This window comes from Xenopus laevis, chromosome 7L (assembly GCF_017654675.1).
Source record: "Xenopus laevis strain J_2021 chromosome 7L, Xenopus_laevis_v10.1, whole genome shotgun sequence".
In the NCBI taxonomy this organism is placed as follows: Eukaryota; Metazoa; Chordata; class Amphibia; order Anura; family Pipidae; genus Xenopus; species Xenopus laevis.
Genome location: NC_054383.1, coordinates 54,634,465 through 54,756,360, shown reverse-complemented (window position 1 = coordinate 54,756,360; position 121,896 = coordinate 54,634,465). Strand labels below are relative to the sequence as shown.

General features: G+C 42.5%; 1 protein-coding gene across 7 annotated transcripts; it reads right to left on the bottom strand.

Moving 5' to 3' along the window:
* Window positions 1–370: 370 nt before the first annotated feature.
* On the bottom strand, window positions 371–79,689 carry LOC108711538. 7 transcript variants are annotated; one of them, XR_005962483.1, is made up of 6 exons: window positions 77,713–78,118; window positions 64,781–65,295; window positions 16,354–16,622; window positions 2,055–2,177; window positions 1,916–1,975; window positions 371–990 (listed from the first exon to the last, which is right to left on the bottom strand). XR_005962483.1 is itself a non-coding variant. In XM_041568980.1 (3 exons), exons 1-3 carry the CDS (start codon window positions 77,774–77,776, stop codon window positions 16,548–16,550), a joined length of 654 nt encoding a protein of 217 aa, XP_041424914.1. In that variant the 5' UTR covers window positions 77,777–78,118; the 3' UTR covers window positions 15,381–16,547. The 7 variants fall into 7 exon arrangements, 6 of the variants coding, with proteins under 6 accessions (XP_041424914.1, XP_041424917.1, XP_041424913.1 ...); XM_041568980.1 differs by lacking the exons at window positions 371–990; window positions 1,916–1,975; window positions 2,055–2,177 and having other exon boundaries at window positions 15,381–16,622; XM_041568983.1 differs by lacking the exons at window positions 371–990; window positions 1,916–1,975; window positions 2,055–2,177; window positions 16,354–16,622; window positions 77,713–78,118 and adding exons at window positions 59,545–60,111; window positions 79,551–79,689.
* Between the last annotated feature and the right edge of the window lie 42,207 nt (window positions 79,690–121,896).

The following is a 121,896-nucleotide window of genomic DNA, read 5'->3' as shown; positions in this document are numbered from 1 at the left end:
GTAGCCAAAGTAAGCCAGAGGTAGCATATGTTAACATATGTTATGTTTGAACTAATTAGTGAAAAATACACAAGCAAAAGAGTAGTATTTCAATTCTTTGAGCCTTACATGTAACATTTTGGTCCCAAGTGAATGTTTTGGGAAACACTGCAGCATTACTATAGAAATATGTTAGAGCAAATGCACTTTGATGTTTGTAAGTGCTTTTCCAGATGTTATTGGAAAGGGTGCCAATGGATGGTAGATATGGCACACCTTGGTGCTGATAACACCATAAATAGACAAATATGTTAGAGCAAATGCACTTTGATGTTTGTAAGTGCTTTTCCAGATGTTATTGGAAAGGGTGCCAATAGATCTTAAAATGGCACCCCTCAGTGAAGAGAATGCAGCATGGTCTAAACAATGGGATGTGTTGTTTGGATGTCAGTCCCATTGCTGGGTAACGGACAAAGTCACACCTGAAGCGTGAATTTGGCGAAGTTCTTTGCCAGGATAAAATGGGCAAAGAGGCCAGTGTCAGTTGGAGAAGTGACACAGACTGGAGCTAGGGACGTTTGCGCTTATCCCCTCGGACAGGACCTTGTCCCCTTCCACGCCCCCTTCCTCTGCACTGCTGAGGAGATGCAGGGGGTGGAGGGGGAGCAGCAGCAGGACCAGGGACTGGACCCTCAGCAAAACCCCGTGGTTGGTGAGCCAGTTCTCTAATACTTGCCACCAGGTCCTGGATGTTTCTTTCCATGGTTTGCTCCATGCTCTGCATGCTTTTGCGGAAGGAGCCATGCATGAGAGCAAACCATCTGCGCATCCAGAGTTCCTGGCGGCGTTGCTGACGAATTATTGTAGTCAGAAGCCCTATATAGTCCCCATGTCTCACACCCAGTCGCTGTGGTTGCTCCTGTGGTGGTCCCCCAATTGGTGCAGCGGCGGCAGGAGCAGCAGCACGCGCTTCGGCAGCAGGAGCAGCAGCACCCGCTTCAGCAGCATGACCTACAACAAAAATCAAATATAAACATCGCTAAATTTATTGGACATGTCCATAACCCATAACAAAAAAACAAAGGTGGGAAAGGAAGCTCACAAAGATAATCTTAGAAGATAAATTGGTGTTGGGTGTTTCCATGTTTGGGTGTGGGGGGGGGGCTAAATCATTCCAATACTGGTTTTGAAATAGAACATTAATCTGTATATTGTCAAAATATATGTGTTTTTGGTTTGCCTTGTTTGTCATCAGCTGCAAGTTAAGGAGATAGTATGAGACACACAATGAGAGTGGTGATTGAACCTGGGAGAGGGGAGTGAAACTTGACAGAGGGGTGGTATAGGAGGTGGGAGCAAGAACAGAGAGGGAACCTGCAAGTGGAAAGGGAGACCGCAGAGACAGCATGGAGGGAGAAAACTACTATGAGGCATGAGGAGCCAGAGTAAAACTTGAGACGGTGGGTGGCTTGGAGTGAGGGGGAGCAAGATGGACCATGTAAAAGGAAAAAGAAAAGTGTCGACTCAACAGGTGAGAATGTACGCTGAGCAGAGCCAACAGTCAAGGGCAGTCACAAAGACATCAGTAGGATTTTAAAGTGGGGCTGAGAGAGAGTGAAATAGTAGTAGCGCTGTATGGTGTATGGTGATTTCAGGCTGACAGTCAGAACGGGAGAGGCACAGGAAGAGGAAGGGAGAGATGCAGAGCCAGAGCAGCAGAAGAATCTGATATAATTGACACTTTGGTCGCATAAGGAAATGCCCAAAATGTATATTCTATCCAAAATCTGTCTTTAACAACCTACTGCTTTTCATTAACACTGAAGAGGCACATAAAGTAGGCTGCATAAGGGACTCAGTAAATGTGCTTTGCATGTTTGTGACACACACACAGACAAATAAAGGAAGGGCTTATTAGGGAAAACATTGCTCTTACGTCTGGGGGGCACCACAGGTATCACGGCTGGCGACTGGGCGCACCGGGGAGCTCGATGTTCTGTAATGTGAAATTGGACATTAGTAATGTTGTAAACTATTTGAGGAAGCAACTACATTGGCCACAAACATGTCTGTACCTTGAGCTTGTGGGCCTCTAGGGCTATCTGCGGCCTCACCCTCTTCCTGGGGCTGCAGAGGATCAAGGTCCTGGTCCTGGTCCTGGTCAATGTCCGTGGGTTGTGGCGCTGTCCCCGGTGGTGCTGCAATTGTTAAGAAATGTGCTAAATAAATTTGACAGTCATAAGCTACTACAATTGCACTTGTTTATTAGACTGATGGACAGACCTACAACATGTTTTGGAAATATTTAAGTTAGCCTTTAAAATAATAACTCAAATGTAATGGGCGAGGAAACGAGATGGTAAAGTCCATGTGGAGTCTATCAGGGCACTGCAAGGGAGATGCTAAGGTTGAAAAGTTAAATACATGACACAAAGGAACTGTTTGCAATGATGTGAGAAGCACAGAATGTAATAGGTGACAATACAGGTGCTGTAGGCTCTACATCTGTTGCTTCACACTTTTACACACTGAAGTTAAAGGGTTTGTTAACCTTAAAGTAATGTTTTCCTATGGTACACAATATTGTGGTTTTTTTTTTATCAGCTCTACAGTAGACTATTTTGAAAATGTGGTTGCTAGGATGTAAATTACCATAGCAACCATACATTCCTATAAATCGGAGACTGGAATAGAATGATATGACAGTCTAAAATGATAACATAACATGCTTCAAGTTAACTTCAAGGTCAACGACCCTTTTAATCCACTTTAGAAACATTTCTGTTCTAGTAGGGAAATGGTTAATAAACGTTTGCCTTTTTGGCAATGTTACAGCTGCACGTAATTAACTACTATAAAAACAAACAACAATCCTGGAAACATAAAATCCTCTAATGGCAAACAGGAGCAATACTTAAGCAAAGAAGCTAAATGATAAAGGGGAAATGAGTTATTTAGGCAAATGATAAGAATGTGGATAAAAGCAGTAAGAATGTTGTGTATTAAAATGTACTTACTTCTCCAGTCTGTGTCATGTAATGTCCCCTCCAAACCTTCACAGACCTCTCTGCCCATAATGTCCAGAAGCCGGCGTTCATAAGGCTGCAGCCTCAAAGATGGTAAAGGGCCACCGCCGGTCTTCTGGGCCTTTGCTCTCCTGGCAGCAAACTTCGCCCGTATCCAACGCTTCAGGTCACTGAAGCGCTTGTACACAGTGTTGCGATCTCTGTGTACAGTGCCTACAGCGTTGACTTTGTCCGTTACTAGCTGCCAGATTTTTTTACGTCTGGCAGCATTGATGCGATGGGATCGACATCCAAACAACACAATCCCATTGCACGATGACTTCATCAACCAGCGCTGCATTCTCTTCACTGGTAAATCTTCGGCCCATTCGCCCACTGGGGCCCTCATCTCCGTCGTCGTCCTCAATATCCTCCTCCTCCTCTGGCCTCCTCTGTGAGGCCGGTGTGGGTTCCTCCTCCTCTTGCCTCCTCCTGGCGGTCATCGATGTAGTTCCAGCCCTGGCTGGGGTGCGGGACCTGCCACGTGTCCCCGATGTTGGGGGGGACACGTGGTGTGCCCTGGGGGAGGCCCTACTTCCCCTGGCTGGAGTGCGGGACCTGCCACGTGTCCCCGATGTTGGGGGGGACACGTGGCGTGCCCTGGGGGAGGCCCTACTTCCCCTGGCTGGGGTGCGGGACCTGCCACGTGTCCCCGATGTTGGGGGGGGACACGTGGCGTGCCCTGGGGGAGGCCCTGCTTCCCCTGGCTGGGGTGCGGGACCTGCCACGTGTCCCCGATGTTGGGGGGGACACGTGGCGTGCCCTGGGGGAGGCCCTGCTTCCCCTGGCTGGGGTGCGGGACCTGCCACGTGTCCCCGATGTTGGGGGGGACACGTGGCGTGCCCTGGGGGAGGCCCTACTTCCCCTGGCTGGGGTGCGGGAACTGCCACTTGTCCCCGATGTTGAGGGGGACACGTGGCATGCCCTGGGGGAGGCCCTACTTCCCCTGGCTGGGGTGCGGGACCTTCCACGTGTCCCCGATGTTGGGGGGGACACGTGGCGTGCCCTGGGGGAGGCCCTGCTTCCCCTGGCTGGGGTGCGGGACCTTCCACGTGTCCCCGATGTTGGGGGGGACACGTGGCGGGCCCTGGGGGAGGCCCTGCTTCCCCTGGCTGGGGTGCGGGACCTTCCACGTGTCCCCGATGTTGGGGGGGACACGTGGCGTGCCCTGGGGGAGGCCCTACTTCCCCTGGCTGGGGTGCGGGACCTTCCACGTGTCCCCGATGTTGGGGGGGACACGTGGCGTGAGCTGGGGGAGCTCATAGTCCTGCCACTCCCAGACCTCTCCTCTCCCCCTCTATGGGACCCTCCACCTGACAGGCTCTCCTCCTCCACCTCAGCCCAGGAACCCCTCCCTCTGACACTCCAGCCCCTGTCCCCCTCTCTCCCCCTCCTGTGGTGACGTACATCCCACGTAGTGTGGGATGTAGCCACCCTGGGCACCTCATCAGGGCTGGAACCACATTCGCCTTCCTCCTCCTCACTCCTTCTTTCCATTTTGTTGGCAGCACTTTGGAAACCTCCTCCACCTGGCTTATCCAAATAGCAAGTGTGCATTAAGGGCGCAAATGCACCTAAAATGGCCTCCAGAGGACTTCCTGTTTGTAAAAAATGGCAGAAAGGAAGTGGGGCATGAAAAATTCGTATAGAATAGAAGTGGGGCAAAGGCTACCTTCGATCATCTTCGACTATTCGATACTTGCAAACCTTCGCATCGTAGCATGGAATCGATCGATCGAACAATGTTTTCCTTCGATCGAAAGCGGCCGTATTCGATCGAAGACAGCCTTCGATTATCGTAGCATACCAATTCGATGCTCGAATATCGAAGTATTTAAAATTCGATATTCGACCCTTGATAAATGTGCCCCTAAGTGTAGGACTGGCCAGATATGGGATGACTTTGACGTAGTTGGCCAGCTTAAATATATTGCAATATATGGACAAACAATCCCTGTTTTGTTTAAAGGGTAAGGCATTTTTCAGTAGCAGTATGCACAAAATGTCTCTGTCTTAAATATATTGATAATGGGTTGAGTGCAGAGGAATCTTGTATTTGTCTATATGTATTTTGTGGTCACACCCTTATTGCACCCCCGCCTAATGATTTTAAAAATTAGTGGTGAGCACAACTTTCCCTTTATTTGTTATAGTTAAATATATAACTATATATAACTCTATATATATATATATATATATAACTCTATATATATATATATATATATATATATATATATATATATATTTATATATAAACTCCATGATGCCAGCACTCTCGATAAAAGGTTCACGTGCCTGGGTGCAGTGGCCCACGTATTTATCCATTCCAAATTCAATAAGGACCTTATTGAATATGGAATACACACACACACACACCCATTATCCATATATAAAGGATATTGAGACTTTTTGTGCCATAAGAACGTATATCCCACAAGCTTGGAACCAACGAAGTAGTAAAACCGGAGTCAGATAGTAAAAGTCATAGGCTAAACATTGAACATTGCATACACACTATTTAAAAGAAAAAATAGCCAATGGGAAGCAAGTAGGAGGTGCTGGTTAATGTGACACTCAGAGAAAAACATTCAAATCCTAGGATTCATTGGACACACCCCCAAGCCTGATGCATTATATAGGTTAACTTAATTAGGAAATACATAGGACAAAGTATAAAGTACAAAGTAAATATATCAATAAACAGGGAAAAGAAGAAAAGGAAAAAAAGCACTGACTATTATAAATAGCAGGAGACATCAAAGTCAAAATTTAGACCTAGAGACTGCCTTGCATGCAATGTTTAATGTTTTACTACTTCGTGGGTTCCAGGCTTGTGCCATCCTCTTTTGAAATCTCCTGGTAATTGCTGAAGGTCTGGGGCATGTGCACCTGGGCCCACCTTGTACAGCGGTAAGCTCTTTCAACACATCTACACATAAGCATATACTGGTTATATATTTGTAAAGTTTCTATATTTTTCAAACACATCCCATGCCTGGTCTGTCCTATACTTACTTAATGCTTCATTATACATTTTACACATTTACCTGCAAATGGCATGAAATGGCTAAGCTATTGGGGGGGAGAAAAAGGGGTCCAAACAGGGTATGAACAAGGTGTTGGTGTGCAGTCCAAGCAAGCTCCACGTGACTTATTATTTACCAAAAGTAAACCTATGGTTGGGCAGAAACACCTGATTATAATCACTAATTATGGTTTGTTCTTATGATAGAATTTGGTCCATTGTTCCCATTTGTGATTATCACTAAATGAGTGGTTCATGGCACAAAGGTCTTCTCTCTCATACTGTATATTAGTCAATTTCTGCCAATAATTGGGGGTAGGTGGGAGCCTCTGGCTTCTTCCAGGCTCTTGCTATTAGTCTACCTGCAATAAAAATATGGGTAAGAATTTTCTCCATCATCTTATCCCCTAGGTTTGGGAATAGACTGACCAGGGCTACGCTCTGGGACCTTGGTAGGTTTTATTGCTACATATGGTATCCCGAACCGAGAACAAACCCCAAGATCCCAGCCTCAGCCACCTATTACAGCCGCCTTTCACTTAGGGAGGATATATATTTGCCTTATAGTACCGTTCAATATCCGGAACTGCAAGCCCTCTATTTCTGTTGGTCAGGATCATTAGGTGGTGTACGATCTTAGGTTTAATATGTTCCCAAATGAACCTTCTAACTTGTTTTTTAGGTTTCTTAAAGAAAGGACCTTGGGACTGAAATTTGTGAGAATGCATGCTTGCGTCCTGTCCGGCGCAGGCGCGGACGCGCTAATGCGCGTCGGCGTCTGACGCGGGACGCCGGCGACGGTCGCGGACGCGGAGGCGCCGGCGACGGTTGCGGGCGCAAGGACGTAGGCGACGGTCGCGGGCGCAAGGACGTAGGCGGAAACGCCTGTGACGGACGTGCTGGCGTCAGCTCCGCGACATCAGCGCAATGACGCCAGTTTGGCGCCAAAACTCCTGTATTTAAACCCAAACCAGATTAACATGCATTGCCTGGTTATTAGGTTATTTCGACTGAAACCCTAGCGACTCTGAACTTTGGATTCTGATTATTGACCCTTGCCTGAAACCGGACTTTGATTACTGCCGCCTGTCTCGACCTTCTTGCCTGTTTATCGACTACGAATATTTCTGCCTGCCTTTTGACCTCGGATCTCCTGACTACGACTTTGCCTCATCCCTTGTACTTCGCTGATCGTCTCACTGGCTACTCTCCACAACCCTGCTCCCTGTTCCACTCCAGGTGGGTAGCGGTTGTGTGAGGCGATTGTGGGTTCATTTACTTCTGCTCCAGCCTCTTCTACGTCTGGATTATACTGGTAAGTCCTGACAGTATAACCAGGCCAAAGATGGATCCAGCTGAAGGGGCGTCCCCGTTTGCAGTCCTGACGCAACAACTATCTTCTCTTACGCAAGCCGTCCGGGAGCTGCAAAGTGGCTATGCTCAGCTACAGGAGCACATTAGGACCCAACCACCGGTTGTTCTCCCTTCCACGGCAGCTGCAACTCCTCCGATTCCAGCGGAAGTCCAGGTGAGATTTCGGAACCTAAGGTGGCCTTTCCGGAGAAGTTTGCGGGTGATCGGAAGTTGTTCCGGAATTTTAGGAGCAATTGTAAGCTACTGTTTACTCTCAAACCTCACACCTATCCCTCTGAGCAGACCCGGGTCGGGGTGATCATCTCTTTTCTGACGGGAGAACCACAGACGTGGGCCTTTCGTCTTATGGATCGCCATAGTCCTGCATTGTCCACAGTTGACTCCTTCTTTGATGCCATGGCAGTTCTTTTTGATGATCCGCACAGAGCCACTACTGCTGAAGCCGCCCTGCGTGCCTTGAAGCAAGGTAACCGTCCAGCGGAAGACTACACCCTGGAATTCCGGCAATGGGCAGATGACACGGAGTGGAATCCGGCTGCGCTTAAGAACCAGTATCGCTTCGGCCTTTCTTCTGAACTAAAAAATGAATTGGCCCGTACTGGCATTCCCGACAGTCTGGAGGACTTCATCTGTCTGGCCATCCAACTCGATCGGAGGCTCAGGGAGCGCAAAGAGGAAGAAGAGGCAGAAAGAGCGGGTCTTCCACCTCAGTCTTGGATGCTACCAACCGCTCCACCTCCTATCCGAGTGCCTTCCACTTTTCCTCCAGCTGTTCCACCACCCGTCTTCAGTGCAGCCCCAGAGCCGATGCAGATTGGAGCCATTAGATCTGCGTTAACTCCAGAGGAACGGATCAGACGTCGCAGACTCAACCTCTGCCTTTATTGTGGACAGGCAGGTCACTTGCTTCGGGGTTGTCCGATTCGTCCAACGGGTAAGAGGATTTTCGAAAGAGACTTTTCCAGTTGCCATGTCCCTGTGCCTCTCCTGACTGTCTCTTTATCATTACAGTGGGGAGACAAGCGGGTAGAGCTTCAAGCAATCCTTGATTCTGGGGCCAGCGGGTGTTTCCTGGACAATAAAGTGGCGCTACAGTTCCAGATCCCACTCCAGTCCAAAAAGAACCCCATAGCCCTCCGTGTGGCAGATGGTTCCCTGATTACCTCGGGCCCTGTGGTGCAAGAGACCGTCTCACTTTTTGTTGTGTTAAATAAAGGGCATACTGAAGTCATGAACTTTGATGTGGTTTCTTCGCCTCTATTTCCCATCATTCTGGGTCTACCCTGGTTGCAGAAACACAACCCGTCCATCAACTGGACTACCGGTGAAGTGAACTTTCTTTCAAATTTTTGTTCCTCTCAATGCATTTTCTCTTTCAACAGAGTCTGTTCTTTATCTCCTGCTTCCGAAATTCATAATCTTCTTCCTCAAGCTTACTGGGAATTTACGGACGTTTTCAATAAGAAAGGGGCAGACAAGTTGCCTCCTCATCGTATTTATGATTGCCCTATTAATCTTCTTCCAGGGGCTCAGATTCCTTTTGGACGAGTTTATCCATTGTCCGAGTCTGAACTATCGGAACTTCGTTCTTATTTAGATGAGAATCTGGCCAAAGGTTTCATTCGACAATCTTCTTCTCCAGCAGGAGCCGGGATCTTCTTTGTTGAAAAAAAAGATCATTCTTTAAGGCCGTGTACTGATTACCGGGATCTGAACAAGATCATGGTTAAGAATCGTTATCCACTTCCTCTTATTCCTGAACTTTTTCAACGTTTAGCGGAGGCTAAGATCTTTTCTAAACTGGATCTCCGTGGCGCATACAATCTCGTCAGAATAAGAGAAGGTGATGAGTGGAAAACGGCTTTTCGTACTCGTTATGGGCATTTTGAATACCTGGTCATGCCCTTTGGTCTTTGCAACGCTCCTGCAACGTTTCAACATTTTGTCAATGATGTTTTCAGAGACTTCCTCGACATATTCGTTATCATATATTTGGATGATATCCTTGTTTTTTCTAATTCTTTGGAGGAACACAGATCACATTTAAAAAAGGTGCTGGCTCGTCTACGTATTCATCAGCTTTATGCTAAAATTGAGAAATGTGTCTTTGAACAAACATCTGTGGACTTTTTGGGTTTTCTCCTTTCTCCGCAGGGAATTCAGATGGACTCCAGGAAGATCTCCGCAATTCTTGACTGGCCAATTCCTTCTTCCAAGAAAGCTGTCCAACGTTTTATTGGTTTTGCAAATTTTTATAGGAAATTTATAAAAATTTTTTCCCAGGTTATTCTTCCAATTACTGAATTGACTCGTAACAATCAAAAGTTTTGTTGGTCACCACAAGCCCAGGCGGCCTTTGAGAAACTGAAGGTACTCTTCACTTCAGGCCCAATTCTTCATCATCCTGACGTTTCCCTTCCCTTCATCCTGGAAGTTGACGCTTCAGAGCTTGCGGTGGGTGCTGTGTTATCGCAAAGAGCTGGGTTTCAGGAGGATCTGCATCCTGTCGCTTTTTTTTCTCGTAAACTGGCCAAGAGCGAATGTAACTATGATGTTGCGGATCGTGAATTACTTGCCATTAAGTTAGCACTTGAAGAGTGGAGGTATCTCCTTGAAGGATCTAAACATCCAATCCTCATCTTTACGGATCATAGGAATCTGGAGTACTTACGTTCGGCCAAGAGGTTGAGACCCAGACAAGCAAGGTGGGCTTTATTCTTCATGAGATTCAATTTTCATCTTACATATCGACCTGGGTCTAAGAATGTTAAAGCAGATGCTTTGTCCCGTATGTTTTCTTCTGAAGACGAGCCGTCCTTGGTTCCTGAAACAATTTTAAACTCTAATAATTTTCTCCTGCTACAGTCTACCCTGGTTGAGGGAATTAAAGACGCTTCCTTAAATCTCTCTGAACCATCGTTAGTTTCCAAGGAGGGTCTTCTTCTTCATCAAGGTAAAATTTTTGTTCCTGAACCTATGCGCTTAGAGGTCCTCAAGAATGTTCATGATTCAAAATTGGCAGGTCATCCAGGTATCAAGAAAACTATTATCCTGGCTAAGAGACTATTTTGGTGGCCTGGGTTGGCTAAGGACTGTTTTCAATTTGTTTCGTCTTGTGAAGTCTGCTCTAGGTCCAAGGACTCTCATTCTCGGCCTATTGGTCTTCTACAACCTCTGCCGGTGCCTTCTCGTCCATGGGGTTCGGTTTCTTTGGATTTCATTTCTGATTTGCCGTTGTCTTGTGATTGTTCCACGATTGTCGTTTTTGTGGACCGTTTAACAAAAATGGCTCATTTCAAGTCGTTACCTAGACTTCCTTCTGCTTCCGAGACTGCTGATACCTTCATTAAGGAAGTGGTAAGGCTCCATGGTCTTCCGGATGAGGTGGTGTCGGATCGAGGACCACAATTCACTTCTCAGTTTTGGAGATCGTTGTGTGGAGCACTCAAGATTTCGGTGTCCCTTTCCTCTGCCTTTCATCCCCAGTCCAATGGTCAGACCGAACGAACTAATCAGACTCTCGAGCAATATCTGAGATGTTATTCTTCATACCTCCAAGATGACTGGGTGAATCTTCTTCCCTTAGCCGAGTTCGCCTATAATAATTCCCATCATTCTTCAATCAATCAGTCCCCCTTCTTCGCAAACTATGGTTTTCATCCAGTAACTTTTCCCTCTGCCATTGTTTCTGACATTTTAGTTCCTGCTGTCAAAGACCGAGTAACCTTCTTATCCAATAATTTTCAAAAGATCCAGGAAAACATGAAGCAGGCCCAACAAAATTTCAAGATGTATGCCGATCGGAGACGGAGAGGGGACCCAGAGTTCAAGGTGGGTGACCGTGTTTGGTTATCAACTGTTAACCTTAAGCTTTCTTGTCCCAGTAGGAAGTTGGGTCAGCGTTTCCTGGGTCCCTTCCCTATTATTCGCCAAGTCAATTCTGTGGCCTTTCAACTCAAACTTCCAGCTTCCTGGCACATCCATCCAGTGTTTCATGCTGCTCTTCTAAAACCAGCCTCAACATTCCGATTTCCTGGGCGTTCGGCTCCTCCTCCGCTACCTGTGGTGGTCAACGGTCAGGAAGCATTTGAGGTTGAGGAGATCCTGGATTCCAGACTAAGAGGCAAGCGGCTCCAGTACCTGGTGAGATGGAAGGGTTACGGTCCGGAAGAGAATTCTTGGGAACCAACGTCGAATATCCACGCTCCTGAGTTGCTGGAGAAATTCCATAGAACTCACCCTGGTAAGCCTTCTGGTGGTCGCGTCCTGAGGCCGCTCCTTGATGGGGGGCAATGTGAGAACGCATGCTTGCGTCCTGTCCGGCGCAGGCGCGGACGCGCTAATGCGCGTCGGCGTCTGACGCGGGACGCCGGCAACGGTCGCGGACGCGGAGGCGCCGGTCGCGGGCGCAAGGACGTAGGCGGAAACGCCTGTGACGGACGTGCTGGCGTCAGCTCCGCGACGTCAGCGCAATGACGCCAGTTTGGCGCCAAAACTCCTGTATTTAAACCCAAACCAGATTAACATGCATTGCCTGGTTATTAGGTTATTTCGACTGAAACCCTAGCGACTCTGAACTTTGGATTCTGATTATTGACCCTTGCCTGAACCCGGACTTTGATTACTGCCGCCTGTCTCGACCTTCTTGCCTGTTTATCGACTACGAATATTTCTGCCTGCCTTTTGACCTCGGATCTCCTGACTACGACTTTGCCTCATCCCTTGTACTTCGCTGATCGTCTCACTGGCTACTCTCCACAACCCTGCTCCCTGTTCCACTCCAGGTGGGTAGCGGTTGTGTGAGGCGCTTGTGGGTTCATTTACTTCTGCTCCAGCCTCTTCTACGTCTGGATTATACTGGTAAGTCCTGACAGAAATTGGTACTGTTCTAATTGTATACAGAATGATTGTCAGGACCATCATTTTTACTATGGCCATGTGGCCGAACTATGAGACCATGCAAATTTAGGGAGATTAGTTTGAAAGAATTCTGTTATAGCCCTCCGAATTTGGGTTTTGTTGTGTTGTTGTAGCATTAAAGCCTCAGTAAGGCATCACGTAGGGACTGTTTTGGGTTGCTGGAGGGGTGGTGGCGTATGGCCGACCATGTTGCCTACCTCTTTAACATTCTGTAAGGTATACTGATCTAATAAAAAGTAGTCTGTGCTGTAGTAGGTTAAATGTACATGGGAGAAATGGGTACAATATTTTTGTTTTGGGTAGCTCACTCTCCAAGGGTCAAAATAAGAATGCATTACCATGAGTTTTGCCAGGGGGCTGTTCCTGGTGTCCTGTGTTGGTTTAGTACTACTAGTCCCCTTCCTTTGTATGTCTAGCTCTGGGTTCTGTACCAGATTGTAATCTCCTGCAATGTTGGTTGTGCCCCTTCTTAGGGGTTCAAGTCTATCGAACACATCTGCAATAAACTTATATTGCCCATTAACAAATGTGAAAGCATCACCACTGATATTTCCACTGGTTTAGTAGCTCAAAGGCTATATGGCTACTGAATGGGCTACTCTCCTTTTCTTTTCTTGTGCTGTCGATGAGAATACCGTTGGGTAGTGATTGCTCCCAAAGGAGGGTTGGGAGTCACGGCTGAAATGTGTCTCCTGTACTCATATAATGTCTCCTTTGGCACAGTGAGCATCATACAGCAATTTCGATCTTTTGAAAGGGTTTCGATCCTTAACATTAATAGATATGTATTTAAGTGTCATCATTTGTCTTTTGTGGGTGCTTTGGACCAATGGTGGATAACCCAAGGTTTACAATATCCGGTTTGTTACTGAGATTACTAGTTTGAACAAGTACTTGGTCTGGATCTATAATTGCACTTGACCGCACAATGAGAAGGGGTGAAGGAAAACTTAACCAAAATATGGATGTGTGCCAACTATTAACAAGTATGCAAAGAATTTTTTTCCTCATGATTTCCAAATATATGGGGTTCTGTGAACAAGAAATGTCCTGTACGTTATTTATCATAAATGAGTGTTAGGCAGACTAACAATTTGTTCCTGGAGACCAGAATTGTTCCTCAGCTCTGGGCCAGGGCCATTATGGCATTTTGGGTTGCCATGTCACCTGAGGGTATGGGTGCCTTAATAAGACTTCAGTTAGTGGAGATCGAGGATCAAGTACAGCACCTTGAGGGATGCCTTTGCATTGCCCAATCCAGGTCCATTCTGATGTGTCTTTTCGAAAAGGTGCTAGGATCCGGGTGGTTGAGAGAATACAAAAAAGGGGGGTTGTGCAGTGTCGGACTCTTGCTTCTAACCATTTAGCCAATTTCATAGTCATTCCCTATTTCTTTATGGGGAGAATGCTTAATAATGGAAGAATATAGTAAGTAGATATAAAAATACTTGGAGAATAAAGAGTTTGAGTGAGGAAAGGAGGAATAATAGTTTGGAAAGTGGGCCCATGGTCTAAGGTTTTCTGGTAGGCCCCTGGCATCCCAGTTCGACACTGGGGTTGTGGGTGCACTCCTAAGGCTAAATTATAATGTGTTTAAGTACAATGGAAGTGCTACTGACCTGGCAAATTAATCAATGCACATTTCCTGGTCCCCTGTCTAAGTAATTCAATAAATATGCAAGTCCATGTATTTTAAAAAAACAGGGTTTTTTGTTACAAAGTTATGATCATAAAATTGATAAGCCACCATGCCACGTTAAGGTAAACCCCACATGGTGGTCCCTAACTTGTTTACCTCTATTCATAGTATAAAAGGTATTTTACTTCTTTGCTAAATAGCATTACTTGGAGTAAATGTCGCCTGGGCCTTGGTTTCAACTTGTGGGCTAGATCCTCCCCCGCCACCTGCTTTTTCGGCTTTTAAGAGAGAGAGACTGCCCAAACCAACGCCCATTTTTAAAAAAATGTGATAATGGAAACATAATAATGAAGGCAAAGTAAAATGATATGTATAGGTGCACACTTGTGTATGTATGTGTGTGAATGTAGATATGAGTATAGGTGTGGGTATAGATCTGAACAAGAAATAAAAGGGAAAGCTAAATGAAGAGTGTGATAGATGTAATATGTGTAAGAGTGCCAAAGTGTTAACTAGTGACAGGTGCAGCAAATATAATGTGTCTCATGAGCGTTGGTTTCAATCAGGGCTAGATCCTCCCCCGCCACTAGCTTTTGCGGCTTTTAAGAGAGAGATTGCCCAAACCAAGACCCATTTTTTTAAAAAACATAGGACCACCATTAGTTTAAAGGGGTGGGTATGAGGGTGCTACAAACCACATGAAGCTCAGCCACAGCTTCTGACTACATTTCAAATACAAAAAAGGGGGGTTGCAGATGCACTCCTAAGGCTAAATTATATGTTTAAGTACAATGGAAGTGCTACTGACCTGGCCAATTAACCAATGCACATTCCCTGGTCCTCTGTCTAAGTAATTCTATAAATATGCAAGTGCATGTATTTTAAAAAAAACAGGGTTTTTTGTTACAAAGTTATGATCATAAAACTGATAAGCCACCATACCACTTCAAAGTAAACCCCACACGGTGGTCCCTAACTTGTTTACCTCTAGTCATAGTATAAAATGTATTTTACCTCTCTGCTTAAGAATTTATTCTTACTTAGAATAAATATCTCCTGGACCTTGGTTTCAACCTGTGGGCTAGATATTCCCACGCCACCTGCTTTTGCGGCTTTTAAGAGAGAGAGACTGCCCAAACCAACGCCCATTTAAAAAAAAATTGATAATGTTTTGTGTAGCGTGGTGCTCCCTTAGCAGCCGGTCTTATGGTAGAAATGCACCTGTACAATGACATCCCTTGGTTCAGCTGCCAGGGTGTTCTTTGCCTTGGGGAGTCTGTGTGCTCTGTTCAGGCTCAGGTGTATTCGGGAGAATTGCCAACATAAATGATATGCAGATAGGTCTTTGGGCATGACCGATTCTGGAATGCCAGACAGATTTTCAGTGGAAAATATGTGCTTTATTTTCAGCAAATACAGTAAAACCATGTATTTGAAAAAGTGCAATACACACTTTCACCAGTAGGCACTGCTCTATGCTGCCACTATGTGGTCAGCAGCTACCATATAAATATTCATTCAAGGAGCCTGCCCAACTCTTTAGGAGGTGGCTTTTCTAGGAGCTCTAATTAAATGCCTTATGAACCTTAACTTTGTTAACAATTTAAACAGTTACAATTGTATTTATATAAAAGCAAAGCAAACATAGCTTTGCAAACATAGCTTTCAATAGTTTCAATACCATTTAAATATCCTCCTAACAAAGCTGAGGCACATGCTTCAAAGTAGCAACATTGTTAACGAAAACTAATACTGTTGTAAAGTTCACACTTTTAACACATACAGTTGGACTTGAAAGTGTGTGACGCCTTTAAAATCTTCTATATTTTTTTATGACCTACAACATTATCTGATTTTCAAACAAGTCCTAAAAGTAGATGAAGAAAACCTAGTTAAAGGAAAAGTAACACCAAAAAATGAAAGTGTTTTAAGTTAACGAAAATATCATATACTGTTGCCTTGAACTGGTAAAGCTGATCGGTTTGCTTCAGCTGCTGTGCGATTGCTCGTGACAGGGCGGTAGCAAGATTTTAAATTTCTGGCAACGTTGCCCTGCACACTGCTACCTTTTTTCTGCTCCTTCACTGTGTTTTTCTGCTAAAACAGGTACTTGAGTTCTTCTGAAGGTGTCTGCGCTCCTTTTAGGGGCTACGTTTTTATTCTTATTCCTTTTTTAGACAGCGTACCAGAGGAATGGATCCTGCTGCCTCAAATAAAACTGTCCCTGGAGCTAGGTAGGTCCCTCCATTTTGTCTTTTTTTCCTATTTATTTTTGTCTCTTTTTTAAATACTTTTCTGTTTTTGTAAATACAGCTTGCCTGAAAAGAAGCAGGATAAAAGGAAGGAATCACCTGAATGCAAGGGATGTTCAAATCCTAGCATTCCAAGCAAGACGTTTTGTGCGGGCTGTTTTTCTCTGAGAAATCTTCCACTATGTCTCCTTCTTCAGCCTTGGGTTCTACGGTGTCTACCAGTCTGCTGGCATACATGCATACATGCATGTTGATATACATATCAGAAGCAGTTGCTCAAGGCATTTCAAAAGCTACTTCATCTGTGCCTTGTGTAGATTTTGCCTTGGACCCAGTGTCTTCGGAGGATGACCTGCTTCAGGAGAGATCTATGGGAAAAGCAGAGTTTTTTTCAGAAATGGATGTTTCATTTTTTGACCTCACTCTAGTTGGACCATTGATTAAGGCAGTAAAGCTGGTTTTGGGAGTTGAATCGTAGGAACATTTCCTATTGTTTCCAAGAGGATCCAAGAGGATCTCAGTTTCTTCATTATCATCTAGATCAGGGCTATCCAACTGGCGGCCCACAGGCCCTCCACATCAAAGTCTATATGGTCCTCCACATCAAAGTCTGCCTGCTGTGTCTGTTTACCATATGTAAACTTTAAAAGGTATCACTACAGAGATTGACTGGCCCCTGCATTATTTAAACCTCAAATTCACACTGTAATCCCCTGTATTGTTCACACTTGTGACACCTCTATTGTTCACACCCTAAAGCCCTGTAATGTTCACACCTGAGACCCAGGCTGAAACTGTCCACATTGTTCACCTGTTCACACCTTATTCAAAATGCTAATGGTGCCCAGCACTGTGTCACTGTATGTAGTACATATTAGAGTGGTCCTGATTCCTGTCTCCTGCTCTGTTCTGCCTTCCATATGCTCCCTGTGTATGCCATACTCTCTCTGCCCTATGCTCCCTGTGTGTGTCATACTTTGGAATTTGTTCTGGGGGTTTGTTAGCAATTGGAAATTATTGTTAGTGACCCCTAAGGTGTTTAATCATATGCTGGGGTACTGCATTATACACAGGGGAGGAGGAGGCATATGGAATTATGGGTATGTCTGATATGACTTAGCTTTTTTCACATATGAGTGACATCCTTGCCAGGGCAGGCACAAGGTAGTTTGGCACCCTAAGCAAGAGCTTCACTCAGTGCTCCCTGTCCTGCATTACCATTTCCCTCCTTACCATGATGGTTTTTAAATAAACAGAGCAAGAAAGTGTACAACATTTGTTCATTTATATTACTGCTCCCTATACCTGTACCAGCAAGCCCAGCAGCCATCCATAATACAGGCCCCCTGTACCTGTGCAAGCAAGCTCAGCAGCCATTCATCATACAGCCCTCCAGCAGCCATCATATTGCCCCCAATCTTTACCTGTGCCAGCAGCAGCCAAAAATAAATCTGATCACATCATATTGCCCCTAACTATTTATGTACCTGTACCAGCGCCAAGCAGCAACAGCAAACATATGGCCCCCAAATCTGTACCTGGCTATACCAGCAGGAAGCTTCACACTTTACAGTAATAGAAAGAATGTCTTCAGTTCAGTGCAACTGTGCAAGGCTGAGAGCAGCGAGAGCAAGCCACACCAAGCAGGCCACCTGCATCTCTCTGTCACCCAACACATCAGTGACGTCATTGACGCGTGTATGAACGTCGCGCTGCACCGCACAGAAGGAGCTATTACTTGCTGGTAAGAAGGAGAAGGTGAAGGAGATGGATTCCACCCAACTGGGTGACCATGATTACTGAAACTAATTATTAAATAAACCTTTAAAAAAAAACTAAAAAATTAAAAAAAATCCCCTTAATAGTGTGCCCCTCAATGATGGTGTCCTAGACAGCCGCCTACTCTGCCTACCCCTAGTTCCGACCCTGATCCCTGCAGTGAGCACCAACCATTTGGTTTTTTGGTGTGCTATTAATGTGAACATGGTCTTGCAGTAACATGGGTGTGGTTTAAAGTGGGTGTGGTCTAAAAACAGGGAGTGGCAAACACTGGCTTCCGTTATCGGCCCTCCACCATGTAGATTAGAAAAATTCCGGCCCTTGGTACCATAGAAGTTGAACAGCACTGATCTAGATTCTCCAGATTATATACTTTCCTAGGAGAGGATATTAAATGCGGGTATATTCCACCAGCAGTGAATTCAGCAGTTATCCATCTGGCTAAGAGGACCACTCTACCTATTGATGATTCCTCAGTCCTCAAGGACACAGTGGATAGGAAGGTAGATTCCAAGTTGAAGAAAGTGTTTCAAGCGGCGGGGGCTGCATGCAGACCTGTAGTAGCCATGGTATAGTAACATATTAAGTTAGGTTGAAATAAGACACATGTCCATCAAGTTCAACCTTTTAACTTTTTTAACCTGCCTAACTGCCAGTTGATCCAGAGGAAGGCAAAAACACCCATCAGAAGCCTCTCCAATTTGCCTCAGAGGGGGAAAATCAGACTAGTCCCTGGATCAACTTGTACTATGAGCTATCTTCCATAACACTGTATTCCCTCACTTGCTAAAAAGCCATCCAATCCCTTCTTAAAGCTATATACGTATCAGCCAGTACAACTGATTCAGGGAGAGAATTCCACATCTTCACAGCTCTCACTGTAAAAAACCCCTTCTGAATATTTAGGCGGAACCTCTTTTATTCTAAACAGAATGGGTTAACTTGTGTCAGCTGGAAAGACCTACTGGTCTAGTTTATTATATGATCCCCTTATATATTTATACATAGTTATCATCTCACCCCTTAAATGCCTCTTCTCCAGTGTGAACATCCCCAATTTGGCCAGTCTTTCTTCATACCTAAGATTTTCCATACCTTTTACCAGCTTAGTTGCCCTTCTCTGTACCCTCTCTAATACAATAATGACTTGTTTTAATGGTGATGGAGACCAAAACTTTACGGCATATTCTAGGTGGGGCCTTACCAGTGCTCTATAAATTGGAAGAATAAACGCTTCCTGCCGTGAATCAATGCTCCTTTTAATACAACTCAAGATCAATGGATAAAGACTGTCTCGGACCTGTGGGTTCTATCGATCTATCGATGTCAAGTCAGGGTATCAGAGTTCTCATCTATCCCAAATCAAGGGGTTTTCGTTATTTCTCCATTTCTAAGGCCCACAGAGAAAAGAAGGGCCTTTGAGGAGTATCTAAGGCTTCTGCAGTTCAATGAAGCCATCATTCCGGCCCCAGAGAATCAAAGAGGCCAAGGTTTTTATCCAGGATTCAGTTCAGGATTCTGCCTTTTTTCCGAATCCTTCTGCCGGGCCGAACCGAATCCGAATCTTATGCAAATTAGCGGCGGGGGAGGTAAATTGCGTGACTTTTTGTCACAAAACAAGGAAGTAAAACATATTTTCCCCTTCCCACCCCTAATTTGCATATGCAAATTAGGATTCGGTTCGGTATTCTTCCGAATCTTTTGCCAAGGATTCGGAGGTTCGGCTGAATCCAAAAAAGTGGATTTGGTGCATCCCCAGTTTTTATTCCATTCTATTTCTGTGAAGAAATTTTCAGGGGGCTGGAGACCAATTTTAGATCTAAAGAGAGTAAACTACTTCATAACCCCAAAGAAGTTCCAGATGAAGTCTATCCATACCATCATCCCAGGGGTTCAGGAAGGAGATTGGCTGGTTTTCTTCAACCTGAAAGACGCATAGCTGCATGTTTCGGTGGCGGCTTATCATCAGCCGTATCTTCGTTTTGCAATGGGCATTATATATGGACATTTTCAGTTTCATTGACCTGCCATTTGGTCTGGCGTCCACTCCCAGGACCTTCACAAAACTCTTGGTCCCTCTGTTTGCAGAGCTCCCCAAGGAGGGTATAATGTTATGGCACTACTTGGCTGACCTCCTTCTATTGAACAAGGATTTAACCCTTCTTCGAGAGTAACGGGATTGGGTCCTTTCTTTTCTCTCCGCTCATGGCTGGCTAATAATCCTGGAAAAGAGTTCACTGGAACCATCTCAGTCACAGATTTATCTGTGGGCAGGGGGGATCCTGCCCCCTCTGCCACCTGAGGCAGTTGCTGCTGCCCCTCTCCCCTAGAAATTCGCTTTTAAAGTACCAGGAGCAGCCTTTTTGCTGCCCCCTGGTACCTAGTGCGGCGCTGCCACCTGAGGAGACAGCCTCAACTCACCTCATTGGCGAAGCACCCCTGTCTGTGGGCTCTCTTCAATAAGAGGGTGGGGGAGGTCTCCCTTCCCCTGGAGAAGGCACAGAAGCTGATGCAGAGAGTTTCTCTTCTTGTCAGGGAGGACTGGATTCCAGCCAAGGAATATATGTCCATATTGGGCCTGATGACTTCAACTATCCTGGTCACCAAATGGGCCCAATGGCATATGAGGTTGGCTCAGCAAGTGTTTCTTCAGCAATGGGACAGGTTTCGAAAAGATTGGCCTCAGAAGATTGTCTTACCACAGTCCCTAAAGGAGGATCTTCAATGGTGGTTGAGTATCTCAAACCTCTTGAAGGGTTTTCCAATATATCAGAGCATATGGGAGATAGTGATGATGGATGCGTCATCCCTTGGTTGGGGTGCTCTCCTCGGTTCTCATTTGGTGCAGGGAGTTTGGCAAACCCGCATGGGGGAGTGCCTTCCAACATTTTGGAGATCAGGTCAATTGTGCCCTATAATACTTTGCTCACCTATTGAAATCGAAATCCCGGGTCATGACGCTAATGCCTCTTCCCGGCTCCTACAGATCAAGGCAATTGCAATATCAGTGAGTACGCCATTGATTTCAGAAGTTTGTCCAGCAGACTCAAAGACGACTTAGTCTCCAGGGATCGTCCCAAACAATTGCAAAACAACAAATCTAGCCATCAAAGTAGACACCCGACTCAGGGAGCACCAGTCCGATAAGGAGCGAAGCAAAAGATTCCTGCCTGTTCTGGCACCATGCTTCCAGAGACCCCTCCATCCTACTCCTGTCACTCCCCCTGAGGAACCTATGCAGATTGATCAGATGCATCTCTCTGAGCAAGACAATCTCCGGAGACGTTTGGCTATCGATGTATTTTCTTTTCTTGATTCCGGGGCTGCAGTAAAATTCATGGATGCTGCTTTTGCCAAGTTCCTGAGAATTCCCCTATTCTCTCTGTCTAATCTCCTGAGCGTTTTGGTGATTGATTATTGACCACTAACTTCTGAGATAATCTCGGAGACAACTGGAGTTGCTGACGGTTGGATCCCTACTAGTGATGGGTGAATAAATTCGCCATGGTTAAATTCACAGTGAATTTTTCAGGAAACCACGGCAAAAAGATTATCTCGCGGCTCGTTTCACTGCACGTCGAACAGAACGTCAGCCACAGTAGCCAATTATATGTGAGCCATCCCACTGTCTATATAAGGAGGTTCAGAGGCGGCCATTACCCATACGCTCGCAGCAGGCAGAGGCGGTGGTGGACTGGCTGACCCAGGCTACCTCATCTGCAGCAGGCACTAGCGATCGCAAGGAGGTGGCATCACCTGCTAGCTCAGTGCTGGATGACACCCCATCCCTCTTATTTGATCCTGATGTGGACTTGGGCCCGGACACCCAGGATCTTTTTGATGAGCAGGCAGGAATGGGGGGGCATTCATGTCTGATGAAGAGGAGGTCATGTCGCAGCCCACATCAGTCGGGGATATTGGGCAGGGTCCCCTAATGGCAGGGCAGCAGGTTGCTGGTGTGGGGTCAGACACCGGCATGCTAGATGTGGGTATTGATGCCATGTGTGAGGTCTGGGGGAGGATGATGACAGATTTTTTTGCCACTGTTTCGCGACCCATACGCTCGCAGCAGGCAGAGGCGGTGGTAGACTGGCTGACCCAGTCTACCTTGTCTGCAGCGGGCACCAGTGAGCGGCAGGAGGTGGCATCACCTGCTAGCTCAGTGCTGGATAACACCCCATCCCTCTTATTTGATCCTGATGTGGACTTGGGCCCAGACACCCATTGGGTATTGATGCCATGTATGAGGTCTGGGGGAGGATAATGGCAGGGACAGACCCTGGGAGCCAGCTCAGGAGGATAACAGCAGCAGTTCAGGGGGGGGACTGTTTGTTGTTGATGAGGATGAAGAGCCAGCTCCACCAACCACTGTTAGGGTGGGCAGGCAACAGGGCAGCACTGCACCTCGGTCCAAAGACTATGGGCGGATGGGTGGGGACCATCCCCATCCCTTCACAGCAGGCAAGGCTGTGGCCCGCACTTCAGCAGTGTGCGCATTTTTCACGTGCCAGGCAGAGGACCAGACGGTAGCAGTGTGCCAGCTCTGCCGGCAGAAGGTTCGAAGGGGGCAGGCAGGGTCACATATGGGAATGTCAGCTTTAAGTTCCCATATGAAACATCATCACAGGATGAAGTGGGAGCAGCACCAACGTGGCAGGGCACCGGGGGGCAGTGGTGCTTCCTGTCCACCTCCTCCCATTCCGCAGGGAAGAGGTGCTAGCTCCCCAGACCCTGCAGCAAGGGAAGAGGATTCTGGGGCTCACAGTTGGAGGCAGCCACTGTGTAGCTCAGCCTCCTCCTCAATGCGGCCCCTGTCCCGCCAGGTTTCCCTTCCCCAGTTCCTCACCCACAAGATGTCTCTCTCCCCCAGCCACCCCCAAGTGCAGAGGCTTAATGGCTGCCTGGCAAAACTTCTGGCAGTGCAGCTGCTGCCCTATCAGCTAGTTTAAACAGCCCCCTTCCGACAGCTGATGGCTTAAGCTGCCCCTAACTGGCAGATCCCCATCCGCCATTATTTTGCCAGTAAGGCCGTCCATGCCCTCCATCAGCAGGTGGTGGCGAATGTGTCCCTGTCCCTGGATCATGCTGATGGCGGCAGGGTGCACTGCCCCACTGACTAGTGAACCAGCAGACATGGGCAGGGGAGATACATATCGTACACTGCGCACTGGGTCACCCTGATGAGTGCTGGGGAGGGTGCAAGCAGGGGCGCTCCCCTCAGGCTACAGGTGCCTCCCATGGGGCACAGGTCAAACCCGACATGCCCACTTCCTCCTCCTCCTCCTCCACTATGGATGAGCCACCCCTGAAGCATCCCCGCAGTTACGCTTCAGTGCAGCACAAGCGATGTCAGGCTGTGCTGCAACTCCTTTCCCTGGGCGAGAGGAGTCATAATGCACCTGAGCTCATGGCTGCCTTCCAGACTCAGGTGCAGCAGTGGTTCACTCCCCGCCAGCTCCAGCAACCTGCTGGCCGCCATCCACCTAGGCCACCTGACCCACATGCCTTGCTTTGCACATGTCCTTAACCTTGTGATGCATCACTTCCTCAAGAGCTACCAAGGGTTGGGTGACATGCTGGAGAAGGTACGTAGGGTATGCGCCCATTTTTGGAGGTCCCCCACCACCAGTGTGTCTTTGGCAAGGATGCAGCGGCAGCATAATCTGCCACCCCAACAGCTCATCTGTGAACTGCTGACACGCTGGAATTCTATGCTGTACATGGTGGAGTGCCTGTAGAACATCGCTGGATGGTCAACAATTACCTGCTGGAGCAAAGTGCCAGGGGTACTCAGGGGGCAGATTTAGGGTACTTCAGCGCAGAGCAGTGGCAGCAAATGAGGCAGCTCTGCTGATTACTTGCCCCCTTTGAGCAGGCCACACACTTTGTTAGCAGGGACAATGCGTGTCTTAGCGATGTGATACCCCTGGTGTTCCTCCTCAAGCGCCAGTTGGATGGGCTGCTAGAGGAGGGTGACGTGCCTGAGGAGGAGGAGAGTAGGCCTGTAGGAAGGCAGAGGGGGCTGGGAGGCAGGGTGAGGAGGAAATGGTGCCCGATGAGGAGGATGAGGGAGAGGAGGACTGGGTGCCTGCACTGCATGGGGAGCAGGGCACACGCCACCCAACCACCCCAGCTATTGTCCGCGGCTAGGAGGGTACAGAGCAGGGGCAGGTCGAGCCAGATGATCTGCTGCATCTGGAGGGCAGTCAAGAAGAGGTTGGACGGGGGCACCTCTTTTACATGGCTGCCCATATGCAGACTTGCATCCGAAGCGATCCCCGAGTCTGTTCCATCAAAGCCCGGGATGATTATTGGGTGGCCACTTTGCTTGACCCACGGTACAAAGGGAAAGGTGGGGGAGTTCCTTGTACCCAGCCAGAGAGAGAGGAGGGTGGGTCAATTGAGGAGGGCTCTGTGTTCAAAATTAGTGGAGGCCTTCCCCCAGTCTGACACTTCTCAGGCCTCCACTACTCCACACACCCAGCAAAGACGGGGCCTAGCAGCAGCAGCAAAGGCAGAGATCTCATGGGTGTGTGAAAGAGGTTTTTCGAGCCTCAATGGGCAGCAGCAGGCCCAGTCAGCACCCAAAGCCACCACAAGCAGCGGATGGAGCATATGGTGGCTGACTACATGGGGTCAGTCAGCGCGCAGGATGCCATTCGGCCTGATGATGTCCCCATGCTTTTTTGAGTATCGAGGCTCGACAAGTGGCCAGAACTGGCACAGTACGCTCTGGAGGTGATGGCTTGCCCCCCTGCCAGTGTCCTGCGAGAGCGGGGATATCCAAGTGCCCATTGCAGACAGCAGAGACTAGCCTCATCTCCTCCTCCTCTTCACAGATGTAGCCTCCTCTCTGCATTGCTGCCCACTCTCCTCCTCAGTAGTATTGCCCATTCACCATCTGTCTGCACCTGCTGCCCTTGCTGCTGCTGCAGCCTGCTACTAGCCCTAGTAGTACTGCTACTGTGCTGCATTGTCAGCAATTTTTTTTTCTGGTGGGGGCCTATCAAGGCTTCTACTGCTGTCGCTGACACTACTGCTGCATTGTTGGCTACTATTGCCTCATTATTTGGCAAATGTCTTCTGTTTGAGGCCTAAAATGGCTTCTAAAAATGTTTCTTCGAATACTGCCTTGTTGTTGGCTAATTTCTTCTGGTTGAGGCCTAATATGGCTTCTAAATATGTTGCTTCTAATTTTGCGCTTAGTCGGCTAATTTCTTCTGGTTGAGGTCTACCTCATTTAATTCTTCTGGTTCTAATACAGTTGATGCCAATACTACTGCTGCTGCTGTTGCTACTATTGCCTCATTATTTGGCAAATGTCTTCTGTTTGAGGCCTGCCTCATTTAATTCTTCTGGCTCTAATACAGTTGATTCCAACACTACTGCTGCTGCTGCTGTTGCTACTATTGCCTCATTATTTGGCAAATGTCTTCTGTTTGAGGCCTAACATGGCTTCTAAAAATGTTGCTTCTAATTTTGCCGTTTAGTTGGCTAATTTCTTCTGGTTGAGGTCTACCTCATCTAATACAGTTGATTCCAATACTACTGCTGCTGCTGCTCTTGCTACTATTGCGCGGAAAGATCACCGGCACACTGGAGTTTGTAAAGTGCAAGGGCTTGCCCTGCTGAACAAACTCCTGTGTGCCGGTGATCTTTCCACGTACCTTGGCTGGGTGGTTGCCGATTCCTCTACCGCCGAGCACCAGGAAGCTCTGTTCAGGTTTGTGAGGTGTGCGGTTTCTCCAAATTGGCTTGCTACTATTGCCTCATTATTTGGCAAATGTCTTCTGTTTGAGGCCTAACATGGCTTCTAAAAATGTTGCTTCTAATTTTGCCGCTTAGTCGGCTAATTTCTTCTGGTTGAGGTCTACCTCATTAAGTCTTCTGGCTCTAATACAGTTGATTCCAATGCTGCTGCTTGGTTGGCAAATGTAGTCACACTATTATTACCCCTGAAACGACTGTGGCCAAAAGTCCTGCTGTCATCATACAAATAACAAATTAACAATCTGTTCAAACTTTACAACTAATGCTAGTGTTGTGTTATATTATACTTGTATTGAAGGTTTGTAACTAAAAAAAATTTAATGGATTTTAGGGACACTCAATTCAATAGCAGATTCATCAAATTATTTGCCGCATGTTTGTCTAATGTCTTCTGGATTGGGTCTGCCAAGGCTCCTAAAAATTATGTGGCTTCTAATAATGCTGCATTTTCAGGTTAATTATTTATGGTTGGGGGTCTACCTCTTCTTCAAAGTCTAATTTTAATTCTAATAATGTTACTTCTAATAGTGCCTAGTTAGCAAATATAGTGCGACTTAATATTAAAAAAATTTTATAAAAAAAAAATCAATGTATTTGAGTGTTACACGCGTCAAAAATGGGCATCACCAATATAAAAGCCCTGCCCTTCCACTTGTATGGCCTTAGTAGGACCTGGAATGATGCGGCCGGAGGAGGTGAGGTACCTCATCATGTACCTGCTTCGGGAGGGATATGATAATATCCCTCCCAGGAGAATAGGCATCCAGGCACTCCGCCGGAGCATTATGGAGCGGCTGAGGTGCAAGCTGCGCCAGCACTATGGGGTCATCCTGCCTCTGCACAACCTCCAGAGAATCTGGAGTGATTTGGTGGATGAGCTGCTTGTGGAGGTGGAAGGTAGAGAAAACATAGAATTCTCTTGTTTATTACTATAAAGTCACGGCTTGTTTTATAATGATTTGCTATTTTACAGCAAAAATTTATTTAAGTGAATATTTTAATTAGGATTGGAACAGTTGACTTTGACTGACTGTCATATAATTGCAGATAAGTTAGATAACAAGTAAATGACCTGTCAAATGGAGATCAGGTCTGGACTGAGATTCAAAATAGGCCCTGGTATTTCAGCTACACAGAGGCTCAAACAGCACCTCACCAGCACACTAAATATTGCCTGTCTATGGCAACTTACAGCAGCCCCTCTGGCATTTGCCAGAACCCACAGATTGCCAGTCCGGGACTGATGGAGATTGTCTGCTGCAAAAAACTCTCTTAATGGTTTTGCCCGCCCCATATTTGCCATCTTTATTGATGATGGTTTTCTTGTAGTTACACAACACCTCAGCCTGTATAATTTATACTGTACAAATGCAAGTGCTGTATTACTCAAACTAAAATTCTTTGATTGCCAGGGGAGTGGATCCAGTTGAAGGAGGGGCCCAGGAAGAGGCCGATGCAGCAGGAGGCAGCAGAACCTGCTGCAAGTCCTCCACCACCATCACCACCATCTCCATCAGAGGCTGGAGAGGAAGGGGGCACAGGTGTAGCAGCAGCAGCGGATGCTGCTACACAGACAGTGGCCGACTACCACCACCCCGACCTCTTACCTGGCCTGGTGCAGCAGGTCACCGAGATATGGAGGGAGATCCGGAAAGTGAGGGACCTGTTGCACAGCTTGAGGGATAACCCTCTTCCTCCTCCTCCTCTAATATAATTTTATTTTTTTTAATGCAGCACTGTTGTGCTTTTCTTCTGTTTTGTTTATATAAAAATTTTGTTGAAAACTGTATATTTGGAGTTTATTTTCCATTTAACTACTACTCATATGGTACTTAAAGTTGTTTGGATAATATAACACAATTATGACTACTTACATTTACATATAAATATATGGTTCATTGACATAAATATATGGGTTATTGATCTTAATGTGGGATACAAAGCACCCAGATATTATGTGTTCTGATTAATTATTACTAGTAGAGCCTGTGTTAGTAAGCTATTAATAATAAACTATAGATAGTAGTATAGATAGTATAGTACTTTTTGGTTCAACAGCAATATAGACGGAAAGTAGTAGTAGATACCATTACCAGTCAACCAGAGCTAATGTAAAAAAGTACAGATGTTTTTAAGAAACTGTCAAAATGTGAACACTTTTTTTCTTTTGGAATGATAGGAGTGCTCTAACAATGTATACAGGGAGGGCATGTTGTCGAATTTATGCTCCTATAGTCCTCCAGGGATATAAGATTCTCAGCCACAATGAGTAAGTCCCTCTTGGATTTAAATAAATACTTACTCAAATCGAGCCTGGCCCCGAAGTTCCCCCTGGGCCTGACTTGAACCAAACAGATTCTCTCAGGAAATTAACCAGACAGCTTTATTTGAGGTATACATTAATACAGAGTATTACAATACAGAGTATTAAATAATAGCTCACACGCCCTGAAAGCTCGTGAGGACGTTGGGGGACAATAAGCAATACAACAGATGACTATTTAACCATTTCTTCTTCCATGGGGCTGATCCCTTGACATCCAATCATCGTCCTTGGTTTAACATAACTATGTCACTATTTCCATCTAGGGACAGACTCACAGTCTCAGTACAATAGCCAAATAAGGTGTAACTACTGTGTCAGCAGAGTGTCCGGAATGGTATCTATGCTGTAGTTTCTGAGACGATGTGTCTTTCTTGTCCTTGCACTATCAATACTTGTGACATGAGACAACAGATGTATTCCTTGTTCTGTGCAAACATTCTACATTCTAATAACAGAATGGCCTTTAACCTTGAGCTTCTTCTACAACACAGCAATTCTGTATTTAGTGTTGTGTTCTATAATCTTTGTTCTTTGATAATAACCACTTATGGCTTAAATGTTAAACTCTGATATCTACACATGTGTGTGTAGCAGTTACTGAGTGAAACATAAGTGTGAATTTGTCTTCCCGTATGCCATGTCATATATTCATTTATCACAGTGTATATTTTTTAATGGTAGGCCCAAAGCCATTTTTGGTCTGGGAGTCAAAATAGCCCCTGGTATTCAAAGTACACAGAGGCCCAAACAGACCCCATCAGCCCACTAAATAGTGACTTTCTATGGCACCTGATAGCAGCCCCTCGGGCACTTGCCAGAACCTACAGATTGCCAGTCCAGGCCTGGCCAAATCTGAAAAAAGGTGAAAAAAAGGGTTGCTATTGTAATTTTTAAAACCAGCCAAAGTCAGCTACAAAACCAGCCCAAAACTAGCCAAGAGGAACTTCAAAAGTTTGAAATAGCCCAATATGTGCAGTGAAAAGTAGTGTTAAAAATAAATGAATAGATATGAAAATACGCCTTTTTCAATTTTCACTGATATTTTAAATAATCACAGATGTTTTTAGGAAGGTTTTAAGGTTTTTTCTTTTGAAAAGGTAGGAGTCCTCTAACAATGCAGGGCATGTGTCCAGCAGTATACTAAGTGAAACACGCGTGTGAATTGGTCTTCTCATTGACTCCAATGCAGTTCAGCACATTCAGACACAAAGCAAAATATGCCATATTAATTTATCATCACAGTCTACACAAAGCTTGAAAGTAATGGAAAATGTTTTATTGGTAACCCCAAAGGTGAAAAAAGGTGATACAAACAAAACACCCAAAAAGATGCAGGTTGAGAGTGTTGCTCCATTAAATAATGGTACCAGTATGGTTGTAACAGATACAGAAAAGGCAAATGTGCTAAATCAGTTCTTTTCTTCAGTGTATACAATAGAGGAGTCTGGGTTCACAAGCTCACTTTATAACTGCACGAATGGTTCAGCTCTATCTAGTCAGTGGCTGACTCAGGATATGATTCAAAAAGCTTTAATACAAATTAATGTAAACAAGGCTCCAGGGCCTGATGGCATACACCCCCGGGTTCTAAGAGAGCTTAGTTCAGTCTTAGACCAGCCCTTATTTCTGATTTCCTCAGATTCACTGTCATCTAGTATTGTACCTATGGATTGGAGAAAAGCTGATGTTATTCCAATATTTAAAAAGGGATTACGATCTCAGCCTGGCAATTATAGGCCAGTAAGTTTGATATCTGTGGTGGGCAAATTATTTGAAGGCTTGTTAAGGGATCACATTCAAAATTTTGTCCTAATAAATGGCATTATGAGCAGCAATCAGCATGGCTTTATGAAGGATAGGTCATGTCAGACGAATTTGATTGCATTTTATGATGTGGTAAGTAAGATTCTGGACAGTGGGGGGGCAGTATTTTGCCAAAGCGTTTGATACTGTGCCCCACGAATGACTGCTTTCTAAACTAAGGTCTGTTGGGCTTAATGAAGTCGTTTGGATGTGGATAGGAAACTGGCTACAGGATTGGGTACAGAGGGTGGTTGTTAATGGGACATTCTCTACTTGGAGTAAGGTTCTTAGTGGGGTCCCCCAGGGCTCAGTATTGGGTCCACTTTTATTTAACTTGTTCATTAATGACTTAGGGGAGGGTGTTGTAAGTAATATATCAGTGTTTGCAGATGACACAAAATTATCCAGCCCAATAAATTCCATCCAGGATGTGGCATCCTTGCAACATGATCTTGACAAACTGGCAATCTGGGCAGCTAAGTGGCAAATGAGATTCAATGTTGATAAATGTAAAGTCATGCACCTGGGATGTAAAAATATCCAAGCCACTTACCCTTAATGGGACTGCACTAGGCAAATCCATTATGGAAAAGGACCTTGGAGTCCTTGTAGATGATAAACTTGGCTGTAGCAAGCAATGCCAGTCAGCAGCATCAAGGGCAAATAAGGTCTTGAGCTGTATTAAAAGGGGCATAGAGTCAAGGGAGGAGGGGGTCATTCTTCCACTGTATAGAGCACTTGTAAGGCCCCATCTAGAATATACCGTACAGTTTTGGTCTCCATCACTCAAACAGGACATTATTGTATTAGAGAGGGTACAGAGAAGGGCAACTAAGCTGGTAAAAGGTATTGAAAATCTTAGCTATGAGGAAAGACTGGCCAAATTGGGGATGTTCACGCTGGAGAAGAGGCGCTTAAGGGGTGATATGATGACTATGTATAAATATATAAGGGGATCATATAATAATCTCTCTAATGCTTTATTTACCAGTAGGTCTTTCCAGCTGACACAAGGTCACCCATTCCGATTAGAAGAAAAGAGGTTCCGCCTAAATATTGGGAAGGGGTTTTTTACAGTGAGAGCTGTGAAGATGTGGAATTCTCTCCCTGAATCAGTTGTACAGGCTGATACATTAGATAGCTTTAAGAAGGGGTTGGATAGCTTTTTCGCAAGTAAGGGAATACAGGGTTATGGGAAATAGCTCATGGTCCAAGTTGATCCAGGGACTAGTACGATTGCCATTTTGGAGTCAGGAAGGAATTTTTCCCCCTCTAAGGCAAATTGGAGAGGCTTCAGATGGGTTTTTTTGCCTTCCTCTGGATCAACTAGCAGATAGGTAGTTAAAAAAAAAAGGTTGAACTCAATGGACGTGTCTTTTTTCAACCTTACTTACTATGTTACTATGTTACTATGTTACTATGTTACTATGTGAGATGGGCTTCATCAAATAACGTTGCGCAGCAAAACTCAAATATGCGTCCGCAACAAATTATTTTGACGAGCGATAAGACCTCGACGCATTATTTTGATGCACGACAAAATCTCGGGTGTGACCCGTCTCGCAAATTTCACGCCAAATTCGCAAATTATTCGGCGAAGCAGATTCGCCCATCACTAATCCCTACATCAAGAGAAACTATCTTTTCTTTTAATAAACTCCATCGGCCCTTTTAGTGCTGGGTCTACCATGGCTCTGTCTGCATAATCCTTCTATTGACTGGTCAGCCAACCAGATATCACATTGGAGCCCTTTTTGTCAGAAGAACTGTTTGCCTGCTAAGTCCGTTCACAGGGTGTTCCTCGCTGCACCAAATCTTCAGCTTTGTCCGCAGTGTACAAGGACTTTTAAGATGTCTTCTGTAAGAAGTCTGCATAGATGCTCCCTCCTCATCGCTCCTACGATTGTCCCATCGAACTTCTCCCAGGTACCATGCCCCCCAGAGGTCGAACCTACCCCCTGTCTTCTGCTGAGACTTCTGCAATGAGGGAATATATTCAAGATAACCTCCAGCGAGGATTCATTAGACCTTCATCTTCTCCTGCAAGGGCTGGGTTCTTCTTTGTGTAGAAGAAGGATGGCGGATTGCATCCCTGTATAGATTACAGGGGCCTAAAAAAGATCACGGTTAAAAAATTATACCCTCTGCCTCTCATCTCTGAGCTCTTCAATCATCTCAGAGGGACTAAAATCTTCACTAAGTTGGATCTTTGACCTCATCCACATCCGAGAGGGCGATGAATGGAAGACGGCATTCAACACCAGAGATGGACATTATGAATACCTGGTAATAGCCTTCGGCCTTTGCAATGCCCCTACTGTCTTCCAATAATTTGTAAATTATATCTTCAGAGATCAGCTGGGGCAATCCATAATCTTGGATGACATTTTAATCTTCTCCAAAGACTTGAAAAGTCACAGAACCCAGGTGAAAGAAGTTCTCTCCTGTCTGAGAGAAAACTCAATTTTTTCCAAGCTGGAGAAGTGTGTCTCAGAGGTGCCTAAGATTCCCTTCTTGGGGTACATTATCTCTCTGGAGGGATTCCTTCTAAAGTCACGGCAATCCAAGACTGGCCTCTCCCCACAAGCACCAAGGCTATACAAAGATTTGTCAGTTTTGCTTACTACTAACGACAATTTATCAAGGGGTTCGCCTCCCATATCGGACCTGTCTTGGCTCTCATTCAAAAAGGAGGAAAACCTAATGCCTGGCCCTCTCACGATTTGGAGGCTTTTCAGTCCCTGAAAGACTTGTTTGCCTCTGCTCCTGTCCTTCGACATCCTGACCTTTTGCAACCCTTCTTCATTGAAGTAGATGTTTCCGACATCGTGCCTGGAGCTATTCTCTCTCAAAGTCAAGTTGCAGATGGGAAACTCCACCCTTGTGCTTACTAAAAAAAAATTCTCCTGCCGAACAAAATTATGACATTGGGATTCCTGAACTTCTAGCAGTTAAGCTTGCACTTAAGGAGTGGTGACACTTCTTAGAAGGAGCACCTTACCCCGTCAACATTTATACAGACCACAAAAAGTTAGAATTGCTCCAAACTCTCAAAAGACGTCAGGCTCAGTGGGCACTCTTCTTCACCCGATTCAATTTTGTCCTCACATATCATCCTGGTTCCAGAAATTGGAAGGCAGATGCTCTATCCAGAAGTATCATTCTTGAGGGGCACATCAGTGAAGAACAAAAACCTATTGTTCCTCCCACAAAGATCGTTAGTTCATTGTTCCTTCAACTGGCCAGCCAGATCCTATCTGTCCAGTCCTCCACTCCTGCTGATAACCCATAGGCATGGTATACGTGCCACCCAAGTTCCGCATTCCCATCCATCAACAAAGCCACTGTTCCAAGCAAGCCAGACATCCGGGTACCCAAAAGACCTTCGAGTTTGTCAGTCATCTCCTTTGGTGGCCAACTCTTCAGAAGGATGTGAAAGACTTTGTGGCAGCCTGTGCCATTTGTGCTTCTTCTAAGTACAGTCATTCTCGCCCTAGCAGTCTATTGCAAACTTTACACATTCCCTCCCATCCTTGGACTCAGTTAGCTATGGACTTCATTGTCAAATTACCACCTTCCAATTCGTACTTAACTCCAATTAGGAGATACAAAATGGGAAATCTGCCCTCTGATAGTTGCCTTAGATGTCATTCTCCAAAAGCAGATTTAATAAACAACCTATGGTCATGCCCCTCCTTACAAAACTTCTCGAAGTGCTCAGATAAACGGAAAACCTGTTCAGGTACAATTAGAGTGGGCAATGTTTAGCGATGACACAACTTTAACACAATTACCAAAAACAGACAAGAATCTGATTGGAAGATTGGCAGCAGCTGCCCGGAAAACAATACTACAACATTGGCTAAACAAAGATCCTCCCACCATGGTGATAGTAAAACAAAAATGGACTGGCTGGAAGCCACAACTAGAAAGGAACAGAATACCACAAAAAATTTTAAGACATGGACGACATGCATAGAATCTCTACCACAACAAATCAGACACCTCACAGTACACACATTTAGATGTACAACATGGTATGATACAGCACTACTGACGGAACAACCACTGGTCGTGGAATCGTCACAGTACCTCAGAGTCCACTCCATGACCAACGACAACCAAGCCATGCACCCCCCAGGAGCCACCTAACTGACAGGTTATTAGCCTCCTACCCACAGAACCCTATATAGGGACATATTGTTATTTGTCATTTGAGCTGAAAATTTTTATTATCTTGGCTTTGAAGAAGCCAACATATTGATCTACTAGTTCAGCTCGTTCTTATTCTTCTTATTATTATGTTGGCTTTGAAGAAGCCAACATATTGATCTACTAGTTCAGCTCGTTCTTATTCTTCTTATTATTATTATTAGCGCCCCCCCATTTTCTATACGCTACTCCTCCTACAGTTTTAGGGGTACAAGTGCCATACTTTCCACACCTATTCGCCTTATAGCAAAGTACGTTGCTTGTGCTTTAGTAAGCGATCCCACCCACTGAAGACGCCTTTTTTCGTATTGACTTTGACAGGGAAAATTGTCAAATCGCTGCCGCTCGTACAGTTTTGGAGCTACACTCCCCAAACTCGGACCGCATATTGTTGGTGCCACCCTGAATAAAAATATGTATTTTGGGGGGCACCCCAAAGTGGGCGGAGCTACCAAAAGCCAATGAAATTTTAGCAATTTTCTATACGCTACTCCTCCCAGAGTTTTAGGAGTACAATTATGAAACTTTGCACACTTGTTCGGCTCATACCCGAATAGGTTGCTTGTGCTCTGTTAAGCAATCCCACCCTCCATGGCCCTGTGGCAGCCCCCCAAAGACCCCATTTTTTCCCATAGACTTTCATTGGAAAATTTGAAACTTTTGCCACTCGTACAGCATTAAAGTTACACTCACCAAACTTGGGTCACTTAGTCATGGGGTCAACCTGAAAAGTTCTGTCACATTTTGTGGACTCCAAAAAGTGGGCGGAGCAACAAACAGCCAATCAGATTTTCCCTATTGACTTCAATGAGAAAATGTAAAACATTGTCATTCCCACAGTGTTAAAGCCAGAGACCCAAAACTTGGCACCATGGGTCACTGGGGTTAAAATTTTGAAAAGTGGGCGGAGTCTACCACAGCCAATCAAATATTAGCCATTTGTTTAAATGGGAAAAGTTAAAACTGTCGCCGCTCTTAGATTGTTAATGGGAGGGTCCTCAAACTTGGCACAGTTGGTCACTGGAGGACCGGGTTCCAAATCTGGAAAAGTGGTTGGAGCCAAAAACAACCAATCAGATTTCTTTGATGATTTAAATGGGAAAAATTAAAATTGCTGCCATTTGCACGTTATTGATGTCATGGACCTCGAATATCACAAATGTGGTCACTGGGTGTTTGCACTTCAAAGTTAGGAAAAGTGGGTGGAGCCACCAACAACAAATCAAATGTCATTCATTGATTTTCAATAGAAAAACATAAAATTGCTGCCATTTTTACATGTTAAATGTCATGATTCCGAAACCTTAAAGTGTTAGTCACTTGGTGACTCTGGTTCAGAATTAGGAAAAAAGGGGGCGGGGCAACAACAGCCAATCGGATTTCAGCCATTGACCTTAATGAAAAACGCCAAATTGCTGCTATTATTACGGCGTAAATGCCAAGTGTCCCAAACTCAGCACAATTACTCACTGGGTGACTGTGGTCAAAATTTGGGGAAAGTGGGTGGAGCCAATAACAGCCAATCAGATTTTAACTATTGACTTCAATGTAAAAGTTTCAAATACTGCCATTCTCACAGTTTTAAAGCCAGAGGCCCCAAACTTGGTACAGACCATGACTGGGTGACTGGGGTTAAAATTCAGAAAACTGGGTGGAGCTTAAAACAGCCAATCAAATGTTACCTATTGCTAATCAATGTCAATATATAAGTTGCTGCCATTCTTTCACAGTTAATGGCAGGGACATCAAACTTGGCACAGTCGGTCACAGGGGGACTGGGATTCAGATTTTAAAAGTGGGTGGAGCCAAAAACAGCCAATCAGGTTTTTTGATTGATTTTAATGGTACAATTTGATCTGCTTCAATTTTCACAGTTTTAAACCTGATTCAACCAACTTTGTGTACTCTCTATGCACCAGGGGCGACTGGCCCCAACACCTCTTGCGTTTCAAAGCTAACATCTTGTGGTTTCTTCAGAAATGACACCATCTAGTTAAGATATAAGAATGTAGATACATAATGTTATTGGAACGGTACAGAAATATACTATCTAGTCGTGACTGTATAACTATTATGCAAAGATCTTTAAATAAAAACAAGTTTAAAAAAAAATGACCACCTTCCAAGGGGAATACTGTAATATGGGTAGTTATTGACTGCTTCAGTAAGATGGCACACTTTATCCCACTTCTAAAACTTCCATCTACCATTGAACTCTCAGTTGTTCATTTAATATATCTTCCGACTACATGGCTTCCCGACGGAGATTGTATCAGACAGAGGGTTCCAATTTGTGTCTAAATTTTGGCACTCTTTGTGTAAAGACCTGTGTATCGCTCTCCAATTCTCTTCTGCCTATCACCCTCAATCCAACAGGCGAAACTGAAAGAGTCAACCAAGTGCTGGAACAGTTCCTGAAAAGTCATGTATCCCTCTGTCAGGATGATTGGGCTGACCTACTCTCCTGGGTGGAATTCTCTCATAACAACACTTGCCATGCCTCCTCTGGTAGATTGCCCTTCTTAACCATGTATGGGCAACATCCACAAGCAATCCCTCAAGACATCCTCTTGTCTAATGTTCTAGCAGCTGATGATCATGTAGTCTGCCATTTGGTCGGCTACCAAAGCCAATTTGGAGAAAAGTTCCTTGTCCCACAAGAATAATGCCGATCGAAGATGGAAATCCTCTCCTTTATATAAAGTTGGGGACAAAGTGTGGCTTTCTATGAGAAACATTCATCTCAAAGTCCCCTGAGATGCGAATCCCAAATGTGTTCCATGTATCTCGTTATTTGCTTCTCTTTGGAACAATCTCCTCTTGCTTCTGTCTCCATGAATGGTCAACAGGAATACAAAGTAAAATGGTTTTGGTCCCGAGGAGTGCTTGTGGATAAAACAGGCTGATGTCCATGCTCCTCAACTGGTATGGGAATTTTACAAACAGTTTCCACAGAAAACAGGTCATTGTGGTCCAGTGGCCCCCTGGGGGAGGGAGTAATGTCAGGCGGCCCGATTGTGCTCCACTCCCCTTCGGTGCTGCATCCAAGATGGCAGAACCCATAGCCACCACTTGGACAGTGGTGTCAGCGCAGTGATGGTGCGCAAACACATGATGTCATCATGTCTTGTCTGGTGCCAAAATTCTAAATAAAAGGACGCCAAGGTCACGGGTTCAATGTCCGATAATAGGAATTGCTGGCTTGTATTCCTGGGTGTTCCTAAATTGATTATTAGTATTCTCCTGGACATTTGACCCTGCCTGAACCTTCTAACTTTGATCTTTGCTGTCTGCCTACTGAACTACTATCTGAACTCTGACTATGATTACTCTTTATCCCTCTGATTACCACAAACTTGAACATTGTCCTGAAGCGTCCTTTATGAATTTTCATTTAGAGGCAGATATTTAATTCCAAAACACCAATTTGCCTGCACCATGTGTGTAATAGTCAATGCATATATATCTCTTCCAGTGGACATCCAGGTATTAAATGAGATCCTTCAAAAAGTGGCCAAATTTGTGGATATACCTACAATATGGGCGGGTGATTTTAACTAAGTAAAAAGTAATGGCGCTGGGAATGGATAGACTGCATCCATCGGTCCATGACACAAAAACCTTTGCTAACTGGGTTGAGGTAACAGGGTTAACCAATATTTGGAGGTGGAGACACCCTCAACTTAAACAATACTCATGTTATACAGTTACACTCTCTGCAATGTCGCAGACTGATTTGTGCCTAGGTACAGGCGATATACTTCGCTGGGTCGGTACTATAGAGTTATTAACTCGTGTGTGCCCTGACCCTGCCCCTCTACTAATGGTTAGAAATGGAACCCCTCGTGGCTCCAGGGAACAATGGAGATTACCTCCCAAGTGGATAGACAACCAGTGAGCAAATTCTCCGTCAATTCATACAATCCTGGGAAACAAACTAGAACCAAATCAGATAGTATAGGATGCTGGAAAGGCATATGCAGGGCCGCCATCAGAAATCACAGGGCCCCATAAAAAAAAAATTCCTGGGCCCCCTGGGCTGTGCCCACTACAAGCCCCACCTACAGGTTTGCCCTCCCTACCCCACAGGTCCACCCCCCACAACACACTAAAAAAATTAAAAAACATTGATGGCTATGGTTCCCACATGTTAATAAAAAAAATAAAAAAATATTGGTGGTCAGGGCCCCCCCATTGAAAAAAACATTTGTGGTCAGGGCCCCCCATTCAAAAATATTGGTGGCTAGGACCCCACATGGGGGAAAAAATTGGTGGCCAGCCCCCCCCCCCACATTATAAGAAAATTGGTGGCCAGGGCCCCCCTTAAACTTTCATGTAAAAAACTTCCCCCCCCCAAAAGTTTAAAAAAAATTTGTGCCCAAGGCCCCACCACACAACAGGGACCACAAAGGGTTACCTTTAGTGGTGCCCTGCCATGTTGCACTTACTTCATTAGTGTGGCCCACCTGCTGTCAGTGAGCTGCCAACTACAGAAGGGAGGAGGGGAGCACAGGTGGCTGCATCTTCTTCCAGTGACAGAATTTTATTCCCTTATTGGTCACAGATTTTCAAGTCCTGGTAAAGCTGCATGGTTATTGGATGAGCTGGAGGAGAAGTTCAAACCTCAGCTATCCAATCCCTGAGCAGCTCAATTGGGACTTAAACTTAGTGACCAATAAGGGGAAGTAATGGACAGAAGATAGCCCCCCCTGTGCTCCCTCCCTGCCTTCCCGAAGTCAGTAGCTCTCAGAAAGCAGTGGGGCCTGGCTAATCAAGAAAGTGCGGTGTGGCCGGGCCTCCCTTACCCTTAGGGCCCCCTACAACTCTCCCCCCTGTCCCCCCCTGATGGCGGCCCTGGGCATATGAAAGGGGCACGTATGTCTCTTTAATTGCACATGCACAGAGGGAAGGGGAAAATGCTCTTACTCTTGCACTGTACGCACTGGTGAAAGCAGAAGCTGCACTAGTGTTAGATCAGGTGCGAATAAGCATGCTATGCAAGTAGCTCAAAGGGATGTTGATCTACTCCTAACAGGGAAATATTCACAAAGATAACTGTATAGGGCAGCGGCCTGGTATGACAAGGGAGACAAGAACGGAAAGTTGTTGGCGCTACTAGCCAGGGGTGACGTGCCAAAAACTGTGATACAAAAAATGAGTAATGAAACTGAAGAAATTATAGATCAGGATTTGATAACTGAACACTTTAGGAAATATTTTCAGCTAACATATCAATTACCCTCAGATACCTCGATTGAAGGACTGAATGTGTACCTAGACAATATAGATTTCCGGAGGTTCCTCTGGGCCAGGCTTTACAGCTACTGTAGATACAAATATTATGGTAGATGAAATAAAAAAGGCAATTAGAACATTCCCTCCAGGAAGTCACCTGGTCCCGATGGGATGCCTATAGAATGGTACAAAAAAATACATCGATTTATTGGCCCAAGACTGGCAATTTCATTTAATGGAATTAACGAGAGTAACACTTTATCTGATTCCTGCTATGATGCCCGTGTCACTCTGTACTTAAAGCAAGTAAACCCCCAATGTGACTCATATCACCCAATATCCTTACATAACTCAGATGTGAAGATCTAGTCCTGACCAATAGCCTTGTTAGTTATTCCAGAGCTGATTCACCAAGATCAGACAGACTTTATGCCCCACAAAGCCACTGACATTAATGTACGACGTCTCTTTACTAATTTATCTATTCAGCATGATAATAGATACAGATCAGTGGCAGTATCTCTGGAAGGTGCTAGCCCAGTATAAATTTGGCACAGGCTCAAAGCTTGGATACAGGCACTATATTCTAATCCTCAGGCAAGACACTGGTAAATGGTAGGCTGTCCACAAGCATTCACTTAGAGAGGGGCACCGGCCAAGGTTGCCCACTCTCCCCCATACTTTTTGCTTTGGCCATTGAACCCCTCGCTATCCAGGTTAGAGGGAATCAAGGAATCGAGGGCCTAAGAGTAGGGAATGTAGCCAAAGAAATATCTCTATATGCCAATGACATGTTGTTACATTTAGCCAACCCACACCAGTCCTTAGAGAAGCTCATTAAAGTGGCGCTGAATTTGGTCAATATTTGGTACTTAAAATTAATCAGTATCTTTCCCATTGATCCCTTGCCCCAGGGTACCCCTGATATTCTTATGCAGCTCAAGGTAGTATCACTATTTATCTATAATATCTGGGCATAATTATCCACAGAGATCTTGATAGATACAAACAGCTAAATTTAAGCCCTGTGGCACAGGTGTTAAGTAATAAAGTTTCAACCTGGCAAGATCTCCCACTTACTCTCCCTGGTAAGATAAACATATTTAAAGGACAACTATACCCCTGAACAATGTAGGTCTCTATAAAAATATATTGCATAAAACATCTCAGGTGTAAAACCCTGCTTCATGTAAATAAACCATTTTCATAATAATATACTTTTTTATTAGTATGTGCCATTGGGTAATCATAAATAGAAAATTGCCATTTTAAAAAATAAGGGCCTCCCTCTGGGATTGTAGGATTCACAGTGCACACAAACAAATCAAACAAACTATACATGTTAGGTCACATGAGCCAATTAACAGACAGAGTTGTGTCTTTTGCTTCAAACTCCTTCCTGTTACAGTTAGAGTTGTGGTATTTCTGGTCAGGTGATCTCTGAGGCAGCACACAGACCATCACAAAATGGTGGTTCAAGGCAAGAGATGTAAAAGGGCAATATTTACTTAAATATATATTCCAGTTTGGTAAGATTCTTTAATATGCCACCTAACATGATATAAACTATCTGTTGCTTAAATATTAATTTTGGGAGTAAAGTTTTCCCTTAAGATGATTTTATATGCGTTGCACAACTCTTCCATCACCCCTCGGGCACAGTGGTTGGCTGGAATAAAAATAATAATTAGGGGCTTCTTGTGGGTAGGAGAGCATCCACGGTTAAACTTCAAAGTACTTCAGGCGCCAGCCTGATGAGAAAATGTGGAAATATGCCCTTAAATTGGTCCCAGAGTTATCTATTTCTATAAAAGATAGATATGTGCAAATCATATTTCTAAACAGGATATATTTAACCCCCCTTGTACAAATAAAGAAAGGATGATACTGATCACATCAGAGCTCACCCGACAGGCTGTGTCATCCCCGCTGCTGCCCTTGCGAGAAGCCGGCTACTCCATGCCGGTATAATCCATGCACAATTAGATCTCCCGCATCTTGGGCACTATTCCGGAGGACAACGTCAGGACACAGTCTTTGTAAAAAATAAGCAGCTTTATTGAAGCACATACAATGTGGATTCTAACATGCAGTGGGTATGCTGTGCTGTCTGACTTACTCGTTACTTGCCATTAACCCGGCACTTCCTCAGAGTCTACGGGTGTCATGTGATTCAAGATTTAAATAACGTGTAAAGTGCTCATAAGTGAATTCTTATACAGGTGTTACATATTATAGAGTCAAATTATATAAAATTTCTCAATAAGCATTCCTGTGTCATACAATCATACGTGAATTGTTTGAGCAAAACATTAATAATGAAACTTTCTTTGTAGAACATTGTTTCAATCTCTAATAGTGTTACGTTTAAAAAGGAGGTGTTGAATTTAAAATTTTGGAAACTAAATGCAAGGATACATGTATTGTCGGAACATGCTAGACTTATTAAATGTTAAAAACATTGATTCATTCCATGTTACTTTAAAAACAGTTTAATATATTCCTGTGAGGAGTCCTGTCATTGTATTATTATCTGCATGTTACACATTCTTTATATGTTATTTCTTATATCTTTTTTGAAACTTATTTAAAATGTCCTTTTTAAATATAAATATAAATCGACCAAAGGAACATACAACTCTCTATGGGTAACACCAATTTTAACTTGAATATTATTGTGTGTATTGTATTATTAAATTCCAGTTGTTTATTTATTTATTTGATCAAATGTTGGATTAATTTTAACTTTATTTCTCTCTTATCATTACTTGCTACACTCTATTGTATACATATTTTAAATACATTAATTTTATTCTTATGTTTGAACACTTATCAATTCTACTTTTACCCGTTCCATTGTGAATTTATTCTTCAACTCGTCTATTTTTTGTATACTGTTTTTTGCTATTCATTACTCTTTATTAGTTATAAGATATATTGGCTATTTTTAACTCATCCTATTAGTTACAAGGAGTGTTATTTATCCTATCCTCTTATATAGGGGCAGATTTACTAAGCTCGATTGAATAGTTAGAATCCAAAAATATTCAAATTTCGGAGTAATTTTTTGGGTACTTCGACCACCGAATAGGTCAAATTCGATCGAATCGAATGATTTGAAAGATTTGAAGTAAAAATCATTCGACCATTCGATAATCGAAGTACGACTTTTCAATCTTTTCAATCACCTGAAAGGTCATGTATTGCTCATTAGCATTGTTATTTATTATAACATGTTCTGCTATGGCAGACATGATGTCCCTCTGTTAATACACGCTAGGGGGCAGATTTATCAAGGGTCAAATTTTGAGGGTTAATAAACCCTTGAATTCGACCCTCGAAGTAAAATCCTTTGAATTCGAATTCGAAGGATTTTAGCGTAAATGCTTCGATCGAATCTCGATCAAATGGTTATGAATCTCATCCTATTCATGGAATTGTGGGACAGATTACTATCTAGAGACTATGAAACTGAGAATATTAAACAAGCCTATGAGAAGGCGATACTGTGGAATAGAACTGAGTTACTTGCCACTTCAAAAAAGACCAAAGACAAAAAGGGAATGAATAGGATGAGATTGGTCTGTATTACATTACATCCAGTTTTTTCCACTATGGATCTTAAAAAACCACAGACAGTGTATGGACGAAGTTACAATTGAGGGGATAAACTATCACTGAGTATGTTACCAGATATGAAGAAACAAACTAGCTACAACTGGATGACTGTCTTTGGTACATTTAAGTGTGGAGCGACCGTTTGCAAATGTTGTGGATTTATTAAGAAATCAAATCAGTTTCAAAGCACTAGCACACAAAAGATATATAAAAATAGAGAAAGACACAAAATGTTGTTTACCTTGCTACATGCAAGTGTGGACAACAATATGTAGGAAAAACTACTAGAAAACTAAAAGATCGAGTACTGGAACATGCAGAACATGTTATAATAAATGACAATGCTAATGAACAATACATGACCTTTCAGGTGATTGAAATAGTTAAATTGGGAAAGAGAAAGGGGGATATTGATAAATTATTAACTATAAGAGAATTTAACTGGATATTAGCCCTAGACACAGTTAAACCAAGAGGCCTTAAAAGAGAATGTGATATCAAACATTATATAAGAGGATAGGATAAATAACACTCCCTGTAACTAATTGGATTGGAGTTAAAAATAGCAGAGAATGTGATAACAAACATTATGGGGCAGATTTATCATGGGTTGAATTTGGAGGGTTAAAAAACCCTCGAATTTGACCCTCGAAGTAAAATCCTTTGAATTCGAATATGGAATTCAAAGGATTTTAGCGCAAAAGGTTCTAATAAAAATTCAAACTATTTTTAGCGAACGATCAAAGGATTTTTATTTGATCATAAAAAATACAATGTCCCCATAGGCTAACATTCAATTCGGTAGCTTTTATTTGGCAAAGTATTGAGTTGAAGTCGTACTTCGATTATCAAATGGTTGAATGATTTTTATTTCGAATCATTCGATTCGATCTAATTTGACCTATTCGATGGTCGAAGTACCCAAAAAATTACTTCGAAATTCGAATATTTTTGGATTCTAACTATTCACTCGAGCTTAGTAAATCTGCCCCTATATAAGAGGATAGGATAAATAACACTCCTTGTAACTAATTGTATGAGTTAAAAATAGCCAATATATCTAATAACTAATAAAGAGTAATGAATAGCAAAAAACAGTGTACAAAAAATAGACAAGTTGAAGAATAAATTCACAATGGAACGGGTAAAAGTAGAATGGATTTATTAAGTGTTGAAATATAAGAACACAATTCATGTATTTAAAATATGTATACAATAGTGTAGCAAGTAATGATAAGAGAGAGATAAAGTTAAAATTAATCCAAAACTTGATCAAATAAATAAATAAACAATTGGAATCTAATAATACAATACACACAATAATATTCAAGTTAAAATTGGTGTCACCCATAGAGAGTTGTATGTTCCTTTGGTCGATTTATATTTAAAAAGGACATTTTAAATAAGTTTCAAAAAAGATATAAGAAAGAACATATAAAGAATGTGTAACATACAGATAATAATAAAATGACAGGACTCCTCACAGGAAAAAAACATGTTTTCAAATTACAGGATCCCTTTAAACTGTTTTTAAAGTAACATGGAATAAATCAATGTTTTTAACATTTATTTCATTATTAACATTTTGCTCAAACAATTCACGTATGATTGTATGACACAGGAATGTTTATTGAGAAATTTTATATTATTTGACTCTATAATATGTAACACCTGTATAAGAATTCACTAATGAGCACTTTACACATTATTTAAATCTTGAATCACATGATACACGTAGACTCTGAGGAAGTGCAGGGTTAATGGCAAGAAACGCGTAAGTAAGACAACACAGCATACCCACCGCATGTTAGAATCCACATTGTATGTGTCCTGACATTGTCCTCCGGAATAGCACCCAAGATGCGGGAGATCTAGTTGTGCATTTATTTAACCCCCCTATCAGTTAGCAAAGATATTTGAACATGTGTCTGATCTATGTTCAAAATGCAGAATGGAAGTGGGCACTTTATTCCATGTATTTCGGATGTGTCTGATAATGCAGAGATTCAGGAGCAACGTCCTTGGGTATATAAATGAGAAACTTGCACTCCCAAATATCTGCTCCCCAGAGCTCTGTCTTTTGGGAGTAACAGAGTATCTACAACTCAGGTCCTATGCTAGAATATGCTACTTTCAATTGTTATATTATACACAAAAGGCAATTCTAATGTGTTGAAAATCCCTTGACCCTCTACAGCAATGGCGGAAATGAACGAATGATTCTCTCACATACTTGGCGAGAGGCTGCCTGAAGAACTTTGAAGCTTTATTGGGGACCTGTCTAAATTTGCAAAATATTTGAGGAAACCCAAAACACTAGCTAGGATCAAAATAATTGGAATCCCTTGCCTTGCTCTATCTTCTCCTCTCTTCTCTCCCTTCTTTTTTCTTCTTCTCTCCTTCTTCTTTTCTCATTATTGTAATTGTTTTATGTTCTTAAATAAGATAGATTGAAAAATAAAATCTTTAAAAAAAAGGAGACAGGGAGTAACCAAGAGTACTCAGCTTCTGCAGGGAGTTTCTCCTATTCTCTCCTGGGCGGAAGAGAATTTGGACTATCTAACAGTGGTTTATGTTCTAGGTTCTAAGAATCAGCAAGCAGACTTCTTGAGCAAAAGTACCTTGAGCAAGCACGCAAGCACGAATGGCAGCTCAATCTGGCAGTGTTTCACCAACTTGTGAGGAGAAGGGCAAGCCGAGTATCGATCTGATGGCCTCAACAAACAATTCCCAATTACCTCTGTTCGTATCGAGACAATTTCATCCTTGGGCAGTAGCAGTGGATGCCCTTCTCCAAAGATGGGACTTTCCCCTTGTATACCTTTTTGCACCAGTACCTCTCATGTTAGCAGAGCTTCTGAAGATTCAGACCGAGGAGTCTCAAGTGATTCATGAGTCCGCCATAAGGAGAACATTGAACAGCAATGGTGTGTATTGCAGGGGGAGCTCAAATGAGGAGCATTACATTTGTAGAAAGAAAAACACTGCATTCCAGGATAAGAAACTTATCCCATCTGAACATGGTGCTGGGAGTGTTCTGGTTTGGGCCTGCTTTGCTGCATCTGGGCCTGGACAGCTTGCCATCATTAATGGAACAATGAATTCTGAACTATACCAGAGAATTCTAAAGGAAAATTTCGAAACATCTGTCCATGAAATAAATCTTAAAAGACAGTGGGTGATGCTGCATGACAAAGGGGTAAATTTACTAAGCGGCGAAAAATTTCCTGCGGCGGCCAAAAATTAGCTCAGACAATGATAATTTAATAAAATGCAAAGTTGCATCCAGGGCGCCGAACGGTGGGGAATTTTCTCTAGCGTTACTTCGGCAATGCGAGCAAATCAAAGCGAAGATGCACTAGCATTCAATTCTGCCTATCGCAACTTCGTAAGAGGTCTTCACTCTAATTTGCATACGTGGAAAATTTAAAGTTGAATGGACATATATGTTGCAGCAAATACATTATATTACACAAGTCCAGGGAACCTTAATAAAGAAAATACAGTTGTTATAATGCCCTAAACATGAGCCCACAGTATAGTTAATGTTCCACAGCAGGGTTACCACCCGGCCGGTATTTTACTGGCCTAGCTGGTAAAACACCAAAGCCAGGGCCGGTATTACAAATTTACCGGCAATGTAGTAAATCCGCACCAAAGATCCAATGACAGCATTTCTCACTATCCTTATATTGTTTACACTGTCATCTAAAGGAATGTCTAAATTACTGTAAATTGGATGCTCCTCCTAAGACTTTAAATACACCCCCCCCAAGATCCAGTAGTCTTTTATTTTCTCTTCCTTAGGTGTGCCAGAGAGGTTTTTTTTTCCTCCTTACCTTGCAAATTGTATACCTGTGGCTGCCTTTTGCACGCAGCACGTTTTTTTCCCCCTGTTTGGAGTGGATCAGGGTCAGTCAAAGCACTCCTTTTAAAAAGAAACTACTATAGTCTGCAATAAGGAAGGGTTCCCTGTACCTCTTTGAAGATGAAGGTGCCATTTTTCCAGACTAGTTTCACTGTGTGCTGTGGTAATACCTCCTCAAAGGTGTTAATGGCACTATGTGATCCAGATGTTTGTTTGACAGATGAGGTCTTCTCGGGTGCCTGCCTTCTCCAAGATGGCGCATTTTGGCTCTGGGTTTTGGTGTACGACATCATCCCTATGCGTGGCTTGCTTTTTCGCACATGCGCATTTTCATTCATTAATTCACGCATGAGCAATAGTTACATAGTAACATAGTTAAATTGGGTTGAAAAAAGACAAAGTCCATCAAGTTCAACCCCTCCAAATGAAAACCCAGCATCCATGCACACACCCCTTCCTACTTTTAATCAAATTCTATATACTCATACCTATACTAACTATAGAGCTTAGTATCACAATAGCCTTTGATATTATGTCTGTCCAAAAAATCATCCAAGCCATTCTTAAAGGCATTAACTGAATCAGCCATCACAACATCACCCGGCAGTGCATTCCACAACTTCACTGTCCTGACTGTGAAGAACCCCCTATGTTGCTTCAAATTAAAGTTCTTTTCTTCTAGTCTAAAGGGGTGGCCTCTGGTACAATGTGTTTTGCCTGACGCCAAGACGCTGGAGAAGTTTTTTTAAAGTCGTTTTGGAAGTTCGGATTGTCTCCAGTTAGAGGTTTCCTACATTTTCCTTATCCCATCTACAAGTAAGTACCTTCCTTGGTCTGATTCTGTGGGGGACTTGAGAGATACTGTGTACGGGCACAGGCTATTTTATCTGTCTTGGTTTTTTTTCTCTACAGTCAGCACACTAGGTGGATGGATCCCACTGCTCTAAGTGAAACTGCTCCAGGAGCTATATAAAAAAGATTTTTTTGTTCTTCTTTGGGGATGTGCTCATGTGCTTCCTTTTTCTTTCTGCAGTTTGAGAAAGAAAAAATCAGTGAAAACTAAAGGGAAAATGGAGTGCAGAGGATGCTTCTATCCAATGCCTAATAAGAAGTTCTGTGCAGATTGCCTTTGCCTTCTGGCAGATGAAAATGCCCCTAGGTCAAGTTCAGTAGAAAGTGTCCCCCTTTCTTCTGGCTTGTATTTTGGAAGCCATTGCACAAGGGATTTCAAGAGCCTTAAGTTCTTCCAATGCCATTTCGGGAGAGGAAGGTTTTTCCTTGGAAGAGGATGTTTCTTACAGCAAGAGGAAGAAAGTAAGGCTTCTTCCAGCTTCGATTTGTGTTTGGTAAACCCTCTAATAAAGGCAGTTAAGCTTTTATAAGAAGTGGCGTCTCTTTCTGAATCAGTTAATAATTTGAAGGTGATACCTTCCTCTGCAAAATCAAAATAGGTTTTTCTATTGTTGGTGAAGTCAGAATGGCAAAAAGTCTCAAAGAGAGTCTCATTCGGCTCTTTGTTCTCTAGATTCTCTAAGTTATATCCATTTGCCGTGGAGGAGATTTTGGGATTCCCCACCAGTGGTTGATCCAGCGGTGATTCATCAAGCGAAAAGAACCAATCTTCCGATTGATGTCTCCCCTGGTCTCCCCTGTCCTGAAAGATACTATGGATAGAAAGGTGGAAGCAGAATTGAGAAAACATTATCAAGTAGCGGGGACAGCTTGTCGTCCGGCAATTTCTCTTATATCAGTGGCTAAGGCTTTTTCCTTGATAGATAGCCTGAATGGTGCTTTGAAAGAAGGGGCAGACAAGCAAGATATTTCCACTGGGCTAGCTGAATTGAAGCAAGGGATGGGTTTCATTTTGAAGCTTCAGTTGATCTGACCCACTTAACAGCTCGTAACATGGCCTTCTCAGTTATAACCAGCAGGGCTTTATGGCTCTATGTCTGGACAACTGATACTACTTCCAAGCTAAATCTCTGCATTTTACCTTTTGAAGGTGATAGACTCTTCGGGGCAAAATTGGATGATATCATCTCTAAGTCTTCTGGAGGGAAATGCTGTTTTCTGCCTCAGCAGAAGTAAAAGCCAAGGAATCAATCTTTTAGACCTTTTCTTTTGGACCAGCTTCAAAACCCAACACAAGAGAAAGCTCCAGGTTTAATTCCTGGTCCAATTCAGGATCATCTGTCTCCAGGGGTAGGTCCACTCCCACTCCTCCGAATAAGTCTGCCTGACTATCTATTTTCAGGAACCTCCAAGGTGGGACCCAGACTTGGAGTTTTCCTAGGCCAATGGGAGAAGTCAATAACCGATCAATGGGTTCTTTCAGATGTCAGATCAGGATACCGGATAGAGTTTCACTCAGTCCTTACTCAGACTCATTTGTGAAGTCTCTGATTCCACGGTCGCCAGAAAAAAGAGAGGCTTTTGACAGATATCTAAAACTACTATTGAACGAAACAGTGATTGTTCCAGTTTCAAGGGATGAGGAAGGACAGGGATTTTATTCAATTCTTTTCCTGGTGAAAAAGGCTACAGGGGTTTCCAATTCAAATGTCTTCCCTTCGGTCTTCTGCTACTGCTTCCAGAACCTTCATGAAAGTATCAGTCAGATACAAATCTGGCATTACCTGGACAATATCATGATTTCAGCCAAGGACCCAGATCTGCTATTGATACTCCTTTTTCTTGTCACTCATGGCTGGCTTATAAATGTAGAGAAGAGTGTTCTTTTGCCTATGCAGGTCATGAAGTATCTGGGGCTCTGTTCAATACCAAAAAAGGTTTGGTTTCTTTACCACCAGACAAGGCCCAGAAAATAAAGAAAGAGTTTCAGCCATTATGGAGAAGCAGATGATTTCTGCCAGGGAATTTATGTCAATCCTTGGTCTGATGGCTTCAACAATCCCGGTGACAAAGTGGGTTCAATGGCACATGAGACCATCCCAACAAGTTTTCCTGAAGCAATGGGACAGATTCCAGAAGAATAAGTCTCAGATGATTCATCTTCCCTTAACTCTGAAGAAAGATCTTCGGTGGTGGGTAGATTCAGACAATCTATTGAGGGGGTTTTCCCTGCAGCAAATGGATTGGGAAGTGGTTTTCACCGATGCGTCTTCCCAAGGTTGGGGAGCTCTCCACAATTCCCAGTTCACTCAGGGTACATGGGATTTTTAAACAGCCATCAAAGTCCCATCAAATATTCTGGAGATAAAGGCAGTTCATCAAGCCTTGATACATTCTGCCCCAGCTTTGAAGGGGAAAGCAGTGAGAGTGAACATAGACAATACAACAGCCGTTGCCTATATAAAGAGGCAGGGGGGCATGAGAAGCTCTCATTTGTTGTTAGAGGTAGCCCCAATTCTGAATTCTGGGCAGAGAAAAACCTCAAAGCCCTGTCAGCGGTTCACATTCCAGGGGTATTGAACCAGCAGGCAGATTACTTGAGCAGGAATTGGGTGAGCAAACGTGAGTGGCAGCTCAACCCCCTAGTCTTCAGATAGAAGAGAAGTAAGGGATGCCGGAGGTGGATCTTATGGCTACACAGAAGAATGCTCAGGTGTGTCTCTTTTATTCAAGGGTTTATCATCCTCAGACGACAGCAGTGGATGCTCTACTGCAAAGGTGTAATTTCCCATTGGGGTATCTTTTTCCTCCTTCGCCTCTGATTTTCTCAGCACTCCTGAAGATACGCAAAAGAGAAGATGGAGGCAATACTTATTGCACCACATTGGCCAAGATGTCCTGGGTATCCTCTTCTAATGAAGATGCAGAAGGAGAGATGGCCATTACCTCCCAGGCAGGATCTTCTTCATCAAGGTCTGTTATTGCATCCGGATCCAGCATCTCTTTCTCTGATGGCCTGGAGACTGAGCAGGCAGGTCTAGTTGATATGGGTCTTCCTGATTCGGTAATCCAGACTCTTCTTAAGGCCAGAAAGTCATCTACTTTAAAGATATACTAAACGGTTTGGGAAACTTTTTCGGCCTGGCGGTCTAAACAATTTTAAGAGGAGTCGACAGTTTCTATGTCTCAAGTTCTGGGATTCCTTCAAAGTGGTCTGGAGAAGGAATTACATTATAGGACTTTGAAGGTTCATGTGTTGGCTTTGTCTGCAATTTCTGGTACCCGGTGGGCTGAGGATCCAGTGGTTAAGAGATTCTTTTAGGCAGCCCTTAAGATTCAGCCTCCAAGAAGAGATCTTCTTCCAGCATGGGATCTGCCTTTGGTGCTTTCAGCTTTAACTTCATCTCCTTTGAGCCTTTGGAAGAGACTTTGACATGGATCTTGACCTTGAAGATGGTGTTTTTGGTGGCCATTTCTACGGCAGCTAGGGTGAGTCTTCTTCAAGCCTTATCTATCAATGAGAATAATATGACCTTTTTCCCGGATAGGATCATTTTAAAGCCGGATGCTTTCTTCTTGCCAAAAGTTGTTTCACCTTTTCATTTAAACCATGAAATGGTCCTTCCAGCTCTTTCTAGCTCTCAAGCTTCAGTGGAAGATGCTCTTTTGGAAAAGGTGGATCCGGTGAGAGCAGTCTCTCAATATTTGGAGGTCTCCAAGGTGTTTAGGAAGACTGAAAGGTTGTTTGTTATTCCAGCAGGGCCAAGGATGGGTCATCCTGCTGCGACTTCTACGATTGCAAGATGGTTGGTTATCCTCATTTCAAAAGCTTACCAGTCCCAAGGCAAACTAGCTCCAAAGGGGGTAAAGGCTCATTCTAATAGGGCAGTGGCCTCCTCCTGAGTACAGGACTTTCTGCAAATAAAGTGATGATATTTTAAATCAAATTCGATTTATGGAATGCGCACACCCAATTTCTATTCAATTGTGAGGTGCTCGTCCCATGAAGACCGCCCAAATAAAGTCTCCAAAGGGATCAGTATGAAGATAAATATAGGGACTGCACACTCAAATTTAAAAAGTCAAAAATTTATTATATTTACAAAAATACACTCACATATTTAGCTATGGCCAAGTATTGGCACTCAAGGGCCCGGTGCGAAAATTTACAACTGGGCCCCCCATCCCCCCCACGGCCATGGTCTGAACCACAAACATTACTGACCTGGACTGAATTTAAAAATAAATAGAATTATAGAATGGAAAAATAGAATACAGTTGGTGTGGGGTTTTTTTATAAAGGGCTTAGTGCAGTAAAAAGTAATAAATGATTTATGAACAGACTTCTTAATTATTTGTTGGTTTTAAACTATATTATGAATTCATTGCCTGATAAGATTAGGCTAAACTAGAAACCAGTTAAATGGCATCCATCCCAACCCCAGGAAATACATATCCCAAAATGGTTTGGAAAAAAATTGAAAGTGAAAGTTAGTTTATGCAGTTCAAAATAAAACTATATCTAGACATAACTGAAATTAAATTGAACTTAAATTGAAACTTAAATTGCCATATGTGCCAGTGAAATAAAACAAGCTATGACCACAACAACCATGTTTATACGTATTGCCCAGGTCTAAATCTGATTTAAATCTTTTAGATTTCACCTGGATACATAGAGCCGAATTACTGACAGTTCTTCAGATCCTAATTCCAATTTCTAATTGTATAGGAAGCAAGCAGAATACATTCACATACATATAATATGCACGTAGTGAAATAGTAAGTTAGGCTGAAAAAGACATGTCCATTAAGTTCAAGCTTTTATGTCTATTTAAAGCCTGCCTAACTGCCAGTTGATCCAGAGGAAGGCAAAAAAAAAACCCATCTGAAGCCTCTCCAATTTGCCTTAGAGGGGGAAAAAATTCCTTCCTGACTCCAAAATGGCAATCGGACTAGTCCCTGGATCAAGTTGTACTATGAGCTATCTTCCATAACCCTTTTCTAACTTGCTACCAATTGGTTGTCAGTGTCCATGATTTTAGGGACACAGTGCACACTGCCCCAAACATCAGTGGCTCTTGCATAAATTGCCCAATTATATGAAATGACATAAACATTATAACCATACTGTATAAATACTAGTTACTCATGGCTAGGTTTAGTTTAGCTGCCTAAATACTTTTTTGGCCTTTAAAGGTGCAGGAGCGGCTATTTGCCGCCCCTGAATTCCTCTCTGGAGCTTCTCAGCTCGCGTCATTGGCGGAGAACCCCTGCTGGTGCGGTCGCACCCTTTGCACCCCCAGTAGTTACACCACTGAGGAGGGGTGTATTTAAAGTCTTAGGAGGAGGAGTTCTCTGGTTTATGCCTGGGGGCAGAGATTAATCCAGTGTTTTTATGTTGACATTAATAGTGGCCAGGAAAAGAAAATTACTATAAGTATGACAACAATTTTCTTCTTTTGCTATGTAAGAGGTTAATAAAACCAAATATCAGAGCAACTAAAATGCATATGGAGAGATTATAACATATTGAATCAATAAGGTTGCTGTTACTGCAGTTGCATGCAGGACACGCTCAGCACCTGGAAATCTTTGTCTGAAGACAGAGATCTCACTTTACAGAATTGGCCACCGCTCTGTCTCTGGGACTGATCCTGAGAACAGATAATGAACCAGAGTATCAGAGAAGGTGGGGGGAGAGGGAAAATGAAGAGGTGGGAGGTTTGTGCAAAAGGGAAGGTATGAAGGAACTTCTGAAAAATACAGAGAAAAACTGAAAAAGGAGAATAAGATGGATTAAGAAAAGACATTAAGAACTGGATCAATTATAAACAAGAACATATTATATTTATCTGCCCAGGTCTCTATGTAGTACAAGCTTGTCAAGGAAACAGTTGGGACATTTTGGATCAGTTTATTAGCCATTAGTAAGATTGTGTGTTTAACGCTAAAACTGTAAAATATCTGTAAAATATCATATTAGTGTTCTCTTTTCATTTCACTAAACCTCATCATTGTTGTGTATACATTTATAACATGCCTAAGACATAGCCACCCTAGGGAATGAACTGTCCAATATTACATTTCTTAATATATCAATTAATACATTAACATAACACATAGGGTTTTATATGCTATCCTTTGCTTAACAGGCAGCCACGCTAAGGATTTTAGTTGGGTTGAGCAGGTTCCCTTTTAGGAGAGAGCAGAAGGATCCTGGTACCATAGTTTAAGATTGATTGGAGGGGAGAGAGATGGGAGTCAGGAAGACCAGTTAGGAGGAGATTGCAATCGTCTAAACGGGATAAGATAAGGACATGGATTAGTGTTTTGGCTGTTGTTTGCGAAAGAAATGGGCATATTTTGGCTATATTGCGGAGGAAGAAACTACAGGTTTTGGCAGTATTATTAATATGGTTAGAGAAGGAGAGTGACTGTTCAAAGATGACCCCTAAGTAGCGTGCTGAGTTAATAGATAAGATGAACAGGAGAAGAGGATTTGTTTGCAAAAGTAACAGAGAAGGAGCGGTCAGAAAGGAAGGAGGAGAACCAGGATACAGCTTTATCAGGGATACCAACTGAATGTAGAACTTGCATTAGAACAGAATGGTTAATAATATCAAAAGCAGAAGATAAGTCCAGGAGAATAGAGTAATGCCCTTTGGCCTTAGCAGTCTGGAGATCATTTGCAACTCTACATAAGGCAGTCTCAGTGGAGTGTGCAGCTCGAAAGCCAGACTGCATAGGGTCAAGCAGATTATTGGTGCATAGAAAGTTAGTAATACGGGAGAAGACGAGACGTTCCAGCAGTTTAGAGGCTAGCGTTAAGAGAGAGACAGGACGGTAGTTAGACAAACAGGATGGGTCCAGAATGGGCTTGACACAGGCCTGTTTGAATAATGAGGGGAATGTAGCAGAAGTTAGTGAGGAATTGAATATATGAGTAAGTACTGGAGTGAGGACAGGAGCACACTGTTTTAATAGAGGTGATTGGATAGGATCAAGTGAGCAAGTTGTTGATGGAGAGGATAGGAGAAGTTTAGAGACTTCCAGCTCATATATACGATCAAAAGAGTTGAAAATAGAAATAGTAGCTTTAAGGGGAATGAGAATATTAGTATCGGAGGGGTGGGAAAATTGTTTGTGGATAGAGCGAACTTTGCTTTCAAAGAAGTCAGCAAAGTCATGGGGGGTATGTTCAGGTGTTAGCAAATCATTTGTAGAGGGATGAAGTAGCGAGTTGAATATTGAAAACAGGTGTCGTCGGTTGGATTTGTTGTTATTTATGAGTGTATTGTAGTGCTGTTGTTTAGCCTGGGATAGGGCAGTACCAAGGCAGGCCATAAGAAATTTATAGTGGAGGAAGTCAGCTTTTGTGCGCTCTGCCACTCGCATACAGGAGCGCAGAAATCACTTCTGGTCGTTCATCCAGGGACAGGGATTGCGGGCTTGACTGCATTTTGGCTGTAGAGGGGCATGAGTATTGATAGCAGCAGACAGAACTGAGTGTAGGTATATACCAGTGAATCAGGATCAGAGGAAGTAGTGATGAAGGAGAAGCTAGAACTGAGAGAGTCAGATAGAGAAATTATATCAACAGCACGGGTGTTGTGAACCAGAATTTTAGGGTGAGGGTTAGCAGAGGGGGGGGGGTGCAAGATAGAAAAAGAGATAACATGGTGATCAGAGAGAGGAAAAGGATCAATGTTAAATGTAGAGAGTTTTAGGTTTTTGGTGAAGACCAGATCTAGACAGTGACCTTGTCCACTGCTGGAGAAAATGTGATTGCCAGGACAGGGAGGGGTTATCAATGTGACAATTGAAGTCACCTAGAATAATTGCCGGGATGTCAGAGCATAGGAAAAAAGAGAGCCATGATTCAAAGTCAGGGAGAGTCAGAATCTGAATAAGGTTGGAAAGGTTAGTATATATATATATATATATATATATATGTATATATATATATATATATATATATATATATATATATAAAATTCAGTAAGCAGGACCCGCACTCGTTCAAATTCAGTGAAATAAAAGTGTCTTTATTCACAGGTTCATTTTCCAACGTTTCGGTCCTCACTGGGACCTTTTTCAAGGAGTGAGGACCGAAACGTTGGAAAATGAACCTGTGAATAAAGACACTTTTATTTCACTGAATTTGAACGAGTGCGGGTCCTGCTTACTGAATTGTATTACACTTTGACCAACGCACCAACATCGATTGAAACAGATCCGGAAGGAGTGCGTCCACTGAACCGACAGTATATATATATATATATATATATATATATATATATATATATATATATATATATATATATATATATATATATATATTACAGAGATGTGCCATGGGTGCCAACATGGCACCAGCGTACGCCAATATTTTTATGGATTTTTTGAAAAAACTTTCATTATCTCCAATGTTGAATTTGCCACATATATCCACTCCTATATGCGTTACGTGGATGATATGTTTTTTATGTGGACAGGGCCATTCGAGAAATTACAGGAATTTGTAACGTACTTGAATAACACACATAGTACAATTAAATTTACTTTTGAGGCCAATCCCAGGGAAATCCACTTTTTGGATGTAAACATTCAATATACTGATAGCTCCTTTGTAATTATATACACTAAACCTACCGATAAAAATAATCTAGTAAGGTATACAAGCTTTCATCCTCCAGGGCTTCTTAAAGGATTATCCAGGAGTCAGTTATTATGTGTGAAAAGCATTACTTCCTCAGATAAGTTGTTTGAAACAGAAGCAACAAAGATGGTGAATACATTTTTGGAAAAAGGTTATGATACTGACACACAGTTGGCTGCTAAGGAAGAGGTGAAATTGATACCTAGAAACCAAACGTTAAAGACACTAAATATACTGATAGCTCCTTTGTAATTATATACACTAAACCTACCGATAAAAATAATCTAGTAAGGTATACAAGCTTTCATCCTCCAGGGCTTCTTAAAGGATTATCCAGGAGTCAGTTATTATGTGTGAAAAGCATTACTTCCTCAGATAAGTTGTTTGAAACAGAAGCAACAAAGATGGTGAATACATTTTTGGAAAAAGGTTATGATACTGACACACAGTTGGCTGCTAAGGAAGAGGTGAAATTGATACCTAGAAACCAAACGTTAAAGAGAAGGGCCAATAACAATAAGGAGTCAGCACGTATCCCTTTCATTACTTCCTTTGATTCTAATGCCAAATTATGCAGGAACGTCATCTTAAAATATTGGGGGATCTTGAATGCGGACCCCAAATTTGGGCATCTTTTCCAGTTACCGCCCTTCTTCTCCTATAGGAGAGGTAGGAATATAGGTGATCTTATTAAACCTAAGATAACTCCTAAACGAGATGTTTATCACTCACTTAAAGCTAATGGCACGTTTCCTTGTAGAAATTGTGGGCATTGCAGTGGCATCATACCTGGTGACGGGGTGATGCATACATCGTTGGGTACCAAACACAAGGTTAAAGGCTTTTTTACATGTGACACCTCGAAACTACGAGACCTATAAAAACACGCCTGCATGAACATAAATCAGTGATAAGAAATTACAAACCAACAATTGCCCCGTCCTTGCCTATTGACCAATCTAAAAAAGATAAAACCAAGGAAAAAAAAAGAAATGTTATTGTCTAGACATTTCTTTACCCATGGCCACTGGGTGGCACAATTATAATGGCAAGTATTGGAAAAAGTGTTCCCTAAACAAGGGCAAGTTATTAAAAGGCTTTTACATCAGAGGGAATGTTACTGGATATGGCGTTTGCAGTCCAGACAACCTAATGGACTGAATGAGGAATTTAACCTGTCGTGCTTCTTATAATGTTTTATAATTAAGCATATTGTCCCCTTTTTTTGCAGGTGAAACTTTGTTCTGTATATTTTAACAGGGAAAGATTTTGAAGGCCTCCCTTTCATCTTCAGGCAGGGTAAGATTTGTGAACTATATAATGTGTAGATTATTCTTACTTCTTGTGTCCTACAGTTTTTTGTACACAATTGATCCTTTAATTTTTCAGAAATAAGCTTGCTTCATAATTATTTTACCATGTACTATTTTCCTTTTTGATTCTAGGTAACTGGAACCATTTTTCAACCTTTTTTTCTGTTTGTATCACATGGCCCATGGACTAACGCTTTATTGGACATTAATTTCATTGGACATTAACTTCATTGAACTTTAATTGAACCTTATTTCCATTAACCAATCACCATCATTGCACCTCTTTAAATGTTGTATTGCACTTCACATCCTTATGCTTGATAAAGGGGCCTTGCCCCCGAAACGTAGTACTGCTATTCCGCAATAAAGGTGTATGGTGTTCCTTGCTTGCATCAGTTCTGTGTGCCTCTGGTGTAATATATTGTGCTATCACCTTAAGCTAGGAACAGCAGCTGGACACATGTTCTGTTCTTCCTGTTCCTGTGTTGAGAGTGTTAGAAAGACTAAGCCACCATTTTACAGTGTGCTGTTATGTTGCTGTGTTAACTCTTAGTAAAAGTTATTCTCTACAAGATCAGTTCCTGTGTGTGCCTGTGCTCTGGTTCACTGTCTTACCCACATGCTTCAGAGTTCCTGCAAAGCCAGTATAAGGTGCCTGAATAGAGTTAATAAGGTACAAGACATGGTGTCAGAAGTTGGAGTGTAACCAGAAATCTGCACGCAAATATCCACAGAACTGTGAGTAGTTAAAGAAGAATATACTGTCTACTAAAGGGGACATTAATACAGATAGAAGATTGTGTGCCTACCGAAAAATGGAGCAGTTTAAACCTCCAAATCCTTTAATATTTTCTGGCAACCTCAGTGAAAACTGGAGGAGGTGGGAACAGAAATTACAGCTGTATCTGACTGCAACTGGTGCTTCCTAATATCTAGAGGTACAGAAAATAGCCATTCTGTTACACACAATAGGGGAAGAAGGCTTGGAGCTGTATAATACTATGAATGTGGTATATGAGACTCCTGAAGCACCCACTATTTGAATGAGCTGCTGGCACGTTTCAGAAAGCACTGCAATCCTAGAAAAAACAGTGTGTTTGAGAGATATCAATTCTGCTCACACCCCATGCCAGATACTGGGGGTATAGACAAGTTTCTGACAGAGCTGAAACTGAAAGCAAAAGATTGTGAATTTAAAGACACAGAAGATCTCATGCTCAGAGATAAAATTGTGTTCAGCATTACCAATCCTGCACTGAAAGAGAAACTGTTAGCTGATTCTGATTTAACATTAGAGAAAGCTGTGTCAATCTGCAGAATTAAAGAGACAAACTATGGTTGCAAATGCAACTGAAAGGCACATGCAAGCACTGTCACAGAGTACAGTAAGCAAAGAATATGACAGGACAAAAAGTCAGGACACATAAAGCAAGGCATGCAGAAATCACCTGACACACAGACGTATAGCTGCAAACAGTATGGACAAAAGCACAAACCAAGACAGGGTTCAGCTTATGGGGCAACATGTCACAAATGCAGTGGAAAGAATCATTTTGGTGTCTTGCAGGCAGCAAATAAATATACACAGGCCCAGAAACTAGATGATGCCTGGTATACAGATATAACCATTGGAGAAAATACAGTTACATTTAAGCTAGATACTGGAGCAGAAGCTAATGTATTACCAATTGCAACGGTTAATACCCTGTCCACTTCTGTGAAAATTGAACCAACAACAACTGTTTTAGTTTCCTATGCAGGTACAAAACTGTAGGCTAAGGATCCCCCTACCCCCTTCCGTTGTGCTTACCACCAACCTGAATAAAAACCTGAATAACGACACGGAGACTTCTTAAGGTGGCAAAATCTGTGGAGGTCACGTATTTTATTAACAAAGTTATATATATATGTGCCAAGGACTAGGTACACCCTGACCACCAGCTGCGGCTCCTATAATCGCCAAGAACGTGGGCCTGGTGCCCACACCGTACCAAACAGTTATTTTAGAGAGCAGGGATCATGGGGCAGAGCGCCCGCTGTTGACCAACCAGTAGCCCATCCCCCTGCTCCCTATCATGTGCAATAATGGCGCTAACCCAGCCTCTCGCATGACACAGACAAGACCGTGCAGTCAAAGTCTGCTCCACACTCGCGACTTTCCGAGGGTAGGCCTGCACTTCACTGAAAAAACCATCCATCTTCCTGGAGCCGCACTGATGCCTTGTCACTGAAAACGCAGCTGTGTCAGGGTGGTACCTATTGACCTACACAGATAATGGTGCCCCAGAGGAAGGCAAAAAACTCAGGTGCTTTTTTGGCCAATTAGCAGCCTGATGAAAAATTCCTTCCTGACCCCATAAGGGCGATCGGTTGCTAGAAACCCTGGAGCACCGTCTTTTCGTATCTTCTTGCTCTTTACCTGGGATGGGAGGGTGGGAGAAAGAAAAAACAGGTTATGTTTTACTGGCCTCCTGCTCCTCCTTAAAAGCCCCTTCCTGGCTTACCTGCCCCCTGGCTCCGCCCTTCAGCCCGCCCCCTTTTTTCCCGCCGAAAAGGGGGCCCTATTGTTGTAACTCCCTGTGAGAGAGAGTGGGGGCTGACAGCCGATACTCACAATACACATCTAGCGGGGAGGGGGCCTAGCCTAAACTCATCTCGACCCTATGTGGGCCTCGTTCCTCCTAGGCTAAGGATCCCCCTACCCCCTTCCGTTGTGCTTACCACCAACCTGAATAAAAACCTGAATAACGACACAGAGACTTCTTAAGGTGGCAAAATCTGTGGAGGTCACGTATTTTATTAACAAAGTTATATATATATGTGCCAAGGACTAGGTACACCCTGACCACCAGCTGCGGCTCCTATAATCGCCAAGAACGTGGGCCTGGTGCCCACACCGTACCAAACAGTTATTTTAGAGAGCAGGGATCATGGGGCAGAGCGCCCGCTGTTGACCAACCAGTAGCCCATCCCCCTGCTCCCTATCATGTGCAATAATGGCGCTAACCCAGCCTCTCGCATGACACAGACAAGACCGTGCAGTCAAAGTCTGCTCCACACTCGCGACTTTCCGAGGGTAGGCCTGCACTTCACTGAAAAACCATCCATCTTCCTGGAGCCGCACTGATGCCACCCAATGGAAAAGAAGGGAAGGGTGCCACCTATCCTTTTCCATGGCCCACCTAGACCTCCTGCGACCTCCACCATTCTTCTATATAATTCCTGAAGTTTGCCCAGAACAAATCCAAACCTTCCTCTGTCAAATGTACTTTATCCTTTCTAAAAAGCTGTGTTTGTCGGTACCTTATATTGTCATGTCTAATTACCCCGTTACCTGAGGAACACATGATCTTGTGCATGGCCCGGTTTACTTTTTTTTTTCCTGGCTCTTTCAATGCCCTGGGGGGAAACTGCTCCTCGCCATTCTCCTCTCTGTATGATGTCTGACCAAGCCACTCCCCCTATCTTGTTGCTGGACATTAAATCCTCCAAGTCCTTTCTCATGCTTTCTATCAACGCTGGGGTTTTGATTGACGTAAGGTCATTTCCCCCAGCATGTACTATCACCAGGTTTATGAACTTGAACTTCTGTATTGAACTATACAACCGGCCTCTCATTTGTTCCCACTTCATGCCTCTCCACCCCTGCCATGTAATCTTCATGTGTTCCTCCGGTAACCCCAACTGCTTGCCTGCTGCATGCTGTCTTGCCCAAAAAATAAAGGAGTGGCCTATGATCAAAATGTTGCAGGTAGCTTTTCCCCCTGCAGCAACAAACCAAAGAAAAAAGGGGGGGGGGTAGGTTAAAAATTGTAGGATTACTACTGTGTTACATTTATGGGGCGTATGTATTTTTTGTATGCTTTTGATTTCCACCTCCCAATTCCTTTTATCCTATCCTCTGTTTCTCCCCTCATTGCTGCTTCTGTTGCTGCCCCTATCCTGAATGAATGTGATCCAAATTTTTTAGGATCCCATCCGTTCGCAATGACTGCCTTTTTGAGCACTTGCCTAAATTGAAATGCTGACATGGGGGATAAGTCCCTGTGAATTAACAAAAGGTGCCCCCCTGCTGGGCGCATCCCTATGTAATCCTGCAAGGCCTTGACCGGGCATGTTATTCTCGAAGTTTTTTCTATACTGAACCATCTGCCCTTACCCAACTGATCTGTTTTTGATCTACTGATGTAAACTAACAACTTCCTGTCCTGTAATAAAACCTGGCTATACATTAAACCTTTATCTGTTACCTTCTTGGATGGGGGGACCAATTCGCTTATCCTAAATGCTCCTCCGAAAGCCAGAGCGAAGGCTGCTCTAAACAAAATACATTCAAATTGGTCTGAACACACCTCCTCAAGAGAGTTCAGAATCATTTTTAGTCTGCATTCAATTATGGGTTCTCGCTTATCGACCCTGGGGCCTTCAACTCTTGCCCATCCCTTCATTATTTTCCTAACTAATGGATCATGTGTGATATCTGCTCTACCCTTTACTATGGAAAAATGAGAAATTGCGGCTAATGCGTTGCTGGCTCCTGCTCTTGACTTTCCTTCTCTGTACAGGACCATTAAAAATGACACCAAATCCTTAGTGCCTTGATTGCTCTTACCGCTTCTGCAGAATATCTGCCATCTCTTCCAGGCCCTTTTGTAGCTGGAAAGAGTCTTTTCGGATACTTCCCTTTCACACAATTCTTCTAAGAGGGGGTCACGAGCTGCCATAAATTTTTAGGGCATGCGTAAGCTGATTTTTCCGCATATGGAGCGCACTTAAAGAAAATATCCCACTTTTCTCTAGACAAGGCATCTGCTATAGTGTTTTCTACCCCTGGTACATGTTGGGCTCTGAACGATATATTAAACCTCATACAAATCAGAACCAGATGTCTTAGTAGTCCAATTACTGGGGTTGAGTCTGATGACAGGTTATTCACTGCGTGGACCACTCCCATGTTATCAGAAAAGAACTTAATTGCCCTATCCTTCAAATCTTCTGCCCAAAGCTCCAATGCTACCAAGATTGGGAATAACTCCAACAATGTCAAATTCTTTGTCAGACCTTTGTCATGCCATGCTTGCGGCCACCTGGCCGCACACCATTTCCCTGCCAAGTAAGCTCCAAAGCCAACGCTTCCGGCTGCATCTGTGAAAAAGCTCTACCTCTTGATTAATTTGTGTTTCTGCTAACCATAACCTGACACCATTGAATTTAGATAAGAAACAGTTCCATATTTTCAAATCTGCTTTCATTTCCTTTGTGACCCTTATTTTATGAAATGGTTTATTAACCCCTGATGTGGATTTTTCCAATCTCCTGTTAAAAATGCGACCCATTGGTATTATCCTGCATGCGAAATTCAATAGACCTAGGGCTTGTTGCATTTCCCTCAGTGATACTTTATTCGCTGCTTCCAATCTCCTAACTGCTTGCCTAGTTTTTACTACCTTTTCTCTTGGTAATCTACACATTTTGGCCCCTGTATCAATCTCAATACCCAAAAAGGTCAATTTTGTGGTTGGTTCTACTGTTTTGTCAACGGCCACTGGCACTCCTAATTCCTTCAACATATGCAGAAATATTGCTAATGTGTCCTGACAGATTGCAGAGTGTCTGGGGCCTATGATCAGGAAATCATCTAAATAGTGAGCTATAGCTTTGTTGCCTGATCTTTTATATAACTGCCAATGCAAATAGGTGCTGAAAGTCTCAAAAAATGAACAAGAGATTGCGCAGCCCATGGGTAGACATAGGTCGACATAAAATGCTCCCTGAAAATGACAACCTGTCAATCTAAAGCTTTCTGGATGTAAGGGTAACAACCTAAATGCAGATTCGATGTCTACCTTTGCCAACAATGCCCCTTTTCCTTGACTCCTAACTATTTCCAATGCTTCATCGAAAGACTGATATTGTACTTTACACTGTTCCTCGTCTAAAGCATCATTCACCGATTCTCCATCTGGATATGAAAGGTGCTGTATCATTCTAAATTTTCCTGACTCCTTTTTTGGGACTATACCTAAAGGTGACACTACTAGCCCCTCAATAGGCAAGTCCTCAAATGGTCCTGCCATTCTCCCTGCTTTTATTTCTTTTTCAATTTTGTGCTTCAAAACTTCGGTATGTCGACTAGCTGATTTCAAATTTTTAAAAACTTTGCTGGGTGGGGGAGGGTGTAAAACTGGGATCCTAAAACCTTCCAAAAAACCTTTTGTTAAAAATTTTGCGGCTTCCTTGTCTGGGTAACTTGCCAACTCTTTACTTAGCCTGGCTGTCTGTATTGGCGTTTCCGCTCTTCTGGTAAGCTGTTCGAAAAGGCTGCCTGTTTATCTGACCTTCTTTCTTTTTATTACATTCAGATACCGCATGAGAAGATCCGCAAGCCAAACAAGAATGCTTAAACCTGCACGCATAGCCCCTAGTACACCTTTTCTCGTTGTACGCAAAACAGATGTTTCTGGGCTTAAAAGCATATGACCCTTTATTGCCATTGCCAGCTGAACCATTATCTTTTGAAACCAATCTCGTCCACAAATCTATATCCTTTTGTCCAAAAGACAAGACCCTGCTACTCAATATCTTCTTCCTAAAAGCCCTGTCGTAATCAGACCATGAAGAGCCTTTATAAAACAAATATGTATCGACTATTGTGTCTATGTACTTTATAATATTCAAACATTGTTCTGGTTTTTTCTCTAAGTATAGGCTTGCAAAAACCAAGAATCCCTTCAACCAATCGAAAATTGTTTTTCCCTTTTTTCCTTTCTCTTCGGTTTTCACCCCGTCCTCCTTTGCCTGAACAGCTTCCCTAGTCAACTCATAGATATCCACAAATTTTCCAGCCTCAATATTTTTCCTAGTTTTCCTCGGCAAGTGATCTGCTGTTTCTGTCAACGCGCATGCGTAAGTATCTGCTGCTCCAACTAGCACCATTGATTGACTACTTTCTTTTGTTTTTCCTAAACCTTTTTCTTTCCCTTTTCCTCTAAAGAATTTTTTCATTAATGATAATATCTTTCCTCCCTCAGTCTCACTATCTGACCCCTCAAAATCAGATTCTGAATCAGAAGAAATATTCAACTCACCCATAGTAGTCTTCCGTGTAGGCACCTTGGTCCTGTCGCCGTTCTGTGAAGACTGCCCTTCTGTACTGGATGAAGCCCTCTCCCTTCCTTCCTGCCGTCTTGAAGGTCCTGCTTCCTCCTCTCCCTTCTGCTCTCTCTCCTTTCTCCATTGGATCCAACTCTCCTCCTCCTCTCGGTTTCTCCTTCCGGTGCGATGACGTCATCCGAGTCTCGCGATGCCTGCATCTTCATACCGCCGCCATCTTCTTCCGACCCGCTTCCTCCGAACTCTTCCTCCGGTCCGTGGCTGCTGGCGGCGTCGTCTCCAGTGATGGCCTCCATCATCCTGCGTCGCCTGTTGGAGCGTCCACCTAGAGGGGAGAAATTTACCTTCCTCTTCGCACCGGAACCGTGGACTTGGCCGACATCTTCTTCGTCACGGAACCTCTGAGGACGCAGCACCCTCCTTCTCGGCGCAGTGGATCTTCCTCTCTCCATTTTCAACGAAGCTGGCAGCGTACCGGTAAGTGTCCTCTCTGAAAGAAAAAACAGGTTATGTTTTACTGGCCTCCTGCTCCTCCTTAAAAGCCCCTTCCTGGCTTACCTGCCCCCTGGCTCCGCCCTTCAGCCCGCCCCCTTTTTTCCCGCCGAAAAGGGGGCCCTATTGTTGTAACTCCCTGTGAGAGAGAGTGGGGGCTGACAGCCGATACTCACAATACACATCTAGCGGGGGAGGGGGCCTAGCCTAAACTCATCTCGACCCTATGTGGGCCTCGTTCCTCCATTCCTAGAGGCTGTTCAACTTTCAAAGTGACGGCAAAAGGACAACAAAGAAAAATCCTATTCTCCATCACAAATGAAAATACAACACCTATTTTAGGAAGGAAAGCATGTGTAGATCTACAGCTCATTCAGAGAATAGAAACAGTGAATTTAAAACCACCTGCAACTAAAAAAGACTTAATAACAAAATACCCTGAAGTTTTCGAAAGACTTGGTTATTTTCCAGGAAAACATCACATATATGTAGACTCTACAGTGCCACCTCTCATACACGGTTGCAGGAAAATTCCATATGCGTATGAAAATACAACACCTATTTTAGGAAGGAAAGCATGTGTAGATCTACAGCTCATTCAGAGAATAGATACAGTGAATTTAAAACCACTTGCAACTAAAAAAGACTTAATAACAAAATACCCTGAAGTTTTCGAAAGACTTGGTTATTTTCCAGGAAAACATCACATATATGTAGACTCTACAGTGCCACCTGTCATACACGGTTGCAGGAAAATTCCATATGCGATCATAGACAGATTTAAGCAAACACTTTCAGAACTTAAAGAGACAGGAGTTGTGAGTCCTGTGACTGTACCTACACCCTGGGTGAACATTCTTGTAATTACAGAAAAGAAAAATGGAAGTCTCAGAGTCTGCTTGGATCCCAGAGATCTTAACAAAGCTATAAAAAGACAACATTTCTCAATTCCTACACCTGAGGATGTGTGATCCAAACTAAGTGGAAAAAATTCTTTACCATCCTGGATGAGAAGGATGGATACTGGCAAGTCACTCTAGATGAACAATCATCATTGTTGTGTACTTTTACACACCATGGGGATGCTAAAAATTGGCTACCATTTGGAATAAAGTCTGCTAGTGAGGTGTTTCAGAAGAAAAATGCAGAAGCGTTTGGAGACATTGAAGGTATCCACATAATATCAGATGATATGATTATAGCTGCCTCTACTAAGCAAGAACATGATGACATTCTGAACAAGGTTATAGAGAGAGCCCAAAAGCTTAATAACAAGTTCAACAAGGATAAAATCCAATACTTGGTTAAAGAAGTTAAATAAATGGGCCACATCATAACTTCAGATGGTGTCAAACCTGATGATAGCAAAATCTCAGCAATACTAAATATGCCTTTGCCGCATGATAAGAAAAGTCTAATGCGATTTCTATGGGGCCAATGTGAAAGTACAGTCAGATCACAAGCCTCTGCTAGCCATTCTCTCAAGGCCTATAGGACAAGCTCCTGCGCGACTACAGAGGATGTTACTGCAGTTGCAAAAATATGACATATCTGTATCACACACCCCAGGACAACTGATGGCTATTGCTGACACACTATCCAGAGCAGTTGATACCAAAAGTGCAGATAATAGAGAGGAACTTTTTCACAAGAAAGTTGTTTACTCAATGCAATCCACAGAAACATTAAGTCCTGAGCTGCTACAAATGCTAAAAGCGGAAACACAAAAGGATGATATCCTGAAAGCAGTTAAAGACATGCATATGCAAGGTTGGCCACTTTTACAAGAAACAAGTGCCATCTATCTTACATCAATATTGGCCAATTTGTCATACATTTTCTATAGTTGATGATCTTCTTTTGTCTCGTGATAGAGTTGTGATACCAAAAGGCTCTCAGGCATATATGCTAAAATGACTTCATAGTGCACACCAAGGCATACAACGCTCCAAAGCTAGAGCTAGAATGATCATGCATTGGCCCGGTATGTCCAAAGACATTGAACAGATGGTGGAAAACTGCACAGTCTGTCAAGAAAATAGACCATCCAACCACAAAGAGACTCTATTATCACATGATATACCAGAACTTCCATGGCTTAAACTTGCAACTGACATTTTTGAATTTAGAGGTCATGCATTTTTGTTGAAGCCTGGTGGATGTTCACTTTGGAGACTGAACAACCAGGAGGTCTCGATAAAGATTGGGAAATTAAATATTTTTTGGATTTTTGAGGTAGATCAGTGATAAATAGGAGAGCATGTCCCTTGAACAACACATCTTTTCATTTATGTATTTGAACATTTTTTAAGAATAATGTTTTGTTTTTATCTAATGTATATGAAAGAAGGGAATATAACTTTAAATGTAAATAAGTGTGAATATGTTATCTATAAAGTTTGCCCTTGTTGTTGAAACAAACTATGCTCTGAGGAAGTGACCCCTAGAGGTCACGAAAAGCGCCAGCAGTGTGTAAATTTTACTCTGCACCCGATGCCATTGTTTAATGGTCTTATAAACAAATAAAGATTTGACCTGTTGCACCTATACTGCGGTTGATCCATGGCTGTGAGTGAAAAATAAATCTTAAAGGTGAGTAGCCTATCCTTACTAGACCTGGCATGTCTAGGTTCCACAGGGCTCTACCTGCCTGTTCAGGTTAGAGCCAGCACAAAATGTACACTGAAAGCATGGCTTCAGAAGCTTTTATACTCTAGCACAGTGCCATCTGCTGGTCATTGTGAGAAACAGCAAGAGGCATAGCTTAGAGCAGGAATGGGAACCAGTACCCCTCCCAACTGTATTTTAGGATCCAGTTAGGTGTCTATAACACTGAGGGAATGCCTGCTAATAATACTGGGGATATATCTCTTCCTCCCTCCATAATAATCCTTGAAGGGGCAATGAGTCTATAATGTACAGTTAGTAAATAATAATCCTCTTTTTCTGACTTTAGCAGGGCCTCCTGATATCCCTTCCACTGAAAAGTTGGTTTAGCCATGGCAGTCTTACTGATGTTAGGCATAACAACTGGTAATCCTTTCCTCCTTTCTGGGGAAACTTTTCCCAAATTAAGGCCATACACGGGTGCCACCATCACATCCTGACTGGGAGTGATGGGCACTGAATGAGATAGTCCCACTAATAAAGCTGGTTTGCGAACCATAGTGATTTGGTTCTTACATTGCACCACTAGAGGGGACTCATCAACTGGAATCACTGCTGTGGACTCAGGCACAGTCTCTTTCTCACTTTTGGCTAGGAAAGAAACTAATGTAGAACCAGGAGTCACTTAGTTGGTTACCTCATCATTACCTGTATGAGTCACAAATATTTTATCCCGCTCATTCTCATCTCCTCACAATCAATCCTACAGGGAGTCACATTAAACACATTAAACACATCTTCCCCAGATACACTGGGGGAAAAGGGGGTAGTGCTACCCGGGTCTCTGGATACAACCGGGTCACTTACCATGGTGCTTGGGTACACAGGACCCTCCTCATGAGGGATTTCAGAATTGGGACTTGCAGCTGCAGAGGCCCCTGAAACCTTTTTTTCTTTCTCTGCACAGGAGAAAAGGGCAATTTTAGCTCATCAATGGCCTCGGTGGGAGGTGGATCTCTAAAATTTGGAGCAACAGTCATCATATTCTCTTCCTCCCTAAGTGACAATTTTCCCCATCGATGTCCTGGCTCAGCTTGGAGCCCTTCTTCGGACCACTAGGGATTAACTCACCTAAAGAGTCCATCTTGACTGGTGCATCTGGGATCTTACCCTGGATGACCTTCCCCTCAGTTGGGGAAAGTTCTGTCTTGAGAACGAGGGTCACTGGCATCTCTTCTGTATCTGGGCTTCTCCCCCGGGTAAACTGTGTAGCCGTAATCACAGGCACAGGAGCCACAGCTATGGACATACCTTCCTCTTGGCTGGCATCACTCTGAAAGAAGTTGGATTGATTCACTTGTAGAGGCCGCGGCCTCAAGCGCTTCTGAAATACTCTCAAGTTGACTTTCCTCTGTATCGTAGAGAGTCGGAGACGATTCCAATCTGGGGGCTAAAGTCACTGACACCCTGGGAACGTCCACAGGCCTAAACTCCACCCACAATTTTGGTGCAATATAGCAAACTCCACTGGCTCTTCCTGAGGGCTGACTGCTTCACTATCAGGGGAAAGTGGGGTGTGTAACAACTCTGAAGTTACAGTCACTGGCACAAATGCCTCCTTGTCCCCTTCACTTTCTAAGGGAAATGGATCATCCAGTGATAAAGGCACATTGATAGGGCCAAGTTCTGCTGCCAAATCCGGTGGTAACAATTCAATCACCGCAGTCGCAGTAAATGGGACATCACACTTGGGTGAATTAACAACAGGCAAAGGGGCCTCCTCTGATTCAGCAGGGGCATCACTGAGTGGGATAGCCGGGGTAAGCCCAGGTGCGGGGGCCACAGCCACTGACACCCCCGAGGCACTTCCTTGAGTGGGTCTGACACGCCTCCTTTTCCTTTTTTGTGTGCTCACCTACTTAACCCCTAAAGAGCAGGGCGGTAACAGTTGGGGGTGCGCAGGGCAAATGTCCACAACAACAACTTCTCCGTGGGCTCCCCCTGATGGAACACGTTCAGCAAAGGAAAGTTCATGCATTATGTAGTGCTATACTAAATTGTGTGTTCTGTCCACTCCGAATAAATGTGCTCCGGATGAGACCTATAATCTTAGGGAGTAAGCCTTCACAACGGTGTGGAGGCAGGGTGTAGTATAACTGTAAATTAATTGCAGGGTATAATAATGGGGTGCCAGTGGTTCTTATAACTTTACCATGAACATATTTATTGAACATACACAATCCTCAGTGGTGTATACAATAGAGCAAACAGGATTTTGCATCAACATTGGATAGGCAATACTCAGCACCCTTTCGTCAGTAGTAGTCCCCACAGGCAAGAGGACGTGCTCAGCAGCAATAAAGGTACACCCAGCTTTCAGCCTTTTCCCTAAGTGGTCACTTTGAGAAACAGCAAGGGGCATAGCTTAGAGCAGGAATAGGAAACAGTACCCCTCCCAACTGTATTTTAGGACACAGTTAGGTGTCTATAACACTGAGGGACTGCCTGCTAATAATACTGGGGATGGCTATTTTACACATCCCTACACACCGTTTTATTTTTCACACAACATTCACAGGACATATCTATACATGATCGTCTGAATTTATTGCTGAGCTGACCAGTGCTAATACCTGCTTTTCTAAGCTCTACCTTTACTGTACAAGGTTTCTACTGTTGGGACTAGGCTCAGTCTACATTATCACAATGTATCAATATACAGAGCTTTGCCTTTCGTGGGTCTGGTGGGATTAAGATGACTAATTGCCCCTCCCGCAAGTCATTGATAGGTGATGGGCTTGACTCACTACCAGCCCATATGCTATAACCTTTCCTGCTCCGTCCCATCCCACATCTGTGACTGGCAAAACTGTGTATTGTCTATTGCATCTTACAGTAGCCCCTCTGGCATTTGCCTGAACTCACAGATTGTCAGTCCAGGCCTGGCTCACATGCCATGTCAGTGCCCCTTATTTAACGTGAGTTCTACACTACCTACTGTGTACTAAATATTAAAGTGTATTTAAAAACATTAAAGCCCTAGCAACAATTTGCATTATATGTGACAGTGGTATAAGTGTGTTTAATTACCCTGTAGGGGCAATCTGCCCTACAGCCTTAAGGCCCCCACCTTTTTCTTATAGTGATCTGCCAGTAGAGGTTTGACAGCTTCCTGCCACACTGCACTATATTGTGTGTAAGGAGTGGCCTCTTCCTCTTTCGCCTCTGGATGCTGATCCAGCTGGGTGTGCTCAGAGGGGCTGAGTACAGAAGGCCCAGAAGAAGGCATGTGTCCAAGTCAGGGACCAGGAAACCCTGTGAATGAGGAATAGATATACTAGGGCAGACTTGTCATAGTCTCTCTAGGAGAGAAAGGCAGAGAGGTGAGAGAAAGAGCAGTTGAAGTTCCAACAAGGATTTGCAGTAAGGGAGTAGCTTCCTAGAGGCTCTGTGTGTTGCCCCCAGTCAGGGACCTCAGTGAAGAGGGACTGTAGGGTAGAAGCTGCTTTCCTGACAACTTCCAGGAGGGAATGTGTGTGAATTCTGCAAATGCTTAATGGAGGCTCTTCCTCATGAAATGCCTGTGCCCACTCTAGGTGAGCCTGCCTGCAGATCTGTGTGACCTCTCTATATGCTGTTGCCTCAACTCCTGCATGAGTAGAAACCTGATGTCACTTGCCTAGTGCATAGTTCAATAAACCTTGTTCCTGTTTTATTAAGAACCTCCTGGTGCCCAAGTCTTTTGTTATTGCACAGTAGCCTGTGGGAGTTGTAGTTACACTACACCAAACCTTTAATCTTCTATATAGAGCAGGCCCTAACCTGAAGTGTTAGAGTCACGTGTAACCCATACTCTATTGCACTAGCTGGTGAATTAACCCCGTATGGCCCAAATAGGTGTTACATTTGGCGCCCAACGTGAGGTGTGATCTCTTAAAGGCTGAGCTACTGTTGCTTTAAGTTTTTGTGACAGGCTGCCAGACCTGATAGGAAAAAGGCCGCCTGCCCGCATTTTTTACGAATTTTCGGAATCAAAGTATTTGGCCGTGGGTTCGGGCTTGGAGGTTCACCCCGAATTTCACAAAGGCCTGCGGATGTCTCAGCTGGGACCACTCCCTGTTCATTTGTGATCCTCTGATGTGAGTGAAAAACCTGGAGGATGGATACTTCTGATTTTCTACAGGTCTTCTATGGACTCCTGCAGAGTGAGATGCCTAGAGTGCTGCTTTATTTGTGGCTTGAAGGACTGCTGGACTGAGTGAGTTCTAATCAAAAACTATTGATCTCCACCACAACTCTTCTGCCTTCACATACTCTCTGAGTAGTGTTTCTGCACCCAAGGATTGGCCTGTGTGGACCCTTGGGAGGGGGGAAGTATTTTTGCTGATGAATAATAAAAGTTGACCAACTGCAACTGTTTATTATGAAAATGTTGATACAGTATTGTGTATGCTGTTTTTCCTTTGCAGTGACCATTGTTACCAGGTATGCCTCAGGGAGGATACCAGAAGTGGATGTGATGGTAGTGTAAGTTGATATGTGTTGGGGATGTTTAAACCATTGTCGGGACGAAATGGGTTTTTTCCCCCGGTGAATGTAGGGGCCCCTATGGGTTAATCTGCCCTGCAGCTTTAAGGCCCCCACCTTTTTCTTAAAGTGATCTGCCAGGAGAGGTGTGACAGCTTCCTGCCACACTGCACTATATTGTGTGTAAGGAGTGGCCTCTTCCTCTTTCGCCTCTGGATGCTGATCCAGCTGGATGTGCTCAGAGGGGCTGAGTACAGAAGGCCCAGAAGAAGGCATGTGTCCAAGTTGGGGACCAGGAAACCCCGTGAATGAGGAATAGATATACTAGGGCAGACTTGTCATAGTCTCTCTAGGAGATAAAGGCAGAGAGGTGAGAGAGAAAGAGCAGTTGAAGCTCCAACAAGGATTTGCAGTAAGGGAGTAGCTTCCCAGAGGCTCTGTGTGTTGCCCCCAGTCAGGGACCTTAATGAAGAGGGACTGTAGGGTAGAAGCTGCTTTCCTGATAACTTCCAGGAGGGAATGTGTGTGAATTCTGCAAATGCCTAATGGAGGCTCTTCCTCATGAAATGCCTGTGTCCGCTCTAGGTGAGCCTGCCTGCAGATCTGTGTGAACTCTCTATATGCTGTTGCCTCAACTCCTGCGTGAGTAGAAACCTGATATCACTTGCCTAGTGCATAGTTCAATAAACCTTGTTCCTGTTTTATTAAGAACCTCCTGGCACCCAAGTCTTTTGTTGTTGCACAGTAGCCTGTGGGAGTTGTAGTTACACTACACCACACCTTTGATCTTCTATATAGCGAAGGCCCTAACCTGAAGTGTTAGAGTCACATGTAACCCATGCTCTAGGGCACTAGCTGGTGAATTAACCCTGTATGGCCCAAATAGGCGTTACAACCCTTTGTACAAAGAAGCTATGAAGGCATTTTCAATCAGTGAGCCCCCAGGAAAAATATACAATGTTTGTGACAGTGGGGGAACTATGTTCACTTACCCTTTGCTCAGAAACTATAGTGAGACCAACAAGGAAGCTTTTAAAGCCCAACTATTTAATTATGATACACCTGTACTTGAAAACTTTCCCTAAAGGCTGAATGGCAGCTACACACAAGGTATTATTTGTATTACACACCACAAAGGCTCCTACCCACCAGCCTCACTCCTGAGGTATCTCTTGATGCATACTGCTGGAATTCCATGATCCATTTAGAAAAGATCTAACATTTTCGCATAATCACCTATGAGGAGATATGGGGGTTAGCACAGATACCTCTCCTCAAGATGTTATGGGGCTTTTATATCTATCCATTTATAATCACTAGTAAATAAAAGAGGGGGCATACAATGATTTTGCCTGGGTTTCCTCATTGTACACTGGTTTCCCTCACATTCCAAAAATATACATGCAGATTATTGGTTCTAGATAAAATTGGCCATTGTGCTTGCAAATATGACAGGGACCATAGCTCCTCTGGGGCAGGGAAAAATACTGTAAATGATGTATAATTTCTGTAAAGCATTGTGGAATATGTTGGCGCTGCATAAATGAATAATTCTAATAAAGTGCATTGTAATAGGTATGTAGGAGGGTAAAGGTTTTGGTAACCTTTAGGTCCTTTGGTCCCCTGGTCAGCTACATTGGGTCCTCAGTTATACAAGGTAAGCTATTTCCCTTTTCATGTGTGAAAGTATTCTGCTTCACAAATAGTCCCAGTTATACTGCACTTACTTTCTCAGCCCAAATGTATAGATGGGTGTACGTCATCAAGCCTGTTCACAAAAGCTTCACCATAGTAGACATATTTCTTTCATCGACAGCACTCCAATTTAAATAAAACCATCTTTAATTTTTACATCACAGGACAGCAGCAAATATTGCAACTTTTCGAGTGGCACTACACTCTTTCTCAAGCATGAGGTGGGGGAGTGCAAGGAAGGAAAGGCAGGTTTTAGCTATAGGGGATTCAATTATTAGAAAGATTGATAGGGTAATCTGCCTGAAGGATCCTTCATGCCGAATAGTCTGCTGCTTGCCTAGTGCTTGGGTTCAGCATGTGGTGGAATGAGTGAACAAATTATTGGGATGGGCTGGGGAAGACCCGGTGGTCTTGGTACACATAGGTACCATTGACAAAGTTAGAGGAGGTGCTGAAGTCCTCAAGAATGATTTTAAAAAACTAGGTGTAAAGTTAAGGGGGAGGACTTCCAAGGTAATTTTCTCAAAAATATTATCTGTGCCACAAGCAACATTAGGAAGACAGTGGGAGCTCAGGGAGATTAATGTGTGGCTGAGAGATTGGTGTAGGGAGAAGCGTCTTGGGGTTTTGGAGAACTGGGCTAATTTCTCAGTGAGCTACAGGCTCTTTGGGGGAGAAGATGGCTAGAAAGTTGGAGGAGATTTTAAACTAGGCATGGAGTGGGTAATTAGTAAAGGATTTTGTGGAAGACAGGTTAGAAGAGGTAGTGGGCAAAGGAAGGGAAAATGGTAGAGGAGATTTGGTTGGGGTTCTGTTAAGGATAGGGAGGACCACTGGTCATATGTTCAATGTGGTACAAGTATTAAATGTATGTTTGCAAATGCAAAGAGTCTGGTCAAATGATAGAGCTGGAAATGCTGGTGCTGGATGGAAAATATGATGTGATTGGTGTGGCTGAAACATGGCTGAATGAGCCGCATGACTGGGCAATTAATATCAGTGGCTATACTATCTTTTTAGAGGAACAGAAGCAAAAGAAAAGGAGGAGGGGTATGTCTGTTTGTTAGACAGGATTTAAAAACTAATATAAAGAAGGAGGTGATGTTGGAAAATGAGGGGTGGAAGTCTTATGGGTGGAGCTCTTCACCAATTGTAAAGAGTCCAGCAAATTAATTTTGCTATAGACCCCCTAATATAAGTGAGGAGGAGGAGGCTAAGCTCCTGATGCAAATAGAAAAGAATAGAAAAGGCTGCTAGTATGGGGAAAGTAATGATAATGGGGGATTTTAATTACCCAGATATTGACTGGAGCAACAGTACTGCCGGGTCAGTTAATGGTTCATGACAATTTTATGGCACAGGTTGTTGAGAAGCCAGCCAGAAAAAAATTACTATTCTGGATCTAGTGATTTCTAATGACCCAGAATGTATAGAGAATGTAATTAAATAGAGAAGTAATTAAATCCCTTGGTAGTAGTGACCATAATGTTATGTCATTTAATGTCTGGTGCAAAAAACAAATATACACTGGGGCAACAAAAACCATGAATTTCAGAAAGCTAATTTTAGTGCCTTGAGGGCTGCCCTTCAGATCCTAGAATGGTTGTCATTTAAAATTATATTAAATTGTTACTGTTCTCAATTTATTCCCTTAAGGAGTAAATGTAGAAGCACTAAGAATGACCCTATGTGGATTACTATAGAAGTAAAGAAGTTAATAGGAAAGAAGAGAAAGGCATTTAAAAACTATGTCTGTTGGGCATATAAACTCTATAATAAATGTTGTAAAACAGCAATCCAGAAAGCAAAGAAAGGAAGTGGGGATCACATTGTGGCTGAGGCTAAGACTAACCCTAAAACGTTTTTTAAGTATATTAATAGTAAAAAGATTTGGGTTGAGAATGTTGCTCCTTTAAATAATGGTACCAGTATATGGGGTGCCGTTTGTCCCAAATACATTTTGTATACAAAACTATCCCTAATACATAGAATTAATGTCTGTTATGGTATATAAGTATTTGTGACCATACACAGATAAAAAAATATACAAAATACTTATTTCTATTAAAGAATGAGAACAAAATCTGGTTAATGCACAAAAGGATGTCAAAATATCACAAACTCCATTCTGTACATTTTAACAAGCAATCTGTCTCACAAATGTATAACCTCCATGTAATGGACGCACTTATGTGCAAAGTTACTTACAGAATGTATTATGTAAAAAAAAACTTGGACATAATATATAATCGTGTAACTAACTAGTGCATGTCAAGCTAGTTTTGAATGACAAAATAGATATTTGTGACAGAAAGCGAGATTTTATAGTATAGGATTCATTCTTTCCACAAAAGTTTTGTTTCACAAAACAGATAAAATAACCATTCTGTGAAGCAATACTGTCAGTCACATTCATGAACCAATAAGAGCAAAGCTTATTGCCATTTAACAAACAAGATGAGAAGTTGCCAGCTCTGCTCCACATGGCTGCATCATCACTAAGGCATAGTATCTGGCCTGCTATAGAGAGCGCCCTCTAATGTCCCCTCTGCTGCATAGTAATAAACATGAACAAACATTTCCTAAAATGTCTGCTGCTAAACACTACAGGTTCCTAATTGGAAGTTCTTACAAATGGCTGAGAAATATAATGCTGCACTTAAAATGATTGTAGAGAAAGAAAAGTAAGCAAAACATAAACATGATCATTTTAGGTGATATGGCTATTCTTATTGTAGTAATCTGCTTGTGTGGTCGTTTTGGTTAAGGGCATTCCTGCTGCTTTGCCATTGTCTTATGATTCACTCCTGTTCCTGTTTCCCTCTTCCTGTCTAAACTGAGAGCAATAATGGGACAGGCCACACCTACCTGCAATGTTGTAATAAATGTATGAGAATCAGGGGTGTAACTACAGAGGAAGTAGATCCTGTGGGTGCAGGGTGGGCCAGGAGGTATAGGGGCCCCATAAGGTCCTAATTCATATACAATTTCAATAAATATTTGTAAAATAAGTCAACCACTAGACATTTTAGGGGCCTGAAAGACATCTCTGTCTGTGTCAGACATCTCATCTGCATTGTGGTAAAAAACATGGCAATTGTAGTCATAAATGACCCCTAAAGTCTATGTAGTACAATATGTAGCCTTGGTGATTACGGTTAGTGATGGGCCAATAAATTCGCCAGACACAAATTCGCTAAGAATTACCACATTTCATTGCAAGCAAATTAATTTGCCGGCAAAAAACTGCCGTCAAAAATTCCGCTGCATCAAAATCAAAACTTGGCGCTAGTAAAATTTACACACACAATAAAATTGACTTGACGACCATTGACTTTAATGCATTTGGACCAAATAGTTGCACGTAGTAGCTTGAGTCAAAATTGACACGGGTCAGAATTATTTTGACGCCCATTGCATTTTGCGAATTTATGCTGTTTTGAGAATTTCAAGGCACAGATTTGTCTATCACTAATTAGGGACATTGTATAATTAATACTGTCAAATATGAACTGCAGAGTTCCTTGCCCAGCAGCAATCCAGGTGCATGTCATACAATAATATAATTAGAAAAACAGTATTTTACTTAGAGTGAGTTCAGAAATTTTCGACAAGACTGTGCTGCTGAACTCCATCCGCCAGTCGGTCATTCAGTTGTTTTACCAGATTAATCCATTTGGGAAAACTTCACTCATGAGTAGTCTCTGCTCACTCACAAACTGTTACACTGCTTTTGACAAAGCTGCCATAGTGATGAAATGGAAACTGCCAAGAAACTGCTTATAATCCTACTAATACTATACAGACTGTGTGTGAGTCCCCATTGTCTGGAGTGGAGAGGTTGCCAAACAAGCAGATCTTGTCCCAGTATGGACACTGGGTGATGTTCGTCTGATCCGTTTGTGGGCCCTAGGGACCACTTGGTCTTTTGGCAGCTTTTATTGGCCAGTGTATGTCCACCTTTAGTCAGCCACTCCAGACACTGGGGATACAAACACAGCATACCTCCCAACATTTTGTAAATGAAAAGAGGGACAAAAATTTGCGCCGCAAATTTTTTGTGGCCACGCCCATTTTGTGGCTGCACCCCCTAATTACCATGTTCATCAATGCAATGCACTAATGACACTTACAAGCTGCTGGGGGGTATGCTATAGCAAGGCAGAATAATAAACAAAAGGCAGGAGATGCAGAGTAACTAGGGCAGGGAGAGTATTGTCATTTGCTTCCAAGGATGACTTTAGCCTTGCAGCAATTAACAGGGGGTATTATGGAAGGGTCCTACTCGGAGTCTAGTACACGATTCCTTGCACCAAGTCGCACCGTAGTGACAATAAAGTGATAGTCTAAAGCAGCGGGAAACCGCTGGGCCAGTTAATTAAAGGCACATTCAACTGTAACAATTAAGCCAAAGTCCACACATACAGACACACCAGGGGCGGAACTACCGGGGGAGCAGGGGGTGCGAGCGGGCCAGGGCCCGCACCCCCTCAGGGCCCCCCGGCAGTCCGCACGCCGCATGTTCCCCGGCCAGTTCTGGGTGTACGGAGGGGGGTGGGGGGCCCGGCTGCGCGTCCTGCGCCAGGGCCCGCCCCCCTCTAGTTCCGTTTCTGAGACACACACAGTGACACACATACAGACAGACACAGTGACACATATACAGACAGACACACACATACAGACAGACACACACATACAGACAGACACACACACATACAGACACACAGTGACACACATACAGACAGACACAGTGACACATATACAGACAGACACACACATACAGACAGACACACACACATACAGACACACAGTGACACACATACAGACAGACACAGTGACACATATACAGACAGACACACACATACAGACAGACACACACACATACAGACACACAGTGACACACATACAGACAGACACAGTGACACATATACAGACAGACACACACATACAGACAGACACACAGTGACACACATACAGACAGACACAGTGACACATATACAGACATACACACACATACAGACAGACACACACATACAGACAGACAGACACACACACACACAGACAGACACACACACATACAGACACACAGTGACACACATACAGACAGACACACATTGACACACATACACACACACACAGTGACACACATACAGACAGACACATACAGACACACAGTGACACACATACAGACAGACAGACAGACACACACATACAGACACACAGTGACACATATAGACACACACATGAAGACACACAGTGACACACATACAGACAGACAGACAGACACACACACACAGACACACACAGACACACACAGTGACACACACACACAACTCACACACTCGATCTGTAACTGACACAGTAGAGTTTGCCGGCTGCAGCCTCCCTAAATCCACCCCTCCTCCAAGCCAAGCAGTTACTCACAGTGCACGCACAGTTCCAGCACACACGCACAGCATTCAACAGGCATTTCCCTCCGTGATGAACAGCACAGTTTTGGCAGCACTGCAGTGTAGAAGGGGGATGGAGCCATACTTCCACACTTGTTTAACGGCACCTGACCTCTCTCCCCCCGCGCACGCACGCACTACACTAAACTCCAGTCACGGGGGAGCCGGGGAGGGCGGAGTTTAGGACTTAAACATGCCTCTCAGACTGTACAGTGAAGGTTCCGCCCCCAATGACACAGCATGGTTAGAAACTTTTTTTTTCTTTTCTGGCTGCTGAACTTTGCGGGACTTTTAGGGTACAATGGCGGGACAGCGGGTTGAGCTGTCAAAAGCGGGACTGTCCCGCTCAAAACGGGACAGTTGGGAGGTATGAGTCACAGTCTATATAGTATGATGTGTGGGCCTTATAAGCAGTTTCTTAGTCACATAGTTAGCTGTAGTTTAACTACTACATGACTTCAATTGCATCACTATGGCAGCTTTGTCAAAAGCAGTGTAAAGGTGGCCATACACGGGCCGATAAAAGCTGCCGACAGACCGAGTCGGCAGCTTATTGGTCCATGTATGGGGCCCCCCGACGGGCTTCCCCCTGATCGAGATCTGGCCGAAAGTAAAAATCCCTTCAGATCGCGGCCGCATCTGTTCTTTGATGCGGTCCCGCGATCCGACCGCCCATTACCATTTGTTAGGATCCAATCGTTGGGCATATCAGGGAGAGATCCGCTCGTTTGGCGATGTCGCCGTCTATGGCTACCTTTACAGTTTGTGAGTGAGCAGAGACTACCCATGTGTGAATGTTTCCTATTGGATCAATCTGTTATATGTGACTCATTAAAGCAGCTGAGTGACCCACTGGCGGATGGAGTTCAGCAGCACAGTCTTGTTGCAAAAATCTGAACTCACACTAAGGAAAATATTATATATGTATTATGAGTGGCTGCTTATAAGACCTACACAACATACTATACAGAATATGTGTGCACATGATCAGTCCCACATCTGTGTCTAAAACTATTATGCAGTAGTTGAACTACAGCTAACTAAGACATCTCATAAGACCCACTCATTATACTATACAGAATATGTGTGCATATTTCCAGTCTACGGTTGCCGCCTTTTTTTTAAGTAAAAATGGACATGGGGTGGGCTGATGATGTGGGGGGGGGGGAGAGCAGGTGACATCAAGGGGCAGGACTGATTATGTAGCAATCAGCGATTGTCATTATACTTCAGTGTCCTGTTTGGATTTCCTAATTTGGCAGCCCTTCCAAAAACCGGGATGTCCGGGTGAAATCTGGACAGGTAGCAACCATAGATCAGTCCCACATCTCTGGCTAAACCTATTATGTAGTAGTTGAACTATAGCTAAGCACATTATAAAGAGACTGCTAAAAGCTAACAGGTGCAAGATTACAGCTAGGAGGAGACACTGACTCTGAGGGGCAGATTTATCAAGGGTCGAGGTGAATTTTCGAATGAAAAAAAATCGAGTTTCTAGCTATTTTTGTGTACTTCAGCTAGGGAATAGTCCAAATTCGATTTGAATTTGAAAAAAAATTGAAAATTTGATTATCGCAATTTATCATGTACTGTCTCTTTAAAAATTTGACTTCGACCATTCGCCATCTAAAATCTGCCGAATTGCTGTTTTAGCCTATGTGGGACCTCCTAGAACCTATCTGGAGTCAATTGGTGGACTTTGAAAAATCGAAGGTTTTTTTAGGAAAAACTTTGAATCAAATTAGATTGAATGCCTTATTCATTTGATTCATACAACTCAAATTCGAAAACGGACCTATTCGGCCAAAAAAAAAGACTTAATTTCGGTTGGTCTTTTTGAATTTGAATTTTGAAGTTTTTCAAATTCAAAATTCGACCCTTGATAAATATGCCCCCGAGAGTTTGTCAGATGTTATTGAAGGGATATTAGGCCTGTGATGGGCTAGACTGCAATATATAATTGTGATAAACTGGCTGGTAGTGGATTAAATGATTCTGCTGTGTTAGTTCAGGCAAAACAGTCAGACAAGCACAGTAACTTCTGGTACATTTATTACAACATTGCAGGTAGGTGTGGCCTGCCCCATTATTGCTCTCAGCTTAGACAGGAAGAGGGAAACAGGAACAGGACTGAATCATAAAACAATGGCAAAACAACAGGAATGCCCTTAACCAAAATGGCCACACAAGCAGGTTACTACAATAAGAATAGCCATATCACCTAAAATTATCATATTTATGTTTTGCATACTTTTCTTTCTCTACAATCATTATAAGTGCAGCATTACTGTATATTTCTCAGCCATTTGTAAGAACTTCCAATTAGGAACCTGTAGTGTTTAACAGCAGCCCTTTTAGGAAATGTTTGTTCATGTTTATTACTATGCAGCAGAGGGGACATTAGAGGGCGCCCTCTATATCAGGCCAGATACTATGCCTTAGTGATGATGCAGCCATGTGGAGCAGAGCTGGCCACTTCTCATCTTGTTCGTTTTATGGCAATAAGCTTTGTTCTTATTCATTTGAATGTGACTGACAGTATTGCTTCACAGAATGGTTATTTTATCTGTTTTGTGAAACAAAACCTTCATTTTGTGGAAAGAATGAATCCTGTACTATAAAATCTCGCTTTCTGTCACAAATATCTATTTTGTCATTCAAATCTAGCTTGACATGCACTAGTTAGTTACACTATTATATATTATGTCCAAGTTTTTTTTTACATAATTCATTCTGTAAGTAACTTTGCACATAAGTGCGTCCATTACATGGAGGTTATACATTTGTGAGACAGATTGCTTGTTAAAATGTACAGAATGGAGTTTGTAATATATTGACATCCTTTTGTGCACTAACCAGATTTTGTTCTCATTCTTTAATAGAAATGTATTTTGTATATTTTTTTATCTGTGTATGGTCACAAATACTTATATACCATAACAGACATTAATTCTGTGTATTAGGGATAGTTTTGTATACAAAATATATAAACGGCACCCCATACCAGTATGGTTGTAACAGATAAAAAAACAGCACATGTGCTAAATCAGCTTTTCTTCAGTGTATACAATAGAGGAGTCAGAGTTCCCAGGCTCACTTCATAGCTGCACTGATGGCTCAGCTCAAGCTAGTCAATTGCTGACTCAGTATATGATTCATAAAGCTTTAATAAAAATTAACGTAAACAAGGTGCCAGGGCCAGATGGCATACACCCCCAGGTTCTAAAAGAGCTTAGCTCAGATATAGACTGGCCCCTTTTTCTGATTTTCTCATATATACTTTCATCTTGTATGGTACCTATGAACTGGAGAAAAGCTGATGTAATTTCAACATTTGAAAATAGGGATTACGATCTCAGCCTGACAATTATAGGCTAGTAAGTTTGACATCTGTGGTGGGCAAATTTTTTGAAGGCTTGTTAAGGGATCACATTCAAAATGTGGTCCTCGTGAATGGCATTATGAGCAGCAATCAGCATGGCTTTATGAAGGATAGATCAGACAAATTTGATTGCTTTTGATTGCTGAGATAAGTAAGATGCTGGACAGTGGGGAAGCAGTGGATGTCATCTATTTGGGTTTTGCCAAAGCGGTTGATAACGTGCCCCACAAATGACTGCTTTCTAAACTTAAGTCTGTTGGGCTTAATGAAGTCATTAACAGAAGGATAGGAAACTGGCTACAGGATCTGTACAGAGGGTGGCTGTTAACAGTACTCTACTTGGAGTAAGGTTCTCAGTGGGGTCCCTCAGGGCTCGGTATTGGGCCCACTTTTATTTAACTTGTTCATTAATAAAGGGTATTGTAAGTAATGTAAGTAATGTATCAGTGTTTGCACATGACACAAAACTATTCAGCCTAATTAATTCCATCCAGGATGTGGCATCCTTGCAACAGAATCTTAACAAACTGACAATCTGGGCATGTAAGTGGCAAATAAGATTCAATGTTGATAAATGTAAAGTCATACACCTGGGATGTAAAAATATCCAAGCTACTAATACCCTTAATGGGACTGCACTAGGCAAATCCATAATGGAAAATATGCCATACAAATATATCTAGAATATGCCATACAGTTTTGGTCTCCAGTGCTCAAATAGGACATTATTGAATTAAAGAGGGTACAGAGAAGGGCAACTAAGCTGATAAAAGGTATGGAAAATCTTAGCTATGAGAAAAGACTGGACAAATTGGGGATATGCTAACTATCTATAAATATATAAGGGGATCACATAATAATCACTCTAATTCTTTATTAACCAGTAGGTCTTTCTGACATGTTACTCATTCCGATTAGAAGAAAGGAGGTTCCACTTAAATATTCGGAAGGGTTTTTTCTTTTCAGTGAGAGCTGTGAAGATGTGGAATTCTCTGTTTATACTGCAAATTGTTCAATCTACAATATAAAATTTCATTCCTGTACCAGCAAGTGTATTTTTTTTAGTTGTAATATTGGTGTGTAGGCAGCCATCTCAGGTCATTTTGCCTGGTCAGAAAGAGCCAAGGCTTTAGGATGGAACTGCTCTCTGGCAGGCTGTTGTTTCTCCTACTCAATGTTACTAAATTGCAATTGCAATGGGACCTGGATTTTACCATTGAGTGCTGTTCTTAGATCTACCAGGCAGCTGTTATCTTGTGTAAGGGAGATATTATCTGGTTACCTTCCCATTGTTCTATTGTTAGGCTGCTGGAGGGGGAAAAGTGATATCACTCCAACGTGCAGTACAGCAGTAAAGAGTGACTGTTTATCAGAGCATAAGTCACATGACTGGGGGTTCCTGGGAAACTGACAATATGTCTAGCCCCATGTCAGATTTCAAAATTAAATGTAAAAAAATCTGTTTTCTTTTGAGAAACAGATTTCAGTGCAGAATTCTGCTGATGCGGCACTATTAACTGGTGGGTTTTGGGGGAAAAAAACAATTTTTCCCATGACAGTATCCCTTTAACCCTTTAAGTGCCACAGATCGTAGAATCTACGTTCTGTGGATAAAAGTACAAAAGTGCCAGAGATCGTAGATTCTACGTTCTGCTGCACTTCCGGGTTCTGGATCGGAAGAGCAGCTTTTCTAGCTGCTCGCTCCATTCCTCCTCGATCCCCCGCCCCTAGACTACGAGCAGAGCGGGGGATCGAGTTGCCCCTGGGGATCGATCGCCATGGTGCCGTGAGGCAGTAGCCGTGTACCCTATGTGTCCTGCTGCTGCAGACTACACTGCGCCGCCCAGCTCTGCCCCCACAACACAGGAACACGGGGATGATCGCAGATCTCTTCCTGGGGCCCCTCTAAATCATCTGCAACAATGTTCAGTGACTTTTCCAGGTTAGTGCAACAATTACACACACAAACACACCAACACATACTTATTAAAGTAATACACACTTACATTCACACATACACACACTTACCCATACATTTTTGGGGATCTGGGGGTCACTCACACTCACTGCACTCACACACATGTACACACGCACACATAACATGTAATTTACCAGCACACGCACATACATGGCTTTGTGGCTTTTTTTTTCTTATCGCATTGTCCCTTTTTTGGCTGAAAAAATGTTTTATTGCCATTGCGAACAGTGAACTTTTGTATGTGTAACACCCCTATCTAAAGCAAGAAACATGAACAAGTGCTGCATAGACAGTCTACAGGACTACATATCCCAGCATGCCTCAGAGCTGAGGACCTGGCTGGGGCTTTAATCCACCAATGATAAGAAAGGGCGCAAAATGTTTTGAGGACCACACTGCTGGACTATAAAAAAGAGAGAGAAGTGTGTGCCTGCAGGGGGAAAAACCGCTGACTGCTGCCTACCTGCTCTGTGTGGGAGAGCTGCCAGAGGGGAGAGACATCTGCAGGGATCCTGCCCCAGGGGAAGCTGCTACTGGGAGAAGCTGACCCTGCTATCCCAGTCCTAGACTAGCACCTGTAAAAGAGCCATCAGTGCTAGCCAGAAAGGGAGCAGGGGGAAACGGCCTGCGGTTGGTGGGAAAGTCCTAGGCTGACATGCTGCAAAGAGGCCCAGGTGATTTCAGCTGCTAGAGAACAGAGCTGCCTGCATCCCATCTGAGGTCTGTTACTAAAGGTGATACAGAGTTTGGAGCACAGACTGTGAGTAACCTGCAACACCACACACTATTGGGGAACTGTGTATTATCAAACCATAGGAGCTAATCCATCTGTTGCTGAACTATACACTCTGCCAAGTCATTTCTCACCTGGGAGGAAAGTGTTTCTTCACTAAGTTTATAGAGTTATACTGCTAACCGACAGAGGAAAGGATCAGTGCTATTGGCCAATAAGCTAAACTCAATAAGGGCCCCAACGTGCACAAATCATCTGGGACTGTGACAGGGAAATTAAGTTACCGTATATACTCGTGTATAAGCCGACCCGTGTATAAGCCGAGGTACCTAATTTACCTAAGAAAACTGGAAAAATGTATTGACTCGTGTATAAGCCTAGGGGCCCCATGTCAGATTTCAAAATGTGAATGTGTAAATGTGTAATCATGTTTTATGGCATAGAAATCTATCTAAAACGATTTAAAAGAGTCAGAACTATTAGCTGGACAATTGCCACTTGTTTTCCCTGTGACCTCCCACCTGTCATGGCTGCTCAGAAGATCAATGAGGTGCTGCACCTAGGAAAGCAGAAAAAGGTACCGTACGCTCCTTCCGCGGCCCAACACACCTCCCTCTCCCATAGCGCAGGACTGTCTGTGCCTCTCCCATAGCGCAGGACTGTCTGTGCCTCTCCCATAGCGCAGGACTGTCTGTGCAGGTCCCGGAGCAGATACGCTCCTTCCGCGGCCCCAACACACCTCCCTCTCCCATAGCGCAGGACTGTCTGTGTGATCGCCGCCCGGAGCAGGTCCAGGAGCTCCGGGCGGCGCGTCCTTCCCTGCCGGCGTTCGCTCTCAAAATGGCGGCGCCCATGGCCGCCATCACACAGACAGTCCTGCGCTATATGACCCGGTATGACCCGCGTATAAGACCCGCGTATGACCCGCGTATAAGACCCACGTATGACCCGCGTATAAGCCGAGGTCGAGTTTTTCAGCACATTTTGGGTGCTGAAAAACTCGGCTTATACGCGAGTATATACGGTACAACATTTACCACATATATTTTCTGCATACTTTGTATTAGCAATTTAAATGGTGTCATTGTTGGTTGGTGTATTGTTATACATATATATCTTGCTTTAATATTTTAAATCATAGTCGGATCCCTGCTGATTATTTGTTACGCTTAATAAAGAAAAGGGATATCACTGTTTATCATTATTGTGGTCCATTCAATGGGGTGTCACTGAGCGTGCTGGAGTTACCCATATATATATATATATATTAGTCTCACTCAAGGGTGTGCTACATATGTTATTTCAGTGTTTATATTGCAATTTTGGTAATTTTGGTGCATTTTTAGCCATTTTATTGAATCTTTAGCTATTTTATTGCATTTTCAGCTCTGCATTTGTAAGGGCAGATTTATCAAGGGTCGAATTTCGAGGGTTAAAAAACCCTCAAATTCGACCCTCGAAGTAAAATCCTTCAAATTCGAATATCAAATTCGAAGGATTTTAGCGCAAATACTTTGATCGAACGATCAAATAAAAATCATTCGATCGAATTATCAAATCCTTCGAATCAAACGTTTCGAACGATTTTAAGCGATCGATCGAAGGATTTTTATTCGATGAAAAAAGCTTCGAAAAGTGCTGGGGAAGGTCCCCATAGGCTAACATTGCAGCTCGGTAGGTTTAAAGTGCGAAGTATGAAGTCGAAGTATTTTTTAAAGAGACAGTACTTCGATTATTGAATGGTCGAATAGTCGAACGATTTTTACTTCAAATCGTTCGAATCATTCAATTTGATCGAATTTGACCAATTTGATGGTTGAAGTAACCAAAAAAATACTTCCAAATTAGAATTTTTTTTCATTCAAATTCTTCACTCGAGCTTAGTAAATCTGCCCCTATTTGGCCCAGCTAAAATATTCACTGTGATTCTGATGGCCAAATACACTAGTGTGGAAAAAAAAGCATTGATTTTTGTAGTTTTATTGGATTTATTTGCAATTCACACTTTTCTGTCTTATTTTGTTTTGCCTTGTAAATTTTATCTACTATATATCCATTTGGGTGTCTCTGACAGTGTCGGACTGGGGCACCTGGGGCCCACCAGAGAACCTGATCTGAAGGGCCCCTCCATTTACTCACGAAAGCCCACAAGGGGAAAAAAAGGAAATGCATACTTACGTAAGTGTACATTTTTATTTATATACTATTAAACAACATTAAGTTGCCATAAATATTAAATAACCTTATTACCGAAAAAGAACAACGTTGTTTTTTTTTTTTTTAAAAGTTTTTATTTTTCCATTTTTACAACAAAAAAGTACAATGATAGAGAAGGGAAGAAAGAAAGAGAGAAGGAGAGAAAGAAAGAAAGAGAGAGAGAGTGGTCTCAAGGGCCAACCAGTACTTTACAGGACACATGCAACATACGTTTAACACCTGAAACATCCCACGGGGCTGATCACTGATCCTGGGCCATCACCCATGTCCCCCATACCGCATCAAACTTTCGGGGACATCCTCTAGCAAGATAGGTAAGTTTTTGCTTAGGAAGAGAGTCGTTGACCAGTTGCTTCCAGAAGCCAAGAGTAGGAGCAGTCATCGACTTCCATTGCAGTAAAATCGCTTTCTTAGCATAGTACAGAAGCTGTAAGTAGCAAAGTTTCAAGTGGGAGCCTAATGTGTGATCTGTGACTATACCAAGGAGGCAAGTAAGTGGAGAACGGATATTGGGCAGATCAAGTTCTGCAGCCATATATTGCAATACCTCTATCCAAAACCGTTGCACTTCAGCGCAGTCCCAAAATACATGCATATAAGTACCAACAGAGGTTTCACATTTTGGGCAAACATCAGAGGCTGTAGGATACAATTTGGCTAATCTATATGGGGTGTAATATACCCTATTGAGAAATTTGAGTTGTATAAATCTATCTCGCATTGAGATCGTTATCCCAGGTACTTGTTGTAGTGCATCACTCCACATTTCATCATCTAGTTCAGGAATATCTCTACACCATTTCTGTTTAACTTTTTCCAACGGGTTGGGGCATGCCTGCAGCAAGATTGTGTAGCACCAGGAGAGTGGTTTTCGCAGGTCTGCTCTAAGAAGATACTTTTCTAGAGTAGATTCTTTTAGTTGTATTGGACAAGTAGGGAACTGCACCAAAAAAGCATGTTTAAGTTGTAGGTAGCGAAAGATCATGTTAGATGGGAGATTAAACTCTTGCCTAAGTCTTGGAAACTGTTTAAGATCCCCATTGTCCACTACGTCCTTCAGTACCTTAACACCATGCAGTGCCCAACAGCTGACCTCAGGGATAAGCTGAAAGTGGGGCAGATTATTATTACCCCATAACGGTGTCCATACCGACCACACAGAGGAGGGTCGCAGCCCCATGGAGAGGGCCTTCCGAAAAGCTCTAATTACTGTTACCATAGGAATTATTTTGGTTTGGGGTCGAGACGGACCTCTATACAAGGACCGGGCTAGCGCTTCAAAGGAACCGACCAATGCGGCCTCCAGTACCACCGCCTGATTATCTAGTTTAGGATTTATCCACCAATGAGCAAACACCAGCTGGCTAGCCAAGAAGTAGAGTCTGAGGTCAGGCAGAGCTAATCCCCCCCCGTTGCTGGAGCACATAGGGTTTTTAAGGCAATACACGGGTGTCCCCCTGCCCATAAGAGATTCCTTAATAGACTGTCTATCCGTTTGAACCAACTCAACTGCGGGGTTACCGGAGAGTTCTGAAATGCATACAGAAACTTTGGTAGATAGACCATTTTAAACAAATTCACCCTGCCAGGGAGTGAGAGCGGAAGGGCCTGCCACGTTTCCATTTTTACGCTAAATGACCTCACTATGGGATACAAGTTGAGAGTGATATATTTGGACAGGTCCTTATGGATAATGACTCCAAGATACCGAAATGAGTCAACCACTTGCAAATTACCTATGGTCGGTGGACAGTTTTCAGGGGAGGGATCAATTGGAAATATCACTGATTTACTCTCATTTACCTTCAGCCCAGAAAACTCACCAAAAGCATTTACTGTGTGAAGGAGTGCAGTCAATGCACAGTTAGAATTTGCTAGATATATCAACATGTCATCTGCATATAACGACATTTTTTCAGTGACAGCCCCAAGTTTAAGCCCCTCTATCTGCTGGTTTGCCCGAATTTGAATAGCCAGTGGCTCAATCGCCAAGGCGAACAGTAGTGGTGAGAGTGGGCAGCCCTGATGTGTTCCCCTTTCCAAGGTTATGGCGGTGGAGAGTGCTCCATTTACCAAAACCCTAGCTTGCGGATGTGCATATAAAGCTCTGATCCACACCCTAAATCTCGGGCCTATATTGTATCGGGCCAACACCTCCCATAAATATTCCCAGCTAACGGTGTCAAACGCCTTGGCGGTGTCAAGTGATACTGCCACTCTGTGTCCCACATTGTCATGCACAAGTGAAAGATTAGTATATAGGCGACGCAGATTGATATTAGTGGATTTATTCGGCATAAAGCCTGTTTGATCCGGGTGTATTAGCTCTTCTATAATTCCTTTAAGCCTATTAGAAAGGATTTTCGCCAAAATTTTTAAATCACAATTTAAAAGTGATATGGGCCTGTAAGAGTCACACCGGTCTGGCGGCTTACCAGGCTTGGGGATCAAAATAATGTACGCCTGGTAGCAAGATTCTGGAAGTAGCCTATCTTGAGATATGTCGTTAAACCAACCGCCTAGTTTAGAGGTGAGAACCATTCTATGGGCTTTGTACCACTCACTGGGAATACCGTCAGGGCCCGTGGTTTTACCCGATGGAAGATCCGAAATTGCTCTATCTATCTCCTCCTGACTAATATCAACCTCCAGCTGGGCTCTCTGATCAACAGTGAGATGGGGAAACACAATACCATTCAGATATTCTACGAGGTCAGAGAAGGGCTTAGCAGGTGGGCAGCATAGGTGGACTGAAAATATTGCCCGAAAGTATTTGCAAGTTCTTGTTGCTCTGTAATCAACTCTCCAGCACTATTCTTGACACCTCTAATCACTGTACTTGAGAGAGCCCCCTAGCCAGCACTGCTAATAGCTTCCCATTTTTATCACCCATATCAAACCAGGCAGCATTCCTACATAGGTCCCTCTGGGAGTATTTATCCACATAAAGCAGATCTAGTAACCTTTGAGAGTCCGCAATTTCAGCTTTTGCGGCTTCGGAGGGGGAGTCAACCAGAGTCCTTTCCGCCTCTTGTAATCTAGATTGCGCTGCAATTACTTTAGAATCGATCTGTCGCCTAATCGATTTAATAAGTGCAATATACGTTCCCCGCACATAGGCCTTGGCTGCATCCCACACCACTAAGTCTGACGCCGAGCCCTCATTAGTCTCCCAGTATTGAGTCAGAGCCACTGGAATTTTTTCCGCTACCTCTGGGTTTTGTATCCACTTTGGAGGAAGTCTCCAAAGTAGGTCTGGGGGTTTAGAGGTGCCACCAATGCATATCATTATGGGGGTATGGTCCGAGCAAACTCTAGGCAGAACCCGTACTTCTCTCAGGGTTGAGAGTATCTCAGTAGAGACTAGGTAAAGATCAATGCGAGACAGGGCTCCCGTAGCTGCCGTATAACATGTGAATTGTTTGGAGTGGGGGTTCTTCCAAGTCCACGCATCCACCAAGCCTAATGTTTCCACCCAATGGGCAAAGGAAGGGGAATCACGGGGATTGGGCTTAAGTCTGTCCAGAGTCGGATTTAGCACCATATTAAAGTCACCTGCCCATATTGTTGGTTTTTGGCCAAGCTCAGCCACTTTCAATACTATTTCATTTAATAGGAGTAGGTCTGCTGGAGGTGGAAGATAAACATTTACTATTATATAGGAAGTTCCCCAAATTTTAGCTTGCAGGATTATATACCTGCCAAATCGATCTGTGGTGAGGCTATCAAGTTGAAAGTGTAGGGATTTACGAACAAGGATCGCCACACCCCTGGAGTGAGTAGAGTATTCGGAAGCGTACACTGCAGCTACCCAGTGGCGCCTAAGAGCTCGCACCCGCTGCACCACTAAATGAGTTTCCTGGAGAAGAATGAGGTCAGCGCCAGACTTTTTTACAGTGTCAAGTATAACAGACCGTTTGATCCTATCATTCAACCCCCGCACATTCCACGTTAATACCTGAAACTTGTTACTTGCCATTATAAGATGATGTTACAAAGGACTGTGGAGGCAACTCCGGGCAGCCCCGAGGGTCAGGCTCATCCGCATGAATGGCCCAATACAGAAACACAGTTTGGCACGCTACATACCACAAACAGCCCTTGAGACATAGAGAAGAAAAGAAGAGATAGATTAAGAAGACAGAAGATACACAGCAAGTAATCCCAAAGACATGTTCCCCCCACCCGGTATCCTCCCCCAACCTGAAGATACATACATCCCCAACATATTAACCAACTAGGGTAGGGTCTGAGTTACGTCCAAGCAAAGCCCAGTCCAGAGAACCGAGCCATAGAGAAAGTAGACACCTTACTCTGAGCGTACAAGTAAAGGCAAGAACTAGTAAGCACGGAGAACCGGCCCTGCGAGTCCCAAAGAGATGACAAGGATGGCAGTCTCCCCTATCATTTTCAGCAATTGACAGTGTGGTGAAGTCCTGGGGCAGAACAACTGTAGGCACATAGGGAGGAAAAGAAGGAAAGTCTGGTTGTGTCATACTCCACTCTCCCCTAAGAGGCCTTCCATAGTGGGACGGATGACCCCCACTTGAGGGGTACTGGAGGCCCCCCTCTCGCAGTTGGCTAGGCCAATTCAGCCCACACTTTGTAAAGTTCCATAGAGTAAACAGCAGCAGACAGCAGAGTTTCAACAAAAGCATCTGTAGTAAGGAACTGTACCTCCAATAACTATTGTCCCATCATAAAAATACAAGCCGGATCGGGCTTAGCCATTGGTAGTCAACTTCAAATATTAGAAAATCAACAGGTGAACTAGGCACTGACGAATTATACTGTACCAGAACATCAGCAAGGGTCTTCTTCAGGCCACAGATGTGAGCGACCGCTGAGTCTGTTAACGCTAACGCTGTGGACTCCGTGGCGGGGACACTCTGCGGTCCAACCAGTCAGCAACCGCCTCGGGTTTATCAAAGAAGACAGAGCTGTTGCCATCAAGCACCTTGAGTTTGGCAGGAAACAACATTGAGTACTGAAGCCCTTTATCCCGCAGTCGTCTCTTGATCCCTTGAAAGGAGCTCCGCTTCTTCTGAACGGCAGTAGAGTAGTCTGGGTAGAGAGAGACACGGGCCCCCTCAAACTGTATGTCACCTTTATTCCTCGCTGCTCTAAGGGCTGCATCTCTGTCACGATAGTTTAGGAGCTTGATAAGGAATGCCCGAGGAGGAGCACCAGGAGGTAGGGGCCTTGTAGGAACTCTGTGTGCCCTCTCAACCACAAACTGCGTTGAAAAGTTCTCACTGCCCAGTATATTTTTGAGCCAGTTTTCTATAAAGAGCTCAGGATGAGTGCCTTCCACGCGCTCCGGTAGGCCCAGGATCCTTACATTAGACCGTCTCTGCCTATTTTCTAGGTCTTCAATACGGTCCATAGCTGTTATCAGGCGCTCTTGTACAAGCGACAAGTCCCGTGGAACTCTCACCATGCGGTCTTCCAGACCTCCCACCCGCTCCTCTAGCTGCCCAGTGCGCTCCCTTATGGCCTGCATATCTTGTTTAATAAGCGACAGGTCTACCTTAAGTTCTTCAATCTTGGAGGTAAACGTGGCAGCCAGCGTGGATTGGCACTGCGTAATTGCGGATAGCAGGTCAGCGGGCGAGGGAACCGCCGGAGCAGGGTCGGGTGCCGGGCCTTTGTCCTTGGTCGGCAATGTTGCGGGAGACCGCTCCGGAGTGCGTGGTGGTGAGGCGGCGCCATCTTGGTTCGGCACGCGGGCAAACTGCTCGAGTCTTGCGGCCGCATCTGGCTTAATTTTTGGCGCTGTTCTGCGCATCGTCGTGCACCTGGAAAGCAGCAGATAATGTAGCGTCAGGTAATACCAATTTCAGCTGTTGTAAGGCGAAAAAATGGGCTAACAGGATGGCAGCGGCTCGGAGCTCTCTGCTAGTGCGTGCAGCTAGGTCGCCATCAGGCCACGCCCCAACAACGTTGTTTTTTAAGAAATATAATTAAAGCACTGCACATGTAGTATAAATGAGTATAAATCTTAGTCACCTAAAAAACACGTAATCACACAGAACAGAGCAATCAATCTCAAATGAGTAATTTTTGCAAGAGAGAAGATGATTTTGCAAAGTTATCAATTATATCATCAGAAATTAAATTATTTGCAATGTCCCTCTTCAATGTTAAGCAGCAGAAATGATTCTAGTAACTCCTGTCCAATCATAGATCTTAAACGGGTTTTTACTATTTTCACATGACACCTGAGTGCAAGCCAAAGTTAGTAGTGTTTTATACACAGCAAAGAGGTTGGTGTATGCAGAAGAGTGTAAGTTGTGGTCGTAGAGAAGCCTGTAGCAACAGGTCAGACAGTTTTCACACACACTCTTTTTTAAGTTACTGGCTATTTCCTCCTCATCATCACTTTCCCCTATAGTGACAGTGGCTGTTTGAGGAAGGCTGGGTTTTTTTTAGCAGTGGGTAGTTGTCTTTAAAGTTCAAAAGCTCAGATTTTAACTGAACAGTATCCACACCAGCCAAATCAGCAACTGTATGTAAGGATTCTCCTGGAATGTCCTCTTCCCTGATGTTGCTAAACTGCCTAGGGTCTAGAAATGCAAGATCTTGTATGAGCTTTTCATTTTTAGAGAATTTTTGGTCAATGCTGTTTACAGCCTGATCTATGACTGCATAGTATGTCTGGACCTCAAATCCTTTGAGAGGATCCACAAGAGGCTCATATGCAGCCAACTCCCCAGGCATCCTTTTTTCCTTGCTATTCTTTTATGTGGGAGACTCTTCTCTAGCTCAGCACTGACAGACATCTCATCAAGGGAATGGTCTATCTTTTCAATAAAAGTATTTGCCAGACTCACAAGCTTCGGAAATGATGGTCTCAGTTTCTGAAATTGTCCAACCATGAATTAGATATTTTGCCTCACTGACCACTTTGCTGTCAAACTGGGTGGACAAAGAAATGTGCTCTAGACAGTAAATCAGTGTACTGTACAACTCTTTTGACTGATCAGTGCAGGACCCCAAAATAGTACTGAGTGCTCTCGGCTTACTCCACCATCGGGTGGCACCAATTTTTTTTAGTCTGGAAAGTTTTTCCTGCCCTTGACGCAGGGAAGAAACTTGTTCTGTCCACACAGACATCCTCTTGTACGACTCAGAGAAAAAACAAGCAGTCTTCTCTAAAAGGCCAAACAGTGATTTTACAGGGATTACACACTGGGTAATATCCACAATTACCAGATTCATTATATGAGCATAACACCATGTATAAACAGAACTGCAGCTCACATTTCTTATATGGGCCTGAACGCCATTGTAACACCCACTCATGTTTGCAGCACCATCAAAAGAGCAACCAATGATGTTACTGACACTCAAAGATACATTTTCCAGCTGATCTTTGAGAGATAGGTAAAGTGCTTCTCCTGTTGTGCTCTTAACATTTATGAGAGCAATAAGTCTTTCATGTACATCTCTCTCTCTCACATATCTCAGAATGATGCTGCATTGTTCCATCACACCAACATCCTGGGTGCTGTCCATTTCCACACTAAATTTCACTGCATCTTTAACTTCCTGGCTAATTATTTGCTTTACCATCATTCCCATTACAATTATCAAGTTATTTATTGTAGTTTTACTTAGGAAAGTAACTAGGCCTCCTCTCCCTTTGCTCTCAGGATGGCGCTTTTTTCTTTCCTCACTCATTGCCACTACCTCTTTAACATGATTTTGTAGAACACTGTCATATTTACTAAGAAGTAAAACCAACTCGAGGAAGTTACCATGGTTCAAGTCACTATTAAGTAAGGCATGTGCAGCTTCATCCTTTCCTCTGTAAACCAGGCCAAGTTTTGCAATATGCTGAATAATGTCAATTAACCTCATTATGACTAAACGATTATGCCTTATTTTTTCCTTTTGTTTGTTAACTAAATTTACATTGATTAGTGTTTCAATGTTGCTTTTCTGTTCTGCTGTCAAATAAGATGTTACAGATGCCTGATGTAGGACAGATTCCTCATGTTCCTTGACTCTTTCATTGTACTTCTCCTGTTAGTACAGAAAGCCATGCAGGTTGAGCAGTAAAGTTTTTGGTCATCAACACAAAAAGAAAGCCATTTTCTCTGAATTGCACTTCCACCAGGCACTGATCGGAAATATACTTTGTGTGCTTGGAAATGAAGTGTGTGAGTTGCATCTGAAAGTGGCTGAACTGGGTGTGCTTCCATAAAATGTAATTTAACAGAAAGATTGCAGGTTTGGTCTGGTGCCTTAAATGGATTACACTGAGCATATGTGGAAGTAACTGGGGAGAGCACATTAGGCTCAGCTGAACTTTCTGAATCTGAGTCTTTATCAGATTCTACAGGGATGGTAGAGGAGTCTTTCTGTTCACCTTCCTGTTCTCTTATAAGCCAAGAGGGCCCTTCACATTCCTCCTCAAACCTAGATGATGATGATGCAGCCATTGCTATTGGTAGAGGGGCATCTTCATGGGTTAAGACCTGAAGCTCTGCAGAGCTCTGACATGGCTGGCCTTTTGGTTGCCATAGCTTTTGTTGCCCTGGTGCAGTCCCTGCATCCACTAGCCCTTTTCTAGAAGCCTGTAACCTTTTTTCTGAACCTGTTTTATACTTCTTTTTAGGGATGGCTTCCTTGCTTTGATCTTTTGAATCAGTAGCTCTTTTAGAAGACATTGCAGATCTCCTATCAATAAAGAGTGCATTCTGTGTATTAGTATCCCTAACCCTAAATAAACCTAAACTTGTAAGTTTGTGCACCATGCCCACGCTGAAAAACTGTGATACAAGCAAGAGAACATTGAGCTTCAAACGGACACACCATGCACAAAAAACATGCCATCATGCTGCAGCATCATGCTTAAAAACATGCCAAAAACATTTCTTTCTTTCCCTGATAACGTCAGGGTACAATCTGTCTGCCTATCATTGAATAACTTTTTTCACACCAACCAGTCTTACTTACACCAAGCAACTCAATGATTTCAGAATTCTGCAACAAGAATATGTTATATTTAAAAACACAAAACTGTAATTGTATCATCAAGCAAAATCAGTAGCAAGCATGCAATTGCCCAAATAAATGTATATTTAATATACAGGTATGGGACCTGTTATCCAGAATGCTCAGGACCTGGGGTTTTCCGGATAATGGATCTTTCCGTAATTTGGGTCTTCATGCCTTAAGTCTGCTAAAAATTAATTTAAACATTAAATAAACCCAATAGGCTGGTTTTGATTCCAATAAGGATTCAGTATATCTTAGTTGGGATCAAGTACAAGCTACTGTTTTATTATTACAGAGAAAAAGGAAATCATTTTTAGAAATTTGGATTATTTGGATAAAATGGAGTCTATGGGAGACATCCATTCCATAATTCGGAGCTTTCTGGATATCGGGTCTCCGGATAAGGGATCCTATACCTGTATACAAGTTTCGGCATAAACAGATAAATACATAAACATACAACTAGGGATGCACCGAATCCACTATTTAAATTAGGGGTAAGAAAGGAAAAACAGCTTAGATGTCCTTGTTTTGTTACAAAAAGTCACCCTCCCCACCCCTAATTTTTCGGTTCTGCCGGGAAGAAGGATTCGGCCAAATCTGAATCCTGCTGAAAAAGGCCGAATCCTGGATTCGGTGCATTCCTACATACAACTATAGATTACAGTATCCTTGGATATTTTTATTGTCCAAGAAACTATCCAAGCCCCTCTTAAAGGCATTAACACAATCAGCACAAAATCACATCTTCTGACATTCCCCAACCTCACTGTCTACACTGCGAAGAACCATATGCACTGCTTCAGGTTAAAATTCTGATGGTCAGTTCAGTATTTAGTAATGACTAACTTGCTTGACTGATGGGAATGTGATAGGGCCTACTGATAGTAAGCTCCACTGGGGCAGTTACTTGTGGGAATTTGAGAGGGACCTTAGATTGTAAGCTCTAATCGGGCAGGGAGTGATTGGAATGTAATAGGGCCTTCTGATGGTAAGATCCACTGGGGCAGGGACTTGTGGGAATGTGATAGGGACCTTAGATAGTAAGCTCCATGGGGCAGGGAGTGATGGCAATGTGATAGGGCCTTCTGATAGTAAGCTCACTGAGGCAGGAACTGATGTGAATAAGATAAGGACTTTAGATTGTAAGCTCCATGGGCAGGAACTGATCAAAATGTGATAATACCTGCAAAACACAACTGAAGCTTGAAAGGCAGCCCATGTGCAAATAAAGTAGGAAAACTATAATGTACACACATTTTATAAACACCAGTACTCCATCAGCTTTATGAATTGCATTCCATTTAATCAAATGGTAATTCATTAATTGATTAAAAATTTATGTTATATTGCATTAATCAAGTAAAAAAATCATTAAGCATTTCATTTATTTTATCATTTGTATTTCATTTATTTTATCGTATTTATTTCATTTATTTTATCATTTTTATTTCATTTATTTTATCATTTTTATTTTAACCATTCTCATCCCAGTCAAATAATAATACATATCTCAGATTAAGCAACTACTGGTATAGACTGGAGATGGTCAGATTAAAAAAAAAAAAAGTCAATGTGGGTTATGAGTCTTATTAAGGCCAACATAGTTCATAGTCCAAAGTCCATACACCTCCCCCCAACCCCCCAGGGTGGTTAAGGGCAGGCCTGCATAGTCCATTCCCCCCCTTCCCCTTAAATTATTTGCTCACCGTCACCAGCACTGCCACTGTAGTATATATATTCTTCAATAAATGGCTAGCAGAACAGGGAGCAGAGGACTGCAATAATAGTCATCACCAGCCACTGGCAGCCAGCCCAACTTGCCCAGCGAAAGTGAATGATGCAGCCAGAGCCAGGAATCCAGGATCGACCAAAGCAGCAGCAGCAGCATAATATAAGGCAGCAGCCAGCAGTACTGTACCGCTCACTCCCTCCCTCAGTCACACTGGAGACACGGGCGCGTCTCTCTCCTCCACCACGTGAAGGACGTTCAGTGACGTCATCATCAGGCGCGGTCGCACAGCCACACAGATCAGACAGCAAACACATGGATCGATGTAGCAGCATGCACACACACACACGTACCGTACGGCACAAGCAGGCAGGATCCAAGTCAGTGCCTCAGTGAGCAGGTTTGACAGCTCAGTAGGGGTAGCATCAGGCAGCAGAGCTGCAGGGCCATTTATCCGGAAAAAAAACCCGGAGCGCTGACAAAATAATAATAATAAAAAAAAAATAGAGCGTGGTCGTGGGGGCCCACAAGGACTGGGGCCCACCGGGATATCTCCTGGTGTGCCAGTCCGACGCTGGTCTCTGAGCACCACATAGTTTGGTATATATATATATATATGCATATTGGGCATTAAAGTTTTCAATAGACCCCTGGCATTCATATTTAGGATGTTTTATCCTGATATGTTACAAAATGTGGGGCATGTAATCCGGTAAAATTCAAACTTTGTGACGATTTTCAGAAATTTGATATAAACTGTTATGTTCAGCATAGCTTTACAGTTTGGCAGTTTGCAGTAGAAACACATATTTACCCATATTGGATTCGTCAGAATGTGTACTTTCTGAAAATATATGGTTTTCTAGGGTCTCTGTACTGTTAGGGGGTCTTATGTTGCATAATACACATACCAGGTGCTTATATTGCAGCAGCCAGCACAACAGCCGTGTTAAAATGTATATTGTCATTTGGGGGTCTATGTGCGCCACATAGTTTGGTATAGCTATGCATATTGGACATCAAAGTGTTTAATAGACCCCTGTCGTTCATATTTAGGATGTTTTGTGCTGATACATTATAAAATGTGAGGCATATAATGAGGTAAAATTCAAGCTTTGTGATGATTTTCAGAAATTTGATAAAAACCGTTACGTTCAGCATTGCTTTACAGTTTGCAGTAGAAACACATATTTACCCATATTGGATTTGTCAGAATGTGTACTTTCTGAAAATATATGATTTTATAGGGTCTCTATACTGTTAGGGGGGGTCTTGTGTCGCATAATACACATTCCAGGTGCTTATATTGCAGCAGCCAGCACGTCAGCCGTGAAAATGTATATACACTATTGTCATTTCGGGGTCTCTGTGCACCACATAGTTTGGTATATCTGTGCATATTGAGCATCAAAGTGTTCAGTAGACCCCTGTCGTTCATATTGAGGATGTTTTATCCTGATATGTTACAAAATGTGGGGCATATAATCGGGTAAAATTCAAGCTTTGTGACAATTTTCAGAAATTTTAAATAAACCATTACGTTCAGCATAGTTTTACAGTTTGGCAGTATGAAGTAGAAACACATATTTACCCATATTGGATTCGTCAGAATGTGTACTTTCTGAAAATATATGGTTTTCTAGGGTCTCTGTACTGTTAGGGAGTTTTATGTCGCATAATACACATACCAGGTGCTTATATCGCAGCAGTCAGTGCGTCAGTCATTTGGGGGTATTTGTGCGCCACACAGTTTGGTATATCTATGCATATTGGACATCAAAGTTTTCAGTAGAATCCTGTAGTTCAGATTTAGGATGTTTTATGCTGATACGTTAAGAAATGTGGGGCATATAATCGGGTAAAATGCAAGCTTTGTGACTATTTTCAGAGATTTTAAAAAAAGTGTTATGTTTAGCATAGCTTTGCGGTTTGGTAGTTTGCAGTAGAAAAATGTAATAACCTGCTTTAGATTCATCAGAATGTGTACTTTCGGAAATTATATGGTTTTCTAGGGTCTTCTCACTGTTAGGGGGTCTCATGGCACATAATATACATACCAGGTGCTTATATTGTGGTAGCCAGAGTGTCATACGTAAAAATTCATATACACTATTTGAACTTGGGGGGGGGGGTCTCTGTATGCCACCTAGTTTGGTAAATCTATGCATATTGGGCATCAAACTGTTAAGTAGACCCCCGTGCTTATATTTAGGATGCTTTATGCTGATTTTTCAAGCGCTAAATTCATTTTGGGGCCTCTAAATGCCAGATACTTTGGTACACCTATGCACAATGGGCACCAAACTGTTTAGAGGACCCCATGCAATCATAGTTTGGGGGCTTTTTCATGGTACTGATTTCAAATTTCAGATATTTCACCAAAACCGATAATTTTGGGAAAGCCTTGCGACTCAGAAGTTTGGAGCAGAAAGGCATGTGTATCCATTTTAGATTCAGTAGAATGTGTACTTTCCAAAAATATATGGTTTTGGGGGGTAAACATATATTTCTGTGTTTTTACCCCACCAAAATGCGTTGATTTTTCATTAGCTGATATATTATTCAAATTGCAGGGTGATTGCTCACCAAAGTTAATCGCATTTTAAAGGAGATAATTAACCAATTAAATTACAACTGTCACTTCAATTAAAGTTCACTTAAATATGGAGTGTGAGGATTGTCTGAACAGAAACCAGGTCTGAGCAAAGTACCCCATCTATTGCCCACTGGTCAGCAAATTCTTTCAACCGACCAGTAAACACTGCTTGGGTGTACTCTGCTCGGATGCGAACGCACCAGCACCCGGAACAAGACCTCCGCTGGCAGAGGATTCCCACCTTCCAAACATTGCTTTCTAAATCTATAAATGGCTAATTTAGCTAAAGCTAGGAGCAAGTTGGAGAGAAGGTCTTTCTCTTGATTATCCCGGGATACTGGGCATACAAAAATATAAACATGAAGGGAAAAGTGTAACCAGAATTGCAGGTAAAGCTTCCTCAAAAGAGCCAATAGAGGTTGCAGTCTGGCACATGTGAAATAAGCATGAAACACAGAATGGACAAGCAGCTGATGTGTCTGTAAAACAAGCTAAATACTCTCCCATGCTCAATGCACCATGGAGCACTTTCCGACTCAAGTCTTCAGTGGTTCTAGGCACCAAACTGCAATAAAGAGCTCGCCACTGAGGTTTTTCACCCTTATTAAGCACACGTCACCAGATGGTATCATAGCGGGAGATGAGGGCAAGGAAGTGCACAGTGTGAAGCATTAGAGATTACAACAGCTTTCTTGTTAGATCTTGTTAGATGAAAGTGTGTCAATGTAAAATTCTCCAACTGGCTCAAGTTGGAGGAAGGAGGTGCTTGAGGGGATTGACGGGTTTTGGGTGCTATTATTATGTCTGGAGGTGAGGAGTTCCTAGGTGGACATGGCTCTCCAGCATGTAAAACCTCATCAATGAAGGTGTGAGAATCAGCAGAGATTGTGTCCTTGATTTCCTTGAGCAGATGGTGTGGAACCGTAGTGATGAGAAATCCCATGTGTTGCATAACTGCCTGAGAGTCCACCCAATCTGATTTCTCGAAATACAGGAGATCCGCAATTCTGGTTAACCGAGCCTGGCAAAGGTGACGGCAGATGCTGATGGATTCCTATATCCTAGCCTTAAAAGATGGATTGCAAAGTAGGGGCTCATTTAGAATGTCTTCCCCTTGAATGGCTCCTTGCCTTAACATGGAGACCATGCTCCAGGTCTTTAGAGTGTCTTAGTAGTAAGCCGGCAGGGTTGAAAGGTTTTGTAGGAAACCCTCAGGTTCAATGACAAACAATTACACTGCCCTCCAGCTTCTCCATGTATCCCGAACTGACTTTGCGAAACCCTCATCTTCTAATAAACTATTGTTAAAGGGCTAGTAAGCAGCTTTTGGTGCAACTGACATTCTCAGGGATACACAATTGTGGTCTGAGAATGGTGCAAATCTAATGGTGCTCGACTAGGCTCGTGACATGAGATGGCTCGATATATATCCTATCAATTTGGGATTGAGAAACATCACCATCTCTCACCCTGACATAGGTGAAGGCATCTGTCTCTGGGTTCTGTTCTCTCCAGACATCAACCAAGGAGAAATGAGCAATTAGTTTTCGCAAAACTGACTCCGACAAGTCACTTTTCTTGGGTACATTGCGATCTTGAGCATCAAGGGTGTAATTAAAATCACCCCCTATAATCAAGGCTTTATCAGAGTCAATTGTCTCCATTTAGGATGAAAAACTTTCAAAGAACTGTGCCCTCTCTGGTCTGGTAGTAGGGGCATACACGTTTATTAGATTATATGTTCTACTTGACTCCTGGACCAGAAGAAGCAATAGACGGCCAGGGATGGCACTCAGCACCACTGGCGGAAAGGATTCTGAGAAAAGGGTCACTACCCCACATTACGTCCAAGTGAGGTGATTAAAAAAGACCCTGCCCTTCCACTCCAGATGCCAGCTTGCTTCAAGCTCTGGAGTGGTATGGGTCTCTTGGAGGAAATTCACAGAATACCCTGTATGACGAAGAAAGGAGAGTACCTGAAACATTCGGAAAGGGTATTGTATTAAGTGTGCATATACTCAAGGCCATTACTGAGTGTTAGGAAGTGTCTTAACCCTCATCAAGGTTTGATGAGACAAACATTTTTTTGTGAAACTTCATTATACGGAGATATTCTGCTGTTCCATAGTTCTTGGCCACTTTTTTGACCTTAATGTATTGTCTCACAGAATTGATAACTAAAGGCAAATCAAGCCACTTCTCCAGAGCCATTTGCAGTTTCTTCTGTAATTTAACACCAAGGGTGCTCTCAAGAAACTATTTTGTGTTCCCTCAACTTTACTTGAAACACATTTAGAAGTGTTTGACACAGGAGCAACAGAACTAATCAGCTCCCCAGCAACAGGGGGAGCTTTGGATGCTCGATGGCTAGCCTCCCTTTCTACTGCCTCCTGTGCCTTCTGGATGGCAATAACATTGGGGTCAGTGGAGGACAAGGGACGAGAGATCTTAGCATGAACAGTAGAGTTTGTCTGGTTACCCTCCTCCATTTTCACAACTCCACCCTCACCATCCTCCCCAGCAGTTTCATCTGCAGGGTCCTGTATGGAGGTTAGCCCAATATTCTCCCCCCCTGGAGTGAAATACCCTGAGGCACTAAAAACTGAGGCCAGCTGTAGTTCCCAAATTTCAGCACCTCAGGAACACTGACTGCCCACTCTGCAAGAGTCTCATTAGGTGTCCCTTTACACTCCAGGGGAAGATCTTCCATATGATTTTGATGCAGATGCTGCACCCCTGACTCTGTGAGGAAACCCACACTGCCATGTTCAAGGCCATGCAGGCCATTAACCTCATTATTCCCCACCTGGTCTGGAGGCAAGAGTGCATGGTCTGACACCGTTGGGCCCAACAATGTCACCACATGAGGAGCAGATGTTTTGCTGCCCTTTTTACCCTTGGATGGGGGTGCTCCATCATTAACCACTGATGCCCATTCCTCAGGTACCAGCCAGTTGATTTCCCTCTTTTTCTTGGCATCTGAAGAGGAAAGGCCACTATCTGCCCCCACCCCAACAGGTGTTGCAATCATGGGTACCCTACACCCTCAGGGGTGCCCATAACAGGGGTACAATTTTTTCTGGTAGGAACAACTGTGGCCCTGGGGGATGCATTGACATTTCCCCCCTTCTCTTTTGCTGCAATTGTAAGACATGCTGCAGCCTTAGATAGCTTCAATGAAGGAGGAGGTTTGGATGTTGTAGAGTTGGGTTGTGTAACAGCCACCTTGAGGTTCTTTAGTGAAGGAGATATCCCCTTTGAGGACCCTGCTGAAATAGTCAAAGCAGGATAAGAGGTTTTATTTGAGGCACTTGGCACAGGAACAGGGGCTGTGGTCTTAATATGCCATTTGGGGCAACTCTGGCGAGTGTGCTCCAGGTTCTTGCAAAGGAAGCACCTCAATTCCTTGTGCTATAAAAAACCCTGATAGTGTCTTGACCCCAAGGTAAAAGTAGTTGCACCTGCCTTTTAAAGAAAAAGGATGTGCCTCAGTCTGCTCTCCTTACATCCCAGGGGAATTTTAGACATATTTGACTTTAACTCCCCAAGGGCTTGCCGGTGGGGGTACAATAAGTGGTCTTGCAGGAAGGGGGGCACATTAGATAAGACCACCCTTGTGCCCAATCCTTCAAGGGGTTCTACAGGGACATAACTCCCTCCCACTGTGATACCCCTCTGCACCAGAGTATGCACTGCAGTTAATGTATGGGCAAAGATTATAGCTTTCCCATACATTGTACTTGCTGCCACTATTGCAGAGGGGCCCACCACTTCAGCTGTAGCCTTTATATAAGCCTCTATGCCATGAGCACTTGACATTAGGCATCTGACCCCATGCTTTCTTGTAAGCTTCTCTACCCCAGCAGTGACTTGGCTTGGGTTGTTGCCAGTAGCTACCGCCTGCGCAAAATGTTTTAGCAGGGGTCACATTGGCTTTAACAGCAGAAGTAGAGGCAATCCTTGCAGAGCTATAGCTGGGTTTTCCAGGTCCTTTTGCTTTAGAACCCTGAGGTGTTTTTTTATAACTTTCATTTTTATTTTTATTTCCTCCCATTATTTTACAAAACACTACACAAAAAGAAAGCTTTATACTATTGATCAACAAAAAAGTAAATTTTAAGTTGAGAAGCTCTGGCAGGGAGAGGTTTAATGTTGCTGCTGCTGAAAAAGATTGTATACTTTTAAATCCTTCTCCCTTTAGCTTTCTCTCCTCACAAAAATGCAAAATCAAAATACACACTCAAACTGTACAAAAATTAAACAATTTGTGCTGAAACAACAGAAAAAATGCAAATTAAACTGACACCCAGGCGCGGGGGAGGGGTAGGGGATCTAACAGTGAGTTTGTAGCCCAGAGCAAGTCAAGGGAACTGGGCTAGCAATCACCTTCAGGGTCAAAAGAAAAATAGATTTTTAGCAAAGAAAATCAACTCAAAACTTCCCAAATCTCACCCACCAAGTGAACAGCACATTCACACAACAAGTGAAAACAAAAAATCCTGTCTTTTATACAGGGATTTGTATGCTTAATTCAGCACTAAACAGAGAGCTTTCTCCTGTGTGTTGATTTTTCATTAGCTGAAGTTACCCACAGGACTATTTGTAAGCGCTAACATCAGTTTGAGGCCTCTAAATACCAGATACTTTGGTAAACATATGCACAATGGGCACCAAACTGTTCAGTGGACCCCTGGCAATCATATTTAGAGTGCTTTTTCTTGGTTCGTAATGATACATGGGCGACATGATGCTGGAAACTTCAAGCTTTGAGGCAATTTTCAGATATTTCACCAAAACTGACAATTTTGAGAAAGCTTTGCGTCTCTGTAGTGTGTAACAGTAAGGCATGTGTACCCAATTTAGATTCGGTAGAATGTGTACTTTCCAAAAATATATGGTTTTGGAGGGTAAACCTATTTTTCTGTCTGTTTACCCCACAAAAACTGCAGTAAATGTATTGATTTTTCAGTAGCTGAAGTAAAATCAAGCGTATGCTGTTTTCTGCCTTAGTGCTTTCAAATTCAGTAATATACTGCAGGAAGTTTTTGCTGTACAGAAGTCCTAAATCTCCCTAAAAATATACATATCTGGTATTGGCACATTTGAGAGACATAAGGCTTTCCAAATCAGTTGGATTTTCATGCGTAAAATGAAATATTTTTCTGGTATAAATTGATATACTTGAAAAATAGGAATTTCTCTTTATTTTTTGCTATTTAGAGCTATAAATCTTTTTGCAGAAGTGGAAATACATGACAACTCAGGCAGATTTAGAAAGCTTAGTTTCTCCCAAAAAAAGCAATGTATAGTTTTCCTAGGTAAACTATAGGTTTCCCTTCAGAAAATGCCCCTAAAGTGAGAGAGCACAAAATGTTTCAAAAACGGCTGGCATTTCGCGTAACCAAAATGTGAAATTCTGCTGGCACTTAAAGGGTTAAGAAGGGGTTGGATGGCTTTTTAGCAAGTGAGGGAATAGAGGGTTAAGCTCATAGTACAAGTTGATTCAGGGACTAGCCCGATTGCCATTTTGGAGTCAAGAAGGATTTTTTTCCTGAGACAAATTGGAAAGGCTTCAAGCGGGGATATTTGCCTTCCTCTGGATCAACTAGCATTTAGGCAGGTTAAAATAGAGGTAAAAGGTTGAACTTGATGGACGTGCGTCTTTTTTCATCCTAACATGTTACTATGACTCCTGTAGTGCCACACGCAAGTAAATGCATGCTAGATCTCATGCAGTAGCTATATAGATATAGAGGGCTTTATGTATATGACACCTTCAGTGTTGCAGTTACATTTATAAAAAAAAAGTTCTTATCACACTTTCATATATCTTCATTAAATCATGCATAAAATGACATGACTTACATAATGACTTTATAACACGATTTCCTCTTGCACTCCCTGGCCCTCCTTATTGATTCCTGCTAGGTGCCCAGTCCTTGGTACTGGCACTCAATAGCAAAGGGGTGATCCCCTACGTGTTTATTAGGTAATACAAAAGCACAATGTTTCGGGGGCTTGCCCCTTCGTTAGGTGATACAATACAACTACGTAACATCCCTTAAATAGCCCTAGGTCCCTCCCACCTCTGAGTAAAAAAGGTGTATTACTTAACGATCAAGTTTTACATACGAGCAATGTAAAAAGTCCATATACATGTTAAAGTGAAGCTCCGATCCTGTGCAATTATAACTCGATCCATCTGAAACAAAATTAAGAAACACAGACATTTTGGAAGAACATGCTTTGCAATATCCTTTCCCTATTTAAAAAGAGACAATTGCCTTTCCCTTAAAGTAATTCAGGTATAATTCTTATCAGTAGATTATCTGTGGGGACTTCCTGTTCGGCGCCTGAGGTGATGGAAGCACAGAGGTAGAGCTCCTGCTTACCAGGTTTGAGAGTCGGCACATAGAAGCTGTTCTCTTCATTTGAAATTTAGCCACACTATAGAAGTGACTGCGCTCTGGGAGAGTGGTTTAATAGGCTTCTTCTATCTCAGTGTACACCCCCACCTCAGGTGTAGAGTAAATCAATTGAAATTGGAGTTACTGAGAGAAACAGCCAGGAATGCAGTGCTTGCTGCTAATTGTGCTTTATTGCCACGACATGTTTCGGGCTCAAGGCCCTTTATCAAGTGTTATACTTTACACATGAAGAAAAAACATTTATACAGAAATAGTGTAAAAGACCTCCCCTTAGGGAGTTGTGCAAAGTCCATCAGTGTCCTATCAGTCCATTGTTCCACTTAGTGTGATGCACCCCGTGCAGGTGTGTGGGAGTTCAAGTGGGTGTGTCATACAATTAAACAATTAGAAGTTCAAAATGAATCAGTTAATAGTGCTACTCCAGCAGAATTCTGCACTGAAATCCATTTCTCAAAAGAGCAAACAGATTTTTTTATATTCAATTTTGAAATCTGACATGGGGCTAGACAATTTGTCAATTTCCCAGCTGGCCCAAGTCATGTGACTTGTGCTCTGATAAACTTCAATCCCTCTTTACTGCTGTACTGCAAGTTGAAGTGATATCACCCCTCCCTTTCCCCCCCCAGCAGCCAAACAAAAGAACAATGGGAAGGTAACCAGATAGCCGCTCCCTAACACAAGATAACAGCTGCCTGGTAGATCTAAGAACAACATTCAATAGTAAAAACCCATGTCTCACTGAGACACATTCAGTTACATTGAGAAGAAAAAACAGCAGCCTGCCAGAAAGCATTTCTCTCCTAAAGTGCAGGCACAAGTCACATGACCAGGGGCAGCTGGGAAATTGACAAAATATCTAGCCCCATGTCAGATTTCAAAATTGAATATAAAAAAATCTGTTTGCTCTTTTGATCTGTTGGCTCTCTTTAATTCTTCCCTCCGTAATTTCAGAAACCCCAAATGGCTGTATTAAAAACAGATCTGGAGTTAAAAATATTAGGGCTTTGATCCATATTTTATTTTTTGCCAAAAAGCATAAAATTACCAGTTCTATTCTTAGTATTGATGCTGAGAAGGCATTTGATAATATAACATGGAAACATACATTTATGTGCCTTGAAAAATTTGGTATCACGGCCCCATTTTACCAATATATCGAATGCCTCTATAAAAGTCCCAAAACGCAAATAATCTTGGGGGGAGCTAAGTCATCACCCTTTGAAATATTTAAGGGTACGAGACAAGGGTGTCCTTTATCGCCCCTATTATTTAATATTGCACTAGAACCATTAATTCGTTTCATTGATTTGTCTAAATTGATTAAGGGAATTTCCATCAATAATAAACAACTCAAGGTTTTAGCCTTCACAGATGATTTGTTGCTGATTTTAAGAAACCCAGAGTCATTATTTAAGATTGTTTTTGACTTACTACAAGATTTTCAGTCTTTTTCTGGTTATAAGGTTAATGTGGATAAATCTGAAGTGATGAACATATATGGTTCTTTTTCAAACTCTTTACTTAAAAAATTTCACCTGAAATACCCCAAAAATCTGATTAAATATTTAGGATTAATAATAATAATTCCTTCAGATTTAAATAATTTATATTCATTAAATATTACCCAGCTTGTCAAAAGGTTTCCTCCATGTGTGAAAAATTAGCCAATGCTCTCCTTAATCTTAAGGTACGAGTGATATTTTTTAAATCATTGATATTCCCCAAGATGATATACCCATTAATCTCCCTTTGCTTATAAAACATTCTCAAGAAACTTAATTCTGCTCTTATCAAGTTTATATGTAATGGGAAAAAAAGCAAAGATTGCTCTCGATAAGTTGAGAGCTCCAGTTATACTTGGAGGTTTAAATATCCCTAATTTCAGAGCTTTCAATTTATCAGCCCTTACTAGATATCTCATTGAGTGGATCTCTCAAGGTAATAAGTTTACAAATCCTGAAATTGAAATTTTTCATGAACCTCACTTTGATATTATATCTGTTTTACATAGTAAATGGGGTAGTATTCCTAGCAATTTTAAGAAGAATCCCCTTTTTCGGGACTCTATTTTTGTGTGGAAACACTTATTCTCTCGACATAGCTACAGTTATATGGAAACTCCTTTTATGCTGGCTAAACTCTTACTTAAACCCTTAGATTTTCAAAAGTCTGAGTCCTTTTTATTTTCTTTGAAGAAAAAATTATTAATTTATTATTATTATTAATTTGTTCTGTAGAATGTCCTGCTGCATCTTGTCTATTTCGGTCTGTAATTCCTTGAGCTTCAATTCGCAAACTTCGCTGATTTCCTTCAGCCGAAATCATTGCCGATATCATTGAGCCTCCCCAAAACATCATTCTTTGCTCTCTGGATGTACATGACCTATACACTTCGATACCACACGAAGAGGGGATCGAATGTATAGGCACTTATCTATGTCGTACACAATTGCCTACACATAAAATCTATTTTTTATGTACTCTTCTTGAGGTAATTCTTACAAAAAATGTTTTTACTTTTGATAATAAATATTTTTTACAGACACAAGGTTGTGAAATGGGGGCAAACATGGTGCCCGCCTACGCTAACATATATATGGACAATTTTGAACAAACCTATATATTCAATAATACAGAATTTTCTAAACATATCAAACCTATATGAGGTTTGTCGATGACACCTTCTTTATTTGGACAGGCACACAGATCAAACTAAATGATTTTTTGGAATATCTGAATAAGGTGCATATGTCCATTAAGTTCACACTTGAGAGCCGCCCCACCAATATTTATTTCTTAGATGTCAACATACAGTACACAGATAAAGGGTTTATAACCTCTATGTACACAAAACCAACTGATCGTAACAACTTGTTAATACCCACCAGATTTCATCCACCTGGGTTATTTAAAGGATTACCCAGAAGCCAAATGCTGAGGGTAAGAAGAATTACCTCTACAGATGATTTATACTCAGGAGAATCTACGAAAATGACAAAAAATTTTTTAGCAAAAGGTTACAATAAGGGAGAATTGGAAAACATTAGAAATGAAGTAGGGAAATTACCCAGGGAACATCTTCTAAGAAAAACTGGGAGAAAAAAGATAAACTTGGTCGCGTACCATTTGTCTCTACATATGATACCAATTCAAAAGTAATTAAAAACATTATCCTGAAAAATTGGGAAATACTTAAAAATGATGTAAAAATTGGTAAACTGTTTTCCACTGATTTTTTCTTACAGGAGAGGGAAAAATATTGGGGATTTGATCAGGCACAAGAAAATAGACACTAGAGGGGATAAAGCAACTTCAGGGACCATAATTGTGGTAATTGCAACAACATCACCAAAGGTGATTATGTCACACATCCAAGTAAAGGTACCCGCCACTACACAAAAGGCTTCCACACCTGTAATTCTAGTAATGTGATTTATTGCATAAAATGTCCGTGTGGCATGGCCTATATTGGTCAAACAAGTAGACCGATTAAAACACACTTGAATGAGCACAAATCGACTATACACAATTTTAATCCTATAAATGACGAAAGTAACACAGTGAACAAACAAAAGAAATAAGAAACCACTTTAGCTAAACATTGCTTTGAAAAACAACACAGAATTTCACAATTGAGGTGGCAGATTCTAGAAAAAATAACAATTAGCAGTAGGCAGAATCTTAAACAAAAACTACTCCAACGTGAATGTTATTGGATTTGGCTGTTACAGACACAGGTCCCAAGAGGTTTAAATGAAGAGTTCAGCCTATCTAGTTACTTATAAAGATGGTTACTTTTTATCTACAAATGTAACTTTACACCAGTCACTTATTAAGATGGTTACTTTTTATCTACAAATGTACTGTAACTTTACACCAGTCACTTATTAAGATTGTTACTGTTTATCTATAAATGTAACTTTACAACAGTGTATTCAAATAGTTACCATGTATCTCCTTACTTTTCAGATAATCTACTGATAAGTATTATACCTGAATAACTTCAAGGGAAAGGTAATTGTCTCTTTTTAAATAGGGAAAGGATATTACAAAGAATGTTCTTCCAGAATGTCTGTATTTCTAAATTTTGTTTCAGATGGATCGAGTTATAATTGCACAGGATCGGAGCTTCACTATAACATGTATATGGACTTTTTACAATGGACTTGATCGCCTTTTTACTCACTGAGGTGGGAGGGGCCTAGGGCTATTTAAGGGATTTTACGTAGTTGTATTGTATCACCTGATGAAGGGGCAAGCCCCCAAAACGTTGTGCTTTTGTATGACCTAATAAACACGAAGGGGATCACCCCTTTGCTATTTCTATTGAGTGTCAGTACTTTGAACTTCGAGCATTACATAATGACTTCTCACATGTCTATCATGCAAGTTTTGTACTTATTTAATAGGACATGGGAACATATAGTTTATGGTTCAGATTTGGTTTAGGATTCTGTCCATCCCTAATCTGTGCTATTTCCCCATATATTTAGTTTGCATTAGAAATAAATGGATAGCACATTGCAGCACATAAAAAAGATCCATGCACCCTGAAGGATAGTTGGCTGTATTGTTTAACCCCCAACCCTCCTCCTATTGGTGGTGGATTCTTTCTCCATAAAATTATAACTTGTTATGAAGTAAGCACATATTTTCCCCCCCTTTGTTTTAATAGATACAATCCAATGGGTTGTAATGACACCCTCTCATAAAATTGACACTTTTATCCAAATGGACAGAGTATGCTCAATAAAAAGTCATAATGACTGCCAGTGTTTTGCCTTTGATAAAGTGTATAGAGTAAAACATATATGTCTTTATAATCTCTTTTCTTCTTTTTTTAATTTCCCTTTTCTCAATTGATTGGGTGGCAGTTTAATTTTTGTATATTAATGAGTAATTGTGGGTAAACAGTCTCCTATGGGGTGCTGTTTGTCCCAAATACATTCTGTATACAAAAATATCCCTAATACACATAATTCATTTCTATCATGGTATAAGTATTTGTGAGCATACGCAGATAAAAAAATATACAAAAGACTAATTTCTATTAAAGAATGAGAACAAAATATGGATAGTGCACAAAAGGATGGCATATTACAAACTCCATTCTGTACATTTTAACAAGCAATCTGTCTCACAAATGTATAACCTCCATGTAACTGATGCACTAATGTGCAAAGTTACTTACAGAATGAATTATGTAAAAAAAACTTGGACATAATATATAATAGTGTAAATAACTAGTGCATGCCAAGCTAGGTTTGAATGATAAAATAGATATTTGTGCCAGAAAACAAGATTTTATAGTACAGGATTCATTCTTTCCACAAAATGAAAGCTCAGTTTCACAAAACAGATAAAATTTCTATTCTGTGAAGCAATACTGTCACATTACTGAACAAATAAGAACAAAGCTTATTGCCATATAACAAACAAGATGAAAAGTTGCCAGCTCTGCTCCACATGGCTGCATCATCCCATAGGCATAGTATCTGGCCTGCTATAGAGGGCGCCCTCTAATGTCCCCTCTGCTGCATAGTAATAAACATGAACAAACATTTCTTAAAAGGGCTGCTGTTAGGGTTGCCACCTGGCCGGTATTTTACCAGCCTAGCAGGTAAAACACCTGCCAGGGCCGGTATTACAAATTTACTGGCTATGTAGCTGCCGGTAATTTGTAATACCATTTACAAAATCCCTTAGACCTTATCCCTTATCCCAAAACTTACATTTTCATTGGCTTCGGGTGGTGGCCCCGCCCCTTTTGTGACACTACCTCCCTTGGCTCTGCCCCTTTTGTGGCGCCCCTCATCGGCTCCGCCCCTTTTTTCGTCACATCCCGTCCCTTTATTTTCCGTCCCCACCACTGGCCAGTAATTTTTTTTTTAAAAGGCAACCCTAGCTGCTGTTAAACACTACAGGTTCATAATTGGAAGTACAAATGACTGAGAAATATAATGCTGCACTTATAATGATTGTAGAGAAAGAAAAGTATGTAAAACATAAACATGATAATTTTAGGTGATGGCTAGTCTTACTGTAGTAACCTGCTTGTGTGGACATTTTGGATAAGGTCATTCATGCTGTTTTGCCATTGTCTTATGATGCATTCCTGTTCCTGTTTCCCTCTTTCTGTCTAAGATGAGAGCAATAATGGGGCAGGCCACATCTACTTGCCATGTTGTAATAAATGTACCAGAAGCAGGGGTGTAACTACAAAGGAAGTAGACCCTGGGGCTGCAGGGGGCCCCATAATTCATATACAGTTTCAATAAATATTGGTAAAACAGGTCAACCTCTAAACATTTTAGGGGCCTGAAAAATAATTTGCTGCAGGGCCCAGTAATATCTAGTTACACCACTGAGTCCAGAAGTTACTGTGCTTGTCTGGTTGCTTTGCCTGAACTAACGCAGCAGAATCATTTAATCCACTACCAGCCGGTTTATCACACATCATCTTGCAGCCTAACCCATCATTATAATAGGTCTAATATTCCTTCAATGAAGCCTGACAAAATCTCAGAGGGGTAATTTAGGCGGGGGCAATTTTAGGGGATCATAACTTATTTATATAGAAGAAACAAGCTGCACAATGCTTTACATTTATTCATAACAGGGGTCTTTTGATACCGTCCCCTTCTGCCCAGTGTTTAAGCCTTTCACATCAGAGTGGGTTGAGGGGGGGCACAACACTAGTACAGAGAGCACAACTGTCACACGCATGTCACATCAGTAATGAAGACACCCAGAATTAGAAAAGAACAATTGGGTTTGATTAGTGTCAGAGCACAAATATAAATTTGCAAATTGTAATGCATTGGATGCAATTGTGTCAGATATCTCATCTGCATTGTGGTTAAAAAAACATGGCAACTGTTGTCATAAATGACCCCTAAAGTCTATGTAGTACAATGTGTTGCCTTGGTGATTAGGGTTAGTGATGGGCAAATAAATTCGCAAGACACAAATTTTTACAAGCGAATTAATTCGGCGAAAAAAAAAATCCGCCGGCAAAAAACCCACTGCGTCAAAAGAAAAATTGGCGCTTGTCAAAATTGACAAACGCATTAAAATTGTTGCCCGTAAAAATTATTTGGACACCCATTGACTTTAATGCATTCGGACCAAATAGTTGCAAGTATAAAAAATGTGGCTCGCGTTACAATTGACACGGGTCAAAATTATTTTGACGCGTTTCGCTAATTTTTTGCCGTTTCTTGAATTTGGAGGCACAGATTTGCCCATCATGAATTAGAGACATTGTATAATTAACACTGTCAAATCTGAACTGTGGAGTTCCTTGCCAGGCAGCAATCCAGGTGCATGTCATACAATAATATAATTAGAAAAACAGTATTTTACTTAGAGTGAGTTCAGAATTTTTCAACAAGACTTTGCTACTGAACTCCATCCGCCAGTGGGTCATTCAGATGTCTTACTGAGCCACATATACCAGATTAATCTATATGGGAAAATTTCACCCATGAGTAGCCTCTGCTCGCTCACAAACTGTTACACTGCTTTTGACAAAGCTGCCATAGTGATGAAATGGAAGATATGTAAACCAAGAAACTGGTTATAAGGCCTACTTATACTATGCAGACTGTGTGTCCCCATTGTCTGGAGTGGAGAGGTTGCCAAACGAGCAGATCTTGCCCCAGTATGGCCACTGGGTGATGTTCATCTGATCCGATTGTGGGCCCTAGGGACCACTTGGTCTTTTGGTAGCTTTTATCGGCCTGTGCATGTCCACCTTTAGTCAGCCACTCCAGACAATAGGGACTCACACACAGTCCATATAGTATGATGTGTGTACCTTATAAGCAGTTTAGCTGTAGTTTACATAACTTCCATTTCATCACTAAGGCAGCTTTGTAAAAAGCAGTGTTAAAGCTTGTGCATGAGCAGAGACTACCCATGTGTGAATGTTTCCCATATGGATTAATCTGGTATATGTGATCCACTGGCGGATGGAATTCAGCAGCACAGTCTTGTTGCAAACATCTGGACTCAGACTAAGGAAAATACTATATGAGGCAGATTTATCAAGGGTCAAAGTGAAATCGAGGGAATTTTCGAAGTTAAAAAATTTCGAAATTCTAAGTAATTTTTGGATACTTCGACCATCGAATAGGCTACTACGACTATTCGAACATTCGATTATCGAAGTACTGTCTCTTTAAAAAAACTTCGACTTCAAAACTTCGCCAACTTAAACCTGCCGAAGTGCTACATTAGCCTATGGGGACCTTCCAGAGCATATTTCTAAGTTTTTTGTATTCAAAGGAAAATTGTACGATTGTGCGATAAAATCGTTTGAAACTTACAATTCGAATTATGATCAGAGTACGATCGGAGTACGATCAGAATACGATAGTATTCAATTCGATGGTCGAATTTCGAAGTATTTTCCACTTCGAAATTTGACCCTTGATAAATCTGCCCCTATATGTCTTATGAGTGGCTGCTCATAAGACCTACACATCATACTATACAGAATATGTGTGCACATGATCAGTCCTACATCTGTGTCTAAAACTATTATGTAGTAGTTCAACTACAGATAACTATGAGACATCTCATAAGACCCACTCATTATACTATACAGAATATGTGTGCATATGACCAGTCTAGGGTTGCCAACTTTTTTCAGAAAAAATGGACATGGGGTGGCTGGTGATGTAGGGGGGGCAGTGCAAGTGACATCAGGGGCAGGACTGATTATGTAGCAATCAGCGACTGTCATTTACTTTAGTGTCCTGTTTGAATTTCCTAATTTGGAAATCCGGACTTTTCATCCGGGCAGCCCTTCCAAAAACCGGGATGTCTGGGTGAAATATGGACAGGAGTCAACCCTAGATCAGTCCCGTGTCTCTGGCTAATCCTATTATGTAGTAGTTGAACTAAAGCGAAGCATATTATAAAGAGTGGTAAAAGCTAACTGGTGCAAAATTACAGCTAGGAGGAGACATTGGAGTCTAACAATCATATACAAAGTTTATTACTGACTCTGATAGTTTGTCATATGTTATTGAAGGGATATTAGGCCTGTAATGGGTTAGGCTACAAGATAATAAGTGTGATAAACTGGCTGGTAGTGGGTTAAATGATTCTGCTGTGTTAGTTCAGGCAAAAAAGTCAAACAAGCACAGGCAATTCAGGTACATTTATTACAACATGGAAGGTAGGTGTGGCCTGACCCATTATTGCTCTCAGCTTAGACAGGAAGAGGGAAACAGGAACAGGAATGAATCATAAGACAATGGCAACACAGCTGGAATGCCCTTAACCTAAATGCCCACACAAGCAGAGTACCGTATATACTCGAGTATAAGCCGTCCCGAGTATAAGCCGAGGTACCTAATTTTACCTCCAAAAACTGGGAAAGCTTATTGACTCGAGTATAAGCCGAGGGTGAGAAATGCAGCAGGGTTTCTGCTCCCATTGGAGGTGCCGGCATCTCGTTTTTGGATGGCGGCGACCATTCTTGGATGCCGGCGAATATTCTTGGAGACTATTCTTGGACGCCGGCGACTATTCTTAGAGGCCAATGACCGTTTTTGCGCTTGACCCGAGTATAAGCCGAGGAAGAGTTTTCAGCATATTTTGGGGGCTTATACTCAAGTATATACGGTACTACAATAGGAATAGCCATATCACCTAAAAGTATCATATTTATGTTTTGCATACTTTTCTTTCTCTACAATCATTATCAGCGCAGCATTATATTTCTCAGCCATTTGTAAGAACTTCCAATTATGAACCTGTAGTGTTTAACAGCAGCCCTTTTAAGGTATGATGCAGCCATGTAGAGCAGAGCTGGCAACTTTTCTTCTTGTTTGTTATATGGCAATACGTTTTGTGACTAACAGTATTGCTTCACAGAATGGATATTTTATCTGTTTTGTGAAACTGAGCTTTCATTTTGTGGAAATAATGAATCCTGTACTATAAAATGTTGCTTTCTGTCACAAATATCCATTTTGTCATTCAAATCTAGCTTGGCATGCACTAGTTAGTTACACTGATATAATGTATATTATGTCTTCAATTATCCAGACATTGACTGGGGTAATGGGGTTGCTAAGACAGAAAAAGACTAGTAGGTTTGTAAATATGCTGAATGACAACTTTTTATTCCAGCTCGTTCAAGAACCTACTAGGAATAACTCTCTTTTGGACCTTGTAATAACTAACAATACTGAACTCATCTCTAACATTTGTGTGGGTGAGCATTTAGGGAATAGTGATCATAACATGGTCTCCTTTGAGATTCTGTTGCAGAAGCAATTCTATAAGGGAGTAACTAAAACACTAAATTTCAGACGTGCAAACTTTGACAGTATAAGGGCATCTCTGCAACATATTAAGTGGGAAATGCTTTTCACAGGGTTAAACACAGAACAAAAATGGGAAGTCTTTAAAATGCTGCTTAATAAATATACTTGTCAGTATATTCCACTTGTAAGCATGGAACGTCATTGCAAAGCAAAACCTTTTTGGTTCAATAGAAGCGTTGGTGTTGAGGTGGGTAAGAAAAGACGTGCTTTTAAGGCTTTCAAGTTAGCTGGTACAGCCGAAACATTTATAAGGTACAAGGAGGCCAATAAATCATGCAAAGAAGCTATAAGGCAAGCTAAAATTGCTATAGAAAAGGATATTGCAGCAAGCAGTAAAAAAAATCCAAAATTATTTTTTAAATATTTTAATAGTAAAAAAATGAAGCAGGAAGGGGTGGGACCCTTACTATCAGAGGGGGGTCAGCTGGTTGATGAAAACAAAATAAAAGCGCAGATTCTGAACTCGTATTTTTCATCTGTCTACACAAATGAGGAACCAGTAAGTGAAGGTTTCCTTCTTAACACTCCCAATTCTAGTAATACAACTAATGATGCATGGTTCACACATGAAGAAATTCAAAAGAGACTTGAACATGTTAAGATTAACAAAGGTCCAGGGCCAGATGGTATTCATCCCAGGGTAATTAGCGAGCTTAGCTCTGTGATTGCCAAACCTCTTTACTTAATTTTTCAGGATTCATTGAGATCTGGCATAGTGCCGAGAGACTGGCGAATTGCTAATGTGGTGCCTCTATTCAAAAAAGGATCCCGTTCTCAGCCTCAAAACTATAGGCCAGTTAGTCTGACGTCAGTGGTAGGAAAGCTTTTCGAAGGGTTAATAAAGGATAAGATACTGGACTTCATAGCAAATCATAATACTATGAGTTTGTGCCAGCATGGTTTTATGCGTAATAGATCTTGCCAGACTAACTTAATTTCTTTTTACGAGAATGTAAGTAGAGACCTCGATTCTGGGACGGCAGTGGATGTGATTTACTTAGACTTTGCTAAAGCATTTGATACAGTGCCACACAAAAGGTTACTGGTTAAATTAAGGAATGTTGGCCTGGAACATAGTATTTGTACCTGGATAGAGAACTGGCTAAAAGATAGACTACAAAGAGTGGTGGTAAATGGAACATTTTCTAATTGGACCAGTGTTGTTAGTGGAGTACCGAAGGGCTCTGTACTAGGTCCCTTGCTTTTCAACTTGTTTATTAATGACCTGGAGGTGGGCATTGAAAGTACTGTTTCTATTTTTGCAGATGATACTAAATTGTGCAGAACTATAGGTTCCTGCGGATGCTGCCACTTTGCAAAGTGATCTGTCTAAACTGGAAAACTGGGCAGCAAACTGGAAAATGAGGTTCAATGTTGATAAATGCAAGGTTATGCACTTTGGCAAAAATAATATAAATGCAAGTTATACACTAAATGGCAATGTGTTGGGAGTTTCCTTAAATGAAAAGGATCTAGGGGTCTTTGTAGATAACACGTTTTCTAATTCTGGGCAGTGTCATTCTGTGACTGCTAAAGCAAATAAAGTTCTGTCTTGCATAAAAAAGGGCATTAACTCAAGGGATGAAAACATAATTATGCCTCTTTATAGGTCCCTGGTAAGGCCTCATCTGGAGTATGCAGTTCAGTTTTGGACTCCAGTCCTTAAGAGGGATATAAATGAGCTGGAGAGAGTGCAGAGACGTGCAACTAAATTGGTTAGAGGGTCGGAAGACTTAAATTATGAGGGTAGACTGTCAAGGTTGGGGTTGTTTTCTCTGGAAAAAAGGCGCTTGCGAGGGGGCATAATTACACTTTACAAGTACATTAGAGGACATTATAGACAAATGGCAGGGGACCTTTTTACCCATAAAGTGGATCACCGTACCAGAGGCCACCCCTTTAGACTAGAAGAAAAGAACTTTCATTTGAAGCAACGTAGAGGGTTCTTCACAGTCAGGACAGTGAGGTTGTGGAATGCACTGCCGGGTGATGTTGTGATGGCTGATTCAGTTAATGCCTTTAAGAATGGCTTGGATGATTTTTTGGACAGACATAATATCAAAGGCTATTGTGATACTAAACTCTATAGTTAGTATAGGTATGGGTATATAGAATTTTAATTAAAAGTTGGGAGGGGTGTGTGCTTATGGATGCTGGGTTTTCATTTGGAGGGGTTGAACTTGATGGACTTTGTCTCTTTTCAACCCAATTCAACTATGTAACTATGTAACTATGTAACTACTATGTCCAAGTTTTTTTTTACATAATTCATTCTGTAAGTAACTCTATACTCTATAAGTGTGTCTGTTACATGAAGGTTATACATTTGTGAGACAGATTGCATGTTAAAATGTACAGAATGGAGTTCGTAATATAATGACATCTTTTTGTGCACTAACCAGATTTTGTTCTCATTCTTTAATAGAAATAAGTCTTTTGTATTTTTTTTTCTGTGTATGGTCACAAATACTTATATACCATGAGAGACATTAATTCTGTGTATTAGGGATAATTTTGTATACAGAATGTATTTGGGACAAACGGCACCCCATAGTGTCCAACATAGGCTAACAGTATAGATTTTGTGGTAAACCTATTATACTAGTGTAGTACTACATTGTACTTCTACCATTAGTTTTGGTCAACGATAATGTGGTTAAATATCCGAATATATATTATTATTAGGATTTTGCGCATGCACCTGCATGCTATTTGCGATTTGCAGTCTTTGCAGTCAGGTTCCCGCAGCTGCTGTCCACGCTTCTTATTTCCACCACAGTTGCAACTTCCTTAATCATTATGTGCTGCAACCCTTGTCTCTCTCCTGGATTCTGGGCAGAATTAAGGAAGTGCTGATTTCAGACATGAGTCCAAAATTGCCTCCCATTCTGCTGCTCCTACTGTATATGTGTGTTCTGGCTCACTCCATATAAGCAATCTGTTGGGGGGATCTTTGGATTTGTAGTTTCTGATACCACCCCATTTGCACCTACCATTTGAAACTTAAGAGCTTTGGAGCTGGTTGGGAGGGCTGCATTGCTAGTGCAGAGAGCATGCACTCTCTGCACTAAAAGCACAGAAATTTCAAATTAATAATCAGAATTTTGGTTCTTAAAGTTTCTAGGAATGATGTTTTGCCACCCCTGGTAACCCACTTCTCACCTTGTCTCATGGCAGCGGCTCCACTGGCTGTTGTGTTGATGCAGATGTACAAAGTAGTTGAACACTTGTGCAACAACACCATAACCTATGTATAAAATGCTGTTTCAGCAAACCTAAGCCCATAATCCAATCCAACAGACCGGGTGGATTTGGGTCACCAAATGGTGGATTCTTTCTCAAGTAACTAAAGAATACTAAGAAGGCTAAACCATAGCATTTATTCAATATATTAAAACATTATACATGCCAATGTTTAGGTCCCCATCTCTGACCTTTCTCCATATATACTGTATATTTGGTTTATAATACACAAAAGCCATGAATATCCTGTAAATTATATCCTTATAAACGGTGAGTAGTGATGTCATCAGTTATAAACGGTGAGTAGTGATGTCATTTCTGTCACATGACTTACTAAAATTTGTGTATTATAATAAATAAAGTACCCCCAGTTGTAAAATATGAGGATATTAGAAGTTACCTCGGAGTTCCATGACCTGTATAAAAACACTCGGCCTTCGGCCTCGTGTTTTTATATGGTCATGAAACTCCTCGGTAACTAATAATATCCTTATATTTTACAAGAGGGGGTACTTTATTCACTATATAATGATTAGACCCTGCACACAGCACTGTGTTGATAAGTTTGAGTCAGGGGTACACTCAGTGTGCTTTTTCACATTATTAATAATCTGGTGGAGGTTTCTTTTATTGGCTGTGTAAAACTACACAGTAAAGACTAT

Coding starts and splice junctions, on each gene's coding strand:
- LOC108711538 (XM_041568978.1), bottom strand. CDS start 63,769: ATGGCAGGACCATTTGAGGACTTGCCTATTGAGGGGCTAGTAGTGTCA.